General features: G+C 43.5%; 1 protein-coding gene across 4 annotated transcripts; it reads left to right on the top strand.

The window, feature by feature from the left end:
• Window positions 1-12,057: 12,057 nt before the first annotated feature.
• Window positions 12,058-79,444, top strand: P4HA2 (prolyl 4-hydroxylase subunit alpha 2). Of its 4 annotated transcripts, XM_077326890.1 has the most exons (16): window positions 12,058-12,282; window positions 30,264-30,481; window positions 34,264-34,356; window positions 41,802-41,898; window positions 43,691-43,842; window positions 51,951-52,088; window positions 55,004-55,243; window positions 60,599-60,798; window positions 61,610-61,786; window positions 67,657-67,727; window positions 68,013-68,112; window positions 69,757-69,810; window positions 74,067-74,132; window positions 75,611-75,679; window positions 77,990-78,086; window positions 78,980-79,444. In XM_077326890.1, the coding sequence occupies exons 3-16, from the start codon at window positions 34,275-34,277 to the stop codon at window positions 79,048-79,050; spliced, it is 1,614 nt and encodes a 537-aa protein (XP_077183005.1). In that variant the 5' UTR covers window positions 12,058-12,282; window positions 30,264-30,481; window positions 34,264-34,274; the 3' UTR covers window positions 79,051-79,444. The 4 variants fall into 4 exon arrangements, with proteins under 4 accessions (XP_077183005.1, XP_077183004.1, XP_077183007.1 ...); XM_077326889.1 differs by lacking the exon at window positions 30,264-30,481 and having other exon boundaries at window positions 12,059-12,282; XM_077326891.1 differs by lacking the exons at window positions 30,264-30,481; window positions 74,067-74,132 and adding an exon at window positions 73,946-74,005 and having other exon boundaries at window positions 12,060-12,282.
• The last annotated feature ends 49,930 nt before the right edge of the window (window positions 79,445-129,374 follow it).

Below are 129,374 nucleotides of genomic sequence, written 5' to 3'. Positions count from 1 at the left end.
AGGACATGGATCCAGTTGACTGTGTGATGGTGGTTGGGATCCAGTTGGAGCCATCACTGTAGTTCTGGATGTAGACTGGGTCATTCGGGGCGAAGGTGTGGGGCACTGTGGAGACCTCTTAGCATCATAGTTGGGGTGCGACCGGTCAAGGAGGGTGCAGAGTCTCCGGCCCATCAACAGCTCTGCTGGGCTCTTCCCTGTTGCAGAATACAGCGGTGTGTGCTGGTGCACCAGGAAGTGGGATAGATACGGCTGCCAGCATGAATAAATTAGATAAAACTGGAAAAGGAATGTTAAGAACACTATTAAAAATGTAGGTCTGTGCCTAGATAAGTTACATGACAAACCTTGTTATAGATTTGACAATGTGGATTAAATATAAATGCTCACATTTTATGGCAGATGTTTAAACTGTACTTAAGAATGCCTAAGGCATGCTAAAAGCAATCCATCTTTTCCTTTAGTTGACACTGCATTCTAAACTCTCACACAATGTGCCTATGGCACATGGTAACAGTTAGACATTTTAAAAATAACACAAGCCACTGGCAATTCCTGGTGGTTGATGTATTTCAAAGACTTCGGCATCCTTGTGAACGTGCAGCAGGGCACGGTTCACAACGTTGCCAGACTATATTTTCTTTTACCATAATTACATTAAACAGAAACATGAATCACCAAGATCACTCCCTTGCTGGATTAGGAATGCTTAAACTGTTTTGCATCCAGCCAGTACTTGGTATCTAAATTTTAGTAGTGACAAAACGATAAAAGATTGAACTTTCCCTGATGTATATGTTGGACTAGGCAATGTCTGGTGTACAAAGAAGAACAGAAGAAGACCCTGAAGGGGGCAACAAGTAGACAATATAGTGAGGTCAGTAGGACCTTCTTGCCTGTTAAGTGTCATTCCTTGTCTGCCTCCAGACTGCTCCTCTTAGGGGCAATTTCTTCTATCTTCAAAGAACCAAAATCAGTCTCTCTGTCTCTCAGCTAGAGATGTAGTTAGGGTCTCATCTGTACTATCAAGCATGGTAATTCCTGAATAAACTTTTATCCACTCTTTGATCAAGTTGTACAACCTCACTGTGTTAATCACTCTGTTAATCAGCAGTATGTGATGGGGGAAAGCTCATAAGCTGGTTTGATAGGACAAGCTATCATTTCCAGTTGTTATAAGAAGACTGTGCTTCCCATGCTATGGTTTTTCTTTTGGTTTCATTACATGTGTCTACTTCTCTGCCCGGCTGAGGAAGGTGGTGCAGGAGCGGGGATCATGGTGACAGCTGTCCCCTGGGATCACCAAGAGTCAGACATGACTGAATGGCTGACAACAACTGTCTCACCAAATAAAACATGAACATATGAAACAAGCCTCCGCCCCCTCAGTTTTTGTCAGATAACAAACCTTGTATTCTCAGGCTAGTTTTTTTTTGGGGGGGGGGTCAAAATTAATGCATACCTTTCTTGATACAGTTGAATAGACGTCTGAAACCAGAGGAACAAATAAGTGCTGAACTCAGCATCCATAAGATTCCAGGACCAAACATGGTATTTTCCATCTACCAGGCCCAGCTGACACAGTGGATTGTAGCTGGTCAGATAAAGGAGATACTTCCCACAAGGTGAGTCTGTGAGGTGCTGGAAGTCCAGTAGGTTCCATGGGAGAGTAGAGGTTGTTCTTTTCATCACAAGGAGGACTTAGCTCATACTTTCCTCAGCCACATGTTGACTTCTCTGCTTGTCTGATGTTTTTGCTAATCCTTTATAGTCTGAGACCATGTGGGGCTAGTTTTTACTTGGCTGATGTTACTCATTACCACATCACTTCTGATCTGTCTGTGTTTACTTTTGGTCAGGGTAGGAAGGGCACTGCCTCACAATAATTATAACTTCTAGATACTTCTGCTGATTGTGTAAGCAACTCCAAGCATGCCCACTGTGAGTTTCATTTCTACTGGTTCACATTCTAACCTTGAAGCTGGTTCCTGAACTTTTAAAAAGTTCAGGCTTTACTTCTTAGGCTTTACAAATGTATCTCTACTGCAACAGACATATTATTTCGATCTGTACATGATCCTGAGTACTTAATTCTAATATGAGGCATGTAAGTTGCCAACACATCCTTTAGTGTGATTCCCCCCAGCTCCCCAAAATAGCAGATACATAATATCTGACATATTCGTAACACTGGTAACTTTCTGGAAGTCTAGAAAGTACTGAACCAATTTAAACAAATTCTATATTGAAACTTATATGTTTGATTTATTTATCATACTTTTGATGTGATACATGCCATATAAACCTGTCTGAAGATTACATTTTTGTAACTTTCATTTTTCTTGACATTTGTTGTTTCATTCAGCGAAATATCCACTGAAATTTTGCTAGCAGAATTAAAGGATGTCATATACACACGTATCCAGATTCATATGCAGGATATTTCAGGTCTATTTTTCCGGTCTTTTTTGTACCAGGGAATAATGCATACCACAAAAGCAGATTAATACTGAAAGATTTACTGCTGCTGCTATTCATACATTATTCACATGCTACCAAAAAATGCACAGTGTATATTATCCCTGCTCCGAATCAGGACAAGAGGATACAAATAGATGTTTATGGATCATCTCTGTTTAACAAGCAAAGGGATGGTGCATCTAGTGGATGCAGGGGACAAAGTAAGCTGAAATACAGGGTTCATAGCAGGCTTTATTAATAAAGCAGTCTTAAAAGAGAACAGATTTGACTGAGGAAAGGGGAAGATCTTGATGGGGCCGTAGATAGGGGAAGATTATTCCAAGTATAAGCAATATTTTATGTATTTATTTATGCTATTTACAGTCCATCTTTTTTTTGCAGAGGCCCAGTGAAAATTATCACTGGCACTGCCTGTATACTCCTGGGGCCATTTCGCACTCGTTCAAAATTGCACAATGGTTGCAAATTGAAATCGCTACTGTTTTGCTGTTATGCACAACATCGTTGACAATCTGCAGCACTCCTGAAACCGCTTCGTTGTAGCGCTTTCAGGGAAATCCCAAAAAGTGGATTCACCCTCCGGAAAGCGCTACACTCTTGCAACCAATCTGCAACACTAGAGGGAAAGTTCTGTGCGTTACTATTGTTGCGGTTTCTGCAAAGTCCCTCCCTCTAGCTCTCTCCTCTGATCTTCCAGCAAAGCGATCGCCATTTTTTTTTCTGGGAGCGAGCGGAGATCAACGCACCGGCAAGCCTTCGTTTACCCAGCGAGGATTCCCTGGCTGCAGTCCCTCCCCAGAGCTGTTTTAAGTCACCAAGCACCAAGCAACACACAGCCCGTTTGCTGGTTTATTTTCCCTTTATTTTTCACTCTATTTTCGGCCGAAAATCGCACCCATGTGGGGGGGGGGTTATTTTTTTTTCACTCGGGGGGAGCGTGGCAACGATGAAATGGCAGCTCAAACACCACCTGCTAGCTAGATGGGTCTCTCCGTTGCAACGAATCAGCGCGGATTCGTTGCAATGTGTGTGTGTGTTTTTTTAAAATAAAAAAACCTTCCTTAAAGGGAAAGGGGCTTTTTGGGAGCATGATAATGGCCGCCCATTGGCTGCTTGATGGCCAGGGGCGGGACAAAGCTCGGCAATATCGCTTCCTGGCTAGTGATTTTTGCCGAGACCAGAAACCTGTGGGAAATGATAGAAACGCAACTGGATTCCACTACAAAGGCAGGTATGCATAACGACTAATTCCACTATTTAAAATGGCATTTTTTCGTTCCACAACCAATTTGCTACATAGATCCTGGTGCGGAATGGCCCCTGATGTTGGGGAGGCTAAGGATAGGTTAGGCTTGAAGCTTCTTAGCTGCCTTGTTGCCCAATATACACCTTGTCAGAGTTGGCAGAGGTGTTCTTGGATAAGACCCTGGATATAGGTAGACTGATTGTTCTTGAGGGACTTCAACATGAGGATAACTCACCAGGGCTGGCCCAGAATTTTGACAGTCATGGACATCACTCAAATTGTGACAGGCCCAGCACATGAAAGAGGCCATACTTTCCTGGCATTCCACAAACTATGCAAAACTGAATTATTTAGGAGGGCACTTTCACAAAGGTAATATGGCTTTATTATAATCAAATGGATCAGGAAGTTGCTTCAACAAAGGAAAAGAGACTATGGACTGTACTACTATGGACAGTATGTTCTATTAGCTGCTGTATGCCTTATCTATTATGTAATCTCTGCATCATTCAATATGTCATTTAATTATTTTAATTTTTATTGAAAATTTAATACATAGAAAATTTAACAGAAAAAAACAGCCTATGGAACACTACCATGAATACAATAACTCCCTAACAAGAAATTTTTAAAAAAACAGAAACAAAAAACAATACCAAAAACATTTAGAAAAGACCTCCGACCATCTAAATAGCAGGTTCTTTGGTTTTCTAATACCACATGCACAAAAAACATTATTAGAAATCATCATTTCACAACTATATATTTCATTAGCCATTCTTAATTATAATATATATTCCTAATTAAAATAATATAATAACGAAATGCATAAGTACATCTCTTAACTCTTCACTCTAGAATACTTTATTCTCTTCTTTTTGATAAAGATATACTCCATCCTTGTCTTAACTAATTTATTCAGCATAACCAGTCCCCTATTTACCTTATTATTTTAAACCCCTATTTACCTTATTATTTTAAAGATACTTTACAAATGGTTCCCAGTTTATTATAAAACTATCAGGCATTTGATCTCTCATTAATATTGTTAGCTTGAACAAAGAAACATCCCACAGGCATAGTTAGCCAAACTCTTTGATGGAGTGGAGCTTAGGCAATTCAAGGGCCAGATGGCCACAATAACATCCAGGTGCAAAATGACAGAGCAATCCTGACGGCATCAGAAATCTGGCCATGATGTCAAGGAGAATGATAAGGAGTAAAATGGAATATCTAAAAATAGTTTTATTAAACATTAATGGGCTAAACATCTCAGAGAAAACATTAAAAAACTGTTACATAACTAAAGAAAATGAAAACAGATATTATATGCTTACAAGAAACTCATATTAAGAAGAGCCAGGAACACCTAATGAACACCTAATGGTATCAAAGAAATTAGAAAATGTATACGTATCATCAGCACCTACAAAACAGAGTAGTTATTTATATCAATCCAAAATTGACAGTTCATGTACAATTTACAGACCCCCCAAAGAATGGACATTAATAAATATGCTCCGAATAATTCAAAGAAGAAATATTTTGAAGAACTCTTTGAGAACTACATGGAAAATGTAGAAGGTGAAGCTGTTCTAATAGGAGATTTCAATGCTGTTCATCATGGACAAGTCAGGAAAAAAAGCAGGGATCTGTGCTACCAAAGATTGCCTTAGAACAGTGGTCCCCAACCTTTTTATCACTGGGGACCGGTCAACACTTGACAATTTTACTGAGGTCCGGGGGGGGGGTAGTCTTTTGCCGAGGAATGTCACTGCCGCCTGAGACCCTGCTTCACTTGCTTTCCTGCCGGCACCCCTCGCCGGCCACTGGGGGGCGCTGCCAGCAGCAGCTGTGCAGTGCCATGCCAAGGGTGAGCCCCAGCCATGGTGGCCGCCGGAGAACACCAAAGGTGAGCTGGCAGCAGAGTGGCAGGGCAGCCCCTGACGGCATCAGAAATCAGGAGGACGAGGAGGAGCCGCGGCCTGGTACCAACTGATCCACGGACCGGGGGTTGGGGACCGCTGCCTTAGAATACCTCCAAAAATTTTCACTTGTTGACTTCTGGAGAATTCAGAATAAAGGAAAGTGACAATATATTTTCTTCTCTGCACATCTGTCATATTCTTGGATTGATTAATGTTGGATCACCAAGGGAATTATATCTGCTAGAAAATTAATTGAGATTTTACCCTCTACATTTGCTGAACATTCTCCTTTAGAATTAATTTTGACACAACAGAGAGCAGGAATAAGAAGGTGGAGGATGAATGAAACAGTACCAGAGACTCCAGAAATGATGCCAAGAGGATATTAAAGATTTTTTCCAAGTCAATAATACTCCTGAAGTCACTAAGATCACCATTTGGGAAACAAGTAAAGCCTATAGGAGAGGTAAACTCCTATAGCTATAATGCCACTCTGAAAAGGAAGGCGAGGGGGGAAATGGCAAGTATCCTCGAACATCTGCAAAAACTTGAAATGCAACATCAACAAGCACGCTCAAAGACACTTCTAAAGATTTAAGAAATCCACTTGGAAAGGGATGTATTATAAACAGAAGAAATGACGATGCTGAGCTATCTAAAACAAAAGAACTTTGAGGTTGTGGATAAACCAGCGAGAATGCCTGTGTACACTTAAATCACCTTTTTATCTTACAGACGTTGGTTTGGTAGTCTATGGGAGTATATATATATATATATATATAAAATATAAAATATAAAATATAAAATATAAAATATAAATATAAATATAAATATAAATATAAATATAAAATATAAATATAAATATAAATATAAATATAAATATAAATATAAATATAAATATAAATATAAATATAAATATAAATATAAATATAAATATAAATATATATATATATATATATATATATATATATATATATATATATATATATATATATATATATATATATATATATATATATATATATATATATATATATATATATATATATATATATAAATCTGAATGAATGTATAGGCACGGACTGCCCACTGTAATGTTTTTAATGTTTTATTGGCATGGTGGTAGTTTTAACAAATTGAAGCAATAAACCTATTTCCTGTAAGCTTTTGTTGATTGGGTCTTTAAGAGGAATTTGGTGTTCATAAGCCCATTTATCCACTGCCTACAACCCTTACTGCATCCCCCATGTGCTGCCACAGGCCCCATAGCACAAACTGGTGCCCTCCAAGTATTTTTAGAAACAGGCAGTGGCTAGGTGGGACTGCTGTCCATCAGGGCTTCTGAAAAGTATGGGGGATCTGATTGGCTTTACATCCATTGTTCCTCTTAATATTTGTGAAACATCCTGGAGGGTGGAACATGTCCAGGGTGTCCGAGTTGGAATAGGTAAAATCTGCCCCTACAGCTCCTGCCCTCCGTTCCTGAATGTTAGCGACTTTGCTCTCAGACGTGGAGCCAGCAGCAGGTCAGGAGAGAGGGCCCTGGGTGAAGGGTGGTTGTGAAGGGGGTGTGCCCTCAGGGCTGCTAACGAGCAAGCCCCGGCCTGCTAACGAGCAAGCCCCAGCAGAGCTACTAATGAGCAAGCCCCGGCCCTGGGCTGCTAATGAGCAGCCCCATCCCCCATCAGGTCCCACCCTGCTAAGGAGCTCTGTCCCACGAGCTGGCCAGCCCCCACCCATGCCACTTGCTCCGGCTGTGAGCGCCCCCAAAGCCACCTTATGGGGGGGGCAGTTCAAAGCCCATTCTTAGGAACTGGCTTTGCAGCTAGTATTAGAATAACAGTATTTCAGCACAACAACCTGCCAACATTGTGTTTGTTTTATTCTTTCTCTCCTCTTCTCTGGAGCATTTTTTTGAAATTCCTCTTTTTGTTCCCTGCATTTGGACTTTGTGTGTGTGCTACTAAACTCTTGCTCTTTTCTACTGCTACAAACAGACTGACATGGCTACCAATCTTGATCTATCTTCATGGAAAAGAGAGTAACACTAAGAAAAGCTGAGCGTAGCAGGAAAAGAGGAAGACCCAACATGAGACAGATTGACTCAATAAAGGAAGCCAGGGCAAATCCTGAACAAGGCTAATAATGACAGGATGTCTTGACGGTTAGTAATTTATAGGGTCTCCACAAGTTAAAAGTGGCTTGACGCTCAGTTGTGGAAGTAACTGGTGGCGAAAAGACAGTCCGATGCTGAAAGACTTTTATTCCATGGGAACCTGGAACTTCAGATCCATGAATCAAGGCAAGCTGGACGTTGTCAAACAAGAGATGACAAGACTGAACATTGACACTTTAGGAATTACTGAACTCAAATGGACAGGAATGGATGAATTTAATTCAGATGACCATCAGGTATACTACTGTGGGCAAGAATCTCTCAGAAGAAATGGAGTAGCTTTCATAATCAATAAAAGAGTAGGAAAAGCAGTATTGTGATACAATCCCCAAAATGACAGAATGATCTCAGTTCGAATCCAAGGCAAACCATTCAACATCACAGTAATCCAGATCTATGCCCCAACCACTGCTGCTGAAGAGGATGAAGTTGACCAGTTCTATGAAGCCCTACAACACCTTCTAGAAGCAATGCCAAAAATTATGTGCTTATCATGGGGAATTGGAATGCTAAAGTAGGAAGCCAAAAGATTACCGAGATAACAGGCAAGTTTGGCCTTGGAGTACAAAATGAAGCAGGGCACAGGCTGGTAGAATTTTGTCAAGAGAATACAATGGTCATAGCAAACACTCTTTTTCAACAACCCAAGAGATGACTCTACACATGGACAACACCAGACGGTCAACACAGAAATCAGATTGACTATGTGCTCTGCAGCCAAAGATGGAAAAGTTCTATACAGTCAGTAAAAGCAAGACTACAAGCCGATTGTGGTTCAGATCATCAGCTTCTTTTCGCAAGATTTAGGATCAAATTGATGAAAGTAGGGAAAAGCACTAGGCCACTCAGGTATGAACTAAATCATATCCCTAACGAATATACAGTAGAGGTGACAAATAGATTTAAGGAATTAGATCTGATAGACAGTGCGCCTGAAGAACTATGGACGGAGGTTCGCAACATTGTACAAGTGGTAGCAACTAAAAACATCCCAAAGAAAAAGAAATGCAAGAAAGCAAAATGGCTTCCGAGGAAGCTTTACAAATAGCTGAGGAGAGAAGGGAAGTGAAAGGCAAGGGAGAAAGAGAAAGATACACCCAACTGAATGCTGAATTCCAGAGAATAGCTAGAAGAGATAGGAATGCCTTCTTAAATGAACAGTGCAAACAAATAGAAGAAAACAATAGAATAGGGAGGACCAGAGATCTCTTCAATAAAATTGGAGCTATGAAGAGAACATTTCATGCAAAGATGGGTATGATAAAGGACCAAAATGGTAGGGCTCTTACAGAAGCAGAAGAGATTTTAAAAGGTGGCAAAATTATACAGAGGAACTATACAAGAGCGAGCTTAACATCCCTGATAACCACGAGGGGGTAGTCACTGACCTGGAGCCAGACATCCTGGAACGTGAAGTCAAATGGGTCTGAGGATGTCTGAGCAACAATAAAGCTAGTGGAGGTGACAGCATTCCAGTTGAAATATTCAAAATCTTAAAAGACGATGCAGCAAAAGTGCTACACTCAATATGCCAGGAAATTTGGAAAACTCAACAGTGGCCACAGGATTGGAAAAGGTCAGTTTACATTCCAAACCCAAAGAAGGGCAATGCCAAAGAATGTTCAAACTACCACACCATTGCACTCATTTCTCATGCTAGCAAAGTTATGCTCAAAATCCTACAAGCTAGGCTCAAGCAATATGTGGACTGAGAACTTCCAGAAGTACAGGCAGGATTTCGAAGAGGCAGTAGAACAAGAGATCAAATTGCCAACAAACCAGTCAGTCCTAGAGATCAGCCCTGACTGCTGCTTAGAAGGCCAGATCCTGAAGATGAAACTGAATTATTTTGGCCACCTCATGAGAAGGAAGGACTCCCTGGAGAAGAGTCTAATGCTGGGAGCGATTGAGGGCAAAAGAAGAAGGGGACGACAGAGAATGAGGTGGCTGGATGGAACACTGAAGCAGTTGGTGCAAATTAAATGGACTTCGAGGAATGGTAGAGGACAGGAAGGCCTGGAGGATCATTGTCCATGGGGTTGCGATGGGTCGGACACGACTTTGCACCTAACAACAACAACGTCACCTTACATGAGGTGGAGTACCTGCAAAGATGCAGGGCCTCTGATAGGGCTCATTGCCAGCAATCCTCTGCCTGCACACATCCTCTGCACACTCATGGGCACTCTACTCTCTGTGCTCCAGGCTGCATGTCCTGGCCATTATTATTTGATTTGCTGTATGGCCTGTGTGTAGTTATAGCCATGAGATCCTAGGATTGCCTGTCAGCCAGGCAAGAGATATTGCCTGTCCCTGAATTGTAACCATTGATGGAAAGGCAGCCAAAAAAGAGAAGAAAGAAAACAAGCATTCAGGATAGTTTTCTATTTTGCAAAGCCTACCCTCCCCAGTCAACGATAAAGCTAGTGGTAGTGACAGCATTCCAGTTGAACTATTCAAAATCTTAAAAGATGATGCAGTAAAAGTGCTACACTCAATATGCCAGCAAATTTGGAAAACTCAACAATGGCCAAAGGATTGGAAAAGGTCAGTTTACATTCCAATCCCAAAGAAGGGCAATGCCAAAGAATGTTCAAACTACCGCACCATTGCACTCATTTCTCATGCTAGCAAAGTTATGCTCAAAATTTTACAAGCTAGACTCCAGCAATATGTGGACCGAGAACTTCCAGAAGTACAGGTAGGATTTTGAAGAGGCAGAGGAACTAGAGATCAAATTGCCAACATACGCTGAATCATGGAGAAAGCTACGGAGTTCCAGAAGAACATCTACTTCTGCTTCATTGACTATGCTAAAGCCTTTGATTGTGTGGAGCACAACAAATTGTGGCAAGATTTTAAAGAGATGGGAATACCAGAGCATCTTATTTGTCTCTTGAGAAACTTATATGCAGGTCAAGAAGCAACACTGAGAACTGAACATGGAATCACTGATTGGTTCAAAATTGAGAAAGGAGTTAGGCAAGGCTGTATACTGTCGCCTTCCCTATTAAACTTGTGGAGTGCATCATGAGAAAGGCCGGATTAGAGGAGTCACAAATTGGGATCTAGATTGCAAGGAGAAATATCAACCACCTCAGATATGCAGATGATACCACTCTAATGGCAGAAAGTGAAGAGGAACTAAAGAGCCTGTTGATGCAGGTGAAGGAGGAGAGTGCAAAAGTTTGAAACTCAACATCAAGAAAACGAAGATCATGGCATCCGGCCCTCTCAATTCCTGGCAAATAGATGGGGAAGAAATGGAAATAGTGACAGATTTTATTTTCCTGGGCTCCAAGATCACTGCAGATGGGGACTGCAGCAAAAGAAATGAAAAGACGCTTGCTCCTGGGGAGGAAAGCTATGGCAAATCTAGACAGCATCGTAAAAAGCAGAGACATCACCCTGCCAACGAAAGTGTGTTTAGTCAAGGCTATGGTGTTCCCAGTTGCAATGTATGGCTGCAAACGTTGGACCATAAGGAAGGCCAAGCATCAAAGAATTGAGGCTTTTGAACTCTGGTGCTGGAGAAGACTCTTGCGAGTCCCTTGGACTGCAAGGCGAACAAACCGGTCAGTCCTAGAGGAGATCAGCCCTGACTGCTCTTTAGAAGGCCAGATCCTGAAGATGAAACTCAAATACTTTGGCCACCTCATGAAAAGGAAGGACTCCCTGGAGAAGAGCCTAATGCTGGGAGCGATCGAGGACAAAAGAAGAAGGGGACGACAGAGAATGAGGTGGCTGGATGGAGTCACTGAAGCAGTAGGTGCAAACTTAAATGGAGTCCGGGGAATGGTAGAGAACAGGAAGGCCTGGAGGATCATTGTCCATGGGGTCGCGATGGGTCGGACACGACTTCGCACCTAAAAACAACAACAACAACCCTCCTCAGCAGTTCAATTTTCAAATAGGATACGCCAGATGTCATAGAAAACTCAATTGCTAGATCTCCCTCCAAGAAGGAACGGCCAGCATGAAAGTTTGTGCGTTCAAGTTCAGGTCATGCATAACCCTCCGCTCCCTATTCACTGCCGAGCTATAACCTTGTCAAAAAGACCGATCAGCGAGGCCTCGTCACCACGACGCTTTAGGACTGAGCCCCACCCCACCCGCTCTTCTAAGCATTACGGTAGTGGCAGGACGCCTTGGAGGACTCTGCTGGGGAGGCGGAGCTTCCGACGTGGCAGCGGTCCAATCGGAGCGGAGAACGCCAAGCGCATCAGCAGAGGGGGGAGGAGGTTGCGCCGCTCCGGCTGGAAGTGCCAGGGCTGTTCTAGAAAGTGTGGAGCACCCCGGGCGGCTTGTTCTTGGCTGTGGCGGCGGAGCCTCTTCTCGCGAGCAGGGCGGGTTGGGTGCGCTCCCTGGGGCCGCTTCAGACGCTGCTTTGAGCCGGGTTGCCGGGGGCCAGGCTCGCCTCCTGCCGCTCCTTTGCCGCCGCGACTTGCCAGGTAGCGTTCAGCTCTGCCCACCTCTTCTCGCCCACCCCGCCTTGCCTTGCAACCCCAACTCGCCCTCGCTCGCGTCCTGCGGCCGCGCCTTGCTCTTGGCTCCGACCCCCACCTCCCGAGGCATGCCCCTGCCGCTTCCCGGAGTCCCGCGTGCCTCGGGGACACGGGGCGAACCCGGAGCCCTGGCGACAGGGGAAAGTGGCGCGGGGGGGGGGGGGGTCACTTCATCGGCCGGGGGAGCCGTCGCGTGTAATGCTTCTGCGAGGTAAACTCCGTCTAACTTCTTTGGAGGGGCTCGCCTGGGCAGGGCAGCCGGCCGCCGCTCCTCCTTGGCGGGAGTTACAGGTAAACCCTTTCCGCCCGAAATTGGCGAGACTGGCGGGCAGGACAGAGTGCGAGGCAGGCATCATGTAAGACAAGGGTGGGGTATGGAGGGTGTCTTCCTGAGAAGAAGAGTTGCTTTTTATACTCCGCTTTTCACTGCCCGAAGGAGTCTCAAAGCGGCTTTACTATCCCCTTTTCTTCCTCTCCCTGAAACAGACACCCTGTGGGGTAGGAGAGGCCGAGAGAGCTCTAAGAGAAAAGCCCTGTGAGAACAGTCCTAGGAGAATTGTTGAGAATTGCTCAAGGTCGCCCAGCTGGCTTCTTGTGGACGAGCAGGGAATCAGTCCGGGCTCACCAGATGAGAAGCCGCTGTTCTTAACCGCAGTACCAAGCTGGCTCCTAGGAAATGCTTGCGGTTTGGTCGAGGAGACTTACTGCTTTAGTCAACACCAGACAAAACGGCTTAAAGGCAAGAGGGAGCTGTGCCACTTGAAGTACCCCCGTGGCTGCTTTTCAGGAGTGGCTATAAGTGTTTCCTGTAGGCAGGGCATCCCAGCTTTCAGGAGGGTGCAGATGATGAGAGATGCTTCAGGGTAGGAATGTAGCGAAAATGTGTGCACCAGCTGGAAAGCTGGGCTTGCTCAAGGTGCTGTGAAGCCTGAGGCCCTCGAGATAAGAAAGTGTGTGTGTGTATGTTTGGGGGGGGGGTCAAAACTTCACCAAAAAGTGGTCAGTTCAGAGGAATGATAATAGCCTGACAGCGTTTGAGGAAATATGCATGTGGGAGATACCCATGGGCTCTATCCATGTTCAGATGAGGGGGGTGGGGGGAATTATAAATACATTTTTCAAATAAATACATTTTATGTGATGTACTCTCCATCCTCTTATTACGTTCCACCATAACAGACAACTTTTAAATTAAATGTTTCTGCACGCTTTATTGGAGACCTCTGTTATATTTACTTTCCTTGGTACTTAATTCCAAATCTTTAAAATATTGGCTTTTACAGATGTTTACTTGAAACATCTTGTCTCTTTCAGGACTGTTTTCAGATTTATATGGCCCTTCATATTGCATATTAACATTTTGTGCTGTGAAAAGCCAAAAGGTTTTGATACGTTTAGTACTCCAAAGTCTTGGCTAGCTCCAAATCGGGGAAGAGAAGGCTTACAATGTCCAGCAGAAATGTCCTTCCTTGCCTGCTTTTAGATTTGATTAGTTCATACAGCCATCTCTGTGTTAGGGTTTTTCTCAGGGTCAAGTTCTAGAAACAGAAAAACCTCAACTGTTACATAGAAAGGGTATGTGTGTGTGGAGGGTTATTGTCAGGCAGGGCTAGCTAGAGTCAAGATGCTGGAGAAGAAACAGAATCTCTATTGATCCTGCATTTATAGCTCTTCTCTGACAGAACTACTTATGTGGAACATTATGAATGTATTATTTGCTTCTTGGGGAAAGATAAGAAATGGGCATGGCAGCTTCTTTGATTGTCTTTGGTTATGGGCCATCTGTATTGCATTCCTGCCTTTTTCTATGGAAAGCCTTTTGCTCCTCCCTGTTCCTCCTATTTACTCTGAAGTTCTCCAGAGAGGCAATTCAGCTCACTTCTTGTGATTCTCAGCTCCCAAAAGACAGCATGAAACCCAGGATTTTGCAATAAGATTGGACATATTTCTTTTGACAGGAATCAGTCCTCACTAGTCAGACAAATGGAATCCTGACAGAAAAGTTTCCTTATCTGCAGAAGTTGAGTTATATATGGATCCTTCCACAGCTTTGCTACACAATGAATGTATAACTTGCAGCTTGGTATAGGCTAATGCACAATATAAAAACGACGAGGAAATTCCTACACAAGCCTTGCCAAAGCAACATTACAAATACCTAAAGTCTGAAAAATAAATTTTGGTACACATGCTCACTTTTTCCTATGCTGCCATAGACTCCGGTTGGGGGGGGTTAAGGGGGGGGGAGAGAGCCTGTGTGGCAGCAATAATAACTGTGCCTAACAAATATAGCTGTAGTCTAAGCTTTAGGATAATTCCATCAAGACTGTCAGGCTGTTGTTTGCAGAGTTTTTTCAGAGTGTTGCATGCCAAAATCATTCTTACCATAGCTTATGGTTGTGCAAACCTAGTTTAAATCTTTAAACCCAACAGGTCGCATAATAAATGTATAACTTGTTATCGTAATCCACCATTCCACAGGAATCAATTAGGATTTCTGAATCACAAATGGATGGCTCTGTGTATTCCATGTTCACATTCAATTGCATTCATGTTCTATGAATGCTACGGTTTGCATTATCCAAGAAGTCAAATTAGCTTGAATGAAATCCAGCCACAGTTAAGCCTTTTCCAGCTCAATTGATTTAATTGGGAACAGTCCAGCATGCTTTTATCTCTCCACTGATACCAATAGAACTGAAAACAGCTCAACAATGCCAGGATTGTGCCCATCACAGCATGCAAAGGCAGACTTTCCCTGTCCAAAACTAATTGTGCTATCAGATGAAATTGCTTACTTAGGGACACCCACTGAGTTTGTAGTTGAACTGAGACTTGCCCTGGAGACTCCTAGTTCATAGTTCATAAAAGATGACTGTTCCTTTACTGATAATAGTTCTTTATATTTATGTAGGTAATTTGTGTCCAAAAAGCAAAGAGGCTGAAGATGGTAACTTGTGTAAATAGGAAGAGAAGTCAGTACGTGGATACAATTGTATACACTGCAAAAACAGTGATTCAACAAAGACTTCTGAAAAGTATTGCTAGTGCAATGACTGAACATGTTCAAAATGATTCATATTTATCTGGCATCTCATTTGCCCTCTCTAGGTTTTATACATAAACTAGTAATCAAGCCCGCTGTATGAGTAATACAGCGGGCGCTAGGCACTTACCCAGTCGTGGGACTCCCTCGGGCGGCGGGGCCTCCCCTGGGCGGCGGTCGTTTGTCGGCGGCTCCTTCAGGCGGCAAAGCGCCTCTCGCCGCGTCAGGCCGCTGGGCAGGGAGCCCCCAGCAGCCGTGCTCCGCGCGGCTGCCGGGGGCTCCCTTGCGGCCGGCCTGACGCGTTGGAGGCGCGAAGCGCCTCTAACGCATCAGGCCAGCGGCAAAGGGAGCAACTGCGGGCTGTGCTGCGCGCGGCTCACAGTTGCTGGGGCTGGGAATCGGAGGGACCAATCGGCAGGCGCAAAGCACCTGTCGATTGGTCCCTCCAATTGTCTGTCCGGAGGAAGGGTCCAATCTGGACCCTTCCTCATCACGGACACATCCCGCCCTAGAACCCCTTAGCCTTTTATTTAGTTCGTGGCGCCCGCGGCACCACGGGCGGTTTAAAGATAGACCTTCACCATTTGTAGATTCATGACTTACTATTTCAGTTCTTCATGGTCTGTGATCATGTGATGTACTCTCCATCCTCTTATTACGTTCCATCATAACAGACAACTTTTAAATTAAATGTTTCTGCACGCTTTATTGGAGACCTCTGTTATATTTACTTTCCTTGGTACTTAATTCCAAATCTTTAAAATATTGGCTTTTACAGATGTTTACTTGAAACATCTTGTCTCTTTCAGGACTGTTTTCAGATTTATATGGCCCTTCATATTGCATATTAACATTTTGTGCTGTGAAAAGCCAAAAGGTTTTGATACGTTTAGTACTCCACAAAGTCTTGGCTAGCTCAAAATAGGGGAAGAGAAGGCTTACAATGTCCAGCAGAAATGTCCTTCCTTGCCTGCTTTTAGATTTGATTAGTTCATACAGCCATCTCTGTGTTAGGGTTTTTCTCAGGGTCAAATTCTAGATATTGATGGATTTAAAAATATCATAGCCTAAGCTTTTTTGTGGAGTTCTAAAAATACTCTTAACATAGTTTACTCTGCCTTGTAATTTGAAGGAACGTTACATGACTTGACCAAGCTTGCTAATGCTGTTGGAATACTGTTCTCCCTGGCTGATTTCCGAACACGCAGTATTTTAGGCAAAACAAATAGTCCCCCACATGCTGGGGGGGGGAATACTGAGGGACCTTCAAGTTCCTTTAATGTTTGTTCAGCATTTATATGTTTAATTACTTGCAGATGCACATTAAACCCTTGGCAGGAGAGGTGGTGATGCAGGCATGTAGAAAAGTTGTGTGCAGTGCTTTGGGGTTGTAATTCCAAAGGGTGGAGCCAGTTGGATGACAGTTATCTTTGGGGGAAAGAGGGACTGATGGGATGAAGGCTCTTGGCTTCAGCAAGTAAATGTAACCTTTCGCTGTTAGCAAGAATTTCTGGTGCTCAGCTAAAAGCCTTTTGAGTTCCAAAGATTGTCATGTGTTTGTATCATTTGGGGATAAATATGCAGAAATACCATTTGATCACACATATAGTTGATTTGAACTGAGCCTATTGTGCACAAGAAACCTATATACTTCCTTCCTGCTCTTCTTTCTCCTCTCATACAGTGTCTTTTCTTTTCTCCTCCCTTCATCAGGAGGAATGACAGACAGAAATCCAATATTTACTGAAATCTGGGATTTTGGTAATGCTGCGAGATTCAGCATTCAAGGGGGAAGATATCATTTAACCAAAACCTCATATTATATATCTACTCTGAATACCTGTTATTTGGAATTTCCAAATGCCTATATTTCATTAATTCATTCCAGATTTGTTATTTTTGTTTCCTTTTGCCCCCCTCTCCACACTATTTCCTCTTTCCTCCTTCCTGGCAGCCCTGTTTCCTTATCCGTTCCTGCTTCCTTCTCTCTTCCTCACCCATCCACTAACGAACCTTTTATCAGCCCTAATCTTCAGTTGTATTATTCATTTAAACTTATGCCCACCTTTCTCCCCAGTGAGGACCCAAAGCAGCTTATATCATACCACTCTCCTCCATTTTATCCTCACAGTAACCCTTTGAGGTAGGTTAGATGGGGAGTATGTCACTGAGTGAACTTCTGTGGCACTCAAGGGATTCAGAACTGGGTCTCCTGGATCCTAGTCTGACAATTTAACTCAGGCTTTCTCAACAAGGGTTTCATGAAACATTGGGGTTTCATGATGGCCCAGGAAGGATTTCCTGAATAGGTGAGGGTTAGTTAATTTTAATATACTTTAAAAATTGTTAAGCATTGATCATGGATATGACCATATATGGTCAAGTCAACATGCCCCCCCTCCCAAAATGGCTAATGATGGGCCTGAAGGGGGCGGGAGAGTTCCTGGGTGGGCATCAGCTATGTTTTTCAACCGTATTCTGTACAATCACACCACTTCTGGGGTTTCTTGAAGCCTGAAGAGTGTTTCAGGGTTTTCTCAATCGTAAAAAAGTTGTGAAAGGCTGTTTTAACTACTCTGCCACACTAGCTTTTGGGTGGTGATCCTGCTGTTGAAATAGTAGCAAGCAGCCAAGCCTGCCAGTACATGCTTCCAGGTTCTGGTCTCCATATTTAAGTATCCTCAGATCGGGCCATGTTGAGAAGTAGATATATTGAGGGCATTTCCGCACATCGTTAAAAATAGCGTTACGCCAGCTGAGTGGCATAACGCTACATATAATCGCGCCTCCTGTTTGTGGAGTAAGCTTATCCTCAGCTATACTAGCAGCATTAAAGGGGTTCAGCTCATACCCAGGAGGCAGCTGTGCTCCTGGGAGTACTGGCTATGTAATTAACTTGCACCATCTCCTCTTAAACTGTTGGCTACCTGGACTGAGCAAAACCCCACCGGTACTTCCAATGTCTCAGGGGGTCAACTTGTACCCAGATGGTGATAACAAGTGTTTAGGGAATAATCTTCTCCCACCTCCCACTTGGAGAAAGCCGATTAATGGCATCTTGAGCAGCCATTCTGGGCTCCTTGATGGGGAGAACTGTCCTTGACTATCTTGGGTCCTTGTGATGGAAAGCAGAGGCAGCATAGAAATATTTCAAATAGCTAAACAGTGAATAGTTTGACTGTCAGAAAGACTAAACTGGATGGATGTTTGTTTTTCATGATGGTGAAATATCAAATGGAAAATACATTGTAAAAAATCCATGTGAACATATCAAAGGTGGTAAGTACAAGGCTAAAGAGTTGTGGAGATTGTTTTCCAGGGTAAAATAGGAATAGCAAAATAGAATGTCCCTGAGTTCCATGAACTGTGGAATCTGAAGTTGCCTTAGGATACTAGTTTTTAGAAAGAGCTCTTTGTGAACTGAAGGAAATCTGCTTGAGCACAGAAGAATATATATCAATAAAAAGGAGCCTGCAGTTTTAAAACATAGGCTTTTATAACAATTGTCATGACTCCGTCTATGATCCTATCCAGCACAGACAAAATATTTTTATAATCCCTGTTCTTCCGTTTACAAAATATAGCTTTCGTATGTACTTCCAATTACTGTTCTGTGTGCTTTTATGATTTGGCTTCTGCCCAGCATGCTTGTTCTATATTTTGTCACTTGCACTATCCATTTTAAAAGTTATTAGGCTTCGGTTCTGTTCACATTAAACTGGGACAAGTCTTACAGAACACTCTGGGATTTATTTTTGAGTACTACTACGATAACATTTATTGTATGTAGCCAAAGGCCATTACAAAACACAATTAAAACAATATGGCACAAATATAAACAAATAAAACAATATTTCTCCAATATTGTGTACCTAAAAATGTAAACATGGACTACTAAGTTACAATAAAAGAGATAAAATGGTGTATCAAGGTGGAGGCTCCTGTAAAAATGCATTAGCTCGAATCTTCCTGGCAGCCAGAGCAAAAAGTGCCACCCTATAAGAGATATAGGGGTCGACATCTGATAACAGATAGGTGACTTTGTTAAAATCAGAAATAGGGTGAGAGTTTGGTAATAGCTTGGCAAGGAATTTGCCCCTGGGTTCGGAGTACAGGGGACAAGCCAAGACATAGTGGGGCAGGTCCTCCACAGATGGATTTCCACATATGCACAGGCGTTGGGCTGTGGGTATTCGGAGATATCGCCCAGAGAGCATGGCTGATGGCATCATTTCAAACCGCAAAGATGTTAGGGCCATTCTAAGATTACGTGTCGTTATATTTACTAAATATGATGCTCTGGAATGGTCTTTTTTAATTGTTTTATACCATGGGGCTGCTTGTGATAGCTGTATTGAAGAGTGGTCGATCAGAGAGTCAGCTTTGAACACCCAATCACGTAAATCAGAAATATTGGCTGATGTATGCAGTAAGTCATCTGGTATGGTATAGCGTGAAAGGATGGAGCTGAAAAAATCAGACCGAGTCCTGTCCTTGCTCAATAAGAGCTTAAAACTTTGATGGTTTAAAGAATCTAATTTGGTTGAGATGTCTTTCTTCCAAGATTTCAGAATAGCTAAGTGGGCACGGGCTTTGAGTGAGGGAAAACCAAGCTCTGCCCTCATCAGGGCTGCAGGGGACCCTTTTGGAAGAGCCAGGATACGTCTGAAGAAAAAGTTCTGAATGGGCTCCAAGCTATTGATTGTTTGTTCTTTCCAGCCCCAGATGTAAATGCCATATAGTAGGTGAGGAATGACCTTGGCTGCAAAGAGCTTTAGAGCTGGGTCAACTAGAAACCCTCCCCTGGTATAATAAAATCTCAGAATGGCTCCAATGATTTTTAGACCAGAGGCCTTTATAGTTGCAAGGTGGGCATTCCAGTTTAGGGTCTCACTGTAAGTGATCCCAAGATATTTAAATGTGCTACACTGTTCTATAGGAATATTGTTTATACTCCAGATAAATTTTTTAGGTCTTTTCCTAAAAACCATAACTTTTGTTTTTGTGTAGTTAATGGAAAGGGACTCTTCCTTACAATAAGTACCCAAGTTGTTAAGTAGCTTTTTCAGACCAACTCTTGTAAGGGAAACCAGGACCATGTCATCTGCATAAAGCAGGATAGAGACCTTTTGCTGACCGACAGAAGGGGGTACAAATTCTGGGCCCGATAGTCTTTGAACTATATCGTTGATATAAATATTGAAAAGCAGAGGGGCTAGTACACACCCTTGCTTTACCCCTTTCCTTACTGCAATTTCATTAGTTAGAGAGCCTGAAGCACCTACCCTAATTTTTGTGTGGGTGCCTGAGTGCAGTTCATGCATCAGAAACAGTAGGCGTTTATCGATGTTAGTTTCCCTCAGCTTTGACCAGAGTCTGTCCCTATCAATGGAGTCAAAAGCTGTGGCTAAATCAATGAAAGCTGCGTATAAGGCTCTCGTAGGGCCTTCTATACTGGAGTAGACTAAGTAATGGAGGGGTTGGCAGTGGTCAGTGGTAGAATGGCCTCTTCTAAATCCTGCTTGGTGTGGGTGTAAGATATGGTTGTCAGCAGCCCAGTCCTCTAGTTTATGTAAGAGGAATTTTCCATAGAGTTTAGATGCGATATTTAGTAAACTAATGGGGCGGTAGTTTTGTGGGTCGGTCTTGTTGCCTTTTTTGTGGATAGGAACCACTATGCTCATCTTCCAGCCATTGGGGAAAATGCCTGATTCATTTATCTGGGTGAAGACCCTAGCTAAGACTGGGGCCCACCAGTTAGGGAACGCTTTAAATAAATCAGGTGGAATCAGATCTTCTCCAGGTGATTTATTGGAAGCTAGGGATGTAATAAGGCCTCTGACTTCAGCCTCTGTGACTGATTATTTTTGAGTAATCATATGTGGGATTATGCTTTTAGCCACATAACTGAAGCCACTCGGTCTGACAGCAAGGCACATGTTTTGCATTTAATATGCTTTGGACTCTTAAAAATCAGACCCCTTTTGTTTAAATAAGAACAATTAATATATTTAATGAACCATGCTGAGGTATTGAAGTACCGTTATTCCTCTTCCCTGCTCCAGTACATGACAACAGCAGAAACTGAAAGTATCCAGCAAAAGGCAGAAGCTAACCTCTAATTGCTGTTTATGAGACCAGACTCCATGGCTTCAGTGAAGAACCGCACCTCTGAAGCAAATACTGGGAGTCATGTATAACAGAAGGAGGTATTCATCAAAATTAGGATAGTTAAACTGTGTCACAACAAAGTTTAAATTTAGATATATGGGGAAGCAAGGCTTTATTTAGTTTGGGTTTCAGCTCGCTATCAGCTTTACCAGAGAAGCATCTCTGGGAAGATTATCATTTGTTGTATGGCAGAGTTACACCCAGGAAGCATAAAGCAACATAAAATATGTAGCCAACTAGGTACAACTGTTATGCAGACAGATTGGGCAATCCCCCTAACGGTTAATATCTAAATATCCCTGGAAGCTTAAAGGGATGCTTTATTGTGGAAGGAAGTTCCCAGGGAGAAATTGTCCCCACTGGAGCAAACCTTTTACCCACAGCTCTACTTTCCTCCCCTCCTGATAAGTCTGTTTTGTTGCATTTGATGTTCTGTTGACAATGTTATTTTGTAGGAGTCTGCATTCAGTGGAGAAAAGTGGATTAAAAATACCAAATAAATTGAGTTCAGGTTAATTCAAAGGGACCAACCCTCTGCTGAATATGCCCATGACTAGGTTGAGGCAAATCCAGTAGTCTTAGGTTGGGGAACTCCCTTTAATGCCTTCTGTGGCATCTAAGAATTTCCTTCCTTCCTTCATGCTCACTGAAGATTTCATTCCTATACAGCAGTTCCACTTCCAGGTTTTTTTGCACCATGAGCAAGCTGGAAGTTCATGGGGCTTCTGTAAGGACAAACTGTTTTAAGGCTCCTTGAAACCAGTGGGATTATTATTTTTATCTGGACACTTTACTCTCCTTTTCTCTCATCAGTATGTGCCCAGGGTAATTTACAGTGAATTGTATTTTAACCAGCATTTTCACAGGCACAATAGCATCTGCATGCGGAGCTTGACTTTGCCTCTTGCAAGAGCCCAGATCTCCCCCCGCCCGTCAAAAAAGTCTTATTCTGGATTCCAGGTTCACAAAGGAGAGAAAAGACAGGAAAATTATGCTCTATGAACTGTCCTTGTGCCCATGGAAACACAAGTTGGGATCACAAACAGTCACTATAACAGAGAGCCATCAATGCTAATCCATGTTACTTTAACAATCTGTCTACCACTAACTAGGAGTACCCTGGCTTTATAGCTCATCAGGCAACAAAGATCAGTTTCCCTGGAGACAATGACTGCTTTGGAGGGTGGACTCCATAGCAATATACACCCTTGATGTCCCTCCCCACCTTAAATCCTGCCTACTCCTGGCTCCACCCGTCTCCAGGTATTCCCCAACCCAGAGCTGGTATTCCCCAACCCAGAGTATTCCCCAACCCAGAGCTGGCAACCCTACCATTAAAAGACTTCTCAATGGGGTAGGGAGGGGGCTGAGCAGTGATCAGTCAGGCACTTCCTTTCTTTCTGGTGGTAACTTCCTTTTATTCCTGTGGGAGCTTCCAGCGTTCTGCAGGGCCTGCAACACAGAGTTCTGCTTCCAGGTCTATGGTTGAGGCTGGGTGGCAATGAAGATCAGGACCCCCCTATAGGATTGGCAGGTGGCCTCTTGTGGCGCAGAGTGGTAAGGCAGCCGTCTGAAAGCTTTGCCCATGAGGCTGGGAGTTCAATCCCAGCAGCCGGCTCAAGGTTGACTCAGCCTTCCATCCTTCCGAGGTCGGTAAAATGAGTACCCAGCTTGCTGGGGGGGGTAAACGGTAATGACTGGGGAAGGCACTGGCAAACCACCCCATATTGAGTCTGCCATGAAAACGCTAGAGGGCGTCGCCCCCAAGGGTCAGACATGACTTGGTGCTTGCACAGGGGATACCTTTACCTTTATGCACCCTTCCGAAAACAAGAAGATGATTTGGGGGTTTTGTTTTTTTTTTAGGTTCAGGAGGATATTTTTTCACTGCAGCATATTGGTTCTTATGGGGGTTGCTTGTATTGTTTGTTTTGTGTTGCTGTTTTAAACAGGTTTTAAGGGGTTGTATTGGGTTTTTTTATCCACATGTAACTCACCTCGAGCCTTTGGGGGGAGGCAGACAATAAATAAAATAATAATAATAATTTAGTGGCTGTTTTGAATGGATCGTGGCAGGTGTCAGTAGAGAAAGAAATTACTTGGCTTACTAGGGATTTAGATCATTACATCTGTATTTGGCAACAAAGATTGTTTAATATTTCTCTTATTTATTATTACTCTGAGGACCAAACAAAATATGACAGTGTTTTGCATCACAAAATACTATGAATTCTTTACAGCTCTTCATTAGGCTGGATGTTCAGTCCAACAAAAGGGGAGGTAGAACAAAATAAATAGATTTGGTGTAAGGCAATGTACAGCATTAGATCACAACAAGCAAAGGACTGTCAAGACTTGGGGTGGGGGAGAAATCCTATCCTTCACTCATGTTTAGCTGTGATTACTGTTCTCACCCTCCCCCACCTTCCTATACTTCCACTGTCTATATCCATGTAATGGATATAATGGCAGCAAAGGTAGCAGGTCCCACCTGCAGTATCACCTCCTCTACCTGCCTAGATCATACAGTGGCAGCTCTGTATTCTCCTGTATGCCGACAGTGACTTTCCCCTTGCCTGCCTGGCTCATGCTGCAGCTCATAGAAGCATGCAATTCTCATAGAAACACACAGCTGCAAGGGACCTCCAGGGTCACCTAGTTCAACCCCCTGCAGAATGCAGGAAATGCGCAACTACCTGCCCTCCCACACTGACCCAGTTCCATGCCCAGATGATTCCCCCCTAAAAAAAACATGAACAGTATCCCTGTCCAGTGTGGCCTGGAGGAAATGCACCTACTTTTTTTGCCAGGCCGCAAGCTTCTTGTTTCGGGAGGGGGAAGAGAGGCTTGCCGAGCCGCAAGCTAATCGGCCGCTTTGGCGGCCGATTTGCTGGTGGCCCGGAGGGGCCGGGAGGGGGAGCTGCGACCGCCAGTATGGCGGCAGCGCAAACACGCATGCGTGGACTGCTGCACACACGCGTTTGCACCCCTGCCAGCCGCAAACGTGCGTGCGCAGCAGTCAGCGCACGCGCATTTGCGCTGGGGATGCCGTGCGTGCCCGGACCCCCGGGCCGCCCTCTCCCCCCACTCCGGAGCAGCGGTCCGCAGCAGCCAAAAGGTTGTGGACCGCTGCTGTGGACAATGTCCATTTCATCTATTACAATTCAACTGTTCATCATAATTCCAAGTCACACATTACAACACTAGTTCACATACCTTATAGTCTGAAAATTTCCTTAAGTAATTTGCCAAATCCAGCCAAATTATATTGAAATCCTCAATCTTTTTCTCCCCTTGAATTACTTTATTGTTATTTGTTAACTTTTCCAACATCATAAACTGCCTAATTTTCTTTCGCCAATTATCTAATGATATATAATCTGCGTTTTTCCAGTTAGTAGCAATTAACATCCTGGCAGCTACAATCAGAAAGTTCACCAATATTTTCTGCTTACATTGAGCATTTTCATTGAGGAATAAATTGAGGAGAACCAACTGGACTGAAGGTTCCAATTTCACTTTTATAATTTTACTAATTTCCAGAAAAATTTTCTCCCAGAAATTCATTATTGCTGGACATATGTACAAAAGTTCCCTCCTTTCCACAGCCTCTCCAACATTTTTTATCCCCAGATTTCTTCATTCAATATACCCTAATTGGGGTTTAATACCATTTTTGTATTAACTTTATTGCATGTTCTTGGACTTTCCTTGATAATGACTTAAATGGAACTTGCCTAAATATCTTATTCCACTCCATCCTATTAATAATGATATTTAGGTCTAATTCCCACATTTTTTTATTGTTTGTGATGCGGATTATTCCTGATCTAATAATATTTTATATAATTTTGATATTAGTTTCCCTTCTATTTTATCTTTTTTGTCAATTAATTTTTCAAAATAGCAACTGTAGTATCTTCCCATTATTTTCCTGCAAAGAAGCTGCAGAGTAGCCCAAACAGAAAAACAAAAACAAAACCAAACAACAGCAACAACTTGAAAAGTCAGTGCTTACATAACAACAACTATCCACCAACAATACACTCAGGTAACAAACTTGGGGTCCTTATGCATGACTATGGTGTGACACAGGGATTTATAGTTACCAGCTATCTAGGACAGAAAGAGGGGAAAAGGAACCAGAGGAGAAAGAGGAAGAGAAGGGGGGGAAAGGGGGGAAGAAGAGAAAAAACAGCTCCACCAAAGGGGGGGGGTAATGCGCCTTCTGACCCCCAAAGTGCTGATTGGCATTTCCTTGGGCATGCAAGAAAGGGCCCCAAGAGCTTAGCATGGAAACAATCCAACCTTCCCAGCCACTAACAATCTGCCTAAGTTCATAGAACCAGTATTTCTGTGAGGTGGCTATCTAGCCTCTGCTTAAAAACTTCCATGGACGGAGAATCCACCACCTCCTGAGGAAGCCTGTTCCACTGAGGAACTGCTCTAACTGTCAGGAACTTCTTCTGGATGTTTCTTTCCATTTCTTCTCCATCCTCTATGTCGGTGCTCCCCAACCACCGGGCGGCAGCTTGATACCTGGCCATGGAGGCCTCGGTCCCGTGCCACAATGGGTGGGAGGGAGGCGCGGGTGCACCAGCAGGCACACCTCCCTACCCCCCATGGCGCGCACACGCTGCGCCAGGAGTGATCGGCCACCTCCCAGCGCAGCGAGCGCTGCAAACGTGCAGGCGTGGCATGTCCGCACCTGCGCGTTTGCGCATACTGGTATGCCGGCTCCCACGCCTCCACCCCCACAATGTGCTCCTGGCGCAGCAAGCGCCGCACCGTGGGGGGGTGGGAGGCACACCTGCTGGTTTGCAGATGCCGGCGCCTGCGCCTCCATCTCCCCCCCCCCGGTCCCCGGCCCTCCCTCTCCCCCCACGGGTCCCCAGCCTGAAAAAGGTTGGGGACTGCTGCTCTATGTGACAGCCCTTCAAGCAGATTCAAGTGGATAGCCATGTTGGTCTGAAGTAGTACAACAATTTTTGAGGCCAATGGCACCTTTAAGACCAAAAAAGATTTATTTGAAAAGGTAGCACATGGTACTCATTCTCAAATACTGGCTATGTTTACATTTTTTCTAATAAAAATGAGAACATTTATACTCTTGAGTTGATTTTTTTTCTTTGAAAACACATCAGCTTCAGAGTTTCCTGAATTTATTTTTACTTTCCAGTTGCAACATTTTGGGTTGGGGTTTTTTTTTAAATCACATTTAGTTTGATGCCTTAGATTTCACGTGGCTTGTGGCTTACCAGTTAGTTAGTCTTGGACTCCTAGTAGGAATGCAGTGATGAATTTTAGAGATGTTAAGTTTGGTCGGTCCGTACATTGTATAAATTTAAACTACTATAGAAGTATATAGATGTAAGGGCAGCATATGGAGAACACATTGACCTCCACTGTGTTTATAGATTTCCACAGCTGAGAGATGAGGAAGCTTTCAGCCTTTTTATGTCTACTTTTTTTCAAACCTGTCAGTAAGAAGCCTGTACTGTGTGTTTTACAGTTAATCGTGTGAATAAGTTGCAAAAATGAACTTCTCCGTTCTATACAATTAGACAGAGTATAAAAATTTAAGAGACCACTTCTTTTCCTTTGGCAGGAAGGATGATGGATGTGAGCTTAACTTTTCTGTAGGCAAGTCTGACCCCCACACTCACACTTTAAAACTTTTTTTTTGAGGTCTATGCCTGGCAGCTAAACAGTGGAATGCTACTGTTTTAGAATATATTGACCACCGCTTGAATCTTTGATTTGTTTGTCAATAATGTCTCCTTACTGGGGGGGGGGAGTGGAAGGGGGGGGGGAATGTCGTTCTTGTCCATAGTAGTGATGACATTTATTTGTTTGTTTTTAGATTTATATCCCGCCTCTCCTGACAAAATTGACCCAAGGTGGCTTTCAAATAAAAGCAATAACAATACCCCTTAAAAACAATTAAAAGCTAACATTTACAACTAATAACAATAAGAAGATGGTGGTATAAATTCAGAGAAAAACCCTTTCACAGTCATGAGCCACTATTGTGGCTCTTGAAGGTTGTGATCTTCCTAAATATAGGGCAGGACCTGCATATTGTAACTCCTGGCACCCCTCCCTGGCCTCAACCACATGCCTGGTGGAAGAGCTCCGTCTTGCAGGCCCTACGGAACCAAGGCCCTTAGCTTTTCTGGGAGCTCATTCCACCAGATTGGGGTCAGGGCTAAAAAGACCCTGGCCCTAGTCAAGGCTAGGCGGATGTCCCGGGGAGTTGGGACAACCAGTAGATTCATACCCACAGAGCAAAGTGCCCTGCGGGGAGCATAGGCAGACATGCAGTCCCTCAGATAGGCAGGACCCAAGGCGCATATATCCTTAAAGGTCAAAACCAAAACCTTGAACTTGATCCAGAAACAGTGCAGTTGTCTCAGCACAGGCTGAATATGGGTCTTCCAAGATGTCCTAGTGAAGACCCTCGCAGCCTCATTCTGTACCAACTGCAATCTCTGGATAAAGGACAAGCCTAACCGGGAAGTGACATACATGTAAGTTTTCAAACAAATGCAAGTGGGATTATGCAGATTTTATTTTGGTTTATCATACTCGGTACAGAACAGGTTTCAGGCTTTACTTTTTTGATTAATATCCAGTATAAAGAGGAGCTCAGGGGAACTCTAACTCGGTCCATAAAAAAAACACCATTCATTCAGGGATGTTAGGGTGGGGTACATGTTTCCCCTGCCCTTTAATTCTCATAGAAACCCTGAAATGATGTTAGACCAGAGTTGTATGAAACCCTGGGGTTTCTTGACAACCATGGAAGGGTTTCCAGAATGGGTGGGAGTTAATTAATTTTTATTATATTTTTTAAAATCTGTTAAATATTTCTTGGGTGATATGACTGTATATGGTCATATTGACCTCTCTCCTCCCAAAACAGTCTATGATGAGCCTGGAAGCATGGGAATTAAAAAAGCCCTGGGTGAGCGAGTACACAGCTAAGTTTCCCAACCACAGTCATGGAGGGGATCCTAGTGTTGTAAGAATCAAAGGCATAAATCTGGCAAGAGACAGGGCCAGTGATATAAAAGGGGTAAAGTTCATGTATTCAAGGCAGCTATTCTCAACTTTTTTATCATTGAGAAACCCCAGAAAAATTTTTCAGACTTTGAGAAGCCCCAGAAATGGCGCAGTTGTGCAGAATATGGTTGGGAAGCATAGTTGTGTACCCGGGGTCCCTCTCCACCTCATGTATTTTGGGAGGGGGTGGGTCAACATGACCATATATGGTCATATCACCTGATAAAGGTTTAACACATTTAAAATATATATTAAAAACTAACTTCCACTCATTCAGGAAATGGGGCCATCAGAAAAATCCTGGTAGAGAAATCCTGATCCAATAGAATCATTGAAGTGAAAAATGAAGTCAACAGAAACATTGCCATTTTCTAATGTGAACTGTTATTGTACATTAATGCCAGCTAGTCTGTTGCCTAGAATGCTTGAGAGAATAGCCCCTCCCCCTCACAAGTCCAGACCCTGGTATGGGTTCCTCTTTCTGGTTGTACACAGGCTTGTTCTTGTGGCAGTATTTGTCTGGAAGGTGCTTTAAACTGATCTTTATTGAATACAATATAAATAGAAAAATCAGCAGTACAGTGAGATTTACTACTCAATAAATACAGTCAAACAAATTTAAGCAATATCGTCCCATTAAACTAGATGGTCTCAGATTGTACATTTGTTGTTTTGGGTTCACCATATTGTCTCATGCTTATGCTGACATGCCCTGTTTCTGCATTGGCTCTTTGGTCTTATTGATTCTGCTGCTTTGGGGAGGCTTTTGGCCAGTGATTGCTTTACTTGCTCCACGTTGCTTGAAACATGGAAGTTATTTAATTGAAAGACACTAGTAACTCCATTGGAATTTTGGTGCCATTTGATCAAAAACAGCTTCCAGAAAGATTCCCTTTAGGGAATAATGGAGCTAAATAATATTGGAATCTCCCTTCCCTCAATGGATCTGAATGCCAAACTGATATCTGAAACCCTGATGATGAGGAATACCAATATTTTTCAGTTCCCCGATATCGGGATCTCAAAAATACATATTTTTTTCCCCAAGTGCAAATTTTATACTGCTACATAGCTTTGATTCAGCTACATAGGCCCTAGTAGTGTAGGTGGCTCAGGGAGTGATGTGTGTCCCACCAAGAAAGACAAATATATGTGATAACCAGCTGACAGAGATAAACCTACCATAGTCCAGATTCCTTTTCTACAGTGAGTACAAAGTTAGAGCTTTGTTTGTAGTTGTCTTGGGGAAGAATGTGGGCATTTCCGCACCCGTTAAATGTAGTGAAATGCTTGCCTAGTGTAGTCATTATATTCTGGCCCCTCTATATGACGTCACCAACATCCAGCATCCAGGCAGCAGATAGCTGGCTACATCCTCCATTTTAAAGGGCTAGTTGGGGAATCGCATAAAGTGGATTCCCCAGCCTACTTAGTGTGAGGTACAGGAGAGCAGCCAGCAGAGGGAAGGTAAGGAGGCTCAAACGCGTTAGAGTTGCCTGCCTCATCCTGCCTTCCCTCTTCCTTATTCCTGGGGACAGGAATATCATTTAAAAATGGCTAACTTCCTGGAGCAACAAATGGGCATTGTGGGACCTTTAAAATATGGAGTATCATTATTATTAATTTTTTTACCCGCCACTCTCAGCAAAGCCATCAATTGGAGAACTACCAACAACCGGCGGCAACCAACCCACTCACCTCACTGGGAAATCAGGGAAGAGGATGACCACCACCGATGACATATGGTGGGCTACCCCTCCTTTGGGAATGGGGATTGATTGCCTGCATTGATTGACAAGCAGAAGCACAACGTGTATAAGGCGCGTTGCTCTCTTCCGCCATTTCCAGCAGCAGTTGTGGAAGGTGAGATTTGGGGAAAGGCGAGACAGCAGAAAAGATCAGGGGGGCTTGGAAGCCCCAAATTTTTTAGCACTTTGCCATTCAGCTGATATAATGCTTTTTAAATTTATGTGTGGAAATTGCCTGTAAATTGATACTTAATCTTGTGTAGTGCATGACAATTGCTGCTGTGAGTTAAACAGCCCAGTAAAGTGATCGTGGGAATAGGTGGCATTGGTGCTTTTGGTGAAAGCATGAGACAAATGAGGCCATTTGTTTTGTTAGGCATTTAGGAGTGCAATGCATTTGTGGAGCCTGAAGACTAAGAATCTGGAGAACTCTGGGATATAACCTCCCTAGACAGTGAACTGAGTCATTAATAAGTCAGGCAGACGTGTTTAAAATAAAAGATACTGCAAGACACATTCATTCTGTGGGGATGTCCCCACTTGCTTTGTTGAGCTCTTTCTTCTGTGTGCTGCATACTTCGTGTACTCATTCTGCCAACAGTCCTTAAGGAATAGCTAAATAGTCCTCATGAGTGAGTCTGAGGATCAGAAAATTGGGTGGGTATGATCTTTTAAATGATTGAGATAGAGATGACACATTTGGCAAAGGAAAGGATCTTGTAAATCAGCTTGTTAAAGCGACCTTCTTTCTCTTTGACACCTGGCCAGCATGGGGAATGTAGCATGCAAAGAGTTAATAGGTTCATTGAAGTGATTTCCACTTATCAGCTAATTCAGAGCATTTCTTGGCTGGTGGTGTTTAATATTTGTTTGCTGACTGAACAGTATTGGATTTATAGCTATCCGTGTCTGTAAATTTGCCCCACTACCTCTTTATTTCCTTTTCCATATACTGAAACTCTTGGAAGACATGAAGCATGCCAGCAGAGATGCATATATATGTTTCCTTGCCTCTCCGGAATATATTTACCAAGTCATGTTTGTTCTGGTTTGATGAAGTGTTGTTGCTTTTGTTGGAAGTGTAACAGCTGTGCAAAGAATGTGCTCAAGAAATAAAACATCCTATAGCCAGGTGTCTTCCCTCTTCTAACTCAAATATGCCTTGTGTGTTTATGGAGATTTGTTTTGCTTATTAACGCACATGATCCTGTACAATGGCAGCACTGCTAAAGAGTCAAACCGCTGGATGAGGTAAACATTCTTTGACTTGGCAGTTACTCTGACCTGAGGAGATGTGTGAGGAGGGAAGTGGAGGGGGATGGAGGGCTTTTCCTGTTTTAACTGGAAAATCCCTTCATCGTCTGGCTTAGCCAAGTTGTGTGTCATGTCTCCATGAAGCAAGAACAAGCTCTGCAGATGGGCAGCCGTGGTTTAATATATCCAGATATATGCACCTACAGAATTATTTTGGCTTCTTCCCCCAGTGCTGTTACATCGCTTATTGTGGTTTTACTCCTGGCAGACCTTTCATGGTATTTGTCACTCAACTTTATAAAATGTTCAGATTACTTGTGAGTTACTTGAGAAGCAGTACAGTCTCTTCATATTAGGGCAGCTCAGATTATGATCAAATATTTCAATTTATTTTTGTTTCATATACTAACCAAGCCCCCATGCTTATGCCACCCTTGGTGTGAGGGAGAATTGAGGTAGCTGTAATCTTTCTAGTGCATGAGTGGAGATTGGCATAGTGTATTCCAGGATGGCTTTGCATGAAGAATTACCTCCTGCTTGCCAAGCTGATTGATTTTGTGTGTGTTCTGAAGAGGAAATGGGTAGTTAAAAATGACCTGAGGCAAAGTACTGAGGAGTGCATGCTTTTGTGAAGAAAATAGTTCCAGGCACACTGTGGAAGCTGATGTAAATACTGGGGGCCATTTCGCACGGCTTCAAAATAGCACAATGGTTGCTAATTGGAAACGCTACTAATTTGCCATAACCCACGACGTTGTAGACAATCTGCAACAATCCTGAAACCGACCCGCAAAAAGCGCTTCATTGTGGCGCTTTCAGGGGAATCCAGAAAAGTGGATTCACCCTCCGGATAGCGATACACTCCTGCAACCAATCTGCAACAGTAGCGCTAAAGACCTGTGCGTTACCATTGTTGCTGGTTCTTCAAAGTCCCTCCCCCTGGCTCTCTCCTCCAAACTTCCGGCGAAGCGATCGCCATTTTTTTTTCTCCGAGCGAGCGGGGATAAACGCACCGGCGAGCCTCTTTCTGTTTAGAGGCTTCCCTGGCTTCAGTCCTTCACCTTTAGTCACTAAGCACAAACCACTGAAAAGCCCGTTTGCTGAAATAAAGTCCCTTTATTTTTTACACATAAATTCAGCCGAAAATCGGGCCCGTGAGAAGGGGGGGGGGAATTTTTTTTTATCACTCGAGGCAGCGTGCAAACGATCATACAATCAAACGACAGCTCACATTAGGCAGCTGGATGGGTCTCTCCGTAGCAACGAATCTACCTAGATTCGTTGCTATGGGTCGGTTTTTTTAAAAAAAAAACCTTTCTTAAAGGGAAAGGGGCTGTTTGGGAGCATGCTAACGGCTGCCCATTGGCTGCTTGACAGCCAGGGGCGGGACGAGCTTGGCAATAGCGCTTCCTTTCTAGCGATTTCTGCCGAGACCGGAAGCCTGTGGGAAACGCTAAAAAACGCAACTGATTCCACTACAAAGGCAGGTATGCATAACGACGAATTCCACTATTTTAAATGGCGATTTTTCATTCCGCAAACAATTTGCAACAAAGATCCCCGTGCGAAAAGGCCCTGGGTCTTGCATTTATCCTAAGCTAGTAGCAGTGCCATGAGCAGTGTCACTGCCAACAAGATGAAACAATATGACAAGCAGATGCTCAGTCTTCTGTTTCAGCTGTACACACGTGTAGAGCAAATTTAGAGTCCAATGGCACCTTTAAGACCAACAGATTTTTATTCATGGCATGAGCTCCCGTGTGCGCGCGTACTTCCTCAGATAAAATATTTCTCGGTATTAAAGGTGCCACTGGACTCTAAATTTGTTCTATTGCTGCCCACTTGAATGTACACATGTGTAGTGTCACTGAATGAATCCTGCACAATCGTGCCAGTACTGCTGTATCTGCACAGTTGAACTGTATTGGGATGTGCCTTTTAGCATTAAGCTTTTGAACATTAAGCTTTTCCTGTCTTGGCTGTGTGTTTAAATCTGCTCTGTAGCAAGCCAGCATTTCTAGGCATGTTTTGTGCAGCTAGACTGAAACCATTCCAAGGACCTTATCAGCTGCCCATGCTAAGGCTGCTTGAAATAACCACCATGCGGCCATCTGCTTTGTGAGTTGTGTTGCTTCATGTACTGGCTTGCCTTTGCATCAGCCCCACTGAGTGATTTGTCTCCATGTGGCTACAAGTTGTCTCTTGCTATATTTGACAGCAGTATGAGGCAGATCCCGCAGAGGGGTCTGACTCCCTTAGTTAGCTATTGCACTATGAATAGAGGCAGATGGGAAGTTCCTGCAGCGCTTTATTGTCATTAAGCAATGCTTGTCAGCATAACTGACACTACTGTAGCTTTTACAATAAAACTGCTGCAAACCCAAATTAAGATGTTTTGTCTTACACTAAACCAAAGTCAAAGGGATATACTGTTGAGGCTTAGATTTAGTCTTTGGCATTCTGTATATGGCGTTTTGATGGATTTTTTGAAGTCCAGAAATTATTATTCATAATAAACAGAGCATTTCCATTACTAATGCCACTAGACTGTGCTATATTACTGAAGTTGAAAACATTAGCTTTAAGTTTGGATTAATCCCTTCCTCAAAAGATAACATTTGTTTTTCTCTTGGCTTCTTGCAGATTGATTCAAGATGACTCCATGGATATCATCCTTGCTACTAGCCTGTTCTGTGTGCCTGTGGCATGCAAAAGGCGAATTTTTCACTTCAATAGGTATGGAAGAGCAATATTGTAGGAAAATATTGTAGAATGAATATAATAAAATATGGTCTTAAACTCAAAAACATATATTTAAAAATAATTAATAAGATAGAGAGTGGACCATCCTGCATCCTACCCCCTCAGTAGCTCAACCTTTTATTCCAGAATTCGTTGTTCTTTCATATTGTTATCAACATTTTTGATAAATGTGTAGTAGGTGAAACCTCCATCTATCTAAGACTTCCACAGTCGCTGCCTGAGCTGCTTATTTATTTCTAGTCCTTCTACCACTACATAATGAGAATTCAAAGAATATGGCTTTCATGTACTCTTCACAAGGGACACTACATGGGTATGTATATGACATACATCCGTATATGGAAAATAAAGTAGGGACTGTTATGGCTAAAAAAATTAAGAAGCAACTTACTACTTTGCATCATTCTTTCCATTCTTTCATGCAAGGTCTAACATGCAGAATTTTGTGGTGCTGGTTTTTGGCTGCATAGCTCAAAAGCTTGAGAATTTCTTCTTGCGTGGTTTGGCTAGCGATTTTCATTTCTTTGCCAAATCTCTGGGGAGTGCATTGTGAGCCTTGGATTCTGACATAAGGGGTAGAGAGGGTGGGAGATTTCTTTCCCCCTCTGTAGTTTAATGCTTGAGCAAGGAAGGCTCTGTTTCACAATTCTGAGAAATGATTTCATTGCTGCAGCTCTTACTAAGGTTGCCAGTCACCATTCCAATTATTTCTGTCCTTCTGGGGTGGAAAGTTGTATTCGTTCCGTTTGTTTTTAAAAAATGGACCACAGAAAAACAGATAATTGCCATATTTTAAAACGTGTGTTTCATTACATGTTACCATTTTTTGCTGCCCCAAATTGATCAGTTTTGTCTTGTAACAGCAAACATCCATGATACAAACCTGTTTTGATCTGATCGTAGGCATGTGTTCAAAATTATCTGTCACAAGTAACCTAAAGAGTCCCTGTTGTATATGTGCATCCATAGAATCATATAATCATAGAGTTGGAAGGGGCCATACAGGCCATCTAGTCCAACCCCCTGCTCTATGCAGGATCAGCCCTACGTATCCAGCATGAAACAGATAGCAGAATACACAATAGACATGTTGAAGGACTGTTCATGCAGTTCCAGCAAAAATACAATGAAAATTCCAAGTAATTCAAGTAAAAACACATGTAAGCAACACCAGAAGGATGGCCAGTGAGGACCACTGAGAGTATGCCAGACAAAACGAAAAGGTCTCACCTGCTGGCAGAAGATTCAGGTTTGTAGCCATGGTGGTCTGAAGCGGCAGAACAAAATCTGAGTCCAGTGGCACTTTTAAGACCAACAAAGTTTTATTCAAAGTATAAAATTTAATATGCATGCACAGTGTCAGAAAAATGAAGTGTGTGTACATATGAAAGCTTATACCTTGAATAAAACTTTGTTGATCTTAAAGATGCCACTGACTCAAACTTTGTTCTGCTGCTGGCAAAAGACACTGATCGAAGGAGACAGAAGAATATCTCTGGAAGGGGAATTCTGAAGTTTTGGTGCCCTAGCTGTGAAGGCCTTTTCTTGATTGTCTAGTTTATACGGTAGGGACAGCCAAAGCAGGGCCTCCAAAGATGACTGGAGGTTATGGGTAGTTTTATATGAGAGGAGGCAGTCCTTAAGGTATGTTGATCACAGGCTGTACTGGGCTTTAAAGGTCAATAGCGGCACCTTGAGCCTGGAAGCAAGCAGAAGGCCAGTGTAGATGGAACAAAACCAGAGAGATCATTCCAAATCGGAAGTTGGAGGTTTATACATTTCTCTGATCATTTGCCTGGAGTCTAGACTTGCATGTACTTGCACCAATGTAGTTCAACTTCAGGGGGGTAAGTCATCCACAGATGGTTAGGTCATGCCTTTGCTTGCTCAGGTAGGGCTATTCATGTTCATATTATTTTGAGTGGCCTTAATGTGTGACCATGGGCTTACCTTCCAGTTTCAAATAGCCATCTGCTCAAGTAGCAGGCTCATGGCTAGCTCCACTCACCCACTGGTGAGAAACCTTTTCCTACTATTGAATTGCAAGATGAGCGAAGGAAAGACTCCTGTGGATGCACCCACTCACAGATCTAGTGCAACAGTTCTGAAGACAACGAAGAGGGACTTCCAACTAGTCGTCTGAAAGCCTACTCAAAGCTTTTGGACTGGGGCCTCAGACTAAGAAGAAGGATCTCAAGGAGGCGAGCTCTATTGCATTCTGGCCAAAACAGTGCATCTACAAGGCATAAGGTCTCTCATTTCATGAGAGTGGTGACTACATTGGATGCTGTTACCACTGGGGGCCTGATGGGAGAAATCTGTAGAGTGTGACATGGTGGTCCCTTTTGACCCTTATTAGACACTCCAAGATAGACCAATCCACCTTGGGGGAAGCAGCCTTTAATGGAAGTATGCTCCTACAGGTGGCAGAATATCAGATGGTGCCCACGTGCTGTTTGTTTTCCCACCCTAGGGAGCATAGCTTGGGCATAGCTAAACATCTGTGGATGACTTCCCCCACTGAAGTAGAATGAAACATTGGTCTTACCTGAAGATCTCTTCAGTGGCGTGAAGTCATCCACTTCCCACCAAACAACAACAAAAACACCTTGGACTACAAGGCAGAATATGAGTACAGATCTGTACAGAGGAGCTTGTTAAAAAATGGAGGGCCAGCCCATGGTCACCCACTAAGGCCACTCAAAATAATTTGAACAAGAATAGCCCTACATGAGCAAGCAGAGTCATGACCTAACCATCTGTGGATGACTTTGCCCCACTGAAGAGAAGAAACCTTCAGGTAAAACCTATGTTTCATATCCTTAACTGTAGAAATGCTCAATGAAAAAAGGACACCCAGTATTGATGAATTTTCTGGGAGCTGAACACCTGTTATGCCTCAGGCATGGAATTTTCAGAATTCAGTATTAAATCACTTTTTTTTTAAAGGCCTTAAATGAAAAGATCATTTTGCAGGTTTTATGTGACTTATAACAGTTTTGCGAGGGCAATGAAGATTTAGAAGGCTCCAGTAAACAAAATATCACATTAGACGTAATGGTAAGGTGACCAGATTTTAACACTGGTAAAGCAGGACACCATTGACCGGGGGGGGGGGGTGTTCTTGATTTAAAAATTGGTCTATATGGAGCAAGAAAATTTTTCATAGAATGCATATTATGCAAAAATAGTATTGTAATTTATATATTTTTACTTGCAACATAAGTGCAATTTGCCAGGTGCCCCAGATGTCCCTCCAAAAGTGGGATAATCTGGACACCTTAGTAATGGGCCATGTTACAAAATGACTGTTAAAATTTACTGGCATTACTTGCTGCTGAGCTTGTAAAAGTCATTGTAGTCTTGTTAACCTGGAGCTCACCCTGTGACCGTATCAAAATGCCACTTTTTCTGTTGCCTACTTCTTTGCTTCAAGACACACTTCCCTAAATGCTCTTTAAAGTAACTCTGGGTTGGGACAAAGGTCAACCCCAGACCTTGTAATTTGTGTCTATAAAATCACACACTGTTCTGTGTTGAGACCAGGTGGAATGTTAGTATGGTATCTTTTTCTGGGTATATTATTACAGTATCAGCTTTATGCCCTGTTTTCTCTAGTCTCCAAAGTTGGCTGATTATATTTATCTGTAAAACTTTATTATTAACAGTCACTTAGTCCAAGACAAACTATAATAGACATAATTTAGAAGTTGTTAAAATATGTGAACAATAAAACAAAGACCATAAATCTGTGTACAAATGTTATTCCATGAGGTTAATATGTAATTTAATAGCAGCCATACAAAATTTAGCAGTATATGCTGTAATTGGAAATTTCTCATCACTCAGCAATTTTTTCCATCTTACATTGATTTAATTCATTTTTCTTTAAAAGGGGTTCTTCATTCTCAAAAACAAAGATATCATGAAACAGACAAAAACAAGTTTGTTCCCTGAGAAATTGCCAGGAGGAACAGTTTTAAAATACCTTGGTCTCTCTCAAAATTTCTCCCTATTCTCTGGAGACTATTCTTTGTAGGTAGATTCCTCCCTTCTTGCTTTAACTGATAGTCTTCATCCAGCCTTTGTACAGCTTTTCCCCTCCTTTTGGCTAATAAATTAATATTTTCCAGTGTACCTGGGTACAGTCTACACTCAGTGATTTCTCAGCATTATAAGAGCTGCCAATCCTAAATTGATCTTAAATCGTATCCTGTCCTGGATCTGCAAATGTTATTAATTTCACTACAATTACTGGTGCTGTCTACCACACCCAAAGTGAGCATTGCACAGAAACTGGGAAAACCAGTTTTCAGGGCAGCTTGTTAGATTACTATTTTAAAAAATGAACTCAATTTTACCGTGTTCCCTTAATTTTTCAAAAAGAAATTGCCAAGAGCAGCTGATAAAGAAAAAAACCCTGCATATTCTATAATTCTTAGACTAAGATAAAGCAGGAAAACTGTCCGCTAAAATGGAAAGTGAAAGCCACTTTAAGACTCTCCCCTTTCAGTTTCAGTAGGCCATGCCAGCCTGAAACTGACCAATGACAATTTAATGGTGGAACCTGATGTGGGGGGGGGGGGGGGGAGAAAATCTGATGGAGGAACTGTATATGCTCACAGAAGACTGTGAAACAGGTACAGATTTCTCAGATAAAATGGAGAAAATCCGCTCTCATATCTTGAAGGGAAAGTGGATTGGCTTGAAGGTAGAGCCTGAAAGTTGGACAAATGGTGCAGATAGTGGTGGTGGGGGGAAGGGGAATCACATTGGAGTGGAAAACGCCATCAAATGCAGATTTATATTTTGTAATAATTTAAACACATTAATTTCAAAATGTCAGTGTGTTATGAACCCTGGAAAATCTCCTACCTTGAATTTGAGTGGCTCCAGTGCATGAATCAGAATCACACAGAGCTGGAAAAGACCACAAAGGGCCATCCAGGCCAACCCCTACCTTCTTGGGGAACTAAAAATCACACTTCTGAAAGGTCCTCATCCTATCTCCTTTTAAAACCTCCCAACAAAGGAGACTCCCAATACCCTCAGAGTTAGCATATTCCATCAATGAAATCTCAGTCAGAAAATGCTTTCCGGTATTTAACTGGAACTTCCTTTCCCATAATTTGTGTCCATTTCATCTAGCCCTTGTCTCTAAAACTGCAGCAAACAAATTAGGCCTTGTCATCTACATAGGAGCTAACCAATTTAGTATTCCTGTAACTGACAAAAATAGGTTCAGACAGATAGCTGAGTTGGTTTGAAGCAGCAGAAAGAAGTTTGAGTCCAGTGGCATCTTTATGATTCTGGGTATAAGCTTTCATGTGCATGCACACTATTTTGCATGTACACAAAAGCTTATACCCAGAATAAAACTTCGTGGGTCTTAAAGGTGCCACTGGGATCAAGGTTTGAGCCTTAGAGGTGAGTGGTATATAAATGTAATAAACAAACAAGCAAGCATGTTCAACAGCTCCTCACAAGAATGCCTTGTTATTTCATGGTAATTTACATCTGGGTGAGTCTTTAAAAAAATTAAGTAGAGAGATCTCTTCACTCTAGAACTGTTCACTGTATCTCCTGAATTTTAAAATCTTTTTTTTAAAGACACAAATGGGCTTTTTTCTATATAAAAAAACCCTTGAAGTTTGACTATTCTTCTCCTTAATCCCATTTCCTTTATGGAGTTTTCAAAGGAATGAGATTGCCCCAATATTTTAAATCCATAAACAGGCTTAATTTTCAGGAGTGCCATGACAATGATTAAAGCTATTCACTGTGCTTTCTTGATGGTATTATAGTTAACAAAGTAAGCAAGTGAACTTGCTAATATTCAAATTACTGTAACAGAAAACAGAACCTATCCCGGGCTATATTAAACAATTCCACAATAAATACAAATAAACGTTTCTTATCTCTTCTTATATATTTATGTGTATAAGCACAACCAGAACGGCCTCTAGATTACACCGTTTTCAATTTTGTTTTCCTCAGTGGTTGTCCTTCTAAAATACAAAAGCATACAATTAATACAGGCTTATCAACCATTTTTACAAAACAGAAGAGAACATATTTAACTGAACATAGTCATTATTCTAGTCTACAATAGTACATACATAATTTTTATAAACATACAGTCATTGTTTCTTTAATATATATATAAATCAAAAGCCAGCTTTTTGGCTATTATCGTAAAACTTATAAAAATTATAAAAATTATACTAAATTTCGTGGAATATTCAAATTACTTCTGAAAACTTGCTTCCAGCTGCTTGAACTTTAACTGATCTGGTAAAAGGTATTGTGTATATTTCTTCACAGGACTTTGTTAAGAAGGGAACCAGCAAAAAAGTTACTTAAGAAAATTTCCTTCTCTTGACACTGAGACTTTAGAAACTTATTCTGCCTGTATTAAGCATGGTGGCCAGCCTCCACGTGGGGCCTTGATATCTCCCATAATTACAACCAGTCTCCAGGTGACAGAGTTCAGTTTCCACTGGAGGACATGGGTGATTTGGAGGGTGGGCTCTATGGCGTTATATTGCTGCTGAGAATCCCTCCTGCCTTTAAACCTTACCCTCCATGGTTTTACCCCCAGATCTCCAGGTATTTCCAAGCTTAAGAGTTGGCACCCATGGTATTACTGGAACTATGTAGCTGTCAGGAACCAAGCAGTTGAGACCCAGCGAACTCACTCCACAGACATCATTCTCAGGCTTCAGGGTGAAGCTTTAAGTAAAAGTCTTTATTGAGAAAGTCAGCATCAAGAGTCTGTACTTGGCACATGCTCACAGACAGGAATTATTGACAGACACCAAAGAAGGGGGTGGTATGACTTATATACCTGGGCCGTGGGAAAGGGGCAATAGAGCTGCCTGAGGTGAGAATTGGGCATTCACACAGGAAAATGGGATCAGAGTGTTCTTTGACATGAGAAAGTGATAAAGTGGTTCAAACATCTGTTGTTTAGCCTATCCAGGGAGTACTGCCATGAAGGGAGATAGCGAGGAGCCGCGGAAGCAGGATGACTCTTTTAATTGCAAGCGGAGGCAAGGGGAAGGGTTGGTACTCCTGAGCCTGACTGAGATGCCAGAGTGGAGTGGGAGTTCCGGGAGTAATAGGAAATAAACAACTTGTAAAATAAGTTGATGTCAGTAGCATAGGAACCAGGGGTTGATGTCAGTAGCATAATAGCCTGGAACCAAACTAATGTTTTCACAGGCAAAAAGACCTCTATGTGCAGAGCATGATTTTCCATTCTCTTTTCACATGAAAGCCTGAAGCATCCCTGAAATTCATTACCCTGGTTCAAACCCAATTAATTAACCTTTCTTGCTTAATTCCCCCCCTTAACCTTTAGTGTATGGGGGGGGGGGAGTCAATCAGTAATAATATTTGACTTTCTTTTATTTAAGGCCAGATGACCGACCTGATTTATGCAGAAAAAGATCTGGTACAGTCGTTAAAGGCATATATTCAAGAAGAAGAGACAAAGCTATTAAAAATTAAAAGGTAAAATGATGTGGCAAATCTTTACCTTCTCCTTTGAACATTGAAGTGTCATGACAATTCAAATGCCTATTATTCTAACTGGTGTAAGGAAACAATGTATGAAGCAGCCTTCAGGGCTCTTTATTACATTCTCCTGTATGAATGCTCCTCGGTCTAGACCAGGGACTCCCCCCAGTCCTCCTCGCGCCTGCCTGTTAACATATGTGGTGATACCACTTCTGGTGACATGATATTTCCAGGGGCGTGACAGGGAGGTGTGACTAGCTGACACCACTTCCGGGGCTACTAGAAGCTTTGAAAATTATTTCAGGGGTTCCTCCATGGTCAAAAGTTTGAGAAAAAGGCTGGTCTAGACTGGATTGAATGCTACTCACCATTTGCCCTTCCTCTATTTGGTTACTCAGTGGTACTGTCACTGCAACTGGTTTCATTTATTTAGAGTATATCTGAAATTGCTTTTCTGGCTTTCCAGACACACAAGGCAATTTACAATTCATACAAATGTCATTTTATTACAGTGATACTCAAGCCCAACAAAAATGTGTTGATATTCCATTGGCTTAATATTTTCTAGTTCTTATCCTCAGTGTGATAATTAAATGTAAGCTGGGTAAAGAATGGCTTCAAATTTAGGATTATCTGTTAATTAAATTGTTAGTACTCATAACCTTAATTTATTTTCACTTTGGGAAGCATCATCATGTATCTTCTCTAAATTTAACTCCCAAGCAAATGACATCAAAGCTTATAGACAAGAGCTTTTTTTGTCTCTTTACATTGTGTTTGGTTTCATTTCATGTATCTTTAATGTGATGAATAACCACATATAGATCACTTTAGCTGGAATATTTATATAGTGTTTAAATAAGCTAGAAGAGCTAGACGAGAGGCAGGCTGCAGTTCCATATATAGTTCCATTAAAGAACGGGCTAAAATAATTATTTTGATGTGCTAGTTTTTGTGTGATGCAATCACTATTCTTCCCAGCTTTCCAACTATTTATCTCAGTGTGTCATTTTGAGCAGCAGTTACAGTCTCATTTACCACTTTGCACTCTTATTGTTGAGTAATTAGGTTGCTGGAAATTGTCTCAGATATCCATGAAGAATTGGCCAGAGTCTTTTTCATTTTTAAATGGAGAAAACATTTTATGAAATTAAGTTTCTCATACTCATCTTTCTTGATAGTTCAACTCCCTACATCAGATGTTGTCCCCATTGGCATGTTGGCATAGCTCTGCATCTTGGCTCTCCTTAATATTGCTACAGCTTCATGTACTTCATTCTTGCAGCTCATGAGGTTTAAAGCCATCCTGCCCTAGACTATTTCTTGCAGTTAGCAAATATTTCAGACCAGAGAAAAGGCCTAATGAATCCCTTGTCAGGAGGAACATGCTGTAACTATCTTTCAGTAGCACACACTTGTCAGTTTAGGGAGCTTATCACTGATACAGGAGCAGTCATATATATGAACTCAGTGGCGTTTCTGCACCTATGCAAGAGAAGCATGTGTGACATCAGACAATAGTGCGCTCAACCCCATTGGTATCTGTGTAATGACTTGTGAAAAGGTTGTGAGAAATTAACTGCTATGATTCACTCTGCAATTAGCGAAATATGAAAAGTGCTAAGATCACAGTAGCTATAGGCAAGACAGAAATGAGAATGAAGAATACATCCCTAATAAATGTGAGGGCCTTTGGATAAATATGGGGTTTACCAACTCTGCACTTAGTATGAAACAGCGAAGAGTCAATTTTGGCTTATTTTCTGCACTTGTTTTATTTTTCAAGTTGGGCTGAGAAGATGGAATCCCTAACTATCAAATCCACTTCCGATCCAGAAGGTTATCTTGCACACCCAGTCAATGCCTATAAACTGGTTAAACGTCTGAACACAGAATGGCTGGCGCTAGAGAATCTCGTCCTCCAGGATTCAACAAAGGGTGAGGACCTTGATAAAATTCAAGTTCAGTAGTGCTTTAAAAGACCAGCAAAATTTTCCAGGGGGATAAGCTTTTGTGACTTAAAACTCACTTTGTCAGATACAAATGAAAACAAAGCTCTACCAGCCTTATATTGTATCAGAAGGTGGCGGAGGTGTTACAAAAAAGGGCCAGCTGGAGTCAGGTTGCAGAAGCACAATGCAAAATGTCCTCAGCTTGATTTGAGTGAAGATATATTTGTAGTGTTGGGAAATGCTGTTTTATTGGTTTTTAAGTTGCAATTGGACTTGAATTTTTTAAACTACTATGGACTTCAGTGCTACTCTGTTGAAATTGACAGGCTGAACAAATTCAGGACTAACTTTCCATTACAGGAAAATATACATAGAGCCCTTACTCCCCCGCCCTTAAACAATTTGGGAGTGTGTGATTGAGAGTAAAGAGGTGTGTGTGGGGGGGAATACTTAATCATCTCGCCTGTCCTTATTCATCTTCTGATCACATGTTTAATCACCTTGCAGCATTTCAGATGTTTAATTTAATTCAGATGTCCTGCTCACCTGTGCTAAGTTTATCCACCTAAAAGGTTCCAATGCATGTTTAATTTAATTTAGGTTGATAAAGTTAGCATAGGTGAACAGGAAATGGATAAAGACCTCCTTCTATTGAAACTACTTTTCCAAGGTGTGCATGGGCTCAGACAACTGAGAGCACGTGGAGAGAGCTACTGGGGAGAGTTGCTGCTGACCAGGTGAGGCTATTGTGCTGCCTGGGTGAGGTGATTGCTGGGTAATTGTTGGGAGGATTAAAAAGGGCTGCTCCTCGCCAGAGGCAGAGCTCAGACAACTGAGAGCACGTGGAGAGAGCTACTGGGGAGAGTTGTTGCTGACCAGGTGAGGCTATTGTGCTGCCTGGGTGAGGTGATTGCTGGGTAATTGTTGGGAGGATTAAAAAGGGCTGCTCCTCGCCAGAGGCGCGAGCCTTTGGCGAGAGACAAAGGGGTCTTGGCCTGTGGCTCTTAGCCTGGGGTTCTTCGCCGAGCAATTAGAATCAGTAGATTATATCAGTAGATTATATTTCCCTAGTACTAGACATTACAATGGACCTCCAGGACACTCATCCCATCATCTGCAGTGAGTGTGACATGATTGCCTTCCTCCCAGAAGACAAGATGGACTACAGCTGCCCCAAGTGTAAACTGCTAAGACATTTGGAGGAAAAGATTAGGAGATTAGAAAACAGAATTATTACTCTGACCCAAAGTAAGGAAGGGGAGGAGTTCATAGACCAGAGCCCTGCAACTCGGAATAAAGACAATACAACTAGTCATGAAGAGGATAAGGAGATTGACCATAATAGGGAGCCTCTGCAGACAGTTCGGAAAAAGACTGAACGGCGAAGGGCGAGACAGTTCTCGGGGCCTTTGGAGTTCCAGAATAGATTTCAGGCCCTTGCAGAGGAGGTGCAAGGGTCAACAAGGGAAGAGGTCCCAAAACAAAGTCCAAGACAAAGGGAAGAGGCCACGGGGACAGAAGGAAATGGAGTTGAGAAAAAAAAAAGGAGAGTACTGGTAATTGGAGACTCCCTGCTAAGAGGAATGGATCGCCATGTGGCTGGGCCCGACCCCCTAACCCGAGAGATGTGTTGCTTGCCAGGGGTGAAAATTAAAGATGTTTCAGAACGGCTGCCCAAACTCCTCAAATCTATGGATCGCTACCCATTTGTGATGGTCCATGTGGGAACAAATTACATATCCCTGAATACCATCGCTCCTATTTAAAAAGACTATCAAGATCTGGGGAGGAAGCTCAAGCAAATGGGGGCACAAGTGGTATTCTCTTCAATTGTGCCTGTCAAGGGAAGAGGAATGCGTCGGGAGAGGAAGATAATGGAGGTGAATCAGTGGCTGCGTAGTTGGTGCCGGCAGGAGAGATTTGGTTTCTGGGACCATGGGATAGGCTTTCTTGAGGAAGGCCTACTAGCACCTGATGGACTGCACTTATCAAAACTGGGGAAGAATGTGTTTGGCAGGAACCTGGGGAGATTCATCAGGAGAGCTTTAAACTAAAGCCACTAGGGGAAGGAGACGATCAACATAGGGAGTGTATGGAAGGAAAATGATCGGAGGCAGTCCAACCGGCAAGGCCAGCTCATAGGGAACCAAAAGTAAAAGGATTCAGATGTCTTTATACTAACGCCCGAAGCATGGGCAATAAAAAGGAAGAGCTGGAACTTCTCATGCTGATGGAAAGGTATGATCTAGTAGGTATCACAGAAACTTGGTGGAATGATTCTCATGACTGGAATGTAATGGTGGATGGATATGAACTGTTCAGAAAAAACAGAATAGATCGAAGAGGTGGAGGAGTGGCACTGTATGTGAGGAAAGGGCTTACCTGTCAGGAAATTCTAGTGAAGGAGAGCATATCTACAGTGGAAAGCATCTGGGTGAAAATAAGCGAGGGGAAAACAAACAGTGTGGTGGTTGGTGTCTGCTACCGACCGCCTGACCAACGAGAGGATGTGGATGCTGCACTTTGTGAGCAGCTTGAGCAAATATCCAAGCGGCAGGACCTTGACATCATGGGTGACTTCAATTTCCCAGATGTCTGCTGGGAAACAAACTCTGCGAAGCGTCCTCAGTCATGCAAGTTTCTGACCTGCCTGGCTGACAATTTCATTTATCAAATGGTAGATGAACCCACAAGAGGTTCAGCCATACTGGACTTAATACTGACCAACACGCAAGAGTTGGTGGATGAGTTGAAGGAGGTGGGGACCCTAGGGGGAAGTGACCATGTCCTCATAGAATTCCTTTTGAGATGTGGAGCCAAGGAAGCTTGTAGCCAAACGCGGATGTTGGATTTTCGTAGGGCAAACTTTAATAAACTCAGAGACATGATGAGTGTCATACCATGGACGAGAATGCTGGAAGGGAAAGGAGCATGTGAAAGGTGGGCGCTACTCAAACAAGAGCTATTGCATGCTCAATCAATGACTATCCCAGAAAGACGAAAACACTGCAGGAGCTCTAAGAAGCCTATTTGGATGAACAGAGAACTTCAAGAGGAACTAAGAAAGAAAAGGAAAATGTTCAGGAAATGGAGGGAAGGACAGAGCTCTAAAGAAGAGTACCTACAGGTTACTAGGCACTGTAGATCAATCATCAGAAAGGCCAAAGCTGAGAGTGAGCTAAGATTGGCCAGGGAAGCCCATTGTAACAAGAAAAGATTTTTCAGTTTTGTGAGGAGCAAATGTAAAGTAAAGGAGGCAATAGGCCCACTGTTGGGTGCGGATGGACAAACTCTAACGGAAGATGCAGAGAAAGCAGAAAGGCTTAGTGCCTATTTTACATCTGTTTTTTCCCACAGGTCAAAGTGTTTAGGCACATCTAGAGATGGCCATAGCCAAAGGACAGTGTCTGGGTGGCAGGTTAACATGGATAGAGAGGTTGTCGAGAGGCATTTAGCTGCACTGGATGAGTTCAAATCCCCTGGTCCGGATGAAATGCACCCGAGAGTACTCAAAGAACTTTCCAGAGAACTTGCACAGCCCTTGTCCATCATCTTCGGAACCTCTTTAAGGACTGGAGATGTCTCGGAGGACTGGAAGAGAGCAAATGTTATTCCGATCTTCAAAAAAGGGAGGAAGGATGACCCGGGAAACTACAGACCAGTGAGTCTGACCTCTGTTGTGGGGAAGATAATGGAGCAGATATTAAAGGGAGCAATCTGCAAACATCTGGAGGACAATTTGGTGATCCAAGGAAGTCAGCATGGATTTGTCTCCAACAGGTCCTGCCAGACCAACCTGGTTTCCTTTTTTGACCAAGTAACAGGTTTGCTGGATCGGAGAAATTCAGTTGATGTCATTTACTTGGATTTTAGTAAAGCTTTTGACAAGGTTCCCCATGATGTTCTGATGGATAAATGGAAGGACTGCAATCTGGATTTTCAGATAGTTAGCTGGATAGGGAATTGGTTAGAGAACCGCACTCAAAGAGTTGTTGTCAGTGGTGTTTCATCAGACTGGAGAGAGGTGAGTAGCGGGGTACCACAGGGCTCGGTGCTCGGCCCGGTACTTTTTAACATATTTATTAATGATCTAGATGAGGGGGTGGAGGGACTACTCATCAAGTTTGCAGATGACACCAAATTGGGAGGACTGGCAAATACTCCGGAAGATAGAGACAGAGTTCAACGAGATCTGAACACAATGGAAAAATGGGCAAATGAGAACAAGATGCAATTTAATAAAGATAAGTGTAAAGTTCTGCATATGGGTCAGAAAAATGAAAAGCATGCCTACTGGATGGGGGATACGCTTCTAGGTAACACTGTGTGTGAACGAGACCTTGGGGTACTTGTGGACTGTAAACTAAACATGAGCAGGCAGTGTGATGCAGCGGTAAAAAAGGCAAATGCCATTTTGGGCTGTATCAACAGAGGCATCACATCAAAATCACAAGATGTCATAGTCCCATTGTATACGGCACTGGTCAGACCACACTTGGAGTACTGTGTGCAGTTCTGGAGGCCTCACTTCAAGAAGGACGTAGATAAAATTGAAAGGGTACAGAGGTGAGCGACGAAGATGATCTGGGGCCAAGGGACCAAGCCCTATGAAGATAGGTTGAGGGACTTGGGAATGTTCAGCCTGAAGAAAAGGAGGTTGAGAGGGGACATGATAGCCCTCTTTAAGTATTTGAAAGGTTGTCACTTGGAGGAGGGCAGGATGCTGTTTCTGTTGGCTGCAGAGGAGAGGACACGCAGTAATGGGTTTAAACTTCAAGTACAACGATATAGGCTAGATATCAGGAAAAAGTTTTTCACAGTCAGAGTAGTTCAGCAGTGGAATAGGCTGCCTAAGGAGGTGGTGAGCTCCCCCTCACTGGCAGTCTTCAAGCAAAGGTTGGATACACACTTTTCTTGGATGCTTTAGGATGATTAGGGCTAATCCTGCGTTGAGCAGGGGTTTGGACTAGATGGCCTGTATGGCCCCTTCCAACTCTATGATTCTATGGGCCATAAAGGCCTTTTTGTAGTATGTGGTTGCTCCTCTCAGAGTTGCACGGTCATCTCAGCTGAAGCTCCTGAGGTTGGTTCCAATCTGGATTTGCTGTAGGTAGATGAGTTTCATAGGCAAGCAATAACGGGTGTTTCTTGCAGAGAACATTTAAACTGTGAGTGAACTCACTTGTCTCCAAGTTTGCAGGGAGCACTACTCAGAAATATCTGCCCCTATCATAGCAGGATGCTTAGCCTGGAACCTCCAAACATTTTATTATAGCTCCTGCATGTCAGCCATTTTGTGATGTGTTACCTCTCATTGCAACCATTTAGTGGTGGAACCCACTACTCTCTCCTCAAGTGAAGATGGGATGATTCTGTCATTTTCTTAATATGTGTGAGTAATGTACCTTATTATTCCAAGCATGACTTTTAAGCAGGGTTCTTCTTGCCCCCTATCATAGTGTCCAGTATTGGGTTGTACAAGCTGCTGTTGTGATATGTAAACTTTAACAATTTAGTGTCATTTTTGTGCACAAACTGCCCTTGATACTTTTAATATTTGACCTTAGTGAACTATTGTGGTACACAGCAATCAAACTGCTATCCAGATGTCATCTGGAAAAGGTTTTGACCTGTAGAACCAAGAGTCAAGAATTGCTGAGAAAAGCTTTATATATAATTTATCATTCATGTGTTCTTCAGTAAATGTTTTATATAATAAACTGGAGACAACTTTCAGTGAGAACAGCTTGCTTTCTTAATGCTTTGGGAGGAAATGTTTTTTTTTTCTCAGAACTAGACCATATTTCTTCTTCTCTTAGGTTAAAAGTTTAGAGGCTTTGGAGTATATGTTATTTCCATGCAGGAATTGTAGCATATGTCGATATGGTTTTCCAAATGAAAATGGCAATCTTTGAAAGTGTCAGAAGCATGCCTATCTTTTCTTGAGGGATGGGGCTGGAATTGCCGAAGTGAGGATGGAAGAGTTCTCAGGACAATCAGTGCTCCATCCTTCCACCACTTTTTAGGTTTTGGCCATGTGTGAGTGAATCTTGGGAGTGGAGCCAGGCCTGTCCCATTGTCTGCTGAGAACTTCTTGTTCTTGGAGTTCTTTTTCTTCCATAGATGTCAGTAAAATTTGGCTATGCACAATCTTTGTTGGATAACAGCTCTTAGTATAAGGGGAGGGGAATTTGGCACTCTATTCTGTTAAGTCTTTCAAACAGATTCTTTGTTTCTTGTTATTTTCAGTCACTGGAGGGTGTGCTGTTTGACTCATGCAACATTATTCTAAGACAGGCTTTCTCAACCAGGGTTTCATAGAACCCATTGATTTCTTGATGGCCCTGGAAAGTTTTCCCAAATGGGTGGGAGTTAATTTAATATATTTTTTAAATGCGTTAAACATTTATCTGGTGATATCACTACATATGGTCATGTTGACCTCCTCTCCCAAAGTGGCCAATGATGGGCCTGGATGGAATGGGAAGGGGGAGGGGCCCTGGGTGGGTGCGTATACAGCTAAGCTTCCCAGCCATATTCTGTATGATTGCAACACTTCTGAGATTTCTCAAAGCCTGAAGAATGTTTCGGGGGGTTCTCAATGGTAAAAAAAAAGAAGATGTACTACTTTCCGTCCTCAAAACCCATTTTCCGTGTGTGGCCTTTGTGTCTAGTCCATCTCCATTCCCAGCCATAATCAAAACTCTTTGCCACGATTCTTCTTTCTGTTTTTTCTCCTTGTACCTAACTTAGACTGTAAGTTCTGTTGCTATCAAGCTTCTGGTTTGGTTGTCTTTCTATCACCCCTCACCTTCATCTTTATGTAGGACCAGCTTCTGCTCTCCTTGTCTTCACATATACCTAGTAAGCATTGTCCATTATAATGGCAATGCTGATAGCTGTGCTGCCAAGCAGAGTTCATTTACCTTGTGTGATATTACTCATTGACATTGCAGACTTAGAAACCCGGGGGGGGGGGGGGGGCTAAGTGTCCAAAGCTCCTGTGCAAATTTTAAAGAACAATGTAGGGGTCACTGGGTTAGCACTGAACTCAAAGTTTACACTTGGCAGAACATTTCAAGGCTTATGGCATCATGTCATGAATATGAGTGGTGTTGTAGAACTTAAATATATCCTAATAAATACGGCATTAAGTTTAGGCTAGTGCCTGTTGCCAGGCAGCCCATAGCTGAATCTTTGTACAATCCTTCTTAATCACACAGGGTGAATTCTGGTTTTGCTTTTACTTGAGGCATTATCAGGCTAACAAAACAGTGGTGTGTAAAGAACATATAAAATCAGAATGCATATTTGCAGTGCTGCTACCTTTTGGATGGATTAAGATGGTCAGCACGCCCCCCCCCCCCGGTACATTAATTAAGAAACAGGATTGATTAATGCAGTCAATGTATAGGAGGTTCCATGGCTCCCATGCTCACAGGTATGTATAGTGGGAAAGGGTTTCTGGAGCAGTATTGGTGGATGTTGCGAGGCAGCACTCTGTCTCTGGGGATTCCCTTTTTATTTATTATCTCAAGTTTTCACGTATTTATTTTAATTTGGTTTATGCTAGACTTTTACCTTTTTTCTACTTTATTCAGTTTCTATATTTGCTTATTTTCCCCCTTTTATCTTCATTTTGTAGAGTCAGGGTTCAAGTCTCCCTTCCTTCCTCTGTGGGGTACGGGCATGGTATGAGTAATGGGGAAGTGTGGTGCTCCTGGAATCCAGATTCCAGATTTGGGATCCAGATTCCTTGAGGCCCCTGTGAATGACCCTGTCCCTTTGTATGAACCCATCTTGTGGCCCTGGCAGATATTTCTGTCCATTACTTAAATTTACTTCTACTTGCTTCCCAGTGCACAACTTACTCTTGATGGCTTCAGACTGTTTAGTTGTTTATTCTTCATCTTCCAGCTAAATTCCATTTCTATAGTTTAGAGTGCCTGATGAGATCATTGTTCAAATTTAGATTTCGGCTTTTTGAATCTAACAGTGAAACAAAGCACATGTTCCCAATTGTAGATTGGTGTGGTAAGGATTAAATGCATCTGAGGCACGGTGTTAACTGTTTCCGGTCTTGTTCATATAAAGGCTTCATTACAAATCTCACGATTCAGCGTCAGTTCTTCCCCAATGAAGAAGATGAGACAGGAGCTGCCAAGGCATTAATGCGCTTACAGGACACATACAAGCTGGACCCCGAAACAATTTCCAAAGGAGAATTTCCAGGTGATGATGACTTGACTGGATTGCCTAAGTATTTTTGGTACCCTTTTGTTTTGGGTATTCCATTAACACCAGCAACAATTGTGTGAGCCACAAAACATTCATGCTGTTTTCTACAGCTTGCTTCCTTTCAATCCAGGAATGTTTATGGTAGTATTGTACCAATTTGTTTTTGCATGCTAGCTCAGAGTTGTTGATCTAGAAAGCAATTTGAGGTCACCTCATAGCATTACAGAAAGAACAAGAATTTGGCAAGCTGCGAACATTTAAATGGTAGCTGAAATTTGCATGCCTTTATCAGAAACTTTTGAAACAAGGTAAGTAACTCAGAATCAGATTTTGTGCTGAATATAAATGTGTTTTACTTTAAGTCATTTACATTTTAATTCTGGTATCCAAGTCTGTACAGAATAAGAACAATGTCAGGAGACTAACAACTATAAATGTACCTTCAATACCTAGGAATTGTGACTAGGGATGTAAAGGTCAATTCAATTTAGTCCCAAGAAACCTAAATCAATGCCAGTTTTCTTTTTTTGGGGGGGGGGCTAAGAACCCCTATGCCCAACCACGATTCCCCCATGTAAAGCAGGTGATTTGGTATCCTCAAAGGCTGGCTCCAAGCCATTCCAGCAATCCTTTTCACTTCCCTCCATTTGGAAGAAGGGGGAAGCGAAAGGGAGACCTGGCCAATTTAAACTTAACAGCTTGACTGGTCCGCTGGTCAGCTGTTAAGTTTAAATGATCACTAGCCATTTAAACCCTTCCCTTTTCTTCCCCTGCCTTCCAAAGGGGGGGGGGGTGAAAGGGACTGCTAGCCTTCATACTGTCTTCTACACTGTCTAAGTGATCCAAGGAGTGGCTTCTCTCCACAGATCAGCTATTTGTTGGACTGTGTGGGGGGAGGGTAGTTCAAACCAACCCTCCCCACACAGTCTGAATTGATCCCAGGGAGAGAAGCCCCTCTGCATGATTAGTTGTTTGTCAGGCTGTGGGGGCCCCCAGTCAACCTCTTTCCCTGCACAACCCAAGCAGTCCACAGAAAGGATATTCTCCATGGATCAGCTGTTTGTCAGATTGTGAGGGGAGGAATGGTTCAAACCGGTTCCCCTGGCAGACTCCCAAGGCATCCCGCCAAGAGAGTTATCTCAGTGGAATCAGCTGTTTGGTGGGGCCGAGCCATTTAAATGTCCCTTTAAATGCCCCAGAGGTTTCCCGAATCTTGCCAGTTTGTATACTAATACCAGTATTGGTATCTGGGTATAGCAGAATGTACTGATTTGGGGGTGGGGGGCATTAGTTTTTCCACACTCCTAGTTGTGACTGATTTGCTTCTACAAAGCAAAAGATATTGGGCCTTGACATATCTACCAAATTTGTATCTCACCTTCTATCTAATGAAAGTCATAGCTAGGGATGTATGCTCAGATATATTCAGCGCAAATATATACCTTATTGGAGTGAGGGTTATATATTTGGGATCCAGATTGATATTTGGGGATTTTAGCAATTCCAGTATTCTTATTCCAATTATTTGGGAATATCTGGGGCCAAGTGGTTAGGAAGCCTTGGCCTCTGATTCCTTCCCATGGCCAGCCTAGGAAGCCAGTGATACTCACTTTGTGGCTTTGGGGCCACAAGTGGTCCTTCTGAGCCCTATTCCCCAGTGTGGCACAGACCTGTCCCATTTTCAGAAAAGTGGGCTAGGCCCTTGCTGTGTGAGGCTTGTTGTTTGTAGTTAGTTCCCACCTTTAGACAGCCATCACCTGAGAAAATGTCAGCTGTGGTCCTCCCTGAGGTGTAGGCCTCATGCCAGAGATTGCTCTTTTGTTTGAGGATAATTGTGAATATGGCTCACCACAAAGTGAGCACCACTGGACTAGTGCATACTGCTTAAATTCCCAGATACTATGTTTATTCTCTTTCATTGATTTGGGATTCAAGAACCTGCTTTCAAGGAGGAACTTTTAATTCCTGTTCTGGTATGAAGCTCATTAGAAAATTGTCACGGGAGTGATGATGTTAACACCAAGTCATTGACATATTGGTGTGTTCTAATTAAGCCTTGAGTATGTGCACTCTAGCCCATTCATTGCTCCCTTGTTCCTCTTTTTTGTGTGCTCTCAGATTTAGTTCTTTCCTGTATAGTCCTCCAGACAAAGATTCCAACCACAGCTTGAAGCTCACTTGATTCAGTAAGGGCAAACAATCATTTTTGTGTCCTGATCTTATGGCAAACTATAGTTTGTGCTAAAGAGGCTTGGAGGATTTTCATGTTCTCTGCTTTTGTCTTCATTCTTCTCCTCTGCCATGCAGACTGATGTAAGCACTGTGATCGGAGATCATTACTTTACTTCTTGAACAATGGCTTCTTCTCCCATATAGTGCTCATGTCTTGACTCTGAATGGCAACAGGGAATGTGTGTTTTTACTCTTGCTCCTTTCTGTTGATTGTGAAAGACATTATGCTTGGCTCTCTCTCTCTCTCTCTCTCTCTCTCTCTCTCTCTCTCTCTCTCCCTCTCTCTCTCTCCCTCTCTCTCTCTCCCTCCTTCTCCCTCCCTCCCTCCCCCTCCCTCCCTCCCTCCCCCTCTCTCCCTCCCTCCCTCCCTCTCTCTCTCCCCCTCCCTCCCTCCATGTTTAATGTTGTAGAGTAGGGCAGCAGGGAACAGTGTTCAAAATCTACTGTTTTTTCCTGCATATTTCAATAGCTTCCCTTGTATTCGGGCACACATCCTTCCCCTCCTGTCATCCTCTCTTTTGCTGCTCTACGTTTTCACATGCAGCACCCCTCAGATGAAAAGAGGAATGACAGCATGTTGTATATGAACACAATAACTAGAAATGACTGCAGTGCTTGGGAAACTCAACTAAGTGCTCAATTTTAATGTATACTTATATTTATCTTTCTAAATTTAGGAACAAAATACAAATCCTTCCTCACAGTGGACGATTGCTTCGGCATGGGGAAAACAGCGTATAATGATGGAGATTATTACCACACAGTGCTGTGGATGCAGCAAGCACTGAAACAGCATGACAGCAGTGAAGAGGCAACCATCTCTAAAGTGGAAATTCTAGACTACCTCAGCTATGCAGTATTTCAGCTTGGTGATATACTTCGGGCTATGGAGCTCACCAGGCGTCTAGTTTCCCTTGGTAAGAAGCTTGTACTTAGGAAAATTTGCCTCATCTTGGACAAGGCTCTATCTTTAAACCGCCCGTGGCGCCGCGGGCGCCACGGACTAAATAAATGGTTAAGGGCTTGCTAGGTGGGATTTGTCCGTGATGAGGAAGGGTCCGGATTGGACCCTTCCTCACGACAGACAATCGGAGGGACCAATCGGCAGGCGCAAAGCGCCTGCTGATTGGTCCCTCCGATTCCCAGCCCCAGCAAATGCGAGCCGCGTGCAGCGCGGCTCGCAGTTGCTCCTGGCCTGATGCGGCGAGAGGCGCAAAGCGCCTCTCGCCGCATCAGGCCGCCACCCGAGGGAGCCCCCGGGGGCTCCCTGCCTGGCGGCCTGACACATCATGTAGCAATAAGCTCGGAAGGGAGACCCCCCTCTCTCCATCCCCCCCCGCCCGAAGGGGAGGGCGGTGGTGGCAGCAGCGCCGGGACTTTCCTCTTTCTGCTCCCCCTCCGGACCTTCCTCTTGCCAGAGCGCTCTATTTTTTGTAAAGAACATTTTTGGGATTATTTTTCTACATCTACGCGTGCATGGTGAAGAAGCCCATCGTTGTCACCAGCAACCAACACACCCGCCCGTGCAGCCGAGCACGGCCAAAAAACCCCCAGCCAAAGGGCTACGATGACTGACGAGAGCTCCGACGTTCCCAGAGAGTTGCTGGGTAAGCACGTCCGTCGTCTGCCCCCCCCTTCCCTTGGCGTGCTCAAGTGCTGGAGCCTTTGAAGGGGGGGGAGGAGGAAGCGTCGCGTCGCGCCAAGAGACGGGGGTGGGGGTGTCAAGGGGGTGTCAAGTGGGCGTCCCTGCCCTCCTGCGTGTCCCTTGGGGGAAAGGCGTGGCTGGAAGGTGGCCTGGGCTCGCTTGCTCCGGGAAGGTGGGCTTCGGGGCGGGGAGGGGGCGCTCTTGCAGGCAGAGATGGCGGGGCTCTGAATTGCCCGCGATGGCTGGCAGCCGAGGCCAGAAGGAAGCGCCGCGGAGGGCTGGGCGCCTGCAACCCCGCGAAGAGAAAGCGGGTTCAAGCCTCCCGAGGGCATGTCGGGATGAAAGACGCTGGCTCTGGAACGGCAGCGCCGCCCTGCCTCCCTGGCCTGCGCCGTTTTAACAGCAGCAGCAGAAGAGGTGGGCTTCCCAGCCCCAGCAACTGCTGCTCCCGGCCTGACGCCTCTCGCCGCGTCAGGCCGCCGTCCGGGGGCTCCCTGCCTGGCGGCCTGACGCGGCAAGAGGCGCTTTGCGCCTCTCGCCGCATCAGGCCGCCGCCGCCGAAAGAACGCCGCCCAGGGCAGCCACCGCCCCATCGGACCGCCGCCGCCGCCGGAAGAACACCGCCGACGGAGCACCCACCCACAGTGAGTCCCTAGCGCCCGCTGCATTTAGCTGCAGCGGGCTTGATTACTAGTAGAACAATAAATCAGTAAAGCAAGATCCATCTGGAGTGCTGATGCAGTGCAGAAGATTCTGATTGAACTCAGTAGATCCCTTTTATATGTCTTCCCCTTGCCTATGCCCAAATGCAGTCATGCATGCTGGGTGTTCAGTCATATGCTAAAGAGTATATGAGGTTTGAGTTCCTCACATTGGGATGCCAGCCTCCAGGTGGGAACTGGAATTACAGGTCATCTCTAGACTGTTGAGATTGGTTTCCCTGGAGAAAATGGCTGCTTTGGAGGGTGTACTCTATGGCACTGTGCCCCCCTGAGGTTCTTGTCCTCCCTAAATCTCCTGGAGTTCCCCAACCTGGAATTGGTAGCCCTTACACCCCACCCCCCGGTCCCTTGCCAGGGAGACCGGGCAACCTCCACTTGCATATCTCCTTTGCTACCCTGTGCAAGTTACTTGGATTCAGGACAAAGGGACTTGTAAGACTAAAGAAGAAGAGTTGGTTCTTATATGCTGCTTTTCTCTACCCGAAGCAGCTTACAGTCACCTTCCCTTTCCTCTCCCCACAACAGACACCCTGTGAGGTGGGTGAGGCTGAGAGAGCCCTGATATCACTGCTCAGTCAGAACAGTTTTATCAGTGCCGTGGCAAGCCCAAGGTCACCTAGCTGGTTGCATGTGGAGGAGCGCAGAATCGAACCTGGCATGCCAGATTAGAAGTCCGCACTCCTAACCACTACACCAAACTGGCTCCTGTCTTAAGGAAAGACAGGAGACTGGAAGGTTATATGAGAGGGACCCACAGACCTCTCATCCCCCCCTAACATCCTGTCCTTCTAATACTTGACCCCTATTAGACCCCTAGCTCTTAGACCAATCCACTATGCAAGTGATTGTGCCTTTGGTTTGGGTCAGTGGCTTTGTGCTGGGTTCAGGTTTCAGCCCATTGCTGGAAGCAACAGGCTGACTTGAAGGCAGGCAAAAACTCAGTGTCCAAGAGAAAATGCTGAATGGATAAATGGAATGCAGAGTCAGACCGTTGGGTGAGTCAAGGATTCATTCAGGCAGTTCAGGAATATTGGCAGAAGGAGCTGGTCCCAGGCAGTTGCAAAGTTGCATCTGTATCAGAAGCTTCTTAGCCCCAGGGTAATGTAAGTCACCAGTAGCCTCTCAGTCCTCATGTTGTGATTATTTACAGACTTCTGCAGACAGCAACCATCTTGCTAATCTGGCATGGTGCCTTTTAGACTGAAGCTATCATCGGGCACATGATAGCCTGCATTGGTTAATTGGCTCAGGTGAGCGGAGGTGGGGGCTAGCAGAATTTGGAGACTGGACAAAGGAATGAGAAGCTTCTGCAACAACTTTGGAGTCTAAGCCTTGGTTTGTCTGCGGCTCAGTTTCTTTCTGATGGTCAGAGCTCTCCACCTGTTTTGCATCTGGCTGAGCTAAGCTCTCATCTAGCTGAGGCTTGAGTGAAGCTGGGAGTTCCTGGCCAGAGTCTTCCTTAGATGAGTCCTCACTAATTGGACCTGGGCTAACAACAGGCTTGCATTCTAATGTATGATAATAACAACAACAATAATAATAAGAGGAGCTGGGTTTTTCTTTTATACTCCACTTTTCACTACCCAAAGGAGCCTCAAAGCAGCTTACAACCAATTTATATGTGCACAAAACAGCATGAAAGCAGGTTCTGCACTATAGGATCTCAGCATCAGATTAGTATACGTGGTTAATATGACCCTTTTGGTAGCTCTTCTCTCACTCAGTGGGCATTGCTTGGCAATAGAGCCCTTCCTGCACACATGCGGTGATATGTACAGGAAGCAAGATGAGGGGATTTTGCGGGGGGGGGGGGGAGGGAAGGCTGCTCTTTCAGTTACCATGCAGGGTGGTTCTGGGAGTATAACAGAGAAGGCAAAAACTTTGTGCTATCCTGACATGAGAAAAATGTAACAGAGAGATGTGCTTGTGTGCACTTCTCATATCCCTAGCTAACCCTCCTTTCCCCATATGTTCTGAGAATGAGTAGCTTTCATTAGATGAAGTAAGTGTCTCATTGGGTGGGGAAAAGATACATATCAGCCCTGTCCGAATGGTAAGGTTATGCCTCGTGCATCACCCCTAACTTAATTTCAAAGATTCGTTGCTCCTGAAAGACACATGCCCATTCCGCACCAGGATCAATGTTGCAAATTGATCACGGAAAGAAAAAACGCAATTTAAAATAGTGGAATTCGTCGTTATGCATACCTGCCTTTGTAGTGGAATCCAGTTGCATTTCAATCGTTTCCCACAGGATTCCGGTCTCGGCAAAAATCGCTATCCAGGAAGCGATATTTGCCGAGCTTTGTCCCGCCCCTGGCCATCAATCAAACAAGCAGCCAATGGGCGGCCGTTATCATGCTCCCGAAAAGCCCCTTTCCCTTTAAGGCAGGTTTAAAAAAAAAAACACGCTGCAATGAATCTGTGTTGATTCGTTGCAACAGAGAGACCCATCTAGCTGGCAGGTGGCGTGTGAGCTGCCGTTTCATCGTTGCCACGCTCCCCCCGAGTGAAAAAAAAAATCCCCCCCCCGGGCATGGGCGTGATTTTCGGCTGAAAATAAAGGGAACCAGCAAACGGGGCTGTGTGGTGCTCGGTGACTTAAAACAGCTCTGTGGAGGGACTGCAGCCGGGGAAGCCTCACTGGGTGAATGAAGGCTTGCCGGTTCGTTGCTCTCCGCTCGCTCCGAGAAAAAAAAATGGCAATCGCTTCGCCGGAAGATCAGAGGAGAGAGCCAGGGGGAGGGACTTTGCTGAAACTGCAACAATGGGAACGCACAGAACTTTTTCACTAGTGTTCCAGATTGGTTGCAAGAGTGTAGCGCTTTCCAGAGGGTGAATCCACTTTTTGGGATTTCCCTGGAAGCGCTACAACAAAGCGCTTCAAGCGGGACTGTTTCAGGAGTGTGGCAGATTGTGTACGACGTTGTGCATAACACACTCCTGCTACAATGAATCTGTGCAGTATGGGCCACAGTAATTCCCAGTTCAGTTTTCTTCCACCATTTCTATAAATGTGTATCCGAAAACAAAGGCGGCCCAGGTGGGCTTTAAAAAAAGAACGTAAAGAAAAATGTTGAGGCTATGATATAAAGGTACTGCTATAACCACTAAGGAGTTGAAGTTTTCTCCAACAGTAGGAGAAACGACCTGCTGACCATTCATATGCAGGCTGTTTTTAACTAAATTACTTGGCACTCCTTTCATTATACCAAATAATTCAGAGTACTTTTTCTATTTAAATTCTGGCAGCAGTCAATACATTTCATCTCTTACATTAGAGTTAATTTTATCCCAGTGTGGAACAATCTTTCCTTCCATTTGTGTCAAGGATCAATTATGTCAACACTGCAGACAAAAAATGGTTCCATTTGTAATGTTGGAAACTTCTTGTCAGTGTAATTTTTCAGTGCAGTTGCTAAGGTCTTATTAAAGAACTGACGGAGACATGTATTTAACAAAAAAAATCCATTTCTGAAGCCTCTTGTAGAAGTGGTATTCAGAATGTTCTTAACCATCTTCTCACTCTCCTCTACCATATGTATGGTTGACAAATAGCATTTTTTCCAGAAAAGGTAAGACTTTTCTTATTCCATGGTTTGGTTGGAATGTTCTTGGGCTAACTCATAACACAAAGTGAATACTTATTTTCCTCTTTAACTGGTGTTTCTTTTAAGGTAGAAAGGTGCAGTGTATAAGTGAAGCATGGATCATATTATTAATATTCCATTTCTTATCTGTAATCTGTTCTCAAATAGTTATTTAAATTTACTTCAAGCTTGTTTGAGAAGCATAGAAGGAATTCTTGTGCAAAGTAACTGGGGTAATGTAAAATTGGAGGTTCCCTCTGATAAGGTAATTAGATAATGTAATTGTACTTCTTTTTACCTTTCTTTCCAACCAAGATCCCAGTCACGAAAGAGCAGGCAGCAACATGCGGTACTTTGAGACACTACTGGAAAGAGAAAAAGAGCACCAGGTGTTAAATGAGACCTCAGACGCAACGGAAGCAGCCCCCCAAGGTGGGATGTATGAAAGGCCTCAGGACTATCTGCCAGAACGTGAGATCTATGAGGCCCTCTGCAGAGGAGAAGGTGTGAAAATGGTGAGAGAGTAAAGAAGATGGGTAAAAAAATAACTATTTACTGTGGAAATGCATTCCTCGAGGCCATACTGCATTACAGGAACTTGTTGATATGCTGCCTCATGGAAATAAGGATACATGAAGCTCAGGTTTGCTCCAGCGAAGACAGTAGAACTATCTTTGTCTGCCTCTCTGCCAGAAATTATTTGTTTCCAAAACAGACATCCTGATTCACAGTATACTTGAAACAGCTTTCGAAATATATCTTAAAACACATGATCAGAAACTGTCACAAAAGTAAGCAGCATTTTCTGAATAAAGTTTGAGTCCAGTGGCACCTTTAAGGCCAACAAAGTTTCACTCTGGGTATAAGCTTTAGTGTTCACACATACCTCCTCTGATGCATCTGAAGAACTAAGTTGGTACATGAAAACTTATGCCCAGTGTAAAGCTGTGTTGTTCTAAAAGGTGCCACTGGACCCAAACTTTGTTCTGATGGTTCAGGCCAAAGTGGCTACCCTCCTGAATCTAGCATTACCTGAAAGCACTACAGCTCACTAAAAAAAAAAAAAAACATTGCTTAAAAAGTTTTTTTTAAATAGCCAATTGCTTAAAAATTAGAGACATACATAAAAACAAAAGCAACAACCCCCCTTGCTTGTTGGAATGGAACAGTTTGTGAAAAGCAGGGAAGGCCCTTTCTCACCTTGTGCAGGGTGATGCCATAGTTCGGGGGGGGCACCCAGAGAAAGGTTATGCTGCCAATATCTGCACATTTAAGTAAAGTTTTGTGTTTTTAAACTGTCACCTTTTCTTCTGGATTTGTACTCAGACACCTCGAAGACAAAAGAGGCTGTTCTGCAGGTACCACAATGGAAACACAAATCCCAACCTGATTATAGCACCATTTAAAGAAGAGGATGAATGGGACAGTCCACACATTGTCAGATACTATAATGTCTTATCAGATGAAGAAATAGAGAAGATTAAAGAGTTGGCAAAACCGAAAGTAAGTATTCCAGGTCTCCAAAGAGAAGATGCTGTGTCAGCCTTTCATTTGGTTAGTGGGACATGTTAATTAATGAAAATATGGAATTTGGTGCTTAAATATGTAAGGGCCAACCAAGCTAACTCTTGACTGCAACAATACATGTGGAGACAATCTATCTGAAAACTTAAGTTGGGAGTAGTTGAGTCATAGTGTTTAACCAGGCTTTATGTAGTCATGAGCCCTCTTTTGAAAGTCAGCACAGGAGCTCTAGACTGGGGGTCATCAACCTCCAGTCTGCGGACCAGTGCCAGGCCCCGAGAGCCTCGGCAGCGGGCTGCGGCTCCCTCTTCCCACCCCCCCTGCAGCGAGAAGCTTGCCAGGTTGCAAGCAAATCGGCCGCTGAAATGGCCAATTAGCTCATGGCCCGGCAAGCTTCTTGCTGTGGGAGGGGGGAGAGGGAAACGCGACCGCCGGCATGCAGGTGGTGCAAATGTGCATGTGTGCACCCGCCGCGCATGCATGCTCACGCATGGTGGAAGCAGAAACATACATACACGACAGTTTTGTGCATGCCACCACCATACGCAAATGTGCATGTGCGGCGGGTCCAGTATGTGTGCATGCACGAAACTGCCACGCATGTGCGTTTGCGTCGCTGCCATGCACAAATGCACATGTGCGGCGGGTCCGCACATGAGCGTTTTTGCAGGGTCGCCGGGTCGCTGTCTCCCCCCACCCCTTGGCAACGGGCTGCAAGCTTAAAAAGGTTGCGGACCACTGCTCTAGACTACACTAGAATTCAATTCCCCCAGAGCCATTGGCAAAATTCTTTGCAAGTGTGTCAGGATGACAGACTCGAAAACAACAGCTTCTTTTGCAAGCAAGCGTTTATTTCAAAGCGGATCTATCCAGGATGTTTAAAGCTGAAAATGACTTGTCAATTCAAAATGCAGCTCTTATCCCCCAAACCTTCCTGCCCAAAGATGTTCACACACACACACACACACACACACACAATAAGCTCTTCATGTCCTGGTGCCGTCCGGGAAGGCGTCCAGTAATAATAACATGCCTACTCCTGGCCTTTGAGCACCCAGAGTTACTACTTGCAGTGATAACAGCACTTGTTACTTTGCTGGCAGATTAGCAGACAGTTCAGGGTTAGAGAACAGACAGACAACATGGCTACACTAGGGCTAAACCAGAATATATTATGGCAGTAATCAGGGGATTCCGACACAGTGAAGTATTCATGCTGGATGGACACTCTTTCCAGCTGACCTCCTCCTCCTCCTCCTCTTTTGTTTTCGTACAGCACAAGGTCTGTATCAGTCCCAGTGCTGCCATCTGTCATGAGGAACTGTGGTTGCATCTGCAATCCTAGATACCCTTACTTTAGAATGTCACACTGACTGTGGAAACACTGGCTTCCAAATAGGCATAGAGGTTAGCATCTCTGCTAGGCCTGTCAATCTCAATTTTTCCTTTTGAAACTACATAAAGTAATGCAAGGTCTTAGACTAATGTGTATACTTGAATGTTTTATTCATTATAATTTGTACAGCCTAGCAAAAAACTAAAATATTTTAATGGGACCATGTTATAATGAACCTTTTCATTTTGACCTTTTCTCTTTCTCCCCAATCATTCTTATAAAATACCTTTATTACAGTACTTTGCGTGCTGAGCTCCCTTGCATAGTTTTTAAAGGCCATTGATTTTTGTGCCAGATTTCACATGCATTCAAACTGCTTGGTGTAGTGGTGTAGCAGCCTCTAATCTGGGCAATTGGGTTTGATTCCCCACTCCTTCCCATACAGCCAGCTGGGTGACTTTAAGCTAGTCATAGTTCTGTCAGAGCTCACTCAGCCTCACCTATCTCACAGAGTGGCCTGTTATGGGGAGAGGAAGGGTAGGCCACTTTGAGACTCCTCTGGGTAGTTAAAAGAGGGGTACAAAAAAAACAGCTCTTCCTCCTCCTCCTCCTCCTCCTCCTCCTCTTTGGTCTCATGTTATCCAGGTACAGTACAGGGCAGCTGACGTTCTATCATTTACTGAAAACATGATTATATGAGTTGGTGTTCATGGAGCTTACATACAAAGAAATACAGTACTTCAGTTTCAATAGAATTTCTCTGCACTTAGCACTGAATGAATGATGGAGGAAATGTTGGGAATGGGAGAGAAACCTTTTAAAAGAACATGAAAAATATGAAGGTGATTCAGGGTATTTCTGAAGTCATGAAGTCATTGCTTTCTGTTTGTCAGCCAATTCTTTGACTGAATTTTTTTGTTTGCCTCATATTTTTTACCCTTATTAATTCAGACATTTTTATAATGCTTTACAATTACCTCATACTTTTAAAAAAGCTGTGCTTCGTGTTCAAACTGTTTGGGACAGTATAAAAGCAGCAGCATGAATTCTTTCATTTCATGTTATTCAAAGTGAGTGCTTTGTACAGTTAATATCACCACTACAAAGGGCGGTATTTTAACCTGAAGTCATGTAAGGTTTGAAATGGATGCATACTTGAGTTTGGTAAGAGATCCTTTTTGGAGATGGATCATTGAAAAGTGTGCAACAGGTCTGAAAATAACTGGATGAAGTTCCTTTAGAGATTGATGTAAAGCAAGCAAAAGAATTATGCTATGCCAGCTTCTGTTGATTGTACCAAAAAATGATACTTTGAAACGGTGGTGATACAGCCCCAGGCAGGAGAAACACTAAGTTCAAGGAAACTTTTGCTTACAATGTATTGTTTTACTAAATGAGCTAAGAAGAAGATTCATAATGAAATAAATTTTGCTGCATGGCTGTGAATTGCATCAGTTCTATAAAACATATTGTGTCTCTGCCAAAGAAATAACTGATAGGGTTGGGAAAGAATTTTATTTTCCAGTCACCATGTGCACTCTTCCGATTTTGCCAGCTCTAACATGCAGTAAACAGTAGGATGGGATTGCTGATGTAGTAACATTCAAAAATACTAATTAATATGCCAGTGCATTTTAATTCTTATTTGTTTAGGATAACAAAAGCTCATAGAAAAAATAAACCATATGGTGAGGCAGCCATAATGAGAAGTTCAGAATGCTAACAGGAATATTTCAATCTGTGCATTCTCATTTCATCTAGTGCTAATGGATCCAGAGACTGACATTCTAAGTAAATTCTGACCTCTGTTTTACTAGCAAACTATATTTTGTGTGTGTGTGTGTATTGGAAACACCAGGGATCCTTCCTTCCAGTATTATTGATTTATCATATGGCACGTGCGCAGCATAGAGAAAGAGATTCTAGGATTGGTCTGGCAGCCAGGCAAGAGACATCCAAAGGTGCTTTGCCACTGCCTGTCTCCACACCATGACCCTAGTGTTCCTTGGTGGTCTCCCATCCAAATAGTAGCCAGGATTGGCCCTACTTAGCTTCTGAGCTCTGATGTGATTGGGCTTGCCTGGGCTGTCCAGCTCAGGCCTTTCCCCCAGTTTTCTAGGATAATCATAGAATCATAGAGTTGGAAGGGGCCATACAGGCCATCTAGTCCAACCCTCTGCTCAACGCAGGATCAGCCCAAAGCATCCTAAATCATCCAAGAAAAGTGTGTATCCAACCTTTGCTTGAAGACTGCCAGTGAGGGGGAGTTCACCACCTCCTTAGGCAGCCTATTCCACTGCTGAACTATTCTGACTGTGAAAATTTCCCCCCTGATATCTAGCGTATATCGTTGTACTTGTAGTTTAAACCCATTACTGCGTGTCCTCTCCTCTGCAGCCAATGGGAACAGCATCCTGCCCTCCTCCAAATGACAGTCTTTCAAATACTTAGAGGGCTATCATGTCCCCTCTCAACCTCCTATTCTCTAGGCTGAACATTCCCAAGTCCCTCAACCTATCTTCATAGGGCTTGGTCCCTTGGCCCCAGATCATCCTCATCGCTCTCCTCTGTACCCTTTCAATTTTATGTACGTCCTTCTTGAAGTGAGGCCTCCAGAACTGCACACAGTACTCCAGGTGTGGTCTGACCAGTGCCATATACAATGGGACTATGACATCTTGTGATTTTGATATGATGAATCATTCTGACCCAAATCAAATTGCACACACCTTGCAACTCTTTTTGGTATTTTTGCTCCTGTGCCTCTACATATCAGAAACTGATAAGATGACTGAATGGGTGAGGCAGTATAGATATAGTAGCTAACGAGGTTTATTCATCAGTACAGCAACTTTGCATGGTGCATGCTGGTCAAGAAACTGAGACAAAAGGCAGCTGCATTCCATTATGTGAAGCCAATGTAAAGTGTTTCAAAAGCCCTTGACTGCAGGTTTTATGGTTCTTCTGCCAGACTGCAAGATTTTCTCCCCTCTGACCCTAGTGCCTGTCTATGCCTAGTTTTATATCAAATCTAATATTTAAACATAAAGAGATGGGAATCGGTGTATGGGTGTATCAGTTGCCTGATTTATATTCTTCATGCATGTTAATTGGGGACATGAGCAAGTGCACACATTGAAGTTTTGCCTAAAACATTGTACAAAACTCAAATGCGTTGTTTGCTCCAGTAAAACTGATTTTTCTCCAGGACTAATATTAGAGCAAGAGCCTCTTGTGGCACAGGGTGGTAAGGCAGCAGAAATGCTATCTGAAGCTGTCTGCCCATGAGGCTGGGAGTTCAATCCCAGCAGCCGGCTCAAGGTTGACTCAGTCTTCCATCCTTCTGAGGTCGGTAAAATGAGTACCCAGCTTGCTGGGGGGTAAACGGTAATGATTGGGGAAGGCACTGGCAAACCACCCCGTATTGAGTCTGCCATGAAAACGCTAGAGGGCGTCAGACATGACTCGGTGCTTGCACAGGGGATACCTTTACCTTTACCTTTAATATTACAGCACTGCTCTATAACAAATGCATGATATTTTATATATAAACATCCTCTATTAAAATATTTTTGCGACCATATCCGGAATATTTCTCTTTGTAATGTTAAATACACTAGCTCTTTAGGATGAACCCAGAGAGCAAATCCTGCAGCAGGGGTGGCCAGTCTGTGGCTCTCCAAATGTCCATGGACTATAGTTACCATGAGCTCTGTGCTGGCAGGGGCTCATGGTAACTGTAGTGCATGGACATCTGGAGAGCTGAGCCACACCTGTCATACAGCATTTGGAGTACCAGTACAGAACATGCTGCAAGTGCCAAGTGCCTTGAACAGGAGGTGCACATATTTGATATGTTGTCATTGCACTACCCATGTTTATCTTATTTAAGCTCTTGTCCAAACCAGAAGTAGTCTGCATGGTGAACTGACACAGGCATAATATGTGTTCCCATGTGTTGTGTCTGCTAATTCACTGTGTGCTTGTACATTGCTCCAGATTGGTCATTGTAAAATATGAGAACATCCTAACATACGGGCATTTTCTATTTACCACTCATGTCAGATTGCACTGAAGCAAGATGAGTTCAGAAGATTTCAGGACAGCTGGAAGTCTTTGTTTTAGAATCTGGTTCTTAGGTGATGTGATTTAGAAGAGTTGGTTGCTGCTTTTTCTCTATCAGAAGGAGTCTCAAAGCAGCTTACAATAACCTTCCCTTTCCTCTCCCCAAGACAGACACCCTGTGAGATAGGTGAGACTGAGAGAGCCCTGATATTACTGCTCAGATATTACTGCTTTATTTATGTAGCTTTTGATGGAATCCGAGTTCATATGAGTTAAATTTTGTTTGCCATGGAATTCTGCACCAGTGTGCAGAATAAATTTCTAGTTGTTTCGCAACATCACTGTGTCATATATGCTTGAAAATGGAGGTTATGATGTGAACCCATGCTCTGTAACATACTTTCAGTAATACTTCAATTATTAAATCTTTATGTTTCATTGTCCACAGCTGGCAAGAGCTACAGTGCGTGATCCCAAAACTGGTGTATTAACTGTAGCCAGCTATAGGGTATCTAAAAGGTAAGGATTCTAGGAATAAAAACTGTTTTATGCATAAATTAAAACTATTTGCAAATTCTATGTTTTTATATTTTTATATTTTGCAATTTTTTAATGTTTTGCAATTACAGAATTGCTAGAAATATGCAAAATTTAAAAAGCTGGAATTATAAGAAGGCTAAAACTCAGAGAAACAATGTATTGGTTCCTGCCATCTTCCTGGTCCCTAAAGTGTTCTCAGTTTGTGTTTTACAATTACTGGATATGATTTTCTAATTCATGGATGAAAATTTTCTTTTCTGCAAGTGCGTGGCTAGAAGAGGAAGATGATCCTGTTGTTGCCAAGGTGAATAGTCGAATGGAACACATCACAGGGTTAACAGCGAAAACAGCTGAATTACTGCAGGTCAGTGCTGAGGCGCATTACGAGCAGTACAGCCTTGGGGGTTCCATATCAGTGTCCTGTCCTGTTGAATCCACTCCTGGTTTGAAAATTTATTGATATGCCACTCATTTAGGCAGTCCTGAGGGTTCATTCAGATATTGACACAAATGCAACTTTCCCCTAATCTTTCCCTTGCACATGGATAACAGATTGAAAGCTTCATGTTTTAACAAGCCTTCTGCTGGATCAGTTGGCTGTGGCAACTGAACGCAGGGACCTGGGCAAATGGGAGTTCATTTCTCCCTCTCAGACTGGTGTTCTGAACTGGAATTAAAGAGAAAATGGTCATGAGCACTGCAGATTTACCAGTCATAGACAAGTGATATATTAATGCTGCCAAAGAGTATGGGCAAGCAACTTCCATATAGCAGTGCTTCATGTAGTGGCTTCAGTGGCTCAAAGCCACTTTCATGTATTGTTTGATATAATTATTCACATCTTATAATTATTCCTCCTGGGGAGGAAAGCTATGGCAAATCCTAAAAAGCAGAGACATCACCCTGCCAACAAAAGTGCATCTAGTCAAGGCTATGGTCTTCCCAGTTGCAATGTATGGCTATCAAAGTTGGACCATAAGGAAGACTGAGCGTCAAAGAATTGAGGCTTTTGAACTCTGGTGCTGGAGAAGACTCTTGCGAGTCCTTTGGACTGCAGGCGAACAAACCGGTCAGTCCTAGAGATCAGCCCTGACTGCTCCTTAGAAGGCCAGATCCTGAAGATGAAACTGAAATACTTTGGCCACCTCATGAGAAGGAAGGACTCCCTGGAGAAGAGCCTAATGCTGGGAGCGATTGAAGGCAAAAGAAGAAGGGGACGACAGAGAATGAGGTGGCTGGATGGAGCCACTGAAGTAGTCGGTGCAAACTTAAATGGACTCCGGGGAATGGTAGAGGACAGGAAGGCCTGGAGGATCATTGTCCATGGGGTCGCGATGGGTCAGACTTGACTTCGCACCTAACAACAACAAGGGGAATATCCACATAATTGTCATGGAAAGAATTTGTCAAAATATTTTCAAATCTATATCCTCCTTTTGGACGGAGGAACTTCCCCCAACCTTGGAAGCCTTTCTCCAGCATAAGGATGGCTTCCTGATTTGCTTAGTGGGGCAACTGGTTATGTACCATTGCAGGTGTTGCATGGCGTGCCATCACACAGAACTGATTTTCATATTCATGCATGCTTGACCTGACTTGAAAATAGTTCCTCGGAATCTTGTATAAAATTTTATGTCATGCTCCCCCTCTCATCGTCCTTTTTAATTAGAAGTGCTGCCATATTTGCTTTTTAATCTGATGAGTTCATTTTAGATCAGTGTATATAAGTACTGGTTATTAAAGAAGTTGCTAGCATCTGTCAGTGTAGAAGAGGTCCAAAATATTAAGTGGTAAAAGTCTGGAGTACATTGCACAATTGGGAACTTCTGGTATGCTGACAGGTGGAGGTCATGCCTTCTCACGTTGCTGCTGTTGAAATCCATCCAAGACAAAAATGTGCTGAAGTTGGTTTCACTTGATTTAGTTGGGTTTTTTAAAAAATCTACAGAACAAATATTCGAATGACATTTATTTTATTGAAAGCATTATCATTTTCTCAACATGTTAGGTTGCTAATTATGGCATGGGAGGACAATATGAGCCACATTTTGACTTTTCAAGGGTAAGTACCTCAGTATCAAACTTCTTTTGCATTTCTGTAGGTTAATGGTGACAATATGAGCTATGGTCAACTATCAGCATAATGGGAAGTTTTGTTTAGGAAGTTGCCACTGAAACATCATGCCATTGGTTGTTGGTGGGATTGAATGCATGTCCTTTGAAAGACCACACATTAGCCATAGCTGACATATTGCAGTGCTCCACAGAAATTCTGTCTAACATACTTCCAATTATTTGGAGTGTTCTGGCTATTCTAATGAGTACCAAAGTATAATTGTTAAGAAATACCCTTGGTGATGGATGGTTTGATTATCTCAAAACATACAGTCATCTTAAAATTACCAGAACAGGTTGGCTGCCATCAAACACATCTTTCCCACTATGTTTCCCCAATATTTATATAGGCTGGCTTAGAGTGGCTTCCATCATCTTGAAATCACATAGATAGCTGTGTATACAATCTGTTCTACATAATATATTTCTGTTAAGGGCTTGGAGGAGGAGCGTTTCTCATGACAGTACCACTCAGCTTAACACCCACTCAGAGGCTGCAGATCCCTGCTGCATGAGAGCTGCCCTGCCAGTGAGTTCCCAAACAACTGCCTGCAGCCTTTCCAGGCCCTGGGGGAAGGGGGAGGCCGTCCACAGGGTTCTTCCCTCCCCCCCCCCCCAGTCTAGCGCCTGTTATATTCCTGAATGCAATGGGCTTGGTTCCTAGTTAATCTATAATAGGCATAGAAGTTTTGTGTTATGACATCATAGCACTCAAAGGTTTTCTATCCCATACAAGTGGTAGCTGATGAAGTGGAGTGAACCCAAAGAAATTCAAGAATGTGATGAAGTGGGTTGGTGATAGTCTTGTGTCCCTTGTCATATTTGAGCCTGAAAAAGATCAGATGACATGCAAGGTTCTTGACTCAAGTGGGACCACTTTGCAGCTCCAAGATTAAATGATCTAGGTGGCTTTACATAGAAGATATGGTAACTGTGGCCACTGTTATGGAACACCAGCTTTTTGTGCAGTAGACTATTTAAAATAAAATGGGGGAACTATTTAAAATAAAATTTAAAATATTTAAAACATTAGGAATAAAGCCAACCTTTATTATCTCGTGGACCAGTATTATAAAACTGGTATAAAAACAGAACACAGTAGTGACTACTGTAATAGGCAGGTTAAAAATGGGGAAGGAGATAAATTTAATTTTAAAGCTTGAGTGAACAAAAACATTTTGGTGTGACACCTAATCACCTGTAATTGTAGGTAGGAGCCAACTTCTAGGGTTGAAGACATTCCATAGGGGAGGTGTCACTCCTGAGAATGGCCCATCCATAGTTGGTGCCCACCTTTTATAGACGGGCAGAAGAATCAGTGCTTGAGATGAGGATCTTAAATGGCTTATCTGAATATCTGTATCCATCCATCAGGAACTCACATAAACAGTGTTACACGCTTCTAAGTTCATTCAGGGTGTTTAGGATTGCATGCCCAGCCTCTTATGTTTTAATTTTCAAAGATAACCTTGCAACATTCTTCTTTTCAAAAACAGCCCAAGCATTTGCATTTAATGCTCTTTTCTTCAGATACACTTTATTAGGTTTTATTATCTTAAATTGTATGCCATTAAAGGCGATCTATATCTATGATCTTGGTAGCTTACTCAAAATCTTAGCAGGAATCTTAGCTAGTACTGGATTAAAAAAAAAAAAAAAAGCTCAGGCGAAGCAAATTTTATTTGTGTTATCCAACATTTCTGAGCTAACCCTCTCAGTCTAGCATCACCTTTTTCTTATTCTGTTGTTGCTGCAGCTGTGTTGGCCTTGTTCAGGCAACATGTTCAGTTCCCCTTTTCCTGTACTCCTTCATGGAAAAAGAATACCTTTTTTTCACAAGCGGAAAATTAGAATAGAGTGCCATCCAAACAGGGCAATTTAATTTGGAAACAAATCAGCATGCATTTAAAGCCTTTGTATTCAAGAAGATTAACATAACAAAGTCAGGATTCAAAAACAAGCAGCAAGATCCACCCTCTTTGTCTGGGGAAGTGTTGCACTTGGAATCTAACTGATGGTTAACTGCCAAGGATATGGGAAATCAACAGTTGGATTTATTATGGATTTGGATGGGTCCTCCAGGCTCTGTATGCAACACAGATTAAAACTAGAATTGCTGTAAACTGTTGCTTTACAGTAATTAAAATGTCCACAATGGTTCTTTGGCAGTTGACTTGAATAGCTTTTGGGGGCAGTTGAATTGTTTTAATATGTGCCTATTTCACATTCTCCTATAGCTGGGGTATGCAAAATGCATCCTTCTTCAGGCCATTATACATTTTTACAAACACAAGAGGGCCACATCACTATGTTAACTCCAAATCCTAATCTTTCTGTAATATATCTCTATACTCTGTAGTGCTTTTGCCCCATCCTGACTCCACATCCCACAAGCTTGGTATCTATTTTCTTGAATTCTGATTCTCTGCTGTCCCATTCTGCAATGAAATCCCTTGTTTTCCCTACTTCACCCCATAGCACTTCCTGCTTCTTGCTTCATTACAGAGGTCTCTGTTCTCAGACATTTCTATTCTGTTTTTCTTTTGTGTTTTTGCACCTATCGTTTACACTTTCATCTACCGTAGAGGTCCCTCTGCACCTCAACTATCAATTTCTTACATCTCCTTGCACCCCCTTTTCTGTATGCATACCATAGTGCCCTCACAGTTCTCCCTGTACCTCATCATTTATTTTCCTTTTATTTCTTTCCTGTTATCTTTCCCCTCACACTCAGTTGTAGTATTTTGTGAGGGAAGATAGTTAAAATTCTCTCTAATGTGACCTGATACAATAATGACGGTTTCTGGAATTTTGTGACCTTAACTTCTCATTAATCTAGAAAGACAGCATTGTCTCAGCAAGAATCATTATTTTTGTTTCAACACATTAGAGCAGTGTTTTTCAACCTTTTGACCATGGAGGACCCCCTGAAGTATTCTTCTGGTTTTGAGGACCCCCCGAAGTGATGTCAGCTGGACACACTTCCGGAAGTCATGCGCTATTGGAAGAGTTGTAATTCACATGGCCTTCCCTGTGTGGTGCAAAGGCTCTTGATGGCCTTCAAGATTTGGCTGCTGTGCGACACAGATTAGTGGACTGAATAGGACATTGGCCTGATCCATCCTGGCGCCTTTTTTCCCCTTATGACTGGGACAGTGATGGTATTATTCTTGGTGCTTGGGGGACAACAGTGGGAGGACTTCTTCAGTTCTGATCCTGCTGGTAACACAAAAGGCCTTGAAGTTCCCTGGGATTTGGTGACTGTGTCACACGGAGGGCTGGAGTGATCCATCGTGGCCTCTCTTATGTTCTTATGATTAGCTGGCAGTCCATCTGGTGCATATTCCCAGTCAGGAGCAGGGCTGGCTTCTGCAAGATTACACTGCAGGAAGGTGAGGAGGAAGAAGCTGTGGCCGGGCTCTAGGCTTTTGGTGGAGGGAGGACACCTCATCCTACCCAGAAAGCTTTAGCCCCCTTGCTCAGGCTTTGGCCACAGCCTTTTGAATCCATCTCAGGCACCTTTTCCCTGAGGAAGAGCAAACAACCAGCCCAGAGTGCAGGGATTGTTCTGTTCAGAAGCATAGGAGATTGTACTTCTTTGATATTGCCAGCCCCCCCCCTTCCGGAGGTTGGCATCTCTAGCAGTGTGTGAAAGTCAAATTTAGGTGGGAGTGGGGTGGGTCTAATAGATATGTCAATTGTGGTGACACAAGAAGACACCTGGGAACCCCAATTCCTATGATAGGAAAGTTCCTGTGTGCATAGCATCATCACTGAAAATAAATCCCCAATAAAATAAAAGAACACCTCCCCAGGGTTTGTGATGTATGTATTTAAATAACCATAGCTTGGCTAGATAAAGTTTGCTGCCATTGTAATGCTATGTTAATGCATCTTGTATCAAGCTGTTTAGCTTAAGCCTTTAAGGCTGCAGTCCTGTACCTACATGCTTGACTGTCTGTCCCATTGAACTTACTGGGACTCCAAATATACATGCGTAGGGATTGGGCTGCACATTCTCTTTCCAGTGCTAGAAACGCATTCCACTTCAGAAGTTGGGTTAAAGTTGTTGTTTGTTTCAGCGGCCCTTTGACAGCACAGTCAAAACGGAAGGAAATAGGCTAGCAACATTTCTTAACTATGTAAGTACCTCTGTGACTTTCGCTGCGTGCTTGAAGTTTGTAGTTTACTTTCTTTTTATAGAAAGATGAACCAGATGTTTTCAAGCGGTTAGGGACTGGGAATCGCGTGGCCACTTTTTTAAATTATGTAAGTATAAAAGTGCTGGGTGAGATTTTTTCCTCAACATCAGCAGTGTAAATATAACCACTTGCATGAATTTTAGGGATTTACTACTGGTGGCAGATCCTGACTGTGGGAATTTCCTGGCACTCTCAGCAACTGATGCCATTGTGGTATCTGTGGAGGAAAAAGAATACAACTTACTGTGTTCACTGTTAAAATTATGCTAGCTTCAGAATGAGCTAAATATTTTCAAAGTAGAATTGTTTTTGTTTAGAGGGATTGAGAAATTTATTCCAAAATGGTTATTTGTGTAGGATGTGTGCTGAGGATATTCTCATCTTTATCAGGCTGCACCTGATAGCATTTGATGTTGTGAGTGTTTCAGGAAAGCTCTCCATTTTTGCTTTTACCCCCAGCCCCCAGGAGGGAAATGTAGTAAATCTATTCGCAGTAGAAACTTTTATTCCAGCTGACATATCTTAATGCTTTGTCCAACACCGCATGTTTAGAGAGCAAAGTATAAATATACGTTTGTGCAGCATCTATTAAAATTGACTAAGCATGGGTTTCTAAGATTTTGGTATTGGGTTTCCTAATTCTGACCTAGTACTGGCTTCTCCTGACATCTCTACTGCCATATTATTATTCCCGTTTTGTATTCTCTCTGCATGCACATACGTTTGCCAGACTGACAATATCTGTGGCAGAGTACTGGAAATCTGAGTCACCAAACCTCTTTGCTCCTCTCAACAAAATAAGTTAATGCAGCAGCTCAGCATTACCTGGCTACCAACTTCATATTGCAAGTGAAATGTGCATACGGGTTGGCAAATTATCTACATAATTTGAGGTTAATGGAAAGTAATACTTTTGTGTAGGATTAAATCTTTGTGATGCTTGCAAATGTATATGCATTTGAAGCATCACAAAGATTTAATCCAACTTTGGGTTTACTCCTTTGGTGGAGGAGCAGTGTTTTTATTGGTTTTGTTGCAGTGGACCACACTCCTAGCTTTAACTGCAAGAATTTGGATGTGTATCTATAAGCCCAGTGGCTAAATCTAAGAAGCCCAAATGTAGCAATTGCATCTCCTTCAGGAAGGCAGTGCCAGTGATTATTGTCTAACATACTCAGCGTAGTGTTCAGGGTTTGGGCTGGTTAGTGGCATTTGTGGTTCACTGCTCTGATACTGTTGTTTAGCACAGACATAGTATCAGTTTTACTGCCACATGTCAGACACACAGAGGCTTCAGAGATGCACTTCATTAACATTAAAAATAGCTTAAATGGCTATGTAGGGTTTTTTTTTTTTTTTGGTCTGGTGTAAACTGTAAAATCATTTCATTTCCGTTGAGAACTGGTACTCTATACTCCTGTATTTTAATCCCAACCAACAGTCTTCAATCTAATTAAACTCTGTATAGACTAAAATAGCTGTATAGACTAAAATAGGTTGTGATGCTAAATCTTCAGCTGTTTTCTGTATGTGTTGGTATTTCAGATGAGTGATGTAGAAGCTGGAGGGGCAACAGTTTTCCCAGATTTTGGGGCTGCAATTTGGCCCCAAAAGGTGAGTGCTGACATTGTCTGCAATTAGTGTTTTTCCTAATTAAATGATAAATTAAATGCTAAACAGCATTTTTACTCTTCCCAAGCATTCTTTCTGGGCAATTTTTACCCAATCAACTCTTTGACAAGATGAGTGACAAAGAATCCGCTGGCATGATTAATATGTGGTGGTGGAAAGTTCTGTCAAGTCATAGGTGGTTGTGGTGACCCCAGGTAGAATTTTCAAAGCAAAAGACATTCAGAGGTGGTTGGCCATTGTCTGCTTCCATGTCGTGACCTAGGTATTCCTTGGGAGGAATACCTATCCAAACACTAGGCAGAGTTTAGCTTCCAAGATCCGACACAGTTGGGCCAATCTAATGATAGATTGTTTAATCTACTTTTCAGTTTTGAAATGACGGCTGTTTTCCTTCATGAAATAGCACAGACAGGATGAGACTGCTTTGGAATTATTAGTTTGATAAACGCTCATCAGTTAATAAGCACTGAAGTTTACATTCCAGTTGTGGCAGATAGTCAACCATTTTGATTTTTAGACTGAAGTTGGGATGGGGGAATATTTCCCCAATACCATTTCTGCATGAGGAATTTGCCGCTCTCTCTCATTGCTTGCAGATTTTAATGCAGCTTCCTCATGACGTCAGCAGCAACCCACGGCTGTGCAAGGGTTGGAGCGAGTTTTGATCATTTTTGCCCTGTGATGAGGGAAAGCAACAGAATCTGCTACCCCTTTTTTGTTATGGCATACAACAAGGTTCAAACCGGGGCAAGCCTCTCTGAAAGAAGAAACGCTCAACAGTCTCAGTAGCGGTTTGCCTGCCCTCACACCTCCCCTCCCCTCTCCATTTCCAGATCCTGGGGTTTTTCAAAAAAATTCTGCAATTCGCATTGCAACAGGAACACAAACTGACATACCCGTGTATCTGTAGAAATAAAATGTACTGTCATGTTCTCTTCAAAGTGCACAGTTATACATTGGGAGTAGCCAGCAACCCTACCTGAAACACATTCATGTTTTTGTTTTCTGGTGGGATGTCATAAACAGGCAAAGAGTGTATGTGTGTGGGGGTGTCATGAAGCAGATCTCTCCCCATTAGCATGGCATCTATGTTCTGTATTTTTATTATGCATTGTGAACACACAAGATATGTTTAGATTCAAATGTTGGTCTGAAGTATAGCCCAATAAAATCAGAGTCCAGTAGCACCTATAAGACCAACAAAGGTTTATTCAAGGCATGAGCTTTAGAGTGCAAGCACTCTTCATCAGACTATGTTTGTTTACTTCAATGGCCATAGCTACGTGGATGCATTGCTTTGGTCGTCTAAAATGGTGGCCACCTCATGTGCCATGGAGGGGAAGAAATGTTGGTGGGCAAAAAGAATGTGACCATGTGATCCTCATGGTACAATCACCATGGCTAGCATAAGTCTCGAGCCAGTCAGAAATTCTAACATAATTCTATTGTTGTGGCATGTCCCCAAAGCAATGTGGAAGTTTCCTTTTTTTAAAAAAATAATAATTTTGGGCCTGGAGGGGACATTTGAGTCCCCAAGAACCCTGCTGAGAGGGGATTAGTGGCTTGAGTTGATTGACAAGTCAAGGAACGGGGGGAAACATACGGGTTGCCCATGCTTCCAGCTTTGCTGTCACCTCATCAAGAAGGGAAAAGCTGCAATAAGGAAGTGGAATAACGCAGGAGGGGTCTCCCATCAGGAAGCAGCCAACACATGGCTTACGATCCCACTAACAAGCAGGAGATGGCATGCATTTTACGCCCCCGTGCATATATGGACTCTGTTGTAAGTTCCTCATAACTTGGTGCAGTGTCTTTCTCCAGCTACTACTGCTGCAATTCCAGTGCCATATTGCCTCTTTCTCCTCTGAATTAGCCACATTATTCCCCCCCCCCCCGGTTAGGAATCTGATAGTGAGTGTCACATTATGTCTTTTTGAAAGCAACTAAAACCAATTCTTAGATTATGGGCAATTCTAGCCATACAGTATACATGAAGATCAGCTATCCTGAGAATTCCACTGAGGAAAATTTAGGCAGTTCAGACTTCGAGGGAACAATGTAAATGAATAAGTGAACACTTTCACAGATGTAGCTGAGAAATGTCAAAAGAAGTGAGGCATCTGATAATTGCAAATTCCTAAAAACAAACAGCATTTTTGGCTTAGCCGGTTCAAGCCAAATCTTCAGGGCTTGCAGAGGCAAAATGTTTGAAAAGCTGTCAGGTATTCTTTGAAGTTAGGTCTTTCTTGCTCATACTCACTTAAATTAGTAAAGTCTTGTTTTCCTCTCCAGGGGACAGCAGTATTTTGGTACAACCTCTTCAGAAGTGGAGAGGGCGATTACCGAACAAGGCACGCAGCATGCCCAGTGCTAGTAGGGTGTAAATGGGGTAAGTAAATCCTCTCTTTGGTCATAATGGTAGAAATAGCAGATTCTCTGAGGTGTCAAAGGACAAAATGATAGATAGCTTTTGATCTGGGGTTTGGATATATTATCAGTAACTAAGTTGTCTGTCATTTTATCCTGTGACAGCTTTGGGTAATGTTCCGTTCAGATTCCCTCACTGTTTAATTTACCTCCATGATTTTGAAGTCAAGGCAAAGTAAGCAGTTTTGGAACTATGATCTGCAGTGATCTCCAGAGCAACAATACCATATAGATAGCTAGGATAAATGCCATATTTAAGTAACATTTTAAGTAGCGCTTTTGTGCATCTGAAATCTCAGTATACATCGGGATTGACAGACCTTTAAAGTAGTGGTGGTGGGGGCCCATGTTTTGTGGCCAAAGTAGCACCCATGAGGGGATACTGGCATGTAAACCCACTTCCATTTTTCATGCTGCCCAACTACCATAGCGGGAAATTATCCAGCATTTATTGCAGCCGAATGTATATATGAACATTCAACCTCTCTTCCTCAGGGTCCCAGACCACAGTACGTATATGACTGTGTGACCAAGGATCAGACGGGAAAGAGGTGTGCAGAGGGACCTCTGCTGAGCCTTTATTCTGTTCTCCTTTTATCCATGGAGCGAATGAATCATTTTAATGTTGATTTGCAGACTGATGCCTATTTGAAACATAATTTTGGGATATGAGCCACTCACTAAATCTTTACAGTCACTTCTTGCTGGTGCTCTCCAAGGGGGGACTTAAATTGGAGGTTGCTTACAATGCACCCCACTTGTCTTTTGCTATTGCCACAGCAGCATTTTGTTACAGGAAATAGATGGGATACATGGAGCCTAATATTTTGTTCGTGTTTTTTTTTTTTGCCACAGTATCAAACAAGTGGTTCCATGAACGAGGAAATGAATTTTTAAGACCATGCGGAAGAACAGAAGTTGACTGAAACTGACCTACTTAGTGTTTTTTCTTCCTGCCCCCTTTTGTATGAACAGTCCAGTTCATTTCTGAGAAATGACTCCTACACTACTATAAAAGAATGATGGCACTTTTTTAAAAAGGAAAGATCGTGTCTCTCAGTGAGTGAAAAAGAGCTCTTTTCACCGTTGGGGCTACAAAGGCTATTTCTGCCCACATATCACCACACCATCCTGTTTCTCTGTCCTGTTCAGTTCTCGCATCATCAGAAATAATCCTTTTGTCCAATTCATTTTTAGCACTATGGTCTTCTGCCTTCTAAAAATTTGGCATTTGAAATATTACAGATGGTCATTGATCCAGTTTTCAAACACACAATTTTATTGAATTTTAGGGTGTGCAATAAATTTTCTTTGAAAGAAGCATCATTTGTGGTGGGTATTTCTTTCATGGCAAAGTCTGCCTTTGTTATTCCCATATTCCCTGGGAATTCCCATTACTAGTTGGTTATTTCCATCATCTTGAGGCCACAGAGGGAAGTACAAAATCAAGGGAAAGAGCCAACTTTGTTTTCTACTTGCTACACGTTTATATTTTTCCCTGGCCTCTTGCCTTGCTTTCCGTTTTGTACCTCTACCTATATGTAATAGTTAGTGACTTCGGTTTCCTTGCATCTGAGGAAGTGTGCATGCACATGAAAGCTTATATCCAGAGTGAAACGGATTCAAACTTGGTTCTGTTATATAGAGAGGTAGTTTATAAAATGGGAGCCTCGTGTGGAAGAAGTCCTAGATCTCATACTCTGTGTGCCTCTTAATAATCACGATTTGCAAATTTTGATACACATAACCAGGCATGTTTTCTAGATGAAAGATTATTCTGACTAAAATCTTATGCACATCTAGTTGGAAATACCTGCCATTCAACTCAGCAGGCCTTCCTTGAAAGCAAATGCCCATAGCTGGTTTAGCTGTTAGTCTGTCAAGCCAGTTGAGAGGCCTTTGGGGCCATACGGTACAACTGATATACTGCTAAGTCATGCAACTGTTATCTTCCCTTTGGCTGCTTGGAACAGATTTCCAGCACTGACATTTGGTGCAGTCGTGCCAGTACAGAGACACGAACCAATGGCAGTGGAAGCTATATTTTTCCATGTTTTTCTTGGAGCAGAAGAAGCTGTGAAAAATACTGAGGGCTAGTAAAGGATCTTGGGGCAACAATCTAGTTAGTGTAAGATCCTGCATTAGCCGCTGCAACCCTACACGTAGCATGGCCACAAATTAGTCAGTTACCTTACAGAACTGTCTTTTACTTCCTCTATGGAAAGACATGTGCACTGTTGGTTTTCTGAAGAATTATCCTATCAAGATATAAGTTAAGGTTCCGTGGTTCAGTTAGGGCTCCTAAGCAGTGTGAATTAACTTTGCTATTTCTCCTGTCCAAAGTCTGGAATTTCCTCATTCGGCTAAGTTGTGAAGGCAATTGTTATTCACTCCTGAGTAATGCCGGGCAATGAGTTCCATCTACTCAGCTGGCCCACTGGGGTATATGAATTCAGCAGCACATTTGGATGCAGCTCTTGCTTTATCAGTCCCTAGAGCACCACATAAATTTGTCTGTGCCTTAATAGGCCCAGCTTTCTATTCCTCTAGGGGTTTCTCATTTTCTTGTTTTATGCAGTCACATAATCCTGAAGCACAATTATGTTGGATAGAACTGAGCCTTTGCAATAAACACAGGTAGAGTGCTGCTTTAAGAGACCAAGGAAATGTTTTGGATGGTGGTTCCAAGAAAAAGAGTAGGTTAAACACAACCTATTTATGAGTAATTTCTGTTGGTTCAGTAGAATGCAGTTTTAACAAGAAGGTGCAATAACCTGATGCTACTTAAAAAGCACAAAATCTACTATGTGTGGACATTTGTTCCCACTTTAGTAGGTCATGCAACATGTGGTGAAAAGCTTGGAACTGCTTCAGTGCCATTCCGCACCGGGATCCATGTAGCAAATTGTTTGCGGAACGAAAAATCGCCATTTTAAATAGTGGAATACGTCGTTATGCATACCTGCCTTTGTAGTGGAATCCAGTTGCGTTTCTATCGTTTCCCACAGGGTTCCGGTCTCGGCAAAAATCACTAGAAAGGAAGCACTATTGCTGAGCTGTGTCCCGCCCCTGGCCATCAAGCAGCCAATGGGCGGCCGTTATCATGCTCCCAAACAGCCCCTTTCCCTTTAAGGAAGGTTTAAAAAAAACACACACACACACACCCATTGCAACGAATATGCGTTGATTCGTTGCAACGGAGAGACCCATCCAGCTAGCAGGTGATGTTTGAGCTGCCGTTTCATCGTTGCCACGCTCCCCCCGAGTGGGGGAAAAAAATCCCCCCCCTCACGGGCGCGATTTTCGGCCGAAAACAGTGTGAAAAATAAAGTGAAAATAAACCAGCAAACGGGCCTCTGCGATGCTTGTGCTTGGTGACTTTAAACAGAGGGACTGCAGCCGGGGAAGCCTCACTGGGTAAACGAAGGCTTGCCGGTGCATTGATCTCCGCTCGCTCGGAGAAAAAAAAATGGCGATCGCTTCGCCGGAAGATCAGAGGAGAGAGCCAGGGGGAGGGACTTTGCAGAAACCGCAACAATGGTAACGCACAAAACTTTCCCGCTAGTGTTGCAGATTGGTTGCAGGAGTGTAACGCTTTCCGGAGCGTGAATCCACTTTTTGGGATTTCCCTGAAAGCGCCACAACGAAGTGCTTTTTGCGGATTGGTTTCAGGAGTGTTGCAGATTGTCAACGACGTTGTGCATAACGGCAAAACTGTAGTGATTTCAATTAGTAACCATTGTGCTATTTTGGACGAATGCGGAACGGCCCTCAGTTTTTGGAGTCCTAACAGCAGAAGGACCTTGGTATGTTACCTAATGTAAGTAAATAACTTCATACTTTAACAATATTAAAGCAAAGGCACAGGGGAAAGTAAAACTTTTTTTTCTTTTGCAAGCCATTGGCCGTGCTTATATATTCAGCAGATGTACAAATAATAAATCTTTATTCTTGTAGCCCATCTATCCTATGAGGCTCAGGGTGGATAACATCAATAAATAAATCAAGATACAAACATAACTAGCATTAAACACTGAAATTATATATTACATTTAAAACATATTACAGTATTGCAGTACATGACTACTGAGGAGGCTGTAATTTTTGAACAGACTGAATTACCCTTGATCTTCCAGTAGATGTTTTCCTGGGGGAGGCCAGCCAATTTGATGTTATTAGGTGTTATATTCCTAGCCTCAACCAGAAGCCTGGCAAAATAGCTCTGTCTTGCAGGTGTCAAGCGCTGACAAAACTCACAAACAAAACTTCTATAAGAAGAAAGCTTTAATTGGAAGCAGATCAGTTCACTATAACATTCAAAGTCAAGTCTGTTCAATACAAGAACAGTAAGCACTTATCAATACTTTTCTCCTGCCCAAAACTTGAGCGTTCCCAAGGGAGGGGGGAAGCCCCTCACCCAGGTGCCATCCCAGGCTTCCTGCCAAGGTGTTAAAGCTAGTGCGGCCTTGGTCAGGCCGGCGCCTCAGGCTAGCTGATAAGATGTTTACAGGAACCAGGCAACATTGTTTCACAGCAGGGAGAATATGCAGTGTGAAAATGCAAGGATCAAAGAAAGGGGGGAATCAAAGGAAAACTACAGGCATTTGGTTACATGGGAATGGTTCAGCAAAGACACAGCATTCAAGATGGAGTCAGACAGGTTCACCGAACAATAATCATGGCAGAGAGCAGGGACTGATCCTGACAGCAGGCCCTGCAGAAATTATGAAGGTTCCGCAGGACCCTGTTATCTGTTGGCAGAGCATTCCACTGGGCTTTCCCCTTGCCTTTTCCCTTACCCCTTCTGCCCCTTTCAAAGTCCACTTGATGCTAGTGACATTATAAAATAATGGCTTCTCTGTGCCCTTAGTGAACACATAAAGCTATCTTAAAATTAGGACATATTTCACTTTTTTATGATGGCGACTACAGCTATTTACCTTGTTTTGTACAACATTTCTAAATGTTTTCATCTGCCAATTGCCGTGGCCAGGTATTCATGCAATCTCTAGATAGTCATGTTACTTTAGTCCTCAAGCTATATTCAGAACAATCTCTGGCACCCACTAATAACACATGGAACAGCATGTTTGTATTTACAGCAATCTGTGCAGCATATGGTGGATACATAAACTTTGGGATGCAGTAAGAATCCCAAACCACAGCTTCAAATTAAAAGTTCTTGGAACGTCTTGGTAGGAAACTAAAACCCAAATTGATACTCTTTGTACTCTAATAATCCTAGGCCCCTTCTAAGCCTTCAGTGTCATTCTTAGAATGACACTGTGAGAGACCTAAGATTGAAGCTAACTACCAGTGGATATGAATAGAAATCAGTGGAATTTTCTGTTACCTGACAGCACAGTTCCTAGAAAACACATAGCAAGGCTAAAATTGTTGGCAGGGTCTTCTGGTCCTGATAGTGGTAGCTTCAGCAACTAGTGGAAAGCAGGGAAAGGTACCAATACAAAATCAAAGAAGAAAAACAAGGAATTACTGAAGAAGGATGCAGAATGGATTCTCAGACATAAAACTTTAGCTCTGCAGGTGTTTACAACTAGTCAAGGTTGTTAAACAAGCCCACCAGCTCCTTTCCTGGTGCTCATCAAGTGTTTTTAGAATGTTGTTGGCGCCAGGTAGGGCTTTTGCCAGCAAGACTTCTCATTGGAGATTTGATTGGCTGTGCAGATATTTTAAATGTTGATTTGGCAGCTGCTGCCACCATAGAAAAAGAATCTTCATTGTGTGACTGAAGCTAAGCTTCACCATCTTGTGTCAGAATTCCAAAAGCTGCCCACAGGCTGGAAAAGATTCTTATGCACAGATCTGAGTTCCTCTTTCTATGAGCTGAAGGACAAGAATCCTTTGTTCTTTGCACCTGTGGGCACCCAAGTCCTTATCTATCTAATCTACCTACCTATTTTTATTTATTTATTTATTATATTTATATACCGCCCTCCCCGAAGGCTCAGGGCGGTTTACATAAGAACAAAGAACAACACATAAAACAGTCTATAAACATGTGAATAACCTTACAATAATAACTAATAGTTGTAACCATATAACAATATAACAGTATAAACAATACATCAATGCAAACAGGTCCAGAGCATACTGGTGGAATTCTGAGGGAGGGAAGGGGGGGCAGGGGGGAGCAGTCAGTCGCTGTTGATTATGTCTGGTCTCAACCAAATGCCTGGCAGAAGAGCTCCCTTTTGCAGACCCTGCGGACCTGTTTAAGCTCTGTCAGGGCCCTGATCTCCTCCGGGAGCTCGTTCCACCAAGTGGGGGCCAGAACAGAAAATGCTCTATATTCAGAGAGGATAAGCTCAGCAAGATGTTATTCAGCTGTTCCTAACAAGCCATCTCTTCCCAATTCTCCCCCTTCCAGGAGCTGTTCACATGGAGGGGACACTGTCCATGTGACAGACCTGAACAGATCTGGGTAATGCTGCTGATATGTAGAGAGTTTGCAAGGTTTAAAATCTGTTGATGGTTTTACCCAGTGTCTGCGATATGTAACTCACAACATCTGACTGAGTAATAATCATATAATAATAATGATAATAATGATGATGATAATAATAATAATACAAATTTGTAGCCTTCCCTTCCCAGTTGGCTCAGGGCAGGTATTAGATCATGAGCAACAATTTCTGTGGGAACTTCCAGCTATAGGTAACCATGTGCACAAAATGCAGATGCTCACTAAATTTGCACTTTGTTCTACAGCCTGCTAATACAATGTTTTGTTTGGTACACTGTTGTTTGAGGGATTGGATTTTACTTTATGCTAATGTATATTGACTGCTGTAATTCAGAAGGTTTTAGTATTTAGTAAGCAAAGCAGAATGCAATATGCATCAATGTGTAACACCTGAAATTTTACAAGTGTACTCTTATTTGTACCCAGAAAAATATGTGCATTTTATGTGAATACATGCATGCATGCATACATACATGCATATATACATGCATACAAATCTTTCAATTGCTCCCAGACTCCATGGAAAAAATTTGTTTATTCTTGATTTTTCACCTAGGCTGGAAATGCATTTTTGTATTTCCAAAACACTGTTACTTAAGTGTTAGGCTAATGTACGGAAACAGATTCTATCAATCTGCAACCAAAATGTTAGTTCTGCTGTTTAAACTGCAAATAAATCTTAAGCAATACTATACATTTCCCCCCTGACTATACCAAGACTATAGAAATGCTGACTATACAAAGATTTTTATCTAGCAATTAACCCAGTTACAAGAGAAAAAAAGATGTGAAAATGCACCCATTTAAAGTAGTGGTTGACAGACTTAACCTCAAATGATGGAAAAGGAGCTGCACAGACAAGTTTATATTGTTTTGATTTAGAACTGCATAAAGGCTGTCTTCCATTGTTCCAGCTGTGTGTGTTGTGGGGGGGAGGTTGCTATTTGGCCAACTCTGCAATCAAGCAACTGTGCTGCTAGATGCAGAAAACGTATTCAGGATTCTGGTCTGGATCAGTTCTAGGCATGCTTAAGTAAATTTGACCATCCAGCCCCATTTCCAACTGGCTTCCAGCCTGATATTTGACAGGATTAAGAGTACACCACGAAAAAAAGGACAGTTCAAAATGAGTACAACAACAGAAAAAAGAACCTATCCTAGGCTACAATAAACAATTTCACAATGAATGCAACAAACGTGTCTAATCTCTTCTTTTGATTTGAACAACCAAAATGGTTGGATCAATTCTTCTTGACAGGATTTAAATAATATATATGTGGCCTTTGGCTCACAGGTACGGGGCAGTCTAGTCAAAGGAGAACAGTCCTATTGAAGGACTTCAGTAGCAAACAAAAAACAACCACTGATAAAAACTTACTTGAAAACGGTTATAATCTAGAGGCTGTTTTGGTTGTTCAAATCAAAAGAAGAGATTAGACACGTTTGTTGCATTCATTGCGAAATTGTTTATTGTAGCCCAGGATAGGTTCTTTTTTCTGTTGTTGATATTTGACAGGAGCAGCTTTGATTGTGGTATGGGAGGACCTTGACTAAAAAATAGGCAGTTGTGTGTTTGTTTCCTGGACTTTTCAGCAGGACTTTGTTGCCATCAGTCATGGATTGCACGTAGGCATTATCAGCATTCATTGGACAGTTTTGCATGACCAATTAGGCACTGGTCATTATTTGCTGACATCCATTTTCCCCCCTGGAATCTGACCTCTTCTGGTGGGGTCCCAGGGCTGGCCCAACTTGCCCCCTCAGTTGCCCCACAGCAAGGGAATATGAAGAAATCGACATTCCATTTTTTTTGCCACAGAATACAACGGGGTGTATATTGGGGCTGGGCCATGCAGAAGCAGGATAAATTTGGGCTTTCCCCAGTTATTCTCTGTCCCTCATGACCTAGTTGTGCTTATTCTAAGGCAGGCTCTTCTCAAAGCTTCCTATTGCCTTGAGGTTTTTGTCTAGGCTGCCAGCCATTTGTTAGCTCCATGTGAAGATGGTGTTTATCAAAATGGATCTCTGATTAAATGGATGCTGAAAAAGGACCTAGTGAAATGGGCTACATGAAATGGACATTATGTCCATCATGTCCAGGTAATGTATTAAAACTCCCCCCCACACACACTGAGCCATTCTTTTTCTCCCTGTCCTTGCCAAGTAAAGGTAACATTATGCTTTTGACATATACCAGTCTCTGCTTTTTCACATTCCTGCCAAGGGTATGAGATGGCCAATAGTTCTATGTTACCTAGGAACATTTATATAGCTAAGTTTTAAGGGCTGTGTGCTCCTAGCCCTTGTGTTGACAGAAAGACATCTTAAATGAAGATGACAAGGTTATAGCCCACAAAATGGAATGCATTTCTTTACTGATTTACAGTAGTGTTTTGTTTTTAGGAGATTTTAACGTGTTTTGCATGCTCAAGAGCCCCACTGAAAGTATAAATAGGACACAAGGTGTAAAGTCCCCAGATCACTAAACATTTTGGTTATGACTGTTATTCTGGGAGAAACTAGAACATATTCTTCCAGCTAGAAAAATAACAGATTAAAGCTTACGTTTGATAGTGGACTGAATCTTGTCTACTTGTGCCAACCTCAGTTTAGAGCTGTGAAAGTCTTTGTTCCATAGTTAACTGTTTTAGCTCTATGACTCATGCCTGACAAATTTCCAAATTCCCTCCTTTCCATGACCACAGTGATTTCGCTTTAATTACCTTTTATGAATACAAAACTGCTGGGTTGGCAAGTCTAGATCACAAGGTGGCTCCTATGCATAAGAAGTAAATGCCATCAAGAAAGATGCCCCAATGGTTTAAGAAAGTAGGAAGCATTGCACTTTTATTTACTTATTGCATTTCTAATTTGCTTTTCTCATAAAAGATCAAGACTGATGGATATATTTCCCCCCCTGCTCTACAATGAAGTGTGAGAGATCACAGGCTGGATATAAACAAGTAAGATCTTGTTTCACCAAAAGCTGAAGGATGGCTGAGAGTGTTACAGCCTGGGCTGATTGCTTTCTTTGATGGGTAACCTCATATCAATTGATGTTCTATCCCAGTACAACTCCATAGGGTGGTGAAAGAAATGAGGTGTAAAATGGTGTCAGTCAATGCTGCTATGTGACTTTGGGATGCATAAGTAACATTAGCATGTCACAGGATACTAGGATTCACCTGAAATTCTTTGTTTTTTACCACAGAACTCTGAGTGAATCATATACAACGATACAATGAGGTCACTTCCAGTCATGCAGCTGGAACTGATGTCATGGCATCCACAGGTACCATTGGGATAAGTCCTGACCTTCCCAATCTCCCTAGAGTTGCCAGAAACAATAGCTTCACTTTTTAATACTTTTGATTAATAAAGTTTCCTATGATTTTGTAACAGATATATATCCCGAGCTTTTAATGCTTTTTATGTACAAATTGACACTGAAAAATATGTGTCTTTTCCAAGGAAAACAAGACCTTGATTTTTGTTTGTAGTTTTCAGAGCCCATTATGCCAAAACTATGTTTAAGCTATACCACAGCTCCTGCACATTTGGAGCTTTTTACTGTACAGACAAAATTGCCTATAGCATATTCTCCCAGCATGAATGGTTAAACGTGACACCTAAACCTGGTTACAATCTGCACCAACTCTGGGTCTATCTCATGTTATGAGAACATATGCAAGTTTTACTACATGTTACTAAAGGGTGTGTTTTTGGCAGCAGCTATATGCTCAAAATCCTACAAGCTAGGCTCCAGCAATATGTGGACCGAGAACTTCCAGAAGTACAGGCAGGATTTCAAAGAGGCAGAGGAACTAGAGATCAAATTGCCAACATACGCTAGATCATGGAGAAAGCTAGGGAGTTCCAGAAGAACATCTACTTCTGCTTCATTGACTATGCTAAAGCGTTTGATTGTGTGGAGCACAACAAATTGTGGCAAGTTCTTAAAGAGATGGGAATACCAGAGCATCTTATCTGTCTCTTGAGAAATCTATAGGCAAGTCAAGAAGCAACAGTGAGAACCAGGCATGGAATCACTGATTGGTTCAAAATTGAGAAAGGAGTTCGGCAAGGCTGTATACTGTCGCCTTGCCTATTTAACTTGTATGCGGAACACATCATGAGAAAGGCTGGGTTAGATGAGTCACAAATTGGGATCAAGATTGCAGGGAGAAATATCAACAACCTCAGATATGCAGATGATACCACTCTAATGGCAGAAAGTGAAGAGGAACTAAAGAGCCTGTTGATGCGGGTGAAGGAGGAGAGTGCAAAGGTTGGCTTGAAACTCAACATCAAGAAAACGAACATCAAGAAATCAATTCCTGGCAAATAGATGGGGAAGAAATGGAGGTAGTGACAGATTTTATTTTCCTGGGCTCCAAGATCACTGCAGATGGGGACTGCAGCAAAGAAATTAAAAGACGCTTGCTCCTGGGGAGGAAAGCTATGGTAAATCTAGACAGCATCGTAAAAAGCAGAGACATCACCCTGCCAACAAAAGTGCATCTAGTCAAGGCTATGGTATTCCCAGTTGCAATGTATGGCTGTGTAAGTTGGATCATAAGGAAGGCCGAGCGTCAAAGAATTGAGGCTTTTGAACTTTGGTGGAGTAGGCTCTTGCAAGCTCCTTGGACTACAAGGAGAACAAACCAGTCAGTCCTAGAGGAGATCAGCCCTGGCTGCTCCTTAGAAGGCCAGATCCTGAAGATGAAACTTAAATACTTTAGCCACCTGATGAGAAGGAAGGACTCCCTGGAGAAGAGCCTAATGCTGGGAGCGATCAAGGGCAAAAGAAGAAGGGGGAGACAGAGAATGAGGTGGCTGGATGGAGTCACTGAAGCAGTAGGTGCAAACTTAAATGGACTCCGGGGAATGGTAGAAGACAGGAAAGCCTGGAGGATCATTGTCCATGGGGTCGCGATGGGTCGGACACGACTTCGCACCTAACAACAATGACATATGATGTAATGTGTAGTTCGAAGTTATACTTAGGACTGGACAAATTAAAATATGATTTTACTTCCGTATTAGCACAATGACAAGTTATACAGAATACAGCTTTTGAATAGCCCCTCCAATCACATTGTCTGATTCATATTAAAGCATTCGACATTCCTTCTAGAATTAGAGCATGGTTGATTAATGATGAGATTAAGTTAAAGGACAAATAAATGGTTCTTTGATGTGTCATTAACTTCATCCAGCTTGAAGATTTGGATGAGGCTACAATACTGATTCTCTTTCTCTGCTTCTGCCCTGTCTCCAGATTCAAGAACAGCATGCTGCTTTCAATTAGTCAGGGAAGGATATGATGTCAGATAACTCCATTTCACAAAGAGTCTACTGCTGCCAAAATGAGCTGATAAATGCCATATTCTGAAACTATGTCTCGAGAATGAATTGCTTTGACCATCAATCCATTTTTCAAATCTAATTTTATGGAAACAACAATGTATATAATAGCCATCTATGATAGTAGTTAAATATGAATTGTTTCCACCTCATTGCAAACAATGGTTTTGTTTTGGCTACAGACGTTCTCCCAGGCCCACATAGCTACAGGATAGATATTGTATGTATATGTATGTTCACACAGAGAATCACATCATGGGGGGAATCCCATTCTTTATGTCCCACACTCATGCTGGGCCACCCACCATCGTGCCAGCCTACTCACTTGCAAAACTACTGCCAAAGTGGGGAGAGAAAGGCTCCAGCACTCCCTCTTACCCCTGCCCATCCACAGTGTCATTGTCTCCTTTTGCCTGGCATACACTGTATTAGTTCTGCCTCTCCCTCCCTCTTCCCTCCCTAACTAGCATATATGGTGGCAGCTCTGACTATCCCTTCCTCCTGCCCACATGTCTTGCTCCTCCTCTGGCTCCTGCTCTCTCTCATCAGACCCATAATCATCACATTGCATTCCCTCTGCTCATTGGAGGGGGGCATTTTTCTGCAAACAGACACACATCTGCAGAAGGATTGCCTTTAATTGAACTTGGTCCCATCAATCTGCACTGAGAGAAAGTTCAGTATTAAACATAGAATGAAAGAGAACATATCCACTGTACAAAATATTTACAGATGATCTTATGGGCCCCTTACCCATGAAATCGAATTGAAAACACTGATAACTGCCTATCATCAGGATAATGGAAGTATAGTTTTTTGAACATGTGGAACGAGCAGCAGTGTGGTACAAACCTCCCCCCCCAAAAAAAACCCCCCCAAGGATTAAAAGGAGACACTTCAGAATGCAAAGAACCCAGTTAACTAAGCTGTCAAATGTTGCAACTAAGTTACAAAAATTCTCAGTAAAATTCAGGAATTCACTGTAAATGGCTAATGTGGAAGGAACCCCCAAAGCACCCTCAGTTGTTGTTGAAAACTTCAGAAATATAACTAGGAATTTTAATCCTGTAAGAAACTACTCAAAAGAAAAAGTTTGCTTTCAAGAATCTGGCCCAAGAATTAATTTCTACTTTGAATTCTGTGTGTGGAAAGATATTATCATCAACATGGTTCTGCTTAGTGCTCACTTTGGCAGTACATATACTAAAAATGGAACAATACAGAGTAAATTAACATGGTTCTGCTTCTATGTTGACTTATTTTCTTCCTCTGCTAGTGGCAGGGAATGAAGCTGTGCACTATGATGTCAGAACACACTTATTTTACTACATGTTACTAAGAGAACAGAGTACATTTGGGAGAACAGCCATATATTGTAACTTGTAGTTTAGTCCTTCTGAGTGAAGTTGGAGCTGAAGCAACAAAGAAATATGAAGTTTATAAAAGTGCCTGAGCATGCCTGTTTTTCTCTGTTTGGTTTTTGGAGTTTGATGTTGAAGTTGCTAAATAAAAAGAGCTGTTTTGAAGAATTGGAGTCTCTGTTTTCCGAACCTGCAGACTTAATAACATTTATACATTTTTTCAAAAATACAACAGTTACCTTTAAAAGGCAGTTATCTTTAATATTCTCACTACCCATTCCAGTGACAGATTAAAATTAAGATACACTCTCATTATAAACATATGGATTTAGGTGGTCAGCACCAAGAATCAAAATGTGCCTCGGCAATCAACTTGTGAATAAACTTCTGGTTATTTATTTAAATATTATTTATTAAAATTAGAAGACCAAGTTTTGGTGTAGTGATTAGATTTCAGACTAGGATCTATAAAAAGCAAGTATGAATCACCACTCTGCTACAAAAGTAGTGGTGACCCTGGGCCCTTCTCTTTGTCTCGCTGACACACACATACACACCCACTACCTAACCAGCTCTCATGGCTGACGCATCTTGGTCTGAGAGAATTGTTCCCTTGTCTTAAACCTGAGGCCATAGAGCAAGACCCTCTGGTACTAAGGTAACCTAGGTTGAGATCTGTAGATTCATAGCATCACAACATAAAGCAAAACAAGCTTTATTAGAAAGAAAATAAAAGTATTTTAAAAATTAATAAAGTTCTAGAGGAGCACTCAAAATAACAAAGCAAAATACAGATAGATTCAGGTAGATAACCCTGTTGGTCTGAAGCAGCAGAATAAAATTCAAGTTCTATGGCAACTTTAAGACCAAAGTTTTAATACATGAATATATTTTCAGATACATGTATCTTCTGGAAGCTGAGCACATCTGCTCTTCCATTTGGTTACATCTGAAACCAGTAAGCTAGTTAGTAGCCTTGATGGGATGACTTTGGTGGACTAACAGTCTGTGTGTGGAGTTACCAACCTCAGTTGTTAGCTGAGTAGAACAGTGGAATTTTACTTGTTCCCTTGATACCAACTTCACAAGTTTGTGAGTATAAAATGGCAGAGAAGAGGATGATCCTTCAGGAGAGAAAGGTGGAGTAAAATGAAGCAAATAAGGGGTTCAAGACAAAGGGCCAAATAATTGTTCAAATTATAATGAATAACAAAGCCAAACACTTAACATAGGATCAAGATTAACCTCACCCAGTCACCTTCTTAAATGTCAGGGTCACTGTGTGCTGCCTCCTCGCTTTCTCAGAGCCACAGCTGAAAGAGGTGTTGGCTGAAGCCATTCAATTCACCATAAGTAGAGTAAGCACACAGAGGAGAAAAGGGGGGGACTTCATGAGACATGTCTCACTAGGGGCAAAGCCCCTTGTATCCAGGAATACAAAGGGCACTTGAACTTGGCGGTGGGAAGAGGAAGGGGAGGGGTTGTCCAGTTTGTAAGGGCATGGGGTTGAATGTGTGTGTTGTGTGGGAGGTTGTGGTGGCATGGAGAAAAATGAGGGCATGGGTGTGGAGATATGGGTGTCAAGAACCTGTGGTGTGGAATGTTCATTGAGTATGGGAGAGGACTGACCTTGGGGAATTGTGGCATAGTGGTTACAGATGAGCTTTCCAGAGCCATGTCTTCAGATATGTGAAGGGAAAATCAGACTGGAGACTCAGGGGGAGATTAAATGGCAACCAATTCCTCCCAGTTCTGCATTCAACATCATTTCCCTTCTTGTCCCCCTACCCTAATACACATGGGGTAGTCACTGTCGGGAATGGCCCGACTTGCAGCCAAAGATCCTCTCCCCACAGGCAGACTAGCAGTCTCTCGGGAACAGGGGGCAGCGGCCACAGACCCATACGCGGGAGAGACGAAGGAGGAAAGTGAACAGAAAGGAAACGAAGAACGCCGACAGACTGGTCGCGCCCGGCTCAAAGTGAGGGCAGAACAGATAATGCAGAACAGGTGTACCCGGAAGAACTGGTGGGAGGTTCTTGAGGGCTCGGGAGGTGGGGACGAGGAGAGGAAGGATATTTAAATGGGGCAGTCGGCGTCTGTGAGGAGGCGGGGTTCAGCATAGTGAGGAAACTATTCTGAACCCGGGAGTCGTGAATGCAAGTCATTCAACAGGACTCCATTCTGAGACGCTGCCTATCCTGAGAACTATCTTTCCTGGCCTGGTCTTCAGCTCCCGACATCGTGGCGGAGAAGGAACAAGAAACCCCGGACCCTGACAGTCACAGTACAAAGGTGTCCACCCTGCATCTTCTGTCTCCATTTTTTCACTGTTGATAAAATGTTATGTGCCCAAATGCTTCTTTCACGGTTGCTCCTTAGAAGAAGAGCTGGATTTTTGTACCCTGCTGTTTACTACCCAAAGGAGTCTCAAAGTGGTTTACAAACCACTATTCCCTTTGTTTCCCTACAACAAACAACCTCTGAGGGATGTGAGGCTGTGAGAGGTCTGAGATAACTGGGAATGAGCTGCAGTGACCCAGCAGGCCTCAGGTGTCTCAGAGCAGTTTCCAGTCGCCTTCCCTTCCTCTCCCCATAGCAGACTCTCCGTGAGGGAGGTGGGGTAGAGAGCCTCACTTAGAAGATGGCAACCCTAAGAGGAGGTCCCTCTGTGCACAGCTGTCTTGACCTTAGTCAGGTTTGTGCACACCTAGGTAGTGTGGAATTCCAGAAGATGAACCTACATGAATCTTGGCAACCTTACATCCTCTCTGCAATGTTTTCTTGACCTGAAATAGGTGAGGGGGTGCTTGGTAGCTGCAGGGGCATTACACACTTTTGAGGCCCCATTTTCAGACTTCAAGGAATATGTTCAGACCAGGGACAGCCAACCTCCAGGTGAGGCCTAGAATTGCTGCTCATCTCCAGACTATACAAACCAGCTCCACAGGCAAAAATGGCTACTTTGGAGGGGTGACTGTGTAGCATTGTATCCCCCTGAGGTTTAGGGATGGCAGCCTCCAGGTGGGGTCCGAGAATCCCCTGGAAATACAGCTCATCCCTAGGCAGTTAGGCTGAATGGAATGGCAGTTAGGCTCTCCCCCCTCTCATGCACCCCTTCAAACGGAATGCACATGGCCCCAGAATCCACTTGGTTGCTTAGCTGGTGATGTCTGCCCTTCTGAAGCCTCAGACCTACTCCTGGCAACTGCAGTCCCTGTTGTTGTCTTCAAGGCCACGTTGTTGCCTAATTAAAGTGGATCACCTAGTTCCCCCCAAAGTCTCACTGTCTACTTTCCTGTAAAGCTAACTACACTTGAAATTCTGGGCCACTTATGCCTTTGAGTTCATAGGAGTTTTTATTTACCAGACCAAGCTTGAAAAAAGTAACTTTAGTTCCCATGTCTCTACAGCCATTTACTTATTCACTGTTTACAGTTTCAGGCTGTAAATATTCTTTATTTCGATCTTCCTGAACATTCCAGGACTGATATTGGTCTGTCTGTCTGTCTGTCTGTCTGTATCCCAAAATTCAAACAGTTGCTGGTAAGGGGTGGCCAAAGCCCATAGCCCAGGAGGGACACAACTACAACCACTCCACCCCAATCAAGGTCTGTGAACCTCTACCTTCCTCTCTAGATCACTGCTCATCTCTAGATCAGTGGTCTCCAACCTTTTTATCACCAGGGACCACTCAACGCTTGACAATTTTACTGAGGCCCGGTGGGGGGGTAGTTTACTCCTCTACTCTCAACCACTGTCCCAACGCCCTCTGATCGCTATGGTAATGTTTAAACATCCCTTCAAAATAAGATACAGATGCGCCACAACAATGAACATAAGGAACATTTTATTTTCATGGAAATTTTAACTCATGACAATGACAAATCAATGGGAACCCTGAGCTTGTTTCTCTGCAACGAGATAGTCCCATCTGGGAGTGATGGGAGACAATGACACCCAAAGTGTGTTGTAAAGGGCGGGGGGGTGAAGTAAAGGGCTGGGGGGGGAAGGCGTCCTTCACGGCCCACCTCCAATTAGTTGATGGACCACATGTGGTCCGTGGCCCACAGGTTGGGGATCGCTACTCTAGATTATAATGATCAGCTCTGCAGGCAAAAATGGCAACTTTGGAGGCCGGACTCTTAGACATTGTACAATTTTAAAGCCCTCCTCCAAATCCCCAGGAATATCTCCAACTCAGGGGTAGCCAACCTCCAGATGAGACCTGGAGAGCTCCTGGAATTACAGCTCATCTTCAGAGTATAAAGATCAGCTCCCCAGGCAGAAAGGGCTGCTATGGAGTTTGGATAGAGTTGAGGAGAAGAAACAATTCTGCCTCTCACGCAGGTTTTTGTGGAGTTGAAACACTTGAGGCCTACTGCATAGGGTTGTTGTGCAGATGAAACAGGAGGCAAAAGAACCTCTGCAACAGCTTCCAGTGTCACCTGCACAACAACCCTGTGTGGTAGGTCTCAAATCTGCAGAGAGTTGCTTGGCTGTTTCTTCCCTCCAGCAGCATGGCTGGTCACAGCAGTATTTTAAGTGAGAAGGGGCTTTTCTGTGGCCTCCCTATCAGCCAACTGTTTGGCAGAAGGGGAAAGCTCCCACCACTCATAAGAAAGGCTCATAAGAAACCTATGCCCTCAGACTCCCCTGCATTGCTCTCGGAAATGCCTCCCTTCCCTCAGTGAGGGGCTGTCAGAAGCTCCTTCGCAGCAGGCCTGAAGAGAAGGGGGAGGGGGAGCACTCTGCAGCCTCCTGCCAGCTCTGTCAGAATTCTGAGACAAGTTACAGTTGGACATGACAGTTAGGGCAGCCTTGGGGCGAAAAGGGCTGGTGCAGCCTGTCCAAGTCTCTGTTCCCATCTCCCGTGGCAGCCTTACAGACTTCTTCTCCCTGCGGTGGTCAGGGGCAGACTGGCAGCGATGACTCCAGATTGCCCCTGGCTGGGCTGGGTGGGCAGGCCCTGTCAGAACTTTGGTCCAATGATTGGGCCAAAGTCCTGAGTGGGCGTGACCTGTCTAAGGTTTTGTGCATCCTGACTGGGTAGAGCTCTGTCCTGTCCTGGTGAGGGCCCAATCAGAAGGTGCTTCGCGCCTTCTGATTGGGCCCTCACCCGGACTGGCCCCACCCACTCTCCACCCACTTAGCCCTTAACCAGTTATGTATACCACTCCCCAAGCAGTTACAGATTAGAATCGCAGAGGTAGCACTGTTTCAGTCATGTATTAAATGAAGTGGATTTTAAGCATATGCTACAAGAAATCAGTTTATGTAATGCCTCAAGACTTCTTTTTTCTTTCAGCTGCAACAGGCTAATGTAATTACTCTCTGAAATTACTCTACAGATGTTTAGAAGGTTTCTGGTTATTTCTTGTTGTATTCCTGGTTTGATCTCTGGGTTTGTAGCTGTTGTGTCCTGCTCAAGTTTCGGGATGGGTGAGTGGGATTTTACATTCAGTTTCTTTGGCATTCAGATCATGCTGTTATTAGCTTGGTTTACAGAAGTCTCACAGTAACAGAGGCCTACTTCCTCTACTGGTTATCTAGTAAATACAGGATATCATTGAGTAAAAATACACAAGTAGGAAACCACAATGATAAAATGTTCTTAAAAATGGCTTCCTTGGAAAAAGAATCAAAACTTTTATCAATACTTAATATAGAATCTTTAAAATGTATAATTTAATACTCAATTCTATAAAATCCACCTGTAACTGGAAGGGGAAAGTGAAGAATAAGATGGAAAGAAATAAGCTTATATTTCACCTAGAATTGCCAGGCCAAATTGGGCATCCAGTGCGAGAATGGAGAGGGGCATGGGCAGGGTGGGGATATGGCAGAAGCCATCAGCAGTGATGTCATACTTCTCTAGGAATCATCAGAAATTTTATGGTTTTACAGTGTGACATGTCACAAGGGGCAGTCCTCTCTCCCACTTGCCCAGTTGCTCCAGAGTTATGATCTGAGCTGTCACCAGTATGCGGATGACACCCAGCTCTATCTTCTGATGGCTGGCTGGCCAGACTCCCCCCCCCCCCCAAAAAAATTTTCTGGGTGTTTGGAAGCAGTAGCTGGATGGATCAGGAAGAGTCTCCTGAAACTCAACCCCACCAAGATGGAGGTCCTCTGGCTGGGTAGGAAGGGGTAAGATCAGGAAGCACAACTTGCCTGCCTGGATGGGGTGTAACTGTCATCTGTGCTCCAAGATGTGGGCTGGGATTTACTTTTAGTCAGCTGGATACTGCCATCTTTTGTGGGTATGATCTGTTTTTAAGGGGTTTTTACCATAGGCATGAACCGAATATGGAAGAGTAAGGATATCAGCCGTAATACAAAGTGCCGGCTAGTCAACCCTATTGTCTTCCCTATAACAACTTCTGGATGCAAAAGCTGGACCCTGAAGAAGGAAGACAGGAGGAGAATAGATGCTTTCGAATTATGGTGTTGGAGACAAATGCTGCGAATACCATGGACAGCCCAAGTTACCAACAAGATAGTTTTAGAGAGGAGCAAACCAACTATGTCATTAGAAGGCAAGATATTACGGCTAAAGCTCATTTTGGACACATCATGCAATCAGAATCGTTAGAAAAATCATTAATGCTCGGCATGGTCAGTGGCAAAAGGAAACGTGGTCACCAAAGGATCCGCTGGCTCGACACGATCAAAGCCGATACAGGGTTGACAATAAACCAACTGAAAGAAGTGACAGAGATTGACAGAGATGAATGGACAGAGATGAATGGACAGAGATGAATGGAGAAAACTTTCCTATAGAATCGCTGAGGGTCAGACATCACTGAACAGATAACATCATCCCCATATGTTTTATTGGTTATTATGTGACTCTTCTTTTTTGTAAATCACGTGAGCCAGTTCTCTGGGAGCATGCAGTATAGAAGATTAAACATAAACATAAGCAAATAAATAAATACAGTTTCTGGAGATTCCTAGAAAAGGGAGACATTGCTTATTACATGGAGAACCTTGATGTGATGCCACAACATTGGTGGAGTGACCCTTTTTATTCTGTCACCATTCTATGCTGCACAGCACACTTGAATCCTGCTACTCTTCAGCAGTCTCCAGTATGGCATGGAATACTCCCTAGTAAGTATATGCAGTACAGGTGGAGAGCTGTGTGTGTGTGTGAGGGAGGGAGGGAGAAGCCCATTCCTGATTTAGAAGCAAACTAAAATATAAAATGAAAAATGTATAGATAACAATACACAAATAACAATAGGGCTGTTATTAGGAAGCACAGAATGCAGTAAACAAAAAGCGTCATAGATGACAAACACAACGTTTCTCAAATTCTCCATCAGCTGCAATGGTTACCAGTTGAATTCCAGATCAGACTAAAGGTTCTGGTAATTACCTTCAAGGCCATACGCGGTCAGGGCCCAGTGTACCTGAGGGACCGCCTCCCCGCCTATGCCCCCAAAAGAGCTCTACGCTCTACTGCCTCCAATCAGCTAAGGATCCCTGGCCCTAAAGAAGTCCGTCTGGTCTCGACCAGGGCCAGAGCATTCTCTGTTCTGGCCCCTACCTGGTGGAACGAGCTCCCAGAGGAGATCAGGGCCCTGACGGAGCTTAAACAGTTCCGCAGGGCCTGCAAAAAGGAGCTCCTCCACCAGGCATTTGGCCGAGACCAGATGTAATCTACAGCGACCAAGGGCCCCTGCTCCCCCCACCCCCCCCCAGAATTCAATCAATAAGCCACCCCCCTCAGAATCCCATCAACAAGCCCTGGACCTGTTTGTGTTATGATTGTTTATTGTTATACTGTGTTGTGTTTGGTTGCAATTGTTGGTTATTGGTGTACATGTTCTACAGACTGTTTTATGTATGGTTCTCTGTTATAATGTAAACCGCCCTGAGCCTCCGGGGAGGGCGGTATAAAAGTATGATAAATAAAATAAAAATAAATAAATAAATAGTTCCGCCTCCTCCTGGATGCAGGTCAGACAGATCACCAATTACAGAGGAAAGCACACATAGCTGATAAAACAACCAGCGGCAGACAGCAAACACCACCCCTGCCCCCCCAGGCTGAAGGGGGAAAGTGTTTCACCTTTGAATGATACAAAAGTGGGAACCTTATTCAAAGGAGAACAAAAGGTCTATTTGCTCCATATGCTGTGCACTTTGCACTCAGGACTTTTAAAGATGGTTGTAGAGTTTGAGGGTAGTTTGAGGGTAGTGTGCAGAGAAGAGATCACACGTGATAGACCAATGGAAACTCTTATCTCCTTTAGGATTAAATTTGCCAGTTTCAAAAGTGGATGGCAAAACACCATACCCTGGATTTCCCCTTCTTGAGAGAATGGCATTTTGTCTCCCCTAAGATCTCAGAACAGAAAACCTTCTTTCCACAATGCAGGGTTGGTTCCTTCCTTATGTTATTTTATTATTTATTTACTTTATTTCATGTTGAGGATGAAGGCAGACGACGGAATATAAACAGTGAGAATCAGTGTGGTACAGTGGTTAAGAGCAGCAGCCTCTAATCTGGAGAACTGGGTTTGATCCCCCACTCCTTCACATGAAGTTGGATGACCTTGAACTAATCACAGTTCTCTTAGGTATGTTCTCACAGAGCAATTCTGTTAGAGCTTTCTCACCCCCATCTACCTCACAGGGTGTCTGTTGCGGGGAGAGGAAGGGAAATGTGCTTGTAAACTGTTTTTGTCTCCTTTGGGTAGCAGAAGCAGGGCATAAAAATAGTTCTTTCAATCAAACAGTATAAAATGCCCAATGAACACTGCAATGGGACTAAGTTTACAGAATTATGGAACAATGGGAATAATAAACTAAAGCAAGTAAACTGTAAATAATAGGGAAAGTTGATTTCAAGGATTTTATACAGTAAAAGCAGGTGGCACCAGCAATAATTACTGCAGTGAACTACAGTTCTATTCCATTATAAAGATGCCCTCCCAGGCTGTTCAGCTACAGTTCTAATATTTTAAATGGTCATTTGTACAATACAGATTTCCATATTCTGTTGAACAACAGAAGTGCCTGACCTCCTCAGGCATCCATAAGACCAATATCATCACAAATCTTATCCATTTGTTTTATTGGCTCAAACAGAGATTATTTGTAGTCAGCTTGCAATTAGCAATAACGTGTCATGTTTGTGTAATTTTACTTAGTCTTTATTAGTCTCCTTTAATTTCCTATATGACCACAGTTTTTTCATAGCCTTTTTTCTGTGGTAGGTCTGTGGAAGTGCATTTTTTCTGTGAAAGTGCAGAGGGAATCTTTAGTTGCTACTTTCAAGAAGGTGTCTAAATTGGTTTCATTCCAGATGGCACTTGATGGAGGAGAAACTGGATAACTTTGGCTGCATTTTAACTGTTTGTTGTTTTTATCTTTTGACTGGACAACTATGTTTTTGTGTGTGTGACGATGGAGCTATTGCTGTTTAATTAGATGCCTGGAGTCTAAGGAAATAATACAGGGTACAAATGACTGTACCATATTTTCCTTGGGAATATGACAGTACCATGTTTTCTTTGGGAGAATTTCTCAATCCACACATCCCATCTGCTGTGTGATGTACATTTCAAGAAGAAGGGGGGAGCAGCCGGAGGGGGTCCACATGAAAGGCTTGTCTGTATTTCTGAGAAAAACACTGGACTCTGATTCTCACAAGACTTAAGAGGGCGAGCTTATAAAAATTTAAATGCTTAAGCAACACTGGAACTTAGACAAGAAGATGAAAGTGGCAGCCTGGAAGTGAGAGCAGCTTTAAGAATCTCTCCTTACAATTTCAAATAATTGCTTGCTTCAGTCATATGTCTCCTCATTGATCAATGACTTGGTTACATCTAGACTGGACTACTGAAACAAGCTCTACTTGGGGCAACCCTTGAAGAATGCTTGTGAAGAATGCTGCCACTAGACTGTTGATCTGGGCCAGCTGCTTGGAACATGTGGCCTTGCTGCTATAGAATTTACACTGGCTACTGATCCCTTCCTGAGCCCCATTCAAGGTGTTAATTTTGATATTTATAGCTGTACTTGGCTTGGGACTGGAATATCTTGGGAACTGTCTTCTTCCATACATTCCTGCCCAAGAATCAAGGTCATGGGGAGAGGTCTTCTCAACTGTCCCAGCAATCAAAGAAGCTCATCTTGTGGGCACACAAGAGAGGGCTTTCTTGGTGGCATCCCCCACAGTTATGGAACCACCTCCCATGAAAGGTGCAGCTGCCCCCTCACTTTCAGTGTTCAGGAGGCAGTGGGACACAATTATACTTAGGAGTTCATTTGACGAATTTGGTTTTTAGTACTGTATGCTGCCCTGAGATGACAGGTTCAAGAGGGGCAACCTATAAATCTGAATAATAAATAATATTAACTGGCAGTCCCTAGTGAGATTTTATATTGTATTTTCCATGTGTTTTTTAAATAATCATTATTGTAAGCTGCTTTGAGTTCTGCAAGGTAGAAAGGTAGCCAATAAATATTTTAAATACTAATAAAACTAAATATAGAGCCTCTTGTGGTGCAGGGTGGTAAGGCAGCAGAAAAGCTGTCTGAAGCTGTCTGCCCATGAGGCTGGCAGTTCAATCCCAGCAGCTGGCTCAAGGTTGACTCAACCTTCCATCCTTCTGAGGTCGGTAAAATGAGTACCCAGTTTGCTGGGGGGTAAACGGTAATGACTGGGGAAGACACTGGCAAACCACCCCGTATTGAGTTTGCCATGAAAACGCTAGAGGGTGTCACCCCAAGCGTCAGACATGACCCGGTGCTTGCACAGGGGATACCTTTACCTTTACCTTTAAAACTAAATATAAACTCCCCGGTCTTCCCTCTGGGATGGCCATTAAGTCTGGCAAAGTAGATCTTTGTAATCTTGAGATTACTTTTAATTCTGGAAGAATTCCAGGACTTATCTTGAGATTGCTGTACCAGAAGTAGGGTGGTGGTCACATTTTCCAATTCACAGAGTGCTGGCAGCACTATAAAGACTGATAGCAAACTTCTACATCTGCCTCACTATTGTTATTGTTGTTGTTGTTGTTGTTGTTGTTGTTGTTGTTAAATTTATTACCCACCACTCCCAAGCAGGTTCGTGGTTACAGATGTCCAGTTAAAACCCCCATTAAAACCCTATTAAAATGGGCAAAAATACAAATACAATAGACCAACAAGCCAACAACATGGCAGAGATGTTGCACAGTCTTCTGTCCTGGAGGGGAGCAGCTACTCACCACTTGGTCCCCCTCCACCTGGACATCAGGGATCATTGGGATGTGCTACAACCTTAGTGGCCCTGGAGGAGGCTTTTCTGTTTGTCCTTGGACTAGACTGGCTTTGGCAGCATGACCCCAGTATGTGCTGGAGGGCCAGCATGATGACATTTAGTGATCCAGAGTGCCATGTACACCAGCACCGAGTCATGCTGCCCAGGATTTTGCAGAGGCAGTGGCTCCCCCTGAACTCCATTGGGACTGAGTGGGTGGGGTTGAGTGTAGGGGAACTGAATGTCTTCCCATAGGAATACCAGGACCTGAGGGAGTATGACAAGCTTCCTCCCCACACACGCACACCATAAAACTGACTGTGCAATCAAACTGAAGCCAGGGGAACCCTTGCATAAATCCAAAAAACATTCCATGAGCCCAAGAGAAATGGAGGAACTGAGGAGGTTTCTGGATAAAAATATGACCACCGGCTTCATTCAACTGGCTACTTTGAGCATGACTGTGCTGGTATTGTTTCCTAAAAAGAAAGATGGTCCTCTATAGCTGTGCACAGACTACTGGGTGATTAATGCCATTTCTACCTAGAATGCCTGCCGTCTGCCACTCATTAAAGACTTGTTGGACCAGTTGGGCTTGGGGAAAATGTTTACTGAACTGGACTTGAGGAAGGCGTACTACATGGTGCAAATTAAAGAAGGACAAGAGTACCTTACCGCTTTTAATACCCACCTAGGGCAGTTTTAGTACCAAGTGATGCCATTTGGAGCCAGTAGCACACCTGGCATTTCTATGAAGCCCATGAATGAGGTGCTTCATGACCTGCTGTACAAGGGGGGGGGGTCTTGGTTTATTTATTTATTTAGATGAAGTCATAATTTATTCAAAAAGAAAACCTTGGATGAAAAAAAAGGAGCTCTTCTGCCAGGCATTTGGTTGAGACCAGGCACATCCAACAGCGAATGAAGGGCCCCTGCTCCCCCCCGCTCCCCCCCTTCCTCCCAGAACTCAACCAGAGTGCTCTGGACCTGTTGTGGTATTGCAATGTTGCATCATTATACTATTTATTATATTGTTATACTGTTATACTGTTATATTGTTATACTGTTATACTGTTATTAATTACTGTATGTTTTTAACGAAGACTGTTTCATGTATTGTTGATTAGTTTAATGTAAACCACCCTGAGCCTTTGGGGAGGGCGGTATATAAATCTAATAATAAATAAATGAGCAAGTTTCTCTGGCCAGGGAGGTACTTAAGAGGCTGCGCAACTGTCACCTTTATGCTAAGCTGTCCAAATGTGAGTTCCACAAGGAATGCTTGGACTTTCTAGACTATCAGGTATCTCCCCAGGGCTTAGGCATGGCCATAGCCAAGGTGCTGGGCTGGGCCCCACCACACAACTGGCAGCAGTTGCAGAGTTTCTTGGGCTTCACGAATTTCTACCATTGTTTCCTGGCAAACTTTGCCTAAGTTGCCCTTCCCTTGATGGACTATTTGAAAACAAAGGGCGGTGGGGTGAGGGCTAAGTGCCCTGGGGCCTTCCTGCAGTGGATGGCAGAGTGCCAATGCATGTTTGATGAACTGAAACATCTGTTTACAATGGAACACATCCTCTGCCACAACAACCCAAAGAAACTCTTTGTGGTGCAAGTAGACTCCAGTGACATGGAAATGGGGGTGTTCCTCCTCCAGTGGGGGGGGCACCTGCATCCCTGTGCCTACTTGTTGAAGAAGTTTAACAACACCAAGAGGAACTGGGCTATTTGGGATAAGGAAGTGGACAAAATAAAACTGGCCCTTACAGCCGGGCAGCATTGATTGGAGGACTGCCCGAGCCTGTTTAAGTGTGGACAGATCACAAAAACCTGCAGGCTTTCTAGCAGCCATGAAAACTGTTCATCAACCAAATCAGATGGGCAGAGTTTTTCTCCCAGTTCTCATTTATTCTCAAGCATCTGCCAGGCAAACAGAACTTTCTTGCTGATGTTCTGTCATGCCTTCCGCAGCATGAAAGCAGAGTAGAGCTGGTGTTCTCGCCTGATCACTTGGGTCTCATTGCAATAACATACAGCCAGTCCACCAAGGTGGGACAAGCCCCAAGTACCCCATCCTCTACTTGGTGGCTCCAGAGGGGAGGGGAGGATGAGGAATTCCATGTGCTACAGATGGACCTGGAGGAGCATGAGGGGATTTTCTTCAAGGAGGCCAAACTGTACATCCCCACCTGAGTTTCTGAAACTGTCTTGATTCCTCAGCAGTGCAGCATTTTGGCTCTGTGTAAACCCTCCATCTGGTCCGCAGGAACTACTGGTGATGTTCTCTATGTAAGTATGTAGAGAGCTACGTCCAAGGCTATCCCACTTGCTTCACAGCCAAATGGATGGGAAGGGGAAACTATGGGGACTCCTGCGGCCTCTGAAGACCCCTGTGGCAGGCTATCTCCATGGACTTCATCACAGACTTGCCTCATAGTCAGTGAAAGACTGTACTTTGGTTAGTGGTCAACTTGCTCTCTAAGTAAGTCCATTTCATGTAAGCCCTTCACTTTACACAGCACAAAAGCTTGCAACCCTCTTTGTCCAACATATGTACAGTTTGCACAGTTTACTCCAAAAAGCCACATCCAATAGAGGTTCTCAATTTGTTGCCAGGTTCTGGATTATTAAACTGTTGTGTATAAAATGAGTCCTGAGCTCAGACTACCACCCCAAGACTAATGGCCAAATTGTATGAGTGAATCAAGTTCTGGAACAGTACCTCTGGTGCTTCATTAACTACCAACAGGATGACTCGACTGACATAATCTTGTTCACAGAGTTTAGGTACAATAATTTAGTCCATGCCAGCACTGGCATGCCCCCCTTCAAGGTTGTCTATGGCACAAATGTCCTGGCAGCTCCTAGCTGGACTCCTGGTCCCAACAGTCCCTTGAATTTAAAGGCTTGGGCAGCCGCATCCAGAACGCCTGGCCAACCATTGTTGCCACCCTTGAGGAATCCAAGGCTGAGTACAAATTTAGGACAGACAAAAAGCAGCTCCCCTAGCCTCCTTGGAATCTGGGGGACTGAGCATACCTGTCCACCAAGCACCTATGGTGCCAGCAGTCCTCTGGCAAATTGGATTTGAAGTTTGTGGGTCCCTTCACAGTTACCTACATAATCAATGATGTCATGGTGGAATTGTCTCTCCTAAAGTCTTACAAAAATATTCACCCTATTTTCCATTGCAGTATGCATTGCCGCACCCTTGACCCTGATAAATGGCATGCGGCACCTGATGCTTCAGTACCTGTCTACATGGATGAACACGCCCATTATGAAGTCAACGAAATCCTGGACTCTCGAGTCCACCATGGAAAGTTAACAGTACCTTGTGGACTGGAAGGGGTTTCCAGTGAGGGAGAGGGAATGGGTGGAAGCTGCCCTTGTTCAGGCACCCATGCTGGTCTAGGACTTTCATTCTGCCTACCTCTTTAAGTCTTGGCAGGTGGATCTTGATTTTGGAGTGGCAAGATGTCAGAAGTCTCATCCTTCTGCCATAAATACTAGCATTGATTAGAAGTGTAGATCTAAGGGTTTCTGACCATTTTTATTGTTTGTTCTGTTTCCTTTCACTTTTGCACCTCCCCCCCTCCCCAAAAAAAACCCATCTATGCTTGTCTCCAGGAATGTGAAGTCTCGACCTTGGATTGTTGGCTATCAGAACTGTTTTGCCTTTTGAAGACTTCCCGCATTTCATGGGCTCTCAGGGGAGGCAAAGTTGGTTGAGGGATTTTATGCTGAGCTTGTTCCATTGTACTTCAGTTCTGACAAAGTATTGTTTAGTTTAACTTGCTTGCTTTCATTAAAATTGATCTTATGCACCAATTCAAGGATTTGTGTTTGGGGTCAATCTGCAGGAACCTGACATCTGGTTGACAATATCACTGTTCCTAGTCCCACAAAAGCCCCAGGTCTTAATTCTGTCCAGTTACTTTTCAATTTACCCCTACTTTTGTGGTGAAGCAAGTAAAGAGGTGCACCAACCAAACCACAAAGGAAAATTTATGGTGAATTTTGCCTTGTTCGTAGTTTGGGAACTGAAATCCTTGATGGGTTCACAGTCACAAATTTCCATGAACTTTTAAGGCAGTTCATGGGATTTGTGCTGGTTCCTTTAATGTCTGCTTTCTGCTCCAACCACTCAGCTGTTTTGAGATTTCTTTCGCAGTTCCTCTGAAGTTTAAAGGAGCTGCACCTGAAACCTGGGAAATGGGGAAAAGCTTGACCAAGGTTGGGCACTGTTTCAATAAAGGAAGCCCATCCCAGGAACCCAGTACAGAACGGAGGAGGTGGTGCCAGCAGAGAAGGAAGCTGCTACCATCCTGGGAACCCCATGGGTTGGACATCTTCCAGCAGCAATAGCAAAGGCAAAGCCAGGGCCAGCAGGAAGCTGGCTGGTTTATAGGGGATTTCAATGATACATAATTCCTAGAGTCCACTTACCAAAGCATGAATTTTCTCCAGGTGAACTTATCTCTTTACCCTGTAATCTGCCTGGAAATCAGTTGTCATTGCCAGAAGTCTCCAGCCACTACCTGGAGGTTGGCAACCTTAATTGGGAGGTACTGGCACAAGATGAGAGTGTTAAGGTTTGGGGGGGGGGGTGCTCAACACAACTGTCTTAGCCATTTGCCTGGGATGGAAGTGGCTGAAACAGGGGGGGCAAGTGAGGGGTGGGTGCAGTGGTCCCTGATACCCGGTCCTTCCCTTGTGCTTGGCACTGGCTATATGGTCCCCTTCCCCTCTCATCCTGCCCTCCAGACTTTGTCACTCACTGTCACCTCTCAAGATGCTTGCAGGAGCAGCAGCCAAGGCAGGTTCATCAAAAGTCAAGACCCCCCCCCTCCAAGTATGGCCCCTCAGTGTGGGCAGGGCCCAGGACAGCTGCCCCAACTGACAATAGCTGAGAATCCAGTGTACTAGTTTAAACCTGGATCACTGTCCTAAGTTCTATTTTTGTGGTTTCCATGCCTCAAGGGATATAAACATATGGCTTTCCTGGTTAATAGGTATAAATGTTACAGAACAATATATGGTTGTCTGGAGAATAATTGAAAGTCCTTAGATCTTGCCATTTCTCTGAAACTGGGAGGCATGATACAAAATTAGATCACTCTTTGAGTGGAACAGTACATAATTCTGTAATTCCCCCCCTCCCACAGAAGGGTTTTTTTAACCACATAAAGGAAAGTGGAGGAAAACAGGGAGGGGGGGGGAGGCCATTTAACTCCTTCCATACCAACCATTTGTTTGCTGAATATCAACCTTCACCACACTGCCTTTTCTTTTTGAGAGGCAGAAGAAATGGGCCTGAATCTCCAGGGCCTATTCTGCACACAATAGATAATGCACTTTCAATGCACTTTAGAAGTAGATTTTCCTGTTCTGCACAGGAAAATCCAGTTGCCAAAGCACATTGAAAGTGCATTATCCTATTTGTGCGGAATGGGCCCTAGCCATCAAGAAGAAAAACAGCTTTTGAAACTGCAATCCGGTGTCAACAAACAACTAGTAAAGGGTTATAAAGTCCTTTATCTTTATCTTCTTTAATTATAAAGGCAGAAGAAGTCTTATAAGCTATCTAGACCAACTCTGTGCTCAGTGCAGAAAATCCAGACTAGGACATTTCTGCAAGATGGCTGTTCAGACACTAAAGAACATAAGAAGAGTCCTGTCTGATTGGACCAGTGGTGCATTTTATGCAGCATTCAGTCTCATATTTTGTGTGAGTATATATAAAGTGCCATCAAATCACAGCCAACTTATAGTGACCCTATTGGATTTTCAAAGCAAGTGACATTCATAGTTGGCTTGCCATTGCGTTTGGGGCTCTCCCACCCAAAAACTAACCAGGGTTGACCATGTTTAGATTCTGAGACCCAGAGATCTGCTGCCTAATAATGATCTCCCCAAAACTGAGTCTTAAGTCCAAAACTGGAGATCTGGTAATCTTGTATATTGAGAGCCAGTATGTTGTAGTGCAGAGGTGTTGCATAACAGTAGTGCAGAGGTGTTCCTGTGGATGCGCCATTCTCAGGTCCGGGCCCAGGCCTGGTGTTGGCCATGGCATCAAGGTTCTCACAAATTGTTACCAGTCCTACCCATCAGGCTGGCCATAACCTTGATCTAGTTTTTGGCGCTGGAGTAGAGGTGGATCTGGTAGTGAGTAATTCCATGGTCCATCCACTCCCTCCCCATTTGGGCAATGGACATATTTTAGCCCTCACATGGAGACTTACGGAAACTGAGGGATTCCTGAATGCTCTAAAGCAGGGGTAGTCAACCCGTGGTCCTCCAGATGTTCATAGACTACAATTCCCATGAGCCCCTGCCATAAAACGCTGGCAGGCACTCATGGGAATTGTAGTTCATGGCCATCTGGAGGACCACAGGTTGACTACCCCTGCTCTAAAGGACACAATGCTCAACGGTGACTCATTGGCCTAAGTGGAGGACTGGCAGTCCTGCATGATGGCCACTATTAATGTGATCACTCCTAGGCACCCTCTCTGCCCATACTGCAAGCAGGCTTCATGGTACTCCCATGAGCTTTGCAAATGGAGCTAGAGCGAATGTAGTGGAAAACTTGCAACAAAGTGGCAAGAACATCTTATTGCACTCTTATGAGTGCATATGAGATGGTGGTGAAAGTGGTGAAATGTGAATTTTTTGCTAATGAAATCGTGTCCACTAGCTCTCACTGGACACAATTATTTATTGAGCAGGGGGCGCCAATACACTAATGGATTGGATTTGAGCTGTGAGGCATTAGCGAGCTTTTTTGCGGACAAAGTCTTATCACTCTGCCAAGACCTTCCTGCTACATTTGATACAGAATGTGAACTGGGAGCTCCGTGGCTGTCGTGAGGGATGCTGTTTGATGGCTTCAGGCAGCTCTCTTTAACTGAAGTGGACAAGTTACAGGGGTCAGTGAGGGCAACCACTTGCCACCTTGATCCCTGCCTGTCACGGTTGTTCAAATCGGACAACCACCGGATAGGGAGACCCTTGAGGGACATTGTCAACCTTTCCCTGACACTGGGAGAGTTTCCCAAGAGCCTTAATGAAAACATTGAGAACCTTCTTCTTAAAGAAACATTGCTGCATCCACAGGACCTGGACAGCTACCTCCTGGTATCGCATCTTGTGCTCCTCGGGAAGGTGGTTGAAAGGGCTGCAGCAGACCAGTTCCTGGCTTTCTTGGATGAAGCTTTGGCTCTTGATCCATACCAGTGGGGTTTCCATTCTGGCCATGGGGGAGGCTGCACTGGTTGCCTTGATAGATGATCTCCAGCAGCAACCGGACTGAGGTGATTTGGCTATTCTCATGCTTTTAGATCTGTTGGCAGCATTTGACATTGTCGATCATGAGTTATTACCCCACTGCCTTGCCAGTACAAGGATTAGAGGGACAGCCATACAATGGCTGATCTCCTTGTTCCAGAATTGGACACATAGGGTCACTGTGGGGGAAGAGTTGTCTGCCCCTTTTGTGCTCCCTGACCCAATACTCTCCCACACACTTTTGAACATCTATATGTGCCTCTGGCCAAGATGGTCCAGAGTTTTTGATTGGGCTGTCATCAATTTGTAGATTACACCCGGCTCTATCTCCTGAAGGATAGCCAGCTGGACTCCCCCCCCCCCTGGAAACTTTTGCCAGCTGTTTGGAAGTGGAGTCTAGAGGGCTCAGGAAGAGTTGGCTGAGACTCAACCCCTCCAAGGTGGAGGTCTGTGGCTGGATAGAAGGGAACAGGAACAGGAAGTGAATCTCCCCTTCCTGGATAGGGTGCAGCTTGTGGCTTGTGGCCAGGAACTTGGGGGTGATCTTTGATGCCTCCCTATCCATGGAGGATCAGATAATGAATGTATCCCAAGTGGAATTTTCCCATCTATGCCAAGTTCAGCTACTAGCACCCTACCTGTCCTCAGACCACCTGGCCATGGTGATCTATGTAATGATCACTTCCAGAATAGACTTCTGTTACTCACTCTACATGGGCCTTCCCTTGTCTCTGATCTGGAAATTACAACTGGTACAAAATGAAGCTGCTAGGGTCCTCACGAGATCATCTCGGAGGACCCATGTCCAGCATATGCTGAGGCAGCTGCATTGGTTGCTGATCCGCTTCTAGATCAGGTTCAAGGTTTTGGTTCTTCCCTTTAAGGTCATTCACAGCCTGGGCCCCACTCATCTGAGGGACCTCTTATCTCCTTTTATTGTTTTATGGCATTTTAGATTCATGTAAACCGCCAGGAGGTTACACAGAGATCTGTTTCCAACAATGCACACATATAATATAAAATCTCCGAGGAACAAGAGTCATTTCCCTCAACACTTACTCAATCCACCACAAAAATTATGAACCCTCCACAGATTCACCAGCCACCTATCAATGACTGGAACCACTAAATCGGCCCTTTTCTTCCATCATCTCTATGTGATTCAAACATACCAATTCATTCTCCACCAAATCTCAAGTCTGCTCCCAAGGACCAATCCTTTCCTTGCATTTCCTTAGCCTGTCCTTCATAATGCCCACTCTGCAATAGAGGCTACTGGGTGACTATGGGCAAGTTACTCTCTCAGCCTAACATACCCTCCACAGTTGTTGTGAGAACAAAAACAGAGAGATCGATGCTTGCAAATTGTTTTGGACCTCCATTTTGAGAGATAAGCAAGGTACAGATGCCTAGGAAATAAAAAACAATGTAACAAAATCTCTCTAAGGCTTTAAAGTGGCTCAAAACTCATGTTTTATCTTTGCCTCCAATACACCCCTGTTCTTACATGCCACACACTCTCCAAAACATGCACTCAGCACCTTTCCTCACCTTAATAGCTATATTTTTTCCTCCCTCCCATGGCTTTCAAAACATAGTTTCCATCAGGCACCCAATTGCACATACTTTAACTCTTTCCTTCAGTCCCTTATACCCTTCTCCCCGAGAGAACATTATAATTCAGAATAACGTCAAATGAACAACTGTAGTAACAATGGTGGCATAGTAATATTGACAGATGACCCCTCCTTTCTGCACATTCACAGAAAAAGACACTAATGAGGATAGATTCAGGTGGGTAGCTGGTCTGAAGCAGCAGAACAAATTTAGAGTCCAGTGGCACTTTTAAGACCAGCAAAGTTTTATTCAAGGTATGAGCCTGATGCCCTAAGAAGTCAATGCACTAAGATGCCCTAAGATGCTTCCTTGCTTGAGAGGACAGGCAGGGGACCAAATGGAAAGTTCTCAGCTAACTGCTGTCAGCAACTGAGTATCTAGTTGCCCATTATTCTCTTAATTTGATATATTTATTGTACAACAAATATTTCCCATGCAATTCAATCTCAAGTGAACACGAACATGAGGCTCAGGTCACTAAAGTAGCCTGGATGGCATTTTTCCATCTTTTTCCACTGCCAAGCCCGACTACTAGCACCCAACTGTCCTCGGATCACTTGGCCACAGTGATCCATGCAATTGTCATTTCCAGACTAGACTACTGTAACTCTACGTGGGCCTGTGGGTATGAATTTCCTGGTTGTCCCAGCCGCCTGGGATATTTGCCTGGCCTCGACCGAGACCAGGGCCTTTTCAGTCCTGGCCCCAACCTGCTGGAATGAGCTCCTGGAAGAGATTAGGGCCGTGCCGGAATTGTCAGCTTTCCGCAGGGCCTGCAAGATGGAGCTCTTCCACCAGGCTTATGCTTGAGGCCAGGGCAGAACCCCAGTATTCCAACCAAGGACCCCTTCCCAAGGTCTATTAGACCTGCACCCACTCACTCCTAGTGGAAGAGGACTCGGCCTCCGGCTGAACAAGGCAGGATGGGATTGGTTATTCAGATGTATGTCTGGCCACTTGCTTTTATTGTAAATTGGAGTTTTATGGGATTTCTACTGTATTTTAATGTTTATTCTGTGAACCATCGAGGGTTCTTAAGAAAGGCGGTGATATATAAATAGAATGAATGAATGAATGAATGAATGAATGAATGAATGAATGAATGAATGAATGAATGAAAAGCCATACTCCAGGGCAGGGCACTCTAGCTGTGGGTAACATGCTTAGATCATGGAGGTGCACATTACCAGTCCATCAGGTACACAGAAAACCCTCAAAGGTGAAAGGATATCCAGGATTCCTTTAGAAAAACAGAAAACTATGCAAAATCTTTGTTTCAGATAGCATAATTTGAAATAATATAGTTTCTAACACACACATATCCAATAGACAACCAACTGAGAGAACAAATTTAGAGTCCAGTGGCAGCTTTATTCAGGGGACTAGCAGGAAAGCCCACTGCAGCCGTAAATGCAGCGGGTGCTAGCAGGGCGGTTGTGGGGGAGGTGGTGGATGTGGAGAGAGGCAGCTCTGGCAAGGCGTGGAGCCCCTTTCTCACCTTCTGCAGCCAAGGTGCATGGGTGAACGCATGGCAGCCTTGGAGCTGGTGCTCCTCGGTGTTGCCAGTGCTGCTGCTGACTAACCGCCTCGCCACTTCCCCCGCTGCATCGAAACTCCTCCACCGCCTCAGCACTGCCACCTCGCCTCCTCGGAGCCTCAGCTGCTGCCTTGCAGACTGCCCCACCTCTCTGCCTCTCCATCTCCACCGCCACCTCGCAGCCTGTGCTGTCTCTCTGCTTTGTAGCCTCGGCTGCCGCCAAGTGCCACCATTGGTTGGGTGGAGCTGCAGGCCGGGCAGGGCTCTGCAGTGGCTGGGGAGTGTGCGGCTATGAGGCAGAGCATGCCCCTTGCGGCCAGATTTTGGGTGCGGGCACTCCATGGGCTGGCCCAATTCAGGTGTGGCCAGCTTTGCTGGCCATGCCCAGACTCGCCCATGTAGCGGATGTGGTGTCCAGACACCCAGAAAGGGCCCAGACACCATTCCACCCATAGTGGCTCTTCCCAATTATATAGGAGAGCCATTATATGTGGTACAGATGAGCTTTCATGTGCAAGCACACTTCCTCAGATACAATGTCATGGGAATGGAAGTAATTAGTTCATACTTATAGGCAAAGTGTGAGAGTAAATTAACATACAGCATAATGAAAATGGTTAACAGATTCCAAAGATAAATAGGAAAAAACAGCAATTTGGATTTGTTTGTATTCACTTGAGATTGAATTGCATGGGAAATAGTTGAGCAATGCATATCAAATAATCAAACAATCATTGCATGAGTTTTAAGACTGACCAAATTAATCCCCAGTTTTAGTTCAGGTGCCCTCTGAAAATACCAAAAGTGTGTCATCCTTTGGAATATCCCCCACCTTTCTCAACTGGGCCATGTGAATCCCCTTGCTGTGTACAGTCATTTCATTTAGATGCCACTCTATATATAGGAAACCACAGATTGTTCATGGGAAAATTTTGTAAAATTTATCTGAAAACTTAATGTGACCACACCATGGATCTTGATGTATTTCATTTCACTTTTGCCCTCCTGATCAAGGAAGGGATTCTAGTGTGAACATGCTTTCTTCTTCTGGAAATGACTGCTCAGTGGATCCTCCCCAAATAAGCAGTATAATGGTATAATTGTATACTTGTTGACAATGTATGTACTGCACACAGACACATGCAGAAAATGAAGAATTTCAGAGTGAAAGTTTTAGCAGGATGGCACAGGGAAGGCATGCTGCTGCTGCTGCCCTAGTCTGAGAAGGCCCACTGTAAACTGCACGGAGCTTTTATTCCAACCCCAGATTGATTCAGTCCCTGCCCTCTACACAGAATGCAATTTCCGTTTGGATTTTGGGCGATTTAAATTTTCCTTCTGCAGCAAGAAGGATTGATCCGGAGTGACCCTACCTTTATGGTGCAATATCTTAGAGTGCTTTTAATCCTCAATATCCGGATTGGGAAAGAAATCTCCGTGGTAGAGAACCTCTGATAGGCTACACCTGGTCATGTGACACGCTTGCCTTAAAGGAGAAGCCCCTAATTTCTCTTAACTTCTGTCGATCCTGGATTTTTCCTCCCTCCTCTGCCTTTTTCGATCCTCTCCCTCTCCCCTCCAAGAAAAGAAAGAAGCTCCCTGCCTGGCTCCTCTCCCCTCCCCCCTTCAAGAAAAGAAAGAAAGAGGCTTGGCTCCCCCCCTTTCTGAGCCTCCCTAACCACGTGCAGAAGACTTTCCTGTTTCAATAGGGGGGGGGAGAGGAAGACCCGAGTTCAAAGCGATCTGAATTCAACAGGATTGACAATGGAATAAAGAAAGTAAGTGCAGACTGCCCTGGTTAAAAACAAAACCCAGATAGGCAATCCCCATATGTATTTTTATTAACTATAAAATACAGTGATTGATTGTTTGGGGGTTTTTTACACTGTGATTCCCATTTGTTTTTCAGATTTGGTAAAAGGCAGACTTTCATGATCTGGCAAGGCTAAGATATCTGGCTGAACGAGGATACATGTTTGATGTGATATTCTTTGATATGATAGAACTTTTGAGATGGGATAAAAAGCAGGAGAGAAGAATGATGTAAAACAGTGGTCCCCAACCTGCGGGCCGTGGCCCGGTGCCGGGCCGTAAAGGCCATGGCGCCGGGCCGCGGCTCCCTCTCCCCGCCCCCCCCCCCACCGCAGTAAAAAACTTCCCAGGTCACAAGCTTGCGGCCCGGGAAGCTTCTTACTGTGGGAGGGCGGGGAGAGGGAATCAGGGCTGGGCCGCGCATCACGCATGTGCGGCCCGTGCGGGCGCGGCACGCAAGTGTGGTCCGCGCAGGCGCGGCCCAATGCCCTGCCGGTCCCCAGCCTCAGAAAGGTTGGGGACCACTGATGTAAGACACATTAGGATATAAATGGAGTAAATAAATAAAAGTGATTCTCTAATGTACTGAGTTACTAAGACTAAATGTTCTTTTAAGGCCTAATTCTTACAGCCACTTCCACTATAATTCTGAAGACAATAGTTTGCTGACTTTTTTCATGAGGATGTTCTCACAATATTGGTTCATCACTGGCAATTAACAAGGAAAGAATGTTTTGGGTAATAACAATGTTAGAAGAAGAAGAGTTGGTTTTTATACCCTGCATTTCGCTGCCTGAAGGCAGCTCAAAGCAGCTTATAATCCCTTTCCTCTCCCCACAACAGATATTCTGTGAGGGAGGTGGGGCTGAGAGAGCTCTTACAGGGCTGCTCTGTGAGACCGATTATGCATGGCAGCAGCCACACCCAGCTGCTGCCAGGTCCCTGCGACGGGGTGGCATGCCCTGCTGCTTCCTGTGTACGCATGGGGGGGGGGGAATCTCCTGGCATATGCAGACTGCCCAGGCATAGCGCATGCGTACAATGCCAGGGCCAGAAAGCCCTGTGTGCTGCCCAGCAGCAGCAGCAGCAGTGGGAAAGGAGCAGGGGTCATGATGCCCCACCACACAATGGCAGGGGAGCAGCATGCCACTCTCCCACCAAGGTGGGGGAACGCTCTGGCCAGCTTTGCGGCTCCGTGGACCTGTTGGGTGTGCGGTGTCCGATTATGCTGGCCTGACCTAGCCCCTTCTGGCACCTGCAGCATCTCAGGGAACATGGAAGATTCCATGTTCCCTTTCCATGGGCCATCCGAGGACCTGAGTCAGGGCAGGGCTGGGCGGCAGCTGGGATGGTGGTGATGTCTGGCATTATCGGGGATTAGCCCACAGCCCTGTCACCACCAGCCCGGGCATTCCACCCCTTGCATTACTGATCTGAGAATAGCACTCTCAGGACTGTGACTAGCCCAAGGTCACCCAGTTGGGTGCATGTGGAGCAGTGGGGATTGGGGAATCATATCCAGCTCTCCAGAGTAGAAGCTGTCAGTCTTAACTACTACATCAAGCTGGGTCTCCAGAACATGTGATTCCTTCTTACAAACATTACCAAAGTCCCTTCCATGCCACTCAGGTAACATGTGAATTGCCCCTTGACTTGACATACAAACAGAATATACAAATGACATTTTACCTTTCGTGTTGCAGCCAGGGAAATGGGAAAGCAAACAAGCCCCACTAGTCTCCAGTGATCTCTCAGGATCCCTAGATTCATGTTTAAGTGTGAAAAAGCACAGCCTTATCACCAGCATTTTTCAAGAACAGTGGGCAGGAAGCACAAAGCAGCAGCAGCAACCACTGTATACATCCTTCTCTTTGACTGACACTTCCCTTTGCAGTTGCTGTTTTATTAGAAAGTGGTTCCTGCAGCAAGACTGCAAGAAAATACCTCATCATTCTGGTGTTCTTTCCTGTTTATTAAAACAGACAAAGTTACATTTTGTGAAAGGATACATTCTTGTTCTTATAACAGGCAGATTTCCATACTTGATTCATAAAAGAAACAGGCATATGTAGAGCTGCATTGGCCTGGATACTTTGAATATAGCCACCAGGTAGGTTTGTTTCTGTTGCTTAGCATATATGCAAATACAGTCTTTTCTTAATAAACTAAAGCATGGTTTTCGAATACAGTAATTTATGTAAGGCAGGGGGTCAAGCTAAATATATGCAGCTGGATGTTTTGCAGTCGTATGTATGTCTATATTCTGAATGCATTATTAGGTGGTGAAAATTAGGATTGTTGAAGAAGACAGGTGTTTGGGAGGACTTGCACATACAAAGATAGACTTGACCACATAAATGTGTCCAAATCTGTGGCTTGGTTTTTTGTTGGGCTTACCCTCACCCCTTTATCCTCCATCCCTCCCTTCCCACTTACTTCTGCCCAAATGCAGGCCCATAGGCTAATAGGCGTTAGTTATCCCATCAGAGAAAATCCAGGATTCTAAGCTTGGATAAAGAAGCCCAGGTTACTCTAGTTTGTTTGTTTGTTTATTTATTTATTGTATTTATATACTGCCCTCCCTGAAGGCTCAAGGTGGTTTACGTGAAACAATAAAATGGTACAGGTAGCATCATTCTGGTAACAGTAAGCTGGTAACAACAATAACATTAACATAATAACAATAACATTGAAGGAAGGTGAAACTGCAAAGAGCCTTAGCTCAACTCGTACTGAGACCCAGGGGTTGGGTGAATTTGTTAACAATCATGATAGGAGGGGAGGGCTTGGGGGCCAATTGGAAGACATGGATAGGTCGACCTCAACCAAATGCCTGGTGGAGGAACTCCCTTTTGCAGGCCCTGTGGAACTGCTTTAAGGCCCTGATCTCCTCTGAGAGCTCTTTCCACTAGGTGGGGGCCAGAATGGAAAAGGCTATGGCCCTGGTTGAGGTCAAGCGGGCTTCCTTGGGGCCAGGGACCACAAGGAGGTTGGAGGTGGTAGAATGCAAGGCTCTTTGCGGGGTGTAGACAGAGGCGATCCCTCAGGTATACTGGGCCCAAACCCCATATGGCCTTGAAGGTGATAACCAAAACCTTAAGCCTGATCCAGAATTCTGTGTGCCTGCATTCTTATTCAACCAGAAGCTTTTGCTTGAGAAGGGAGGAAGGGGGAGGAGCAGGGATATAATGGAGCTTGGAAACAAGCTGGGGTGGGGGTTACATAAAGTGCCAGGTCAATGTGAGGACTGAATGTAACCACTTTAGGTGGGGGGGGAGGAACTGGGTTTTTTTTTGTTGCCCCTAGACTATGTTAATGATAGCAGAAATGGAGTAGTAGACCTGGGCTGGTTCTACACTTACTTTTAGCCTGTTGTCAATCCTGCTGAATTCAGATTGATCTGAACCTGGGTCTTCCACATTTGTTTTTCTTGAAGTGAAATAGACTGCATTCTACACTTAATTGTGTGGCTGTTCTCTCCTTCCTGCTTGATTAGGGAAGCTTAGAGAAGGGAGGGGAGTGTTTGGTCATGAAGCTCCAGCCAGCACTGAAAGAGCACAAGTTTGGAGAGGGGTTTATTTCCTGCCATCTCCTCTACAGCCAAAGAAAGAGGGGGTGGTGGCGGTGGAGCACAAGGCAGCTTGTTTGTTTTTCTTCTCCTGAACGAGCGAGGAGGGGAAGAACGAGGGGGAAAAAGCAATCCAAAATGCCAAGCTTGCCACATAGAAGTGTGGGCTTTTGGACAAGAACATGGTCACTTAAAAATGAGGGGGGAAATCTTGCGAGGGAATGGCAACTGGGAACCAGCAGTCTTTGACCTGTTGCCCTGACCAATCAGTGACAGATTACCACTATGGCCTATTATGCATGGCTGCTGAAATGGCGGTATGGAGAACGCGGAGGAGGAAGAAACGAAGCAAACCACTTACGCATGGAACAGAACACAACGGCGGCAAAACCCAGAGTATCCGATTATGCATGCGGCTACTCTGGAGCTGCTTCTGATTGCACCCTGGTCCCAGGAAGCTCCACTTTCTTCCGCATCTTGCTAACGTGGCTTTTTCGGCGGCATACATTGACTCTGCACCTGGTTGCTGCCTGCAGCATGCATAATTGGTGATTTTAGCCGTCGCCATTCCACCCCGAATGCAGACCTTCCACTCCATGCATAATGGGCCTATACATCAGCATTAGTGGCTTGGGGGAGGAAGTTAATCCAGCAAAACACAGAGATCTAAACTTAATATTGGGGCTTTTGGAGAGGTTTTCTCAAATGTAGCAAGTTATATCTGTCCCTGGATATAATGGGGGAAAATTGTCACTGTGGATCAATCATAGATATACCATAGGAAAATTAAAAGTATTAAATACCAAAAAGGAAATTGAATAATGTATAGGTGACTTTTTAAATATTTGGGTCATCGGGGATAAAAAGCCCAGTGTAGATTCAGCCCTGGTTTCACTTTGCAAGACCAGAGCAAGGCTGTTAACAAAAGAATGTTCATGAATTCATAAGGTCACCATAAGTAAGAAGCAATTTGATGACACTTGAGACACACAGATCTGGTCATCTGTGTTTTTGTAAGAATAAGTGAACGAAGTTCCCGGTCTATGTGTATGGTGATAAAGAGAGACTTGGAGGACCCACATCTAGATAGGTGGAAATGGGAAAGAAGACATAATTACTTAAGTGCAATGAGATGATATTTTGAAAAGAAAATTAGAATCCAGAGGTGTCAATACAAAAAATAGATGATGTAAAAATATAGTTATTTGAATGAAAAATAATAGGTATGGATATAGAATCAATAAAATCAATATGATATCGGCATTACCACCAACATTTGATTTTGAGTTTGTTGTTCTTGTCAGCTATGGAACAGTTGTTTCCTCCTTCATTTCTTTCAAGAAAAAGCAAGACCATGGTCAACACACTTACCTTATATTTTTATTACTTCTACTTCCTTGTTAAGTAGAAAGTTCAAGGTAACTTTTACAGGGGCTGCTCACCTTTACAGAGGCTTTTATTGGGCAACCTTTACAGGGGCTGTTGTACTTCAACATAATCTACTGATGTACAGTGTGCATGTTAAACAGATACTACAGGGCTGAAGAAGCTGCAAGGAGTGCCAACCCCATCAGAATGCAATATAAGTTCTGCCCTTCCCAACCCCCCTTTGAAGACACCCACTTTCTCAGGCAAAACCGATTTTCATTTCCCACATCTGAAAAAATGTAAACCTGGGTAAAGTTTGCTGAACAATCTGAAAACTAAAATTAGGTAAAGCTAAGTTCGGATGATCCCCTCCACATAAGTGATACCTGCACAGACCGAGCAAGTTTCTAAATCAGAATGATAATAAAGATCTTGCTTACAAGACTACTTGTAAGATTCTGAATATCAATTAAGAGGTTGCCCAGTAAGATGGAGAGTAATGTAGAATTCACTAATAGGTATAATGCCTTTTTCATGAATTGAGTTGGAGGAGGAACAGGATATGGAAGATGCAAGGAAGAAGGGAAGGGGACACCAGGGCCTATTATGCATGTATCAGTTTTCAACACTGTCAGTTCGCCAACCTTTTTAAATTGTCGTTTAAAAAAATATTTTAAAACATTCCTATTTATGCACGAGCTGTGATACTGCATTGGGTTTTTTCCCTATGATTATGCACTTCAAAAAGTTCCCAAGGTAAGGGGATGAGAGTTTGTTTGTTTATTTTTGTATTTATATACCACCCTCCCATGAGGCTCAAGACGGTTTACATAAAACATAGAAAATGGTACATGGAACTTAGTTTTTTATAACAACAGTAATAAAATTAACATTAAACTATAACAGAGGCAACAAACTATAACAATGCAAACAGATCCAGAGCAGAACACATGAGTGGATTTTTGGAGGGAGGGAGCTGGGGTCCTGTAGATGTTGCTGGTTGCTCAGTCTCAACCAAATGCCTGGTGGAAGAGCTCCCTTTTGCAGGCCCTGTAGAACTGTTTTAGCTGCATCCGGGCCCTGATTTCCTCCAGGAGCTCATTCCACCAGGTCGGGGCCAGGACAAAGAAGACTAAGCAACATCATTCACATTCACAACTAACATTGTCCGCAATTAGCATTTCAACTGCAGTCAGTATCTTTAAGACAGAGAGCCTTGCTCTGAGGAAATCAAACTACAAAGGACTGATTTCTGGGGGAAATTGCTCTAAACTGGCTACCAGAGAGCCACCCGGCATTAAGGCAAAGCCCCTTCCTAAGAAAAAGCCATGCAGAACACCCAGGCTGTCCTCGGGCAATTACAGGCAATGGGAGGCTGAATCAAATTGCATAGTCACCTGATTGTTGACAATGAGGAAGCAGAAATCAGCAGCAGGTGCTTCAAGTTCCCCCCACCCAACCCAGTCACTGATCAGAGGTAAAGCATTGTAGTCTCAGGCTGTAGAAGAAATGCATACCACAGAGTATTTTCTACTAATTTACATAGCAATGAAGTGGGCTGGGTTGCCAGGGCAGATGGCATGTTCACATGATCGCTGACAAAGGCAGAGTATCAGCAACAGGAGCTTGAGCTCCCATTGGTAGATGAGGGACTGTGAGCAGAAAAGGGGAAGAGACCAAAAACACACTGACATTCATGCATCAAGGAAAGATCATTCACAATACCGTAACACAAGAAAAGTCACCATAAGGCTAGAATCTGAAGCCTCGTGGATAAAACACTGCCGGAACTGTGGCCAGCGTTTGCAATATCAAAACAAAAATAACACGATGGATTTCATGTTGCGAAAATGGTGCCATATTAATAATTAAAAAATAAGATGCCATTTTGGGCAGTCTTTTTGTGAGTTTTCTGTGATGCATAACACACCCAGCTGTAGGCAAAGAAAGGAGCTAGAGTAAATGGGGGAAGGAGACAGTAGGGAATGGTGTTCATATTTCTTGCGTAGAACCCACAATAATGCATATAGTACATGTCATATTGTATAATACAACGCACAACAATACTTTTTTTCTCTATGAAAGTGGTGTAAAGTATCTCAAGTCGATTACTTGCAAGTATAAATGTTCCATTATGGCATGCAATGCTGAGAAAGAAATGGTTCTTTCTGGCCACCTAGGTAAGGTAAAGGTAAAGGTATCCCCTGTGCAAGCACCGAGTCATGTCTGACCCTTGGGGTGACGCCCTCCAGCATTTTCATGGCAGACTCAATACGGGGTGGTTTGCCAGTGCCTTCCCCAGTCATTACCGTTTACCCCCCAGCAAGCTGGGTACTCATTTTACCGACCTCGGAAGGATGGAAGGCTGAGTCAACCTTGAGCCGGCTGCTGGGATTGAACTCCCAACCTCATGGGCAGACAGATTCAGACAGCATATCGCTGCCTTACCACTCTGCGCCACAAGAGGCTCTCTTCTGGCCACCTATGGCTCCTCAAAGGGACATAAGTTGCCAGATATTGGCATTAGAGCAACCCTCACTCATATACTTTGCATGGTAAGGGCCAACTATAAATACACACCAGTGGTAATGGCATTTGCTACTTTATTACTCATATGTAAATTCTGATTCCAGTTTGTAGCAATTTATAGTGTCCTGATATGCAGTTAGGGTTGCCAACTCTGGGTTGAAAGATACATGGAGGCTCTGGGGGTGGAGCTAGGGGTTGGCAGGTTTTGGGGCAGGAAGGGACCTTAATAGAATACAATGCTATGGCCTCCAAAGCAGCCATTTTGTCCAGGGGAACTGATCTCTGTTGCCTGGAAATGAGCTGTAAAACCAGGGGATCCTCAGGTCTGACATGCGACTGACAATCCCTATAATGTGTTCATAACACAAAGGCCAGATAGAATCATAGAGTTGGAAGGGGCCATACAGGCCATCTAGTCCAACCCCCTGCTCAACGCAGGATTTTTTTCCTGATATCTAGCCTATATCATTGTACTTGTAGTTTAAACCCATTACTGCGTGTCCTTTCCTCTGCAGCCAATGGGAACAGCATCCTGCCCTCCTCCAAATGACAACCTTTCAAATACTTAAATAGGGCTATCATGTCCCCTCTCAACCTCCTTTTCTCCAGGCTGAACATTCCCAAGTCCCTCAACCTATATTCATAGGGCTTGGTCCCTTGGCCCCAGATCATCCTCGTCACTCTCCTCTGTACCCTTTCAATTTTATCTACATCCTTCTTAAAGTGAGGCCTCCAGAACTACACACAGTACTCCAGGTGTGGTCTGACCAGTGCTGTATACAATGGGACTATGACATCTTGTGATATTGATGTGATGCCCCTGTTGATACAGCCCAAAATGGCATTTGCCTTTTGTACCGCTGCATCACACTGCCTGCTCATGTTTAGTTTACAATCCACAAGTACTCCAAGATCTCGTTCACACACAGTGTTACCTAGAAGTGTATCCCCCATCCAGTAGGCATGTTTTTCATTTTTCTGACCCATATGCAGAACTTTACACTTATCTTTATTAAATTGCATCTTGTTCTCATTTGCCTATTTTTCAATTGTGTTCAGATCTCGTTGAACTCTCTATCTTCTGGAGTATTTGCCAGTCCTCCCAATTTGGTGTCATCTGCAAACTTGATGAGTAGTCCCTCCACCCCCTCATCTAGATCTGCAGTCATGAACCCCCAGTCCGCGGCCCAGGACCGGTCCGTAAAGACCACGATACCGGGCCGCCAGCAGCCGCGCTTGCCTCCCCCCCACACACAGCGAGAAGCTCACCAGGCCCGGCTAGCTTCTTGCTGCGAGAGGGAGGGGAAGAGGCAGGCACTGCCGCTGGCACGCTGGCGATGCAAACGCACATGCACAGTTGCTGCGCATGTGCATTTGCACCCCCTGGTGGTGAAAATGCGCATGCGCAGCAACTGTGCGCATGCACACTAGCACCCCTGGTGGCAGAAATGTGCATGGGCGGCAACTGCGCGTGCGCGTTTGCGCACAGCTGCTGCGCATGCGCGGTGCCCGGGCCGTCGGCTCTCCCCTCACCCCCAGAGGCGGTCCCTGACCACAGAAAGGTTGGGGACCGCTGATCTAGATCATTAATAAATATGTTAAAAAGTATCGGGCCGAGCACCGAGCCCTGAGGTACCCTGCTACTCACCTCCCTCCAGTCTGATGAAACATCATTGACAACAACTCTTTGAGTGCGGTTCTCTAACCAATTCCCTATCCACCTAACTATCTGAAAATCCAGATTGCAGTCCTTCAATTTATCCATCAGAACATCATGGGGAACCTTATCAAAAGCTTTACTAAAATCCAAGTAAACGACATCAACCGAATTTCCCCGATCCAGCAAACCTGTTACTTGGTCAAAAAAAGGAAACCAGGTTGGCCTGACAGGACCTTTTGGAAACAAATCCATGCTGACTTCCTTGGATCACCAAATTGTCCTCCAGATATTTGCAGATCGCTCCCTTTAATATCTGCTCCATTATCTTACTCACAACAGAGGTCACACTCACTGGTCTGTAGCTTCTCGGGTCATCCTTCCTCCCTTTTTTGTTGATCGGAATAATGTTTACTCTCTTCCAGTCCTCTAGGACATCTCCAGTCCTTAAAGAAGTCCCAAAGATGATGGACAAGGGTTCTGCAAGTTCTCCGGAAAGTTCTTTGAGCACTCTCGGGTCCATTTCATCCGGCCCAGGGGATTTGAACTCATCCAGTGCAGCTAAATGCCTCTCAACAACCTCTCTGTCCATGTCAACCTGCCACCCAGACACTATCTCTTGGCTACTGCCATCTCTAGATGTGCCTAAACCCTTTGACATGTGGGAAAAAACAGATGTAAAATAGGCGCTGAGCCTTTCTGCTTTCTCTGCATCTTCCGTTAGAGTTAGTCCATCCGCACCCAACCGTGGGCCTATTGCCTCCTTTACTTTACGTTTGCTCCTCACATAACTGAAAAATCTTTTCTTGTTACAGTGGGCTTCCCTGGCCAATCTTAGCTCACTCTCAGCTTTGGCCTTTCTGATGATTGATCTTTCCACTGTAGATATGCTCTCCTTCACTAGAATTTCCTGACAAGTAAGCCCTTTCCTCACATACAGTGCCACTCCTCCACCTCTTCGATCTATTCTGTTTTTTCTGAACAGTTCATATCCATCCACTATTACATTCCAGTCATGAAAATCATTCCACCAAGTTTCTGTGATGCCTACTAGATCATACCTTTCCATCAGCATGAGAAGTTCCAGCTCTTCCTTCTTAGTGACCATGTTTCGCGCGTTAGTATAATGGCATCTGAATCCTTTTACTTTTGGTTCCCTATGAGCTGGCCTTCCTGGTTGGGCTGCCCCCGATCGGTCTCCTTCCTTACACTCCCTATGTTGAACGTCTCCTTCCCCTTGTAGCCTCAGTTTAAAGCTCTCCTGATGAATCTCCCCAGGTTCCTGCCAAACACATTCTTCCCCAACTTCGATAAGTGCAGTCCATCAGGTGCTAGTAGGCCTTCCTCAAGAAAGCCTATCCCATGGTCCCAGAAACCAAATCTCTCCTGCCGGCACCAACTATGCATTCACTGATTAACCTCCATTATCTTCCTCTCCCGACGCATTCCTCTTCCCTTGATAGGCAAGATTGAAGAGAATACCACTTGTGCCCCCATTTGCTTGAGCTTCCTCCCTAGATCTTTTTTTTTAATTATATATTTTTTATTTTAATAAAGATAGAAATATAGAATAGAGACAATATAAGTTATTAATACAGAGAATAGTAAAATATAGTCTTCGTTTGGAAATATAAGACCCCACATTAGCTACACAATGGTATGAACTTTTGCCCAAAGCTTATAAACTTTTTCACGTTTCCACCATGTTTTAGAAGAGAAGCCTACTTTGTTACCACCTATCCAACATTTGTTTACATAGTTTTTAACAAAGAATAGAGGTCAATCGATCCGCAAATCTCCAAGACATGATGATCAAGTGAAGCTGTATCAATTAAATCCTGTTTATTATGAACAATTCTCAATGCCTCATTTGTCAAAAAAAAAAAAAAAAAAGCAAGTAAAGCCAAAGTGGGTTCTGGATATTCAATACCCTGCTTTCTACTCAGTTCTTTCTCAGTGGCTTACATTTCCAAAAATTATTAAATCTCCTATAATCAACAATTACATAATATTTCATCATATATTTGAATATCCCAAATCCACTTTGGCTTTACCTGATTTTGTTTAACAAATGAGGCATTGAGAGTTGTTCACAATAAATAGGACTTTATTGATATGCCTTCAGTCAATCATTCTTTGGTCTTTTGAAATCTAAACAGAACCATGACTATATTTCAGCTCATAGATAAATCAGCAGATAATAATCGCTCTTCACTCAAAAACTGCACTGAGTTATTGGGGTTGGGGGCTTAAACACCATTCCATTCACGTGGTGCCACAATTCATTCATACCCTAAAATATATATAGGCCAAGATCTTCGTTTGTGTGGGTGCTCATGTTTCTTTCTCTGAGACAACCAGCCCACAGGATTAATCAAACAAGGTGTTAAGTTTTGTTTGCACATAACACTGAAAAAAGTCAGGTAAAGGTCATGATTTTTCTTTTCAACTGAGCCTTTGAACTGTTTCTCCATTCCTGGATTTGGTTACAAATTGATTTTTAAGCAGTCATCTTTCATCAGTGCTTCACCACAGCTTCACTCAGTCAAACAAACTCTCAATTCCTCAACTGCTCTCTTCTATTCTTAACTGCTGTTTCAACTCTTCTAGACCTTAACTGCATGATGGCTGCCATGGCAGGCTGTAGCCTGGTGTTTGGGACAGGGCAGTTTATCTCACCTCTTCCTGGCTCCACACGGGGGATTGTTTGGTCTGTCACACCTTGTCCGCCTGGGATTTGTGCTGCCGCGTGAGAGCTGGGGCAGCAAGGTTCTGCTACGCTGTGGGCCATTTTTGTTGTTCTTTAAGGACGGGGTATTGCGTACCAATGCAATACTGCATTCTTAAACAAAAAAAGCCCTAGGTGGCTCTGTTATGCAGTGCAGCATGGCAGAGCTACCTGGAGCATTTTTTGTCCCTTCCAGGGTGCCATACATCAGGGAAGGGTGGGTAGGAGCTGGGACTGGGTGACCCAACTCTTCCCTTCTGGATGGTCCTGGACTGACATAGGCCACCTGGGGCAAAAAAAGGAACATTGATTTATCAGCATTCCCTTACCTAAGGGCAACTGAGAGCCTGAGCTGGGTCAGGCCAGCACTGGCCCCAGGCCAGTGTCGGCATTATGCAGAATAAGCAATTTGCCCCACCACCAGAAAAGCAGTGAGTCGGGGCAAATTTCCAGTGTGGAAAAGGTCTCACTGACATTCCATCAACTCCCATTGGCTGTTCTTAGGGAGAGACCTATTTGTCACAGGCAAACTGTGTTTGTGAGTTACTTGATTATTTTTCCTCAAGTGCTGTGCAAACTATCAGCCACAAAATGGCTTCTTGATAGGTAGAACCAGTCTCAAAATGGCAGTTTCTATAAAATTATAGCATTTCAGAGGAGGTCTGCAGCAGTGTTTGGGTGGGGTCTTCTAGGGTCTTTCCCAAAGCAATCTTGCCCCAAAGTTAACTCTATGTTTCCCCTTGGACAGGCAAACAATTTTGGTGTAGGGGGGAAAGTTAATATCATGCTCAGTTTCTATCCAGAGCCACATGTACATGTGTGAAGAAGCAGAGACAGGTAGGAAAGCATGCTGGAGTTATTTTTCCATGCAAAGCAAACTGTTGCAGTACCTTTAAATGAAGGTTTAAAAAGTGATTACATCTACACTGGAGGAAGAGGCATGCTTTGAATTGCTTGAAGAGGGACTTCTGTCCACCGCTGCTATAAATGCATGTGACTGGCATAATAGTTCCTAGGAACCATTAGCTGTGAAATTTTGCTCCTGCAACTGCAGAAGAAGATGCAATTACTGCTGCTTTTGTCCGCTGTAGGTAAGCCGGAGGATGAAGTTCATTAAGCTGCACTTTCAAAAAGCGGAAACCTCTGTGGGTCTTAAGAAACTAAGATGTTAACCACAGAATGTTGACATCACAAGTAAAATAAAGGCGCTCTGGTGCCAGGGCTGTCGTATTTATTTTAAGAATGTTTGGTAGCTGGAAATGTTCTTTTCATGAACTGAATATTCCACGACAGTTGAACACATAATTTCTATACTCATCAATGGAAATAGTGGAGATGAAATTCCGGGGGGGGCGGGGTCCATCCTCACCTACTCATTTAAATTTAAATATATGATCCAATTCTTTTTTTTTTTTTTTTAAATAATGCACATTAAAATTAGTTGTGAAAGATTATTGGCAGAGTACAAATATTTCTTGTACAATTTAAACTGGACATCTTTGTGGAAAATGTATAAAATGGAGACGCCATCTTGGCAACAATGTTAGTCTGTAGCAGCAGTGTTAAATGGAAGTCCACTGGCACCTTAGAGACTAACAGAATACTGGAATAAATGTTCTACTTTGAATACAAAGAAGAAAAGCCAGCAAACAAGGTGGACCACTCAGGTTTTTCAAATCTTGAAGTAATTACAGTCACCATATAAGAATATTCAAACTGAATTTTCAAATGGTATAACAGAACTACCGCTCCTTCCCCTTCTCACTGCAACTCACTGATTTCTACAAAATGTTGTTCCTGGGGCACAGAGCACACTGAGGAATGTAACAAAGGAGATCTATAGCAGTTAGGGTTGTCCGCCTCCAGGTAGCACCTGAAGATCTTCCTGTTATAATCAATTCCCCTGAAAAATGGCCTGATAACTAACAACTTAAGAATAGTTGTAGCTGGCAAAATAAAGGTTGATAGTAACAAACTTAGAGTAAATTATGCGTCAGAAATTGTGAAGTTCTGAAGAGCATCCAGGCTGCAAACATCTTCAAATAAAGATTTAAAAAAAAAACATTAATAAAAATATTTATCATCTCATTTTATTTCAAGTTGGTAGCAGAACAAAGTATAGCTGGTTTCCCTTTAAACTGAACTCCCTTTTCCAAGGTCCCTTTTCCAAGGTCCCTTTTCTACCGCAGTTAATTGAGGCACTGGGTTCAGAACACAATCAAATCAAAACCAGTTAACTTGGGGGGGGGGGAGGGGGAGAGAGAACAAGCAAACCACAATGACCCAAAAAAACTGTTCTAAAAGTGGTTTGTTTCCTGGCAGATGTTTTTGTCACCTTGTAGAAATGGAAAGGAATGAAAGGTCATTGAGTCTGAAGAAATCCAGGAATGGCTTGGTAAATGATGACACACGACACTGTTGCTGGAAGGTCATCACAGTCTGATGGCCCTTGATAGTCCTTAAGTTTTCTTGAAGCCTGCAAAAACACATTTATCCTGGCATTGAGACATCCATGGAATAGACTGGAGATCATTAGTTTGAAGGTGCATAAAGCATTATTCTCAATGAGCTCAACAAGATCTGTGTGTGTGAAGGGGAGAAGGGGGTCAGGGGCTAAATCAGCTTCAATCAAACATCATTACTGGCAGTGCAGTGATACTCTGTAG

The sequence above is a fragment of the Paroedura picta genome, chromosome 3 (genome assembly GCF_049243985.1).
Source record: "Paroedura picta isolate Pp20150507F chromosome 3, Ppicta_v3.0, whole genome shotgun sequence".
Classification (NCBI taxonomy): Eukaryota; Metazoa; Chordata; class Lepidosauria; order Squamata; family Gekkonidae; genus Paroedura; species Paroedura picta.
Note: the sequence above shows the minus strand (reverse complement) of the source record. Positions and strands in the feature narration are given on the sequence as shown.

Coding starts and splice junctions, on each gene's coding strand:
- P4HA2 (XM_077326890.1), top strand. CDS start 34,275: ATGACTCCATGGATATCATCCTTGCTACTAGCCTGTTCTGTGTGCCTG. Junction 41,899..43,690: donor AAGCTATTAAAAATTAAAAG/GTAAAATGATGT, acceptor TTATTTTTCAAG/TTGGGCTGAGAAGATGGAAT. Junction 78,087..78,979: donor GCTAGTAGGGTGTAAATGGG/GTAAGTAAATCC, acceptor TTTTTGCCACAG/TATCAAACAAGTGGTTCCAT.